Here is a 120,175-nt window from a genome sequence, read left to right as displayed (position 1 = left end):
CCCCAAAGATTTGCATTCCGATGTGGTTTGGATCTGTGTCCCCACCCAAATCTCATGTTGAATTGCAATTCCCAGTGTTGCTGGTGGAGCCCAGTGGGAGGTGATTGGATCATGGGAGTGGTCCTTCATGAATGGTTTAGCACAATCCCTCAGTGCTGTTCTCATGATAGTGAGTTATCATGAGATCTGGTTATTTAAAAGTGTGTAGCGTCTCTCCTGCCCCCTCTTCCTCCTGCTTCCACCATGTGAGATGTTTCTGCTCCTGCTCTGCCTTCTCCATAAGTAAAAGCTCCCTCAGGCCTCCCCAGACGCAGGTGCTGCCATGCTTCCTGTTCAGCTTGTGGAACCATGAGCCAATTAAAATTCTTTTCCTGTAAGTTACCCAGTCTCAGGCTTTTCTTTATAGCAAGGCGAGAATGGACGAATACACATTCCAATTCTTGCAGGTAGGTATTTTTGGCACAGCAGAGAAAGCTGGGTAGCATCTGACTTCTTGCCCCCTACTTTCGAGGGTGAGCCAGGGTAGAGCCTCTGAGAATGCACAAAGAAACTGAAGTGACATCTCAATCAGAAATTCTGGGTCAAGGTTTAGATTCCTGAGTTTTAATAGGAACATTGACCAACTTCAGTATTCTTAGAAAAGCATCCAGGATAAGGAGAAATTAGGAAAGCATGAAGGTCCAAGTGTTTCATAAAGTACCCCCACTGTGGGAACATGATGACTGGGAGGGGATGGCATCGATGTAAAAAACTTTGTGCAGGCCAGGCGTGGTGGCTCACGCCTGTAATCCCAGCACTTTGGGAGGCCGAGGCAGGCAGATCGGGAGGTCAGGAGATCGAGACCATCCTGGCTAACAATGGTGAAACCCCGCCTCTACTCGCTAAAAAATGCAAAAAAAAAAATTAGCCAGGCCTGGTGGCAGGCGCCTGTAGTCCTAGCTACCCAGGAGGCTGAGGCAGGAGAACGGCGTGAACCCGGAAGGGCAGAGCTTGCAGTGAGTCAAGATCGCGCCACTGCACTCCAGCCTGGGAGGAGCAAGACTCGTCTCAAAAAAAAAAAAAAAGCTTTGTCCATTTCCTCCCAACTCAAACATTCTGTGACCTACTTGAAGAATTGTCATGTATTCTTATCTCTTTTCATCCAGGTATCAGGTTTAGGGCCAATGGGTAGGAGCCACTGAGAGAGAGGGTTGGCACTTAGCATCAGTCAGATCTTCATTTAATTCAGTAAACACTTAACTGAGCACTTCCTGTGCCAGGTATGGTAATGGGCATTGGAGATACAGGAATAAACAAGACAAGCAGCTTACCCTGTGAACAGCTGGAACATCATGGAGCCTTCTGGGCTTCTCTTTATCCTAACATTCATTACAGTTACTGTTGACTGATCATCTGTCACCAATACCCACCATTAACCACGGAATAGAAGTCTCCCGAGGCTAGGGGCCATGTCATCCCCAACATATAGCACAGTTCCTGGTTTGGAATTCAGTATTACCCATTGAATAAGTGAGTGAATGAACGAATGAATAAATGAAAGGCTGTATCGTGAAGGCATTTCTATGTAGAACAATGTGGTGTGTGGTGGGGGGTGTGATCTTATGATTACATGTATATAGGTTTTTGTCCATGGTTCCTGGTCCATAACTCCTATGACACTTGTTGTGGTCTTTTGCTGTCATGTAGAGGTGCTTTAGGCCTCAGGAAACAGAATGTTTCTCTGACCTTCTTTGCCCTCCTTTCATCCACCCAAGGCAGGACTCTACAATCTGACTGTGGGTCATAAGACCCTCATTCCAGAGGAGGTCATGCCCCGTACCCTGGAGGAAGGAAGGCTGCACAGAGAGATGAAGAAGAATCTGGACAGACAGACCTTGCTGGGATTAGATCATACCCTTTTTGTCCAATCGCATTTTGTTCAATCACATGCTTCAGTCATGGACAACAAATGAAATCTCCATAAAAGACCCAGAGGACAGGGTTCAGGGAATTTCTGGAGGGCTGAACACGTGGAGGCAAACAGGAAGGTGAAGAAGAACTTATCCTGTCAGCACAGAAGCTCCTGCACTCAGGATCTTCTAGACCTCGCGTATGTATCTCTTCATCTGACTGAACCCTCAACCTGTGGGATCAGACACTCTTTCCAGGTAGATAGTGTTGGAGCTGAGTGGGAGGACACCCAGCTGGTGCCCGCGACTTGGTGTGTGGGGGAAGATCCCTACACATTTGGTCGCGGAAGTCTTCTGTGTTGATGACTGGTGTCATGGTGTGAGAGCAGAGGGAAAACATGGCTTGAGTGTTTTTCTGAATAGGAGGATCTAAGAACTATACTGTTCTATGCCACAGAACTGGCCCCTCACCTTCCTTGCAAGGCTGGCTATCCAATGGTGAGGAGAGGAAGTGATAGCCTGAACCAGTCTCCCCACTTCCCCACCTCCCACCCCAGTTCAGAGCCCAGATCCAGTAGACAGAGCAGACATGAGGCCCGCTTGGAGCCAGGCAGGCTCTATCAGACACCTTCAGGCCAAGAAGTTGCCCCTCTTGGGATGCAGGACTCAAAAGGCTTGTAGCATGCCCACCCCGTGGGCTGGGTGGGTGGAAAGCCTGGGCTTTTACTCTGGGGCAAGAGAGGGGCAGAAGGAAGGGCAAAGGAAAGGCCAGACTCCTTTCCGACCAGACTCTACTGTCGGATCCCTCTACAACTCTTCCTGTGTGGGATGATGGCATTTTTCACAGAAGAAGGGGGACATGTCGATATGGCCTACAAGGTAGACATCTTCACTCATCCCTCACCCTAAAGTGGCTGTGCCCGAGCAGCTGCCATGCTCTGTCCTCTTTCCCCTTCTCCTCTATCTTCTCTCTCCAACCCTCTTTCCACCACAGTGCCACACAGTGACCTATCTCCATCACTGGCCTATTTCAGTGTTGCCCACTTTAAGGCCTAGCTCAGAGCCCCCATCCTCATCCAGCCTTGCCTTCCTAGGCCAGCCCCAAGCACTGTGAGCTCTACAAGCCGCAGGGGCTCTGTGGTTATACACCTGGGTTTTGGAATCAGACCTGACCTTGAAACTGTTTTTTAACTGCATGATTTTAGATACTCAAGTTCTTTAAAGAGATTGTAATTGTATCTATTTCATAGGGTTATGGAGCTTTAATGAGAAAATACATGTAAAGCACTTGTTGTATAATAAATGTTCAACACAGGTTGGTATTGTTGGATATGGGCCGTACGAACCGGCTAAGACTTACAGTGTGTGCCTTGTGCTGTTAGTTGATATCTTAGTTCTTCTGTGCCTTATGCTGTTAATTGACATCTTAGTGCTCCCACATCCTATTTCTTCAGTTGGGTTACAGTATTCTTAAGGCAGGGACTTATCTTAACTGTGTCCTCTCACAGCATGGACTTGTGCCAAGTAGGAATATTTGATTAATCGATTGACTAATCATACTTTGTAGATGCTTTTTGAGGAACAGAACTTTTGAATGCATGATAAACTTGGGTTCTTGTCTGAATACAGTGGCTTTGAGGTTGGTTATATGGAGCCTTTCAGTGTGGATCCCTAAGCCTCCTGAGATTTCTCGAGAGGCAGATATGCCTGCATAGGCTGCCCTGCCTGCTACTTCACAGAATGGGCTGCTACTTTTTACTTATTATTAAAAAAAAAAGTCAGCTATCAATCTGGCCTGTTTTGTTGACACAGGAGGTTCAAGATATAGTGGGGACACAGGGAGATATCTCAATTCCCTTTTTTTGGAGACCAAAGCGGCCAAGAACATTGTGTGCTATCTTTACAATGAGAAGTAGGTTTTCCATTAAAAGGCAGATGCTTCATTTCCAAAAGTTAAATAGAATGGTCCTTAAAAATGATTCCAGCTGGTTAACTTTAGGGCTCTGGAGAATGAAATCAAATTAAAGAATATACCCCAACTTTAGTTCCACAGCATTTCTTCCTGATTGTGAAGTGAATAATTTTCCTGGCCTAGCACTCGGGTATTCTTGTCTTCAGTGATGAGATTGACAGCTACGCTGTGACTTCTGATGGCTTTGCTGCCCCACCGCCCTTCCACCCCACTGGTGATTAGGGAGAGAGCCACCCTAAAAGTTGTTACCACATGTACCTTCCACTCAGCCTCTTCTGGTTGTAACTCCCCATTCCTACTGTTAAACCCCAGGAAACCTCACACCACCCAACCAAAGTCAGCAATTCTCCCTTTTTTCTTTCTTTTGTTCTTTCAGGTATTCATTTACTCAGCAAATGGTAATTGGGTGCCTACTATCTGCCAGGAACTGTGCTAGGAGCCAGGCATAGCATGGAGAGCGAAGCCAGGCACCATTCCTGAAGTCCAGAGTGGGGAGACAGATTTACCAAGCAATATTAGACATGAGGGTGCAGTTCTAAATGCGGCCACGAGATAAATCCTCTGGAAGAAAGGAACGCAGTTCCTTGAGATCGTATCACTGAAGAGCCTGTCCTAGAGTTGGATGTGTGGTTCAGGGAAGGCTTCCCTGAGAAAAGGATGCTTGTGTTGGCACCTGAAGCTGAGTTGTAAACTAGGTGAAGGTGGGGGTGAGGAGAGATGCAGAGGGGAGGAACAACATGTTCAAGGCCCTATGGCAGGAGATGGCATGGCTTATTTGAGGAACAATAGGAAGGCAATGTGGTGCTGCATGGAGCGTCAGGAGCAAGGAGGAGGGAGTGAAAAGAGACTGTAAGCAAGGCAGGGGCCAGACTCTGTGGGTGGGACGTGCCGTGTAGGGTTGAGGCCTTTACTATAAAAGCAATGGGAAACCAAGGAGGAGTTTTACATGTGTGTGGGATGGGAAGGAGTGGGTAGATGGATGATAGATTTTCATTTTAAAAGATCACCTTTTGTTGCCAAGACTTGCAGTGGCTTCTGTCACTATGGAAACCATGTATGATCTCTGACCTCCACCAGGGTCAACTTTAGCCTTTAAAACCACCTTTCCAAACGAAGTAAGGAAGTGCTAAGTTCTAGAAAATGTCACTTTCTCTTTCATCTGTATGTAAAAAAGTAGTTGAAAAACAGAACCGTGACTAACATTTAGATCATTTAGCCAATCTTGATACTAGTAGGGGTCTTTGTATAATACACAGTGTGTTGTTAGCATTTTCTTGGAAGTTAGCCTTTGGTGCTTCCAGGTAAAAGCACCAAATCTGCTTATCTCTAGGGTTAGGAATAAGAATAGACAATATTGCTTCCCTTGTGAGATTTTAGTCCAAGTCGGGCTGGTAACAACAGATTTCTACCTATCGTAGCAGCAGTGTCTTAGACCTTTGAGTTGCACACTCATTGTTCGACGTGGAGCTATCTGTGGTTGGGAAGGTAATGTCATTTCAAATCCCTGCTTTCCATTGTTTTCTCTCTTTCTTCGCAACAAACATGCCCTCCCACCCCACCCCACTCCACCTTTCTAGTGTAGTGTACCCGATTATCACAGGTTAGATTCTCTGGAAACAAGTGCTGAGATGGAATTTGGAGTACAAGATGGTTATTAGGGATCAGCACCTATGAAGGAAAGAAGGAGAAGCAGGATTGGGCAGAGGGAGAAATCCAGCACAGTCCAACCCTGTGAAGCCTCAGCCAACCCACTGGGAAGCTCTGGATTTGTATTGCCCATCAGAGTGTCCCGTGTCAGGCCAAAGTGACTGGGCTTTTACCCACTTCACTCAGTCACAGGACAGATGTGGGCTGCCCTGGCGCCAGGTGGCTCTCTGCAGCTGAAGCATGCTTTAATCTTAATCTCTGCAGCCAGGCGGTCAGTCCTTTCTTGAAAGTGCTCTGCACGTCTACCACATCAACCACCTGAATCTGCCATTCCAACATTAGAAGGCTTTAAATTGTAACCGTGTCAGGCTGCAGAAAGAAATCTTTTCCTTTTTCACCTGGAGTTATGGCCTTTCGATGAATAAAAAAGCGATTGTTTTCAGAACAATGAAAATATAAAGGGAAGCTCTAAGAGTGGATTCTGTGAAATCATGAGAATGGCTCATGAATTTGAAACTGCTAAATCCACAGAAGTAAGTTAAAACTGCAAAGCTCCACTTACGAAACTCGAGTCACTGTTTTTGAAAGGATAAAACAAAGCCTTACATGTGTAGAGCACTTCAGTTTTCACAGCACTTGCTCATGTCATTTGAGTCCCATAATAAGCCTGTGAAGGGGGCAGGGCAGGTTTTATAAGCATTTCACAGATGAGGAAGTCAGGGCTCAGGAGGTTTAAGTAATCTGCCCAAGGTCACATTGTTGAAACCTCATCAGCGTTCACCCACGCCCTGTTTATCAAAAGTAGGAACTTTTTTGGCCCCCATCTCAGGCCACTGAGGAATGCTCAAAATGATGGACAGGAAGTGAAATAGTAGAGCAGGGAGGTGATTCAAAGTGATGGAGTGGAAAAGGGCTCAGACTGGCACTTGGCTCCAAGGCTTAAAAACAAACCTGGAGCAGGTGCTGAATGCTAGAATGTGTAAGCTAGTCAAGAGAGAAAGCCAAGCCTGGTCTAGCAGATTAAGGGGGGTTTTAAGAGAGCAATGATGTAAGAACATGATTTCCTAAAAACCATGTAGGGGAACTGTCATCTCTGCAGTGAACAGGTGCATAGAAGTCCAAAAAAAAAAAAAAAAAAAAAAAGTGAATTTGGGGCCTGGTAGCCTAAGACCTTTCCTTACTGGGTTGCAAAGGCAGAGTAACAAACTAGAATAGATATGCCTTACCTCTCCAAAGAGACTGGTTGGAAGTGACCAAAAGGGATTCCTGCCAATATCAAGCCTAAAGAAGATGACACCCCATCTGCTGAGCCTGGAGACTCAAGCCAGGGACCAGAGGAGCGGCCCCAGCTAGGGGAAGCTTACCTTTTATTGCCAAGACTTGCAGTGGCTTCTGTCACTATGGAAGCCATGTATGATCTCTGACCTTCACCAGGGCCAACGTTAGCCTTTAAAACCACCTTTCCAAATGAAATAAGGAAGTGCTAAGTTCTAGAAAATGTCACTTTTTAGGTCAAACTGTGGACCCTAAACCCGTGCTACTTTCTTAAAGCTGTGTGAGCAAACACATGGTCTCCAAACCACCCCCGATTCTGTAATCATAAGAGGGCACCAGTATCCGGGCATCAGTGAGTATCTGGCAGATGGGCCTGGCTGGATGAGGTAAGGGAGTTGTAGAGGTGTGCTGAGCCTATCTCTACTCCTGAGCCTGGGAGATGTGAGAAAACAGGAAGATGAGAGTCTTCCCGCAGTGACTTGATAGGGGATTGATAATCACCATTTGTGGATCTGTCCCTTCTGAGAAGGCACCTCAGCTGCTGGCCCTGAGCCTAGAGAGCAGACAAAAGAAAACATTACCCTCATACCTAAGGGGCATAGCAATGCTCTTAGAAGAGGCTCACATGAGAGCTGAGATCCGGCCACTGCACTCCAGCCTGGGTGACAGAGCAAGACTCCGTCTCAAAAAAAAAAAAAGAAGAGGCTCACATGAAACCAAGCCACTAGGGAACAGTAATACATTTTAAAATATTAACATTAGGACATAAAAATTCCAGGAGAGCACAAAAAGACTTTCTGCAACCAAATGACAAGATCTGCAGACAAATTCAATAGCTGAAGGAAAGAGAGGTAGTAGTCAATAGGAAGTATATTTTTCAAGTTAAGAAAAGGCCTCAGTCTGCCTATTGGAAGGTTTTGGCAAGTTATAGGCAGGACAAATGATTCACAGTTTGGGAAATTCCAGAAGTCTAAGGATGAAAAGAAAATCCTACAATCTTCCAGAAAGAAAGTACAAGTGACTTATAGGGGAAGAAGGATCATGGGGGCATCAGCTTTTTCTTCTATGACACCTGAAGTAGGGATGATTGAGGCCAATTGCATGAAGATTACTGAGAGAAAAACACTGCACACAAAGAATCCTGTAGCAAGACCCCACTTCTCTGTCAGGGTCAAGGAAACATAGTTGAGAATATACAAGGAAAAGATTTGTCACCCATATCTTCCATCAGAGAAAAGGGTGTTAAGATCTAACCAAACAATCAACGCACCAGCTTAAAGGCTGCAGGATGGAAGGAGGAAAAGGGAGAAAAAAATTAGTGGTGAGCAAGGAGCCTTACAACACATCATCAGTTAAATTCAGACAGACAATAATAGACAGTTCAGGAATGTGTAACTGCGAAAATAAAAGAGACATATTTCAAGGGAAATGTTAACAATAGCCGGAACAAAAAGTTCTAAAGGAGAAAGAGGGGAAGTGAAGTTTCCACAGGTCTCACATTGGTGTGTGAGAGTGGGAAGTGAAAGCACTCTAAAGGCCTCATGCTGGGGGAGGAGGAACAGCAGGAGAGGAGAGAATCTGGGGAAACAGTTGGACTCTTATGTTGGTATAATGGAATAAAAGAATGAGTTTGACTACCGTGACAAAAATGAGAAGGAGCTGGTAGAATGAAAAACTAGACTAGAGCTCCCAAATTAAGAAGAGAAAGAAAATAATGAATAGCAACTTGATAACTAATTAATACAAAGAACATCAAGGGGGCTTAGATGAGTAATACATATTAAGTAAAATAGAAGAAATAAAATTCAGTGTATTATTAAATGTGAATAGAATTATTCTTAAAAGAGAGACTATTAGATTAAAAGCAGACAGTTATATGCTTTCTTGTTTATATATATATGTATATCTATATACATACACACACAAACACAAGAAAGAAACACATTTAACAAATGTGATAAAAGTTGAGAATAAAAAGTCAAGAAAAAATACCAGGCAAATACAAATAACAAAGCAGGAAAGAATTACTATGTTAATACCCAACACAATGAAATGTAACGAGCACTGAATAAGACAGAGTTGCTATGTAATGATAAGATAATAATTTTCAAAAAGTCACTAACCAGTATGTGTTAAAAATCAAATGTGAAAACTAGTGAAGCCATGTGTGATTCCAGTACCTTTTTTCTTTACAGACAGCAAGAAATTGCGCCCCCCTGAACTGGCTCCCATTCTATCCAGTTCTACTCCATAAATAACCATTCCGGGTCATACAAATACATATGCACTTGCAAAGACGCAGACAAAAGATGCTAACTACACTTATCTCCTTCTGGGTCAGTATTTACAGATTTGCCCCCATTCCTTATTTCCATGAGTAGAGATTTCTCTAAAATGTCCCATGTCCTCTTTCCCCTTCTCCCCCTTTGCTTCTCCCCAGAGAGGAGGAATGTCTTGGCTGACTCATCTTCTTCACCTCTCCTCTTTCCTCTACGTAGCCAGCCTTATCAGCAAGCTGTCATTTTGGTCTACACTCACGTAGTTCCAGCTCTCCAGGGGCAGCCTCTGTGCAGAAAGGCCTCGGGTGTTCAGTGCTGCCTGTGATCAGTGGGTCTGTCTTTCTCATTTTGAAAAATTGTTGCTGAGCATTTAATGTCACCATTTCCAATGTCAGCTTTATCCCTAATAAAGTTGATGTTTTGATCTCCATCTGCCTTGTTCTCATCCTACCACCTGATTGGTTTAGAATTCTGGTGGAGAAAACAGGAACTCAATTCTGGGGGTCTCCTTACAACTCCAAAGCCACCTTATTCTTCCCAAAGTCAACCAGCCATCTTTAATACGGCTATACTCCTCAGCTGCACTTCCTCACCCCTCATTCATTCCCCAAGTCATGGTCATGTAGCTTCTCCTCCCACCAAACATTGAACCCATCCTGCCAACGTCGGTGATGACTTATTTGCAAAATACAATGAAAACTTTTCGTCTAAAGGTCAATCTTACTTGAACGTCTCTGCAACTTTCAAAGCTCTTCATCACTTCCTCCTCCTTGACATCCCTTCCTTTCTGAGTTTCCATGACATTACTTTCTCTTGGTTTTCCTCCTACTTCTCTGATTGTTCATTCTCAGCCTCCTTGAACTGTTCTTCACCTTCTGTGCACCTCAACTGCTAGTGTTCTCCAGGGTCGTGCCCTACATCCTAACGCTGTTGACTCTTCCTTGATGATTTTATCCACTGCCAAGGCTTCTGACCACCACATACCCAAACCCTGCCTGCTGCCCAGGCAAGTACCAGTGGTGTGACTCCATGTGTGACGGAAGAAGGTACCATATCATTTTATTTTTTGTTGCTTTATTAATGACAGCAAGATGTTTTCATATTTTACTGATCAGTTGTGCATGTTTGTAGGTATATGTGTATAAATCCTTTCCTCACTTGACATTTCTTATGCTCTTCCCTCCTCCTCTTCCTTTCTGTCCTGCACCTCAGTTTGGGTCCACAACACACCTCAACGATGTCACCGTGCCACTTCTCCAAGTGCACCTTCTACTCCCGGTCTGCTAGTTTGTGAGCCCAGACTCGATTCTTCAGTCCATGTGATATGTTCACACACAGGGCCCTCCATGCCCCACCTCTGCCTACTCTCTCTCTGCCCCGTTTCTCACCATTCTGCCCTTGTGCCTTATGTTCCTTCTTCCAGCTTCCGGGAGGTGCCTTCTCCCTCCCTGCTCTTTGCCACTGTCATGCTCATTTCTTTGCCTGTTTTCCTCTTCTCCCCTTCTCTGACTGGCTGACTTTATTCTTTAAAACACACATCTGGTGTCCCTTCTGGGAAGCCCTTCAGTCCCACCTTCCCAGGGAGGGCTAGCTGCCCCAACTGTGCGCTCCCACTGCAATTGTATTTACCCATCCTCGTGTATATCTGGTCATTTCTCAATGGCCTGTTGCTTCCTGTCTGTCTCCCTGCCAGGCTGTGAACTCCTTGGGGATACGCCTGTATCTTGCTCATCTAATACTCCCAGAACCTCATGCATACCTGGCATGTAATAGATGTTCAACACATTTTTGAATGAGTGAATGTGTGACAGAGGGCAGTGCCCTTACAATTTCTTTTGGAGATCTCCCTTCCTGACCACAGGATTCACTCGCTGAAGGGGAGTGATCAGTTTCATACCAGCAGCACCCTCTGCCCACTGAGAGATGGTTCTCCACTGGGGAACTTTCTTCATCCCTGGTGGTATTTGAAGGGAATTCTCTATACGTGTTTACCTTGTAAAATTTCCCTCTGTCATTGGCCCTGGCCTTGCTGGCCTTCCCATTACACTTCTTGGGGGGCACTACTAATAGCCATGTCTTCGGCTGTTTTTCAAAAGGCCCCTAGCCTTCATATCCAAATAGACACTGAAAAGGAGTGGAAATCCTGGGGCAGTCAGCTCTCAGAGGGTGCCTTGTTGGTGTCTCCTGCCCCTCTGGTTTGCCATTGCCTGGCTCCTGCTGAGTCTGGAGTGGGGCCCTATGTGTGAAGCAGTAGCTGCCTGTTAGAGTGCTCCAGGTCATCTCAGCATGGACCAAGGGCTGTTATGGCCAAGAGCCTGGTATCCCAGAGTCAGTGATGAGAAGAGAGGAGGCAGGCCGGGGCAAGAACATGGCTCAGACTCGTGTGGGAGTGTATTAGTCAGGGTTTTTCAGAGAAACAGAACCAATAGGGTGTATACAGAAAGAGATTTATTATAAGGAATTGGCTTATGCAATTATGTAGGCTGACAAATCCCAAGATCTGTAGGGTAAGTTGGCAAGCAGGAGACCTACGAGAGTGTGAGTGTAGGCCCGGTCTGAGGACCAGCAGGCTCAAAGCCCAGGAAGAGCCAATGTTTCAGTTTGTATCTGAAGGCAGGAAGAAGCCAACGTCCTAGCTTGAAGCCAGTCAGGCAGCAGCAATTCTCTTACTCGGGGGATGGTAACTTTTTGTCTATTCAGGCCTTCAACTGATTTTTTGAGGCCCACTTGCATTGGGGAGGGCAATCTGCTTTACTGCAACTCATTCCGTTTAAATGTGAATCACATCCAGAAACACCCTCCCCAACACACCCAGAAAAATATTTGACCAAATATCTGGGCATCCTATGACCCAGTCAAGTTGACACATAAAATTAACCATCACAGGGAGCAATAGGGTGATCAGGTAACTCTCAACTCCAGCTGTTGGAAGGCACATTTAACCTACACACACACGTGTGCATACACACACACACACACACACACACACACACACACCCCTGCCCTGTAACTCAGGATTCCCAGTGAGGGTGGTTCCACCCGTTAAGAGGTGTCTTTGGAAATTTATGGAGGCATTTGTTACTATCACAGTTTGTTATGATGATGAATGTGGATGCCATTAACATTTATTGTCCAATAAATGTCGATGGGGGACGGGTGGGGGGGATGTCAGATGCTCTGTAGTGGTCAGGACCATCCACATCACAAGTGACTGTCCCTCATGACTTTCAAATGTCCCACTTGATGTTTATGTCCATGAAAACCTGTGTATACTTAGGTGGATCTAGCATCCAACCCCATTTTATATATAAACACACAGGAATTTTTTTTTTTTTTTTTTTTTTTGCAGTTTTAACATACACTGAATTTTTCAGGAATGCAGCATAGAGTGAAGATGGTACATGTTTGTTCAGGACTTTTTGAAGATTGTTCACCATTTTGGAAAATCATGTTATGTATGGCAATGGTGATCACAGTGTTTGAGCCATCCTAAAAACACATGTGAATCTGTGTGCATTTATATCTATTGCATTCATGGCGACTCTACACATAGGTGCAGACATCTAACTACACACTAGGTTTTCCAGTGTAGTCATGTACAAGTTTTTTCAGATACTGAAATGCTTATTTTTCTATAAAATTGCTTTTCTTTCTTTCTTGATTATAACCCAGTGAGTGCATTACATTTTTTTTGATATTATGAATTTTGGGAGAAAATGTTGTGTGTAGGTAGATATATTATCTATGGGTTTCATCTGAGCATAACAAAAGGAGAGTTACAAGTTATGTGGTGTTGGTTTGTTTGTTTTCATTGGTTTGATTTTTCTGAGATGGAGTCTTATGTTATAAGAAGGGACACTGATGTGGCAGAGAGCCACTGTTTCAACTGAACTAGTGCCTGTGAAGAACACACATCTGTCTGTTGGGCTGAGCCTGGCCCCAAGGGGCCTGTGGACACTGGATCCCGAAGACACTGGATCCTTGATTACATTATTTTCCACTTTGAGGACACTTCAGAGATTAAGTCCCCAAGCAACTGACTGATAAGTCCTACTCCTCAGTGTCACTGGAATATTTCTGTGTTCTACCAAGGAATGGAAGAATCAAGAGGCTTCACACCTAGCTCCTCCCAGAAGCTTGCAGGCCCTGCCTCCTCCGTGAAGGCCTCCCTGATCAGCTCCACATCGAGGAGCCTCTTTCTCCACTTCTCTGTTCTGCCCACTTGCTGCACCTTAACTTTTTTTTCATAAGTTCATTTCTTATGTTCTCAAAATGACTGTAAACTCCTTGAGGGAGGAAATGGATGTGTTCTGTGTCCTAAGGCATTCATTAAGAATGTCAAATGGGCCGGGCATGGCAGCTCACATCTGTAATCCCAGCACTTTGGGAGGCCTAGGTGGGTGGATCACTTGAGGCAAGGAGTTTGAGACTAGCCTGGCCAACATGGTGAAACACCATCTCTACTAAAAATACAAAAATTAGCTGGGTGTGGTGTGTGCCTCAGGAGGCTGAGGCAGAAGAATCGCTTGAACCCCAGAGGCAGAGGTTGCAGTGAGCTGAGATCATGCCACTGCATGACAGAGCAAGATTCTGTCTCAAAGGGAAAAAAAAAAAGAAAAAAGAAAGAAAGAAAAAAAAGAATGTCAAATGAATTAGTGAATGGATGGATGAATGAATGCATGCATGCATGATTTGGGGGATGAGAACATTAGATGGCACTACTAATTTAATCCCAGTGTCTGTGGAAATCAAACACAGGAAACTGCTCTGTGCTTTCTACCAGCCAGCTCACCAACTGAGCCCCTAATGGTGCCTTAGGCTTTACTCAGGAGTTTAATTAAGCCCTGGCGCTTGATTCTGAAAGAAATGGAGAACAGTGATGAACACAGACAGGAGAGATCTGGGCAGTAACCAGCCTGGCATATGGCGCCGTGGATCACCCACTGGCCTTAGGGCTGGACTAAGTCCTAGGTAACTTTACTTCTAAATGTTACTCGTGTTTATTCTTTCAAGATGCTAGACGATTAAGACCTTTTCTTGACTACCCAAAACCAAAAAATACGGGCTGCATTTGGATCATTACTGGTGTATGCAGAGTCATTGGAGATGTAGTGGGAGTAGGGAAAACAGTTCTGGGTTTGGATGCAAAAGACTGAGCTTGACCCCAGACTTTCCCCACAACTAGAGGTATGGCTATGGGCAAGCTAGTTCATATTTCCAGGTTTAAACCTATGGTTCAATGAAATGCAGTAAACAACGATTCAGAGGAATTACACAGTGATGTGTTTATAGTAGATACAACATGAAGTTAAAAATACTTGTACTTTCAAGGCCTCTCATTGCCCTGGCCCCTTCCAAAGCCCTGTGTCGCATTTTGTTAGACGGTATCACTATCCTAAACCTGGGTCTCATATTAATTTCTTCCAGGTTCAAAATTCTATGTTTCTGGCCAATGAATTTGAAAAAGAACATTTTCTGTTATACAACTGCATTCTATTCCATAACTTGTCATTTTTTATTTTCAAGGACACCGCTGTGTCATATATACATTGTTCCTTTCTTTAGGTACTTAGCATGATTTTGGACAAATCTGATACAGAAAATTGGAAGTCTAGATCCCTGGGATTTACTAGTATAATGCTTAAAGTTGAGCCACATTCTCAACTTTGTCGTAGTTGAAAATTCTACAGCAAGAATTCTTTAACTGTAAGGTCTATGTTGGGTTACTATGAGTTTTGTTCTAGTCTCATTTCCATTGTTCAGGAGTTCTGGACATCTGATGCTGCCCATGCAATTCTCTTCCTTTCTTTTTCTAGAAGAGCTTCGCCTCTGGCCACTTGGAAGCTGGGCCGTGGGAGGTCCAGGGGTAAACTATGCATTGAGCTGACAGTGCTCAGTAAGACAAATCTTTACTCTGTGACAATCTGGTTTGGACACCTACCCTAATCAAACTGGGAACATCTGGGGAGGACTCAGGAGTTATCTTAATTATAGACACCTCTGACTTATAGTGATTCAACTTGTGATTTTTCAATTTTATAATGCTGTGACGTTCACTTTTAGTAGAAACTGTACTTCGAGTACCCATACAACCATTCTGTTTCTCACTTTCCGTACAATATTCAATAAATTATATGAGCTATTCAACACTTTATTATAAAATGGGCTTTGTGTTAAATGATTTTGCCTAATTGTGCACTAATGTAAGTGTTCTGAGCACATTTAAGGTAGGCTGGGCTAAGCTATGATGTTTGGTAGGTTAGGTGGACTCAATGCAACCCCCCCCCCCCTTTTTTTGAGAGGGAGTCTGGCTCTGTCACTAGGCTGGAGTGCAGTGGCGCCGTCTCGGTTCACTGCAACCTCTGACTCCTGGGTTCAAGCTATCCTCCTGCCTCAGGCTCCCAAGTAGCTGGGATTACAGGCATGCGCCACCACGCCTGGCTAATTTTTGTATTTTTAGTAAAGATGGGGTTTCACCATGTTGGCCAGGATGGTCTTGATCTCCTGACCTCGTGCTCCGCCTGCCTCAGCCTCCGAAAGTGCTGAGATTACAGGCATGAGCCATGGCGCCCAGCCTGCACTTTCAATTTACAATATTTCCAACGTACAATGGACACATAGGGATGAGCACAGTGGTAAGTTGAGGGGCACCTGTACTTGTTGGATAACTATGAGGCTCAATCCCCATGGTTAGTGTTGTACTCTGCTAGCGCAAGAGGCTAGAACAGAGAAAGTGGATGGCAGGGGAGGCGAATATCTATGGACTGCAAGTCCTTACAATGGGCTCTTTCTTCCCAGACTTCTCAGTCCTCACCACCCCTACACCCTGCCAGCAAAGAACACTCACAGGACATCTGTCTTCAGCTTGCTGTTCAGATCCACTATAAGGGCTTCACCCTGTAGCAACTTGGCTTGGACACTAACCCTAGGCAAACAGGCAATGTTTTTTGAGATAGGGTCTCTTGCTTGTTGTCCAAGCTGGCCTCAGCCTCCAGGGCTCAAGTAATCCTCTGGCCTCCCAAGCAGCTGGGACTGCAGGCACATAACTGTGTGCCCTAAACTTGTAAATTTTGTCTGGTTCAGGAATTCTCTTAATTATTTTGTTTTTCTTGTAACTGGTATTTTGTTCCCTTTGTGAGGAGGGGAAAGGAAGTGTTTTCTTTATTTATCCTGTTTTGTCATTTTCACCAAAAATGAGGTTACAAATCTACTTCTGACTTTAATTTGTAACAAACCCCAGAATTTTGTTATTGTTTTGCCTCTGACTTTTGTTTTCCCAACGACTTTTGTTTTCCCAACATAAAATCACTTCCACCTCAGATTTATAACCCCTAGGGTCCCTAGAACTCTAAAAATTCCAGATCAGTGGACAGCTTAAAGGGTTTCCTGTTAACATTTACTCTACCTGTCTGAAATTTGCATCTTCCATTGCTCTTTCTCACTTAATTTTAATTTGTATGTGTGTGTTTGTTAGTTGGACTTAAATAGACATTTCATTTTTAACCAGTTTTAAAGTTGCCTTTTATTTTTGGCTCATAATTATGTTTTAGTTTATATTATTTTATTGCCATTTCATTCTCAACCAGCCAGGAGCTGGCCTGGATTAGAAGAACTGGGTTCTAACCTACCCCTCATTGGTCTGTTACATTGTCACACAGGGTGCATTACTTAATTCATCAGACTGGGGCTCAGTCAATGTGATGGCCCCTCTCTTTACGATGTTCTAGTAGCCTATAAATTGGCTTTGTTTTATTCACTCTGATTTCTATGTTAGCATCTTTGGAAAAATTCCTAAACTTATTTGGGAACAAATTGTTACTATGTGAGGCTAATGGTAACTAGAAATAACTATAATAATTCCCAAGAAGTTACGACTTTATAAAATATTCATCTTTGGCAATGACCAGAAATGTCTACCTTTACATAAATAAGTGTGTCCACTCTTTTTGGGGCTGGCGGGGAGTCTTCTGACTGGCCTTCATGTGTGGGAATAGCCCCATTCCAAGTGCTGCTTGATTGTAAAATTGGACCAAGCCTGTCGTCACACTGCCCAGTCTTTGGGTGGGGGGAGCTGAGAGATTCTGTGAATATTGTCAGAAGGGACACGTTTTTGGATAGGGGGAAAAAGAAGCAAGATCCCCAGGTCCCCTGATTTTAGCCGTGACGTAGAAAAGCTCCACACAGACCCTCCTCCCTTCCGCCCTGGCACAGAGTCCCGTTGTCCTTTCATAGGCGGTGTCAGAAACCCTGTGGTGAAATTCAGCTTGTGGATTCCAGAAATTTGGAGTGTTCTTGGGGGGAAAAATCCACACACACAAAGCAACATTTGGAAATCCCTGTGGTGAGTTGGGAGGTGGGGACGGGATGCAGTGTGGGAAGGCTGGAAGGGAAAGCGCCGGTGTACATCCCTCCCTCTTCTCTCCAGGGCTCTGAGTGTCAGGGCTGAGATGAAGATGACACCCTGGCAGAGGAGGAGGCAGGGTACTGGGGGCGGGGCATGGACATTGAGGTCTGTGCTGAGCTTTACAGTTTGCAAGCACTTTCACGTTATCTTGTGGGGGTAGATCAGTGGCTCCATAGCCATTTTATAGGCATAGACATAGAATTTTACGGTGGTTAAATAAATTTCCTAAGACCACATGGTTGAAAAAAGAAAAAGTAGAGACACACCCAAATCCAAAAATTTTGTGCTGGAAGGTTTTCATGCCATAAAACATTTCCATCTCCGTTTATCATTGATCCCACAAGTTCTACTACTTAACTTTAATTTCTTCGGAAGCTTAATTGACTTTTTCCTTCTATAGGACATCTGCAGTTAAATTCTTCAGAAAGTATTATGCCTGAGTGTGGCTACTCCCTACCTGAGAGCAGCTTCCTATAAGGAGGAGCTTCTCAGCAGGCAAGGAGAGAGACAGCTGGAGAAAGGCCAGGCATGGCGAGCAATTGTGGGCCACCCAAGGGCCTGGACTCTCAGGGTGTGATAACATGGTGGTAGGGGTTTGGGAAGAGGCCCAGAGACAGCGGCCCTGGAGGCCACTGCAAGGGAAAACAGGAAGGTCAAGTTCCTTCTTCAAACCAAACCAACTAAGCCCTGTCCAGGGCCCTTCCTCTGGCTCCAGCATTCATTTGGTGCAGAAGAAAACACTGAATTCCTTGGAGCCATTATTGAGGCTTGAAAGTTTGGAAGCTCTATGTTAAGCAGCATTTTAGGGACAGTTCAGCCAGAAGTGGATGTATTCCCTACAGACATAAAATTCTAGAAACTGCATTGTTTCCTAATGGGATCACTGGTTATGGACTCATGGAGCTGAAAAAGTCTCCACAGTGGGAGAGAAACTGAGAGGTGCTGAATCCGGCTGGTGAGACCCAGCACAGTAGGGGCTGGCTCAGCGCCACCAGTGAGTTAGTGTCCCCTAAGGTTGTTACAGTCAAATGCACTTGCAAAGTCATAGTGGGGAAGCGGGGAGTGGGGGTGATGCAAGGATAGAGAGCATTTTGTCAAGCATCAGATTATGACAAGGGCTCTTCCTAAAAATTAAGAATGTGATGACTGAAAGGGGCCTAGGATATATTTGGAGGTGGTACTGGCATTTGAGTATTTCTAGTTTGCTTTTATTATCTGGGTGATGAACAGTAACAGCAGCATCAGCAACAAACTCTTACATAAAATTTATCTCTAAATGCCAAAGCAGTTTGTTTCTCTAAATATAGCATACAAAAAGAGAGAGGCATTTACATAAAGTGACTCACTATTAATTGTCACTTGCGCTTCCCAATCAGGTAAGGGTTGCACGGTTCAAGCGAAAGCCTCCGCTGGCTGCTTGTTCTCTGCTCAGCTCTTGGGCACAGACACCTGCCCTGCCTTGTGATGAGGACGCCTTCCTCTGACAAAGGCAGAAATCTCCATACTCACTGAAAGCTCCTTTCCATGTACAGGGAGGCAGGCAGGGGCGCGCAGGTTTCCACTCAGCCTATTTCAAGCCCAGCCTAAGCAGCCCCTTTGCCTGTGGAACCAGGTCTGACCCCTGGCCCGTGGCGGGAAGGCCACACCAGATGCAGATGTGGGACGGGAGCTGTAGCTCCATCTTTTCATTCTCTTGCAGAAGGGGATGAGTGTGGTGCTCCCTGGCTTAGCAGCTGCTCTCAGGAATTTTATTTATCATGTTTTTTTTTTCCTAAACAGCATTTCTTTCCATTTAGTTCACAGGATGTTGATGGGTTTCTCTTCCTTTTGGGGCCCCTCCCTGTCGATGAGAGTCCAGGCCTCCCCCTTCCCAGCGTAGTCCAGCCTGCCTGGATATTCTTTCATGGGCCTCTGGGGCCAGAGGATGAGTCCCTAGTGCTGTCCATCTGCTCTGTGAATGTCTGTTCAGTTCAGTACACGTTCACTGAAGAGCCGCCCTGGGAGGATCCAGATTAGGCCTGGAGAATATAGCAATGGAAATGTTTGATACCTGACTTCATGGAGCCTGTAGACCAATGAGGGACACAAGTGGGACCTTAAAAATCACCTACAAGACAGAGAGAGATATGATCAAGTTAGAAGGTCTTTTCTTAAAGAACTCAGAGATAATCTACCCCTAGATATGCAGACGAAATTAGAGCCAAAGGGGGTGGATGAACTGGTTTGAGGACTCTAAGGATGGCACAAGTGATTTCAAATCGAAAGATGGGGAAGGAGCTCCTGGAGAAGGTGGCAACTGGGCAGGGCATCATGAGGGAAATTGGATTGTGGCAGAGGGAGAAGAGTGAGCAGAGGCTGGGAAGGAAAGTGTGGTGGGCTCCCTCTGCCAACGGTAGGCAGTCATGGGGGGTCTAGGGGCATGGTGAGTGGATGGGGAAAGGTGCTCACAGGGTCCATCAGTGATGATTGTGAAGAGCCTGAATTCCATGTGCAATGGAGAGGCACTGGTGGGTCACAGATGACTTCTATGGGGATCTTGGCCAGCAGTGTGCAGGGTGGTTGGGAAGAACAGGTCTAGTTCAAAGGCTATAGCTTGGATGTGGGCAAGAGACAGCAAGGTCCTGGAGTAAGCTGGCTGGAGTAGGGAGACAGGAATGGGTTGAAGGCACAGGGAAGAGAGAACGCACCCATTGGGTTCCAGCTGCACTGTACAGGCCACGAGCCGCAGGTGGCTCTCGAGCACTGGAGTGTGGCTGGTCTGAATTGAGATGTGCTCTAAGGATAAGACACACACTAGGTTTTGAAGGCTTGATGTGAAGAATGTACAATTCTCAATCATTTTAAAAATATTGATTACATGATGAAATAATTTCATTAGAATATACTGGGTTGAATTAAATATATTATTAAGATTAATTTCACCTGTTTCTCTTTTTAATCTGTGTGTTACACAATCTAAGATTACTTACATGGCTTACATTCTATCTCCATGGACAGCACTGGGTTAGAGGGGAAGATAATAAGGCAAAGTTTTGGGGACAGGAGGAACAGGGCTGAGAGGAGGACCTGAGAAGTGGGGTTAAGGAAAGAGGAGAGATGATGCAGATTTGGTATCTTCCCAGATTGAGGCAGCTTTTGGGCCTCTTGGGGCCACAGGAGCTTAAGAAGTTGCCGGTGTCTTTACATGGAGCACCTGGAATGTCCCTGTGGCCTCCCCAGTCACCTGGCACCTAACCATGTGCTGTTTTTTTTTTTTTTTTTTTGAGACAGAGTCTCACTCTGTTGCCCAGGCTGGAGTGCAGTGGCGCGATCTTGGCTCACTGCAATCTCTGCCTCCCAGGTTCATGCCATTCTACTGCCTCAGTCTCCCAAGCAGCTGGGACTATGGGCACCCGCCACCACGCCTGGCTAATTTTTTGTATTTTTAGTAGAGACGGGGTTTCACCGTGTTAGCCAGGATGGTCTCGATCTCTTGACCTCGGGATTCACCCGCCTCAGCCTCCCAAAGTGCTGGGATTACAGGTGTGAGCCACTGCGCCCAGCCCCATGTGCTGTTTTGTGCTTGACTGTTGCTTACCTGTGTCTCTGAGTCCTTGCCTCAGCCAGATGAAAAGCCTTCTCAGGGCAATGCCATTGTATCCTGTCTGTTCTATCCAGTGCTTACTTCACCCAGGCCTGGGGGTAGCAGGAGCTCCCTGGAACTTGGCAAACATCCTTATATTGGGAGGAGCTTGGCTGGTTTTCCTTGATCTCCCTCTTCCCAGTGTGTGGCTCTTGACAACTGATTGGACCCCAGATTTAAGGTAAGACTGTATGATGTGATGCTCACAGTATGCACATGATGCAGCTGTGAGCAGGGATGGGAGCCAAGGATGGTGCCTGGGCACAGAGGGGAAGAGCATTGGATGGGGAGATCTGAGCTGGAAGGTCAGCTCCTCAAGGGTCTACTCATTGGAGTCTCCACATCTGTGAAAAGAGGGGATGATATCTACCTCCTAGTGTTGTAGGAACTAAGAGTTAATGTACGTTAACAAAGGATGGCTGGCATTCAAGTGTTGCTCTGTAACCCACAAAAGGTGTTCACATCCATGAGCTCATCTGAACTTCACAGTAGGGCAGGCATTATTATAATTTCCACGGACAGACAAGAAACCTGAGGTTCAGAGAATACAAATGACCTGATAGAGATCACCTGACTATTAAGGTAGAGCTGGGTCTGGAGCCCAGCCTGACTTCTGCCACTGTCTTTTGTTGTCCACTTAAAAGAGCAGCTTGCACACGTGCAGGGTTACATAGGGTTCAAAGGCCTGTCATGCCCATTAACTGCTTATTCTTCCTAGAAGGATGCATAAGCCCAAAGTTTTGCTATATATGAAGACATGATTTTCATGAGATTCCTGCAGCCAATGAAGAAGCAAGCCTTCAGTAATCATGTGGATCCAATGGTTTAACTGTCACCTGTGGGTGACGGGTGATGGATTATGAGGATTAGATAAGAGCTATTTGTAAGAATGTCTACAAGGTACAGTGACAGGCTCTGGTCAGATATTTTCATCATGCTACAGTGCATGAAAGTGTTTGTAAGAATTTCATCATGCTACAGTGCATCTGTATCTAACAGGATCTGCTTATATCTTCAGAAAACTTTGTCATAAATTTAAATTACTTAAAGTGTCTGATCTTCAGATACTTTAGTGCATTTGAGAATGGGAATGTTGATTACAGTATGTATAGGGAAATAGATGAATATTCCATTAATAACTATTAAAATCTGCTAAAGCTTAGGTCAAGCTGAATATATTTAGTTATAATAAAATTGGGTGAACACATTCCAACTTCAGCCTGATTTAGGGAAAGGGTGTAGGGGTGAGACACTTAGGCGGAGCCTGAAAAGGAATGGTGAGAGTTTGGCCAATGGGAAGGGAGGCTGTGCCAGACAGGAATCATGTGGGCTGATGGCAACTGAGGGCAAACTGCTTGTCCCCTCATAGTTGTGCAATGAATGCAGAGGGGCTGAGGTTCATCTGTCGCCTTCAGCTCTGCAGGCTACATCTCAGGGTGTTTCCTGTGAAAGTTCCAGAAGAAAGCTGTATGGTCAGCTTGGGGAAATATGTGGTTCATGCTGGAACGCTGGACATACCACATTATTGGAAAGATGCACATTGAATGACTGACAAAATGAAACTCAACTTTCCAAATGCTGGTAATGAGAGAAGATTCTGTTCTAACGACCAGTTGTTTCCTGAAAGAATGTCAGCTCGATTCATAATTAATGCATTCTAACCATGACAGCCACAGTCAGGACACACAAAACAAAGTGTCCTTGATCCCAGGAAACAGCCCTCTGGAATCTGTGAACTCTAGAAACTAGATTGGGAAAACTCTGACACCCCTGCCCCATGACCAACCAAGACTAAGAGTCCCAGGAAGATTGAGGTCACAGAAGGCGGGGGCCTGCCCCCTGTCCAGGAGATCCCTGATCCATGTGGGGTCATGGGCAGGGCATGAGTGATGTGATTGCTGGAGGGGAAACTGGCTCCTGGCTCCAGGTAGAACGTGACCAGCTGGAACCTGACAGGAGGTCCCTGGCACTGGTCAGCCCATCAAATCAGGTAAGTTCTTGGAGTCTGAGTAGGGACAGTTCTATGCTTTGGCAGGGATCAGGAAGATGTTAGAATGTGGTTGATGGAACTTGTCTTTGGAGTTGAACAAACATGGCTTTGCATCTCCACTTTGCTATCAACTGAGTGGCTTTGAGTAGGTGGCTTCATTTCTTAGATATTCAGTTTCTGCATCTTCACCTATAAAATAAATATATTTTTAATTTTTTTAGACTGCTGAGGGCAGTAAATTAGACTATGTACATAAAGCACCCAGCACTGTGCTAGACACATTGATACTTATTCCATAGTGGGATAGCACCACAGCTGTGATAGCCTTGTGAGGGGAGCTACACAGGAGGCCCATGGAGTGGGCTCTGAGTTAAGGATAGGTCCAGATCCTAGACTTGTAGCAACCCCCAAAACCCCCTCTTGAACCTGTTGGGGTGTGATGGGGGTGGGGAGATATAGTTCTGTTCTCTGGCTGTGTCAAAGTGTGACACCTTTATTCCTACTCTGTCTGCCCCAGATTCTCTCAAAGAGCACAAAATTGAAGGATAGCACTGGACCAAGGGTCAGGAGAATTGAGATGGGCTCTGCCACTCCCTGGCTGGGTGACCTTGGACAAGTCCTTCAACCTATTGAGGTCTGGGCTTCTTCATTTGTACATTGGAACAAGATTATCTGCTCTGTCACAGGATGAACTCCAGCCTCATTAGCCTGGCATTCAAGAGCCTTCCATCATACTCCCTCACCACATCTCTTCATGCCCACATTGTTCTGCCATATCAAACTCTTCTGGGCACTTCTTTCACCCCTACACAGAATGTTCTTGCATTCTGTGTAGGGGTGAATGCTCTTGCCCAAGTCTCTGTGTATCTAAAGCCCATATACATTTGCATCCCCTGCAGCATCTAGCACAGGGGCTTGCATAAAGCAGATCATTGTTTTCTCAGTTAGGATTAGGTTTGGGACAGGAAAACAAACACAATAGTTATTTAGCAAGTTAGAAGTGATTTTTCTCTTGCCAGGTGCGGTGGCTTATGCCTGTAATCCCAGCACTTTGGGAGGCTGAGGCGGGCGGATCACGTGGTCAGGAGATCGAGACCATCCTGGCTAACATGGTGAAGCCCCGTCTCTACTAAAAATACAAAAAAAAAAAAAAATTAGCCGGGCGTGGTGGCAGGCACCTGTAGTCCCAGCTACTCGGGAGGCTGAGGCAGGAGAATGTCATGAACCCAGGAGGCAGAGCTTGCAGCGAGCTGAGATCGTGCCACTGCAATCCAGCCTGGGTGACAGAGCGAGACTCTGTCTCAAAAAAAAAAAAAAAAAAGAAAAGAAAAGAAAAAGTGATTATGCCAAAGGATCCTAAAAGGAGGATAGCCCAGGACTGGGAAGGTTGCTCCTTTTGTTGGGGACCCATGCTCCCTCTGTCTTGCCACACCAGCACTCTTGGCACCTTACCCCATAGTCCCATATGGCTGCCTGGGTTTCAGACATCTTATTCTCATTCAGCCAGCAGAAGATGAAGAGGGCAAAGCATGTATTCTCTTCCTTGAGGGAGGCTTCCTAAATGCTGCACATGACACTTCTGCTTATAACTTTTTGGCTACAATTTAGTCACATGGTCATATCTAGCTGCAAGAGAGGCTGGGGAATATAGTTTTTAACTGCACATATTGCCCTTCCTTCCTTCTTTCTCTCTTTTTCTTTTTTTTGAGACAGGGGTCTCCCTATGTTGCCCAGGCTGCTCTCCAACTCCTGGGCTCGGGCAATGTACCCACCTTTGGCCTTCCAAAGAGTTGGGATTACAGGGGTGAGCCACCATGCCTGGCCATATTGCCATTTCTAATAAAATTGATAGGGGTGGCTGGGAGAACAGATATTGGCAACCCATACAGTTGCCTCTGCCGCAGTTACTGAAAGCATAAAAAATATAAAAACTCACTAAGAAGTTTAAAGTCTTATCTAATACATGAGATTATTATTACAAAACACTTCACTCATTTTAGGTAAGTTAATTGTCCTGACTTTTAGGTTGAAAACAGCCCAATTTTTCTTCACCTCTAGTAGAAATATGGTGACATATTTTTTCTTTTTTCTTTTTTGTAGAGGCAGAGTCTCGCTATGTTGCCCAGGCTGGTCTTAAACGCCTGGCTCAAGCAATTCTCCTTAGACTCCCAAAGTGCTGGGATTACAGACATGAGCCACCGTGCTCAGCCAACATACTTTTTTCATAGAATAATAACTCAGAGTTGTAAGTGAAGATAAATTATTGGTTCTTCCCCTTGCCTTACCACATTTTGCTACTGAGGAAACTGAACTCCAGTGAGGCTAAGTGATGTGCCTATGATGGCACAGCTGAATGGCGAAGGAACCAGAACTGGAACTTGAGTTCCTGGACTCCATCAGGGCTGTTTCCTCGATGAGCAGCCCATTCGGGTTCTGCTAACTGTCACTCGGAGGCCTTGAATTCCATGCATCTCCTAACCCTGCATGAGGGCCCTGCTCTGCCAGCACCCCTGGAGGCAGATCCAGGTCACCGTGTTGTCAGCCACATTCCTGCCAGTACGTAGTTCAAAAACTTTCCATCTGAAGAGAGGGAAACATGAAGAAATAGAGGAGCATGCTATTAAAATAACAAGGCTTTTTTGCTAAGAACAAACAATCACTTCCTTTCCTTGGCACCCAGAATCTGCAGGGCCCTGAATTAGGCACTGAAGGGAGATCCAGGGAAGCAAGAGGAATGGTCACTGCCCTTGAGGGCCTGGATGTATAGGTTCATTCTACTTTTCATCCATTTATTCAAGAATTATTTATTGAGCCTCTACTAGCAGCAGACACTGAGCCTGGCACTGGGTTTAGAGCAAGAACCATGTAACTGGGTATACAACAGTAAACTGTGCAGATATGGTTCTTGCTCTAAAATTGCTTGTAGTCTAGTGAGGGATAGAGGCAAGTAAACAGGCAACTACAAAATGGAATGAAGATTGCTGTGATGGGAAGATTGCAGTGATGGAATGAAGATTGCAGTGATGCAATTACAAAATGGAATGAAGATTGCAGTGATTACTTTGGGTGTAGACTGGGATGGCGTGGCAAGTCCGAGTGGGTGAGATATCATTACAGTGGAGACCTGAAGACTGAGTATGTGTAAGCTAAGCATGCGCCGAGAGGGGTGTGGCAAGTGGGAAGGAAGTGTATTCCCCGTGGAGAGAATGTGCAGGAGCACGCATAACCTTCTGACCAGACTGCGGCAGGCCTGGGTGATGGTGGTGGTAAAGGTGGGGAATGTTGAGAAACACCAGAAAGGTAGGCAGGGGCCCGTAAGTGAAGGACTTTGAAAGCCTGTTGGAGAGTTTCTGTGTTATCTCAAGGCCAGTGAGATAAAGGACTTGAAGCAGCAGATTTGTATGTTAGAGTCCTCTGGCCTCAGGATATAGAGTAGATGAAAGCAAGCAGGACTGGATTCAGAGAGGTCAATTAGGAGCTGTTGCTGGGATGGTGGCTTGAACCAGGAAACAGCCCAGAGAGGTGCAGAGAGGTTGAGGAATTTGAGACTACTTTAAGAGCTACAACCAACAGGTTTGGTGACTGGGTTGGAAGTAGGAAATGAGGAAAATGGAGGAAACCAACATTTATGAAGAAACAAAGACAGAGGATAACAAACAAAAACAATAGCCTTACTCCGGGAAGAAAATGGCGGCATGACCATGTATTTTGAGCAAGGAAAAATCGCTGTGGGCTACAGAGGTTTTGAAGGACTTTCTGGAAGAGTTAGAATTGGAGCTGGTCTCAGATATGGGTAGGATTTTGGTGGGTAGAGAGGACATTCCAGGCTAAACAATGATGCAAGTTAGAGTTCTAAGGCAGAACAGTGTGTGATTTGTTTAGCATGACTTGGTCATGGTTTTCTTGGGAGACTCCCAAAGAGCTGATTCTCCAGGGGGTGCTACTAAAACTCTTATTGAAAGGAGGGATTACAGAGACGAATTTCATCACTCTCCCAGAATGGCACAGAGCTCTTCATGGACCCCCGGGCCACCTGTGTAGGAACCTTAAGGGGTCAGTGGATCACTAAACAGCCCAGCCTGCCTGAGACCCTCATAGACAGTGGCTTCCACCACGACAAAGACAAAAAGTCCCTCTTTCTCAAAATCAATACTTTCATTCTCATAGGCCTCCTGCTGTGGTCCAGTCCCCATATTGAGAGCTGCCATCCCAGGGTGTTGCTTCACTACTTCTAGGCTCCAGCAGAGTCCTGCCTTGCAGGCTGCACTGGTGAGTGAGGCCTGCAAACCCATCAGGGAGACTACGTGAATCCAAGGCCATGGAAGACTTAGGTTTGGTACTCCCGCTGCTCCTTCCTGGCTGTGTAACCCTAGAATAATTTATTCAACCTCTCAAAACCGAGACTCAGAGAAGTTGGGTATTCTAGGGTCACACAGCCAGGAAGCAGCAGAGGGAGTACCCAAACCTAAGTCTGTCTGACAGCAAAGCCTGTTCTCTCCATCTGTCCAGGTTCCTAAGCCAGGTGAGGGTTGAACCTCCTTTCTTGAATCAAGGTTCCAATTCCTAGGTAGAAAAGCACAGTGAGTCAGGGAAATATTTATACTGAGACCACACACCACAGCCCTTTCCCAACCTGCTCTTGTGTGATCCTTTTGAGGTTTTTCGTTTGTTTGTTTTGAGATAGAGTCTCACTCTGTCGCCCAGGCTGGAGTGCAGTGGTATGATGTTGGCTCACTGCAACCTCTGCCTCCTGGGTTCAAGTGATTCTCCTGCCTCAGTCTCCTGAGTAACTGGGATTATAGGTACCCGCCACCATGCCTAGCTAATTTTTGTATTTTTAGTAGAGACAGGATTTCACCATGTTGGCCAGGCTGGTCTTGAACTCCTGACCTCAAGTGATCACCCCGCCTCAGCCTCCCAAAGTGCTGGGATTACAGGCGTGAGCCACTGTGCCTGGCCTTGAGTTTTTTATAGACGGGAAAACTGAGGTCCAGACATGAGCAAGGGCTCCACATGCTACCTCTCTATTTTCTCAGCCCCTTCTGCAGGCTCCATGCCATAAGAACATGGCTCCTAAGGTTCAGGCCTATGGCCCCAGTTTAAGTGGTGCCTCCACTCTGCTCCCCCCAACCCCAGCCTCCTATTTGAAGGCCAAGACTACTCAGCTTTGATTCAGGTTAAATGAGTCATCAAGGGTAAAACAAAGAAGAGAAGAAAACAAAGAAGAAAATAAAACAAAGAAGAGAAGGCCTATTCCCTTGCAGATGAAATGAACCCACCCACCTTTTGACATCTTTTTGTTCTGGAATGATGACAGCATGCAATGACTCAGAATCATCACACTCACAGAGACTACTTTGTATTTTTTCTTGAAAATGAAGAGACAATATGCCAAAAAATGAGCTGAAAATGGCTCATGAAGGGAGGGGAGAATGACCTCCAGCACACCAGGGCAGAGTGGGGGCCACATGAAGGTGCAAGAGTGGGAGGGAATCGCAACGCCTTGGCAGAGAGGAGAGCAAGTGGGGGCCAAGCCGCAAAGCTCTTCAAGGCCAATCAATGGTGAAACCTGAAGGAGTCCCATCCATCCCCAAGTCTGCTTGAGTTAAAGCCCTGCACCTTCACAAGCAGCTGGAGGGAGGGGAGGAAAGATATTTTCAAAAGAGCCATCGTATGTGGGGTGTGGGAATGAAAAACTTGCTGTGTCTAACACCAGAGAGCCTCTCCAAGCCAAGCCATCTGCCTCAGGGCAAAGGAGGGAATGGAAGCGGGACAGAAGAGTTTTGGAGCCAGCTCTCAGCACTGTACTTCTGTCTGGAGAAATGAGCTGAGAAGATCTGAATCTTCTCCAGCCTGTTCTGCAAATGTGAGACAATCAGCCCCTGGCCCAATGACTGGTGCTCACAGCATGGCTCGGGCATTACCCAGGACTCTGGTTCTTGGTGATGGGAAAGAGGACAAATTTGGAAGCCAGACAAGCTAGGGCTGGATGGTCTGCAGGAAAACGTCCACTTCTCTCAAACTGTTTCTTCTGAGGAAACAGATGATTGCAACCTCAGAGGCTGGGAGGATGAAATGATGTAAGGCATGGGAGCTGCTCTGTAAACTGTAAAATGCTATGCAAACGGTGCTTGTTAACGTGTTTACACATGTGGGTGAGTTAACAGTCTGACAGACTGGATGCCAAACTCAGAGTCCAAGGCAATAGGGGCATTATATTCTGTGCCTTAGCATCTGGAAAACATGATGAAATTGGAAATGCATTTATTGAAATTGAAAAGTTTTCTACAGAGCTTCCTGTCCTTTCCAATGCATTCCAGGCTTCCCATGGTGCTTGCAGGGCTCCGCCGGAAGCTGCTGGGAAAGCTGACTTCCATTCCGGTTGCTATGAAACTCCATTTTTGGTTCTGTTTTGTAACCATCTTCATTTCAGTCACTTGCACCATTATAAGGATTGAAAGACTCTTGGAAGAAAAGTAGTTTTTTGTTTCATAGCATTAGGGTTTGATACATAATATCATTTTTGAACAGAAAAAGTTCACATAGGAGTTGATAAAGGGTGGTATTTTAGAGCTGAAGGGACTTAGAAGACTGTCTAGTTCAACCCTGAGATTTTTTTCAGGTGAGGAACTGAGGCCCAGGCAGAAGGACTGGTTTTCTCCAGCTCTCACACATGTCAGTGAGCCAGGGTTAAAATCACCAGAGGTCTGACTCCTATTCATGTGCCCCTTCCCTTACCTCAGGGTCAAAAGCTCAGATGCTTTCAGAGTCCAGATAAGTGAGGAGGAGGGCACTGGCGAGTAGGAAGGTAAGGAGTTGTGAGATGTTCAGTTCTGTTTACGTTGATCCTGTTAAAGGTTTAAGGAGCTGCTTGAATCTTAAATTTATGTCAGTTGTCAAATCTGGGAAGTTTTCAGCCATTGTTTTTTCAAACTTTTTTTCTGTAACCATCTCTTTCTCCTTGCCTTTAAGGATTCCAATGACATGAACATTAGACCATCTGGTATTGTCCCACAGATCCCTGAAGCTTTATTCATTATTTTCCAAACACTTTCCTATCTTTCAGATTGGATCATTTCTGTTGATCTACCTTCTAGTCTACTGATACTGCCTCTGTCATTTGCATTCTGCTATTGGGCTCACCTCATCCAGTGAATTTCAGATATTGTGATTCTCAGTTCTAATATTGCCATTTGGTGCTTCTTTTATATAGTTTCTATTGCTTGACTGAGAATTTCTATGTTTCCATTCATTGTAAGAGCATTCACCTTTATGTCACATAGGATGATTATAATAGATGCTTTGGAGTTTTTTTTGTTTTTTTTTCTCTAATTCCAATATTGTCTTATCTTTTCCCTCGAGAACTGGTCATGTTTTCCTGGTCCTTATCACATTGGGTAGTTTTAAATTGTATCCTGGACATTTCATGTAGTACATTATGAGACTCTGGGTCCTGTTAAAATCATAAAACATGTTGAGTTTTGTTTTGTTTTAGCAGGCAATCAACCCCGTTAAGTTCAACAGCAAGTTCTGTCTCATTACTCCTGTAGGCAGTGGTCTCAATGTCAGCTCACTTTTCAAAGCCTTTGTTAAGCTGTTTGTGTTCCACACGTGCACGTCTTGGGGGTGAGCTCAGGACTTGTGTTGGCTCCTACATGAAGTCCCTTTCTCCCGCTCTTTCCTCTGCAAGATTTCTCTCTTGCAGGAAAAGGACCAGTTCCTTTTCCTGGTCCTCTAGCTAGAAGGATAGATTTCTCTCAGAGCTGGAGCCGCTGATGATACCACAAACCTTCATTCAACTTGGCCAGACCTTAGAGCAAAGTGCAAGAGTAAAAAAGTGAGGACTCTCCCGACACTCTTGATATTAACGGGGACCCCTTTTCTGAATTTCTCTACCCAGAGGGACAGGTTTTCTCTCGAGATTTTAGTGCTCAAGCTGCTGCCAAGGTGGTGGCGGTGCAGTTTGGGGGCTGCATCTGACTGTGGGGCTGAGCTGAGAGAGAAAAAAAGACAAAGATTTTCCCCACGCTTTCTGTCTGGCAGGGGCCCCTTTTCTAGATTATCTATCCAGAAAGATGGGCCATTTCTTGGCATTGTTGCTGTCCATGACTGCTGGGAGGTCTCATGTTTCAGCTCACCCTTGGGTCAAAGCCAGGAGAAAACAAATTCCAGGAAATTCACCATATTGGTCATTCAGCAAATTTTGCCTTCTTTTTGCAATCTTGCTGCTTTTAGAGGACTTTTCAGAGACCTCGGTTCATTTTTTTTTTTTGTATTTTGTTAAGAGTGTTTGGTTGTAATCATGAGGGAGATAGTGTGCAATGCATGCCTTCCATTTGGTTGGAACTAGAAGTTGAGCAACACACTTGGAATTCATCTTTTTTGGTTAGTGCATCCCCAGGACTTTCAAGGACGGAATCCGAAAATAGAACCTGTATTTGGGAATCCTATATTCCCTGGCCTGGTGGTGGCAGGTCCCAGGAGTCTATGGCTCCAAGTTTTCTACCTGATTTGGGTAGACACGTGAAACAATGCTCATTCAACAAAGAAGTAGTGGGTGCCCACCATATGCTATATCCTGGAGACACAAAAATCACGAAGACATAGTGCCCACCCTCAATGAGCTCATGGGCCAGTGGAATAAAGGGATTTGCAGTAAAAATTTAGGATCCAAGCTTGAAAGCTTCTTTCCCAAGACATCTTGTGGGTCCCAGAACCACAAAATATTGTCAGAGAGCAATTTCTAGCCTGATTCTGGAGCTTTGCCTTTCTAGAAACTTCTATCATTACTTCTCTCCTCTGAGGGGAACCAATAGCAAAGCACTGTATATTAAAAAACAGTATATAAAAATGCTCCTTTTGTTTTGTGAACTCTACAAATGCCTAGATTACCTGTTTGTAACAGTCTTCTTGCCTACTAAACATAGACTTGGAGAACACAGTCTGGTTTAGGGCTCCAGAACTCAAAAGGGAAGTGAAGACAATAGAGAGTGTTCAGTTAGCACCTTTAGTAGGTTGAATCTGATATTTAAAAATAAAGAGTGGGGGAGATGGGGGCCATCTGCCAAGGAGATAATCCTTCATAAAGCAGATTAACCATATCTTTGTCTTAGTTCAAATCACTATAACAAATTACCATAGACTGGGTAGCTTAACCAACAAACATTTATTTCTCATCGTTCTGGAGGCTAGAAATCTGAGATCAGGGTGCTAGCAGAGACAGGTTCTGGCGAGGGTCTCTGCCAACTTTTGCTGTATTCTCACATAGTGGAAAGAGAGCTAAAAAGTCGTCTGGTACGTCTTCTTATAGAGGCACCAATCCAATTCATGGATTCAAGGTGATTCATGACCTAATCACCTCAAAAGGCCCCACCACCTAATACCATCACACTGGGGATTTGATTTCAATATGTGAACTGTGGGGGAACACACTCAGTCCATAACACTCCCCCAGCCCACCTCTGCTGCCTTTTCTCTTTGAAAGCACTTACCTTCTCTTTCTGCATTGATGTAATGCCAGAGCATTGGATCTGGGAAAGGAGGTAAAGGTGGGAGGGAAGCATCAGGCTTCAGCCATTTAGGTAGCACAAGTAGATGCCATGCACCAACAAGGGTACCCTGTGCATGAGTTATCTTACCACCCTTACAGCAATCCAGCAGGTCTGTGTGATAAGTGTGTTTCCTGTGTGGTATACGAGGAGACCGAGACTCTGAAGTGTTGTGATTTTTCTCAAGCTATTAGCTGGCAAACTGTAGACTAGAATCCAGGTCTCCTGAGTGTGGGTTCTGTTTATCTAGTTTACCTACTGCACCAGCCTCTTTAAGACTTTGGGGTCTGAATATGTACCTCTTCATACCACTAGAGCCCCAGCAGTCTTCTAAGTGACATGTGAGCCATACTGGGAAGGAGTGTGGGGAAAGGAGACCTTACCACCGACAGCAGAGTCTGGGGGCTCACGAGAGAGGAAGATGCCCACTTGGAAGCCAGATCCCAGATTCTTTAGACCTATATCTCCCTGGAGTATAATTCAATCTAGTGCTTTTTCCCTTCTTTAAAAAAAGCTAAAATGGTGCAGAAACTAATTATGAAACAAAGGAAGAAAAAACAAGGGAAGGCAGGGATTATTTCCCAGGACATTTTCCTCTGACCAGGAGGGTAAGTTGGGTACAGAGGACAGACTTGGTGGGGATCAGAGGCAGCCCAGGGGAGAAGAGTCATCCCTTCTACTCTCCCACCTGTCCTCATTGCTGGCTGTGACCCAGACGAGAGCTGGGGGCATTGACATGGGAGGCTTCTCTCCTTCCTGAGTGGTCAGTGAGGGGCAGCTTCTCCTCCTACTCCAGGAGGGTTGGGGGAACCTGCATGTTGCATCTCAGAGCCGCCAGGGCTTCTTCTTGCCAGTCTCCTACCTTCCCTTTCTGGCTCCTTTCCTCCCACCTCCTCATGCCCTCTTTCTCATTTAATAGCATGGAGAAAGGAAATGAAACTTGATGGAGCCCAACTGTGCCAGGCACTGTTCCAAGAACTTTGTGTTCGTTTGTTTCTAGAAAAAAGAGGGCTTGGTATACTGTAGATGCTCAATAAATGTTAGCTCTTACCTTTAGTGTCTCCATGTTCTTCATTTTACTGATCTCCAGGCACAAGGCAGCAGTTGATGGCTCAGTTTCACAACTGCTGCAGAGAGGAGGCAAGAACAATGTCAAGTGGTTGGGTGGGGGAAGATGAGACTGGCATTAGGGCTAATCACACACATTTCTCAGGGTGCTCCTGTTTTGAGGCCCTATTTCCATGAGAAGGAAATTGAGGCAAACCCAGAAGCTGACAGCTTAGCTGGGAACCAAAGATGATGATATATGGAAGCCCATGGAATCTCAGGGCTCGAGCAGCACCTTTTGGCACCCACCTGCACCCAAAGAGCATCTTTAAAAGTTGTCTCATACTTGCTCCAGGCAGCTCTTTCACACCATTACCATGCTCTGTGCCAGACATGACTAATTTTTTAAATCTCTGACACTCTTAATTAGTCATGAGCTAATTCTGTAAGAATGTTAGAGTAAGCACACCAAAATTATATTCTTCTGCAAAGAGAAAGAAGATTGCCTGAGACCACTTATCCCCCCTCAAAGAAGCAAGGTCCCAGCCCAAACCTTTGAAGCTTTGTGACATCAATAGATTTTCTCGAGTGGCATCATGTCCTTTTGATTTTTCTATATATTGTATTTTGAATGCCACCTTCTCCTCTCCTTTCCACTGCCACTGCCCTGGCTGGGTCCTCATCAGTGCCATAAACTCTCACCAGGTTCTCTGCCACCAATCCAAACAAAACCAAACACTACTAACCATGGATCTTCATGGCACATTTGCTTTTGTTGGCTCCAAAAGCCTTCAGTGGTTTCCATTGCAGATTGGAAAGGTCTAGACTCAGCGATCAAAACTTCCACCATTGATTGCTTTTCCAAACATCTCCCCTACTTCCTGTTGCGAATACCACCTGGTTTACTTATTATCTCTGGTTTACTATTATCTGGTTTACTTATTATTGGTGCATCAATATGTCTAGACCCTTCTGATCTTCCCAGCTTTACCCGTGCCTTTTGAGTTCTCTTCTTCTCATTTCTCACCACTGATGGACAGTCATCCTTCCTTCCAAGAAGGGCTTAAGTCTGGTTGCCTTGACTCTAGATAATTTCCCTCCTCCTTAGCAATTCCACTTTTGATTGTCTGGACTCCTCGTGCCAGGTACAATTATCCTGTATTGTTAATTGTCTTTCTATGTCTGTAATTTGCTTCTGTGTTGTAGACATCATCATGGCACACTGCCATGCTTTTCTTACAGAATAGGTACTTAATATTCTATTATTCAATTTGCTAGAACTTTGCAATTTCATAAAGATAACTCTGTCATTAAAAATGTCTCCAGTGGGGATTTAGGGCCCTTGAGATGGTGCAAGAAAAGGAGATAAAGGGTTTTTTTTAAAGCTATTTGTTCTTCCTGTGCAAATTATATAACTTCCAATTATTTCCAACATTAAAGAAATAGTCCCTCTGAACCCTTTTAAATTATTCAAACATTAAAATGATTCACCAGTTTTTTTTTTTTAAACTGCTGTGACCCTTCCAAAAATGTAAAAAAGAAGAAAGAAAACCCAAATATTGGCTCTTTTGGAGGAAAAATAAACTGTGCTTTTTTTCTCCAATATTCTGAAAGAACTGGGAATGCACAACAAAATGGCAGCGCTTGTGTGCACCTGAGTGTGTACACCTCACCTCTGTCTTGATTCCACTCTCCCTACCAAGCTTTCCTTGGGTAGCAGTCATGGAGCCATAGCCGGAACCAGTCACCTGAGCACTTCTCTCGCAAAGGAGACTTTGGTTTTCATCCCTGCCAGGGGGATTCAAGTGCTGCTCTCCTAAGGAGGAGAGCAGGTTTTCTTCGCTTGACTGTATTTCAACACCTTTGGTGGAATGACTCCAGCCAGCCACGATGCTTTTTTGCTTCCCAGCTTCTCCTAGAACCCTAGATGTAGCATCCTTTCGGTCCTCAACATTTACTTCCCTCTTCACTCACTGTATTAGTTTTCTGTTGCTATGTCATTACCAAAGCTTATTAATTTAAAGCAATACAAGGTGGGGCGCAGTGGCTCATGCTTGTAATCCCAGCACTTTGGGAGGGCAAGGTGGGCAGATCACCTGAGGTCAGGAGTTCGAGACCAGCCTGGCCAACATAGTGAAACCCCATCTCTACTAAAAATACAAAAATTAGCCCAGTGTGGTGATGCATGCCTGTAGTCCCAGCTACTCGGGAGGCTGAGGCAGGAGAATTGCTTGAACACAAGAGGCAGAGTTTGCAGTGAGCCGAGATCTCACCATCATACTTCATCCTGGACGACAGAGCAAGACTCCGGTCTCAAAACAAACAAAAACACACACGCAAATTTATTATCTCATGGTACCAGCTGGCTTCTCTGCTCAGGGTCTCACTAGGCCCAAAGCTCTGTGTCTCTGTCTGTCACTGCCATCATCCCACAACCCTGTCTCTGTGGCACCTTGTGCTTCACAGCTCAAGGTCATATTATCTGCATTTGGTTTTGAGACAATCATAACCTTATGAGCACTTTCTCCATTCTTCTCTGCTAGCTGAGTTTCTCCAAGGCCTAAGACATAGGCCATGCCCTCACAATTCTATACTCAGGCACTTTCCAAAATCACACATTCCTTAATGCAGTGAAGAATTGATGCTCATGAGTGACATCCTACATTGAAAGGAAGAGACACGGCCGGGTACAATGGATCATGCCTGTGATCCCAGCACTTTGGGAGGCCGAGGTGGGCGGATCACTTGATGTCAGGAGTTTGAGACTAGCCTGGCCAATATGGTGAAACCCTGTTTCTACTAAAAATACAAAAATTAGCTGGGCGTGGTGGCAGGTGCCTGTAATCCCAGATGCCCAGGAGGCTGAGGCAGGAGAATCGCTTGAACCTGGGAGGCAGAGGTTGCAGTGAGCCGAGATCGCGCCACTGCACTCCAGCCTGGGTGACAAGAGTGAAACCCTGTCTCAAAAAAAAAAAAAAAAAAAAAAAAGGAAGAGACACAGTTACTTGGGGGATGGATGGCAAATGTTCTATTTAGAAATGCATTTCTAAAGCTCACCTTGTGGAGTTTCTTGTCATGCATCTTTTAAAAAACTAAATTAAAAACCTTGCATATTAGACTGAGGATTTTCTCTTGAAAGAGACACAGAGACAGGGTCAAGTCACTGGGAATTTCATGCTTTGGAGGATTTTCTCAGAAGACTTTCTAAGAATAACTTCAATAAACTCCAGTAATCTGCAACCTACTTTTCTTTCTTTAAAACAAAGTTAGCTATGGAATTAATATTTGGAAAATGCAGAAAGCTTAAAGGAAATAAACATTTCCCATGATCTTACCATCCACTGAAAACCATAGTTAACTTGACATGGGAGTGGGCTTGGGTTGGAAAAAAATAGGGAGAGAGCTTTATCTCTGGAAAGCATTGCGGGCTCCCTTATTATATAATAAGTGAGATAATAACACTCACTTATTATCTTAGTGACACTGTAGGGGGAAGCACAAGCTATGTAAAGAGGACTTAATTTGGCAAGATCTACTGACTAGCGAGGGGCTAAAAAGAGATGAGTGGGGTGGAAGCAATGGTTTCCACAACAGCTCCAAGATAAGGGGCACCACTTGTGCAAATTTAGCACCAGGGAGTGGGGCCAGGACAGAACTTCAACTCAATATTTGTCAAGCCCTCAGTACACCTCCCAACCTAGAAAAACGATAAAAATGTTAATTTTTGAAATCACTAGCAAAATACTAAATACAATGTCAATATTTTAAACGAAATTGCCCTGAGAGCACAGTTGTTTCTAATGACTTCCTCCTGCCTGATCCTCCATTTTTCTCTGTGGTCTTATCTTTCTGAACTTTTTTGCTGCAATTGGTGAGCATGGAAAGGCTGAAACCACTATTATCACCACTATTACTGCCCTCCCCTCTGCATTTGAACACCCCGCTGCATCCTGCACCTTGCCTCTTGCTTTATACTTGTTGCTCTGGATGAGGTCCCATGTATCATCCTCAGCCTGGGATTTTCAGGCTCCTAGAAGACATTTCCTCTTACTGACACATGGACACGTGCAATTGCAGCCAAAGGTGAATTGGTTGTCAAGTGTCCCCTCAGCTTGGCTCCTCTCTGCCCTCTCACTGCCTCCTGACATCTCATCAGCTCTTATCCGCCCCTTAGAGGGACCATCATTTCAGTTATTAGCTATTCTTGTGTATACCTGCTGGTTTTCACTTCCTTGTATTTGCTCAGACATTTTTTTCCACCAAGAAGGCAGATGCTTCAAAACCCCGATGGACACTGCCTTTCAGAAGCTCTGCCTAAAAAAAACCCACCTACATCTCCTACTTGGCATCCTCCAAGCACTCGTGTGTTTAGGCTGGGCTATGTATATTTTCACATTTTCTGTTGTTTTCATTCTTTATAGTGATGACAATACTACTTACTACTTATTTAAGGACTAGCACATGCCAGGACATCTCTCTCTCTCTTTTTTTTTATAGGCAGAAGGAGAGGAAAAGCAGCTCAGAGTACTAAGGGGCTATGATTGGAAGGGTGTCAAGAACCAGCTCTCTCACCCTCAAAAGGCCTTCCTGGCCCAGCCGGTCCTGCCTAAATTCTCTCATCAGAGTGCAGGTCACTGGGGAGTAAAGATGCTCACCCTCACCTCTTTCACCCCTCCACACCTGCCCACCCCATCTCCACTGTTCAGTGCAAAGGTTCCTGGGAACAGCAACATTCTAAACTGTTAACAGCTGAAGCCTTCCAAAGGATTCTGTCCCCCAGTGACAGTTGGCTGAGGACCGTGAAAGAGAGAGGTCCTTCAGGGTTGGGAGTGAGACCAAGAGGGAAGGGAAATTACCAGCCTCAGGAAGAAGCAGACTCCCGGGCTGAGCTCCTCACAGCCTACTCCTCCCCAAACCATGCCTGCAAACCTCCTTGAGGGTTTATGGGGCATTGCTCTGCAAGGGACTCAGAGATGAATCAGACATGGATCCTGCCCTTGAGGAGCTTACTGTCTACTGGCAAAAAGTGCCGAGTACAATTTCAACCCAGGGCAATTTCAAGGGTTGTAGGACTTCAGAAGAGAGAAAGATACGGGCTGGACATCAAAGAAGGCCTGCTAGAGGAGGTCGCATTTGAGCTGGACCTCGAAAGATGGCAGGGGACTTTCCACAGGCAGAGCCTGGAGGTGGTGCTAGTTACAGAGCAGACACCTTCAGTCTGAGGCTGTGATCTGTGAGGGCGGTGGAGAGGGGGGAAAGCCAGGGAAGGGTAAAAGGCCAAGGAGACCCTGACCACCTTCCCTAGTAAGAGGACACCAAGGATCACTCTTTGCCTGCTTTAACATCTTGCCTACCATTGCCCTGATGAAAATAGGCCGCTGTTTTGAATTAGCTAAAAGTTGAGAACTCAGACTTGGATTTGACAAGTGCCCTCTGAGGGCAGTTAAACCAACTCTCAGCCCTATGATTCTATGAGTCTGTGATTCCCAGGTGGAGCCAATGACACACCTTTGGAACTAGGCAAGTCCTCTTGGTCAGCGAATTCCCTCAGGGGAATAATGCTCCTTCACAGGAGAATAGCAGATGGAGAAACCCCCAAAAGTGAATATGTCCAGGACTGCTCAGTTGAATTTGCAATAGTTCCAGATTATTGACTAGCTCATGCCTGTCAGCAGAGTGAGAATGGACACATACTTTGAAGAGTATGAGGGCAGGTAGAGGTGAAGAAAAAGACTGAAGGTGGCATTAGATGGCAAGAACATGACAGTGAGGTACTTGATGAGAACCTCCCAAAAATGATCAAGAAGGGGTAACTGGGTGATAAAGGGGTAGGTTAAGAAGCCTATACTTTATTGTACCTGGTTTTTTTCCCCCACTGTTGCTATTTTAGAATTGCAGCTCTACATTTTGTGGAGGTTACAGAGGGAATCTTGTGAATTTTTTTTCTCTGACAGGGAAATAATTACCAAAATCTTAACTTTTATAATATTTGTGCAAATTTCAAAAGTAAGTTTTGTTTTATCTTTGGTGGCACCACATGCTTTGGACTTTTGTTTTTAAATCCCAGCATAACCAGTGTTTTCCCAGGATTCTAATCATTCCCAGTGGGCTGAATTTAGCCAGCAATAAACCTAGCCTTGCAAAGACAAAGCAACCAGTGATATTTGTTAAAATAGAAGCTGACAGATAAATCAGGTCTAGTCAATCAAAGGATGAAGAGCAGAAGACTTAGGCCAGAGAGAGCACTAGCATGTGTTGGATGGCCAGAAAAAGAAGGGAAGGAAGGCATGCAGGGGGTCAGCCCAAATAGGGGTCAGTATGCAGGGCTCTGGCCTCCAATCCTAAGACCCCTTGGGAGGGGAAGAGCATTCATTTTCTACTTCACTTTTTATGTACCTGCCTTGGCGGAAGAAGCCTTGGTCTTGGAGGTGTAGCCCCTGCATCCAAAATGAGATGAAGCCTGCCTCTGTCAAGTCAGGACCAGAAAGGCTAAGTTGATCTAACTTGGAAAGGAAGCTTTGTGCTATCTCAGTTTTATGCTGAGTGTCTGCCTTTGAGGGGCAAGAACAGCCACAGAGAACAAAGAATCTCAGGATATCAGAGAGAGGAGGCAACATAGCCAAGTCCAGTATGAGAAACCTGCCTTCTGGAGATTTCTTCATATAGCTGTTCTTTCAGCTGGTCTCTCCAGCTTCTGTCTGCCCCCAGTAGGTTGCCTCAAAGGCCCTTTTCCTATGATCATTCCAAGCCCCAGCGAAATACCTGTTTAATGCTCAATGTGGCAGTCCCCTTTGGATCTGACTTCCCTTCTGACAGCTTCCCCACCACCCTGTGAACTGGTTCCATTGTCTTCCCTGGAAAGGTAGTTCCCTTTCTTAGCCTCCTATTCACTTCTGTTCACCTCTTTTTCCTTCCTGCTGTTTCTCCAAAAACACTTTGCTGGCCTCCAATAATATTGGTGTCCAAATTCAGTTTGGGGCCTACCACTGTTTTATGCCTCTGTGGGTTACAATTTTCTTTGAGGAATGTCCTCATAACCATATATTTTTAAACTAAATAGTTTGCATGAATAGGGATCCCCAAGCATTTGATACAATAAGAAAGGCATAGAACGGGGGTGTAATTTGGGGGCAAGCGTGTTTGCTGTAGGAGGCAAAGGCAGCAGGAGCTGCTGGTTCCCAGTATAGGGTTGGAGGAGGAGCTGCTGGTGGTACTGCTCACATGCTGCATTCAGGCTGCTGGCACAGGGGGTTCCGGAGCTCCAGGCCTGGCAGGCATGGTGGGAGGAGCAGGCCCTTTGTGGTCTTTTTGAAACTCTAGGCCTTGCCAACTGATTGGGGAACAAGGGGTCAGTTTCACTCAATTCTCCTACAGGTGACTCAAACCTCTATCACACCCAACCATCTGCCCCAGAGATGATCTCTCCTATGAAAGCCGTTGAAATGCACCAAAGTGATTTATTGAGAGTCTTATCTCTCAATGAGAAGCTCATAGGCTACGTGCAGCCCTCTTGTTAGTTGTAGCTTAGGTCATAAGCGTAGAACCCAGTAAAACTGTGTAGAAAAATGTTGAAAGACTCCACAGAGCCTAGACAAGAAATTGAGATCATGGATTTGCCTTCTCTTTTAAAGACTCCTTAGGAGTCACTTCCTCCTCAAAATCCTTTTAATGGATTTCTATGAAGAAAATCATCTAAATAAGAGTTTTACTCAAACTGGGGTCAGTACTCCCTGGTGGCTCAGGACTCTGAGGGGAGCTGATAGACACGCTGCAGAAGCATACTGACAATGGTTTGGTCCTGCCTACCGGTTGCCGTTTCACTCTTCCTGTTGCTCAGATTGGCTGTGCATTCTCTTGCTTTCAAACAAATGTAACTGCATGAATGACAGTACTCCCATCCCCATTTCTGCCCAGCGAAATCCTACCTCTCCTCTTGGCTCAGCTCAAATGTCACCTCCTCTGTAGAACCTTCAATGAGTGTCCAGTGGGAGGTCAATATTCCCTCCTCTGGACTCAACCACCATTTGGTTGGGTGCTCCCCTACACTCTAAAAATGAGGGTGTTAGCAAAGGTCTTATCTCCCCTGCTGGGCTGTCAACAAGTGAGTAGAAGATTGCTGAGCATCGAAGCTAGGATAAGCCAGAAAGGTGGCACTTGTTTTTTCAGATGCCATTAAATTCCTGTAAAGGAACTTCTCGCTGAGGGTGCTCATTCTGTGTGGGGGGAACTGCATGAAAACACTCCTCATGGCCTTTTCTTTGCAAAGGCACAGTTAGGTCTGCAAACGCAGAATTTGAGCAGCTGTGGCAAAGCAGCCCTGATCACATGGCCCATCTTTTCCATTCTCTAGCTGTCCTGACCAAAGGCCACAGTGGAAACAGTTCTAAGAGCCACAAGAGCTGTGGAGGCAGAAGTAGAGGAGGAAAGACAAATGTCAAAATTCTTGGATGATCCTGGGTAGGAACTGGCCAATGGGGGATGAGAATGGGTAACAGAGCCTTTCACCTTTGGGGTCAGCAGCATGTCTGGATTCAGGACCAGAAGGCCAAAACATCTGTCAGCTGGGCAGCAGCTCCTGTGAATGAATCGCCTTTGTCTTGTTGGAGGCAGGATGAGTGTGAGTTTTTTTGCTCAACAGAAAGCCATGTAAACCAGGGATCAGATGGAAGCCCTGGTGGTGGCAAGAAGCCCAGCAGCCCTTCAGACAGAAGATGCCCATCAACAATGGAGAGGAGTACACAGGACCTCCAAAGGAAAGGTCCTCTGTCTTGGCGGAAGGCCCCTCACCTCTTCGTGAAGCCCTCTGGGGCAGAAAAAGGCCTTGCCGGTTCCAGCAAACCTTCGTGGAGCATGGGGGTGGCAGATAGGGTGCCTGGTCCCAGCCACTCCTCTCCCAACTTCCCACTAGCCACGTGGGCAAACTCACATTAGCAATGACCTCAGGCCTCCTTTGCTCATTTAAGGAAAAGCAGTGATCCCATTATCCCAGGGGTGATTCTTTGCCCCAGACGCAGCTTCTTTTCTCTAACTTCCTTCAGCCCTGCTGGCTTCTCCTCAGCAGTAGCTAATGTGGGATGATGATCAGCAGCAGTTGAGCTATTTTTAAGTTAACAAACTACCAATGCTAAGAGTTCCTGAGAAAGCCGGGGAATTTGGAGCCTCAGAAGCAAATGCTAAACGTGATTGATGGGCATGGAAGGGAATGTTCTGGACTGCTGTTCAAAAAAGGAATCCCTTGAATTTAATCTTAAAAATGGCCAAGCTGGAAGAGTCCTTAGAAACCATCTAGTCTGCTTTCTCCCTCCCTAGAAAATTTCTACAGATGAGAAAGTGAAGTGGATGATGGTTTAGGGCTGAGGCACTCAGCTGATGTAGAGCTGGAAGCCAGCTCTTCCTGATTCCTATGTGAATATTCTTTCCATAAAGATCAGTAGAATGTTTTTGGATTTCTTTATTTCAATGAGTTTCAATTATCACACTTTATTTTTTGTAGCATGGGCTCCATAAAACTAAATTATTGTACAAACTAAGTTAATTAAACCCCAGACACAGAGTAACTTAAATGACATTGGGGTACTAAATCTCAGTTTATAGTCAATGGACAGATAACTCTGAAATATCAGCTGGTGGCATATCCAGATCAGTAAGGAAGGACCACCTGAACAGTGGCGGCATTCCAGCTGGTATGTCTTCCTGGGCTCTTGCTGCAGTACTTCCTTTCAGCTCCTGCTTTGCTCTCTGGGGTTAATTCAATATCCAGGGGCAGGGAGCCACACTCGGAAGGTCCTCTCCCTGCATCTAACTCCTGCTTCAACACCCAGCTCCAATGTCTTCTCTGTGAAGCCTTCCTGCATCTTTCCCCATTCCTCAGAGTAGCCTAAATCCTCTCCTAATGCCCCCTCTCTTTATAATACCCCTACAGTCACATTGTAACGTTACTGTGTTAGGCCCCCACCAGGCCTAGGGTTTTTTTTGTTTTGGTTTGGTTTTTGTCTCTTTGTCATTCCTACAGTGAATCTCTCCAGAAACACCAATGAACAGGTTTGACTGTACAAAGAGACTACAATGAGAATTTTAGTGCCAATATAGGAGATTTGGGACCCACACTAGGTAGAGTTTACTAGAAACAAGATACCCCTAACTGCGGTAGACATTGAACAGGGAGGGAGATACGGGAGGGAGAAGAGCAGTGGGGGTGTCTGCAGGAAAGCCTTGTTAAAATCATGGAGGCTGAGGTAGCTTATGGGAGCCTGGGTCTTAGAACTGACCCCTGGGTCATTGAAAGAGAAGCCCCTCTTGGAGGGGAATGAGAGGCTGCAGCAAGCAGCTCTGAGTCACACAATCAGGAAGACATTGAACGCTTGAGGCAAACAGCCATTATGACAAAGGAGAAAATGCGCTGTACTCCATGGGACTCTGTCTCCCCCCGTGGACCTAGCATGCTGGGCAAAGGCAGCTGTCGCTTGGCTTGAGGCTTATCTGTTAAAGAGGAGGCTGGTGTAAACCTAAACCGGGGGGCATGTGGAGATGAGGGAGAGGGCTGGCCGGGGTGTTTGGAGTCTGGGCCTGTCTCAGCTCTGCCACCAGTTGGTTGCATGGCCTTGAGTCAATCTGCTCCATCAGAATAATGTGGGCAAGATAAATTCTAAAGTTCTTCCAGGTCTAAAGGTCTGGGATCCTAGGGCTGCGTGAACCTGTTCCTACCTCAAACCTGTTCATTGGTGTCTCTGGAGAGAGATGGACACAAAAGTCGTCACTTGGCTCTTTTGGAAACAGTTGAGTCAAAAAAGTCTTGGCCTCCTGGTCATTTTTAACCAGGGCCTCACAGAAAACAGTTTGCAGTCCAACTGGTACACTGGCATGAGGCTGTACATCCTAACTGGGAGAGCAAACCGGAAACTTCTCCCCTTGGGTGTTCAAAAATACTTCATTTTTTTAAAATGGTCTTTTTAAAACTGTAAAGGTGTATAAAAACATTAGTTTTAGAACAATTGCTCCCCAATAATTTATTTTACGAACAGGAATATGAAAAATAAATGGTGGTGGGAGGAAGGATCCACTAAGAACACCTTTTTTAAATTTTGCTAAGTAAGGACGTTGAGGAAAAACACTCAAACTCCAATCTACCATCATTGTTTAATGTCCAGCAAACATGAAGCATTTTAATACCAAAAAGTGAGGAGAATATAATCTCAGCATAAAGGAACAACCTTTTAAGCTGAATTTAGCACTATGGAAAATGTGCCTCATTGTCCATACTTTTAGCGAGTTTCCCACAGACGTACACCGGCCCCATGGATTGGCGCGCTGAGGATCACCAGTTTAGGGGTGCCAGTGCCTTCTGACAAAGGCCCGTGGATCCCCATGACTGCCTGTCTGTTCTTTTTAGAGACCTGCCCACACTGCAGAGAAGTGATTGTGAAGGTCTCCAACCCTGTCATGCCCCCACGTGCCATCTTGACTTGGGAGAGGGACACTCACAAAACCATGTCAAATCGACATCCATTTCTTTCTCTTTCCCTCAGGTCTCAGGGGAAGAACACACTTTTCCTCTGCTCCTCGGATTCTTTCTCTCAAGGCCTCTTCTACAAAAATCCCTGCCCAGAGGGTTACTGCTAAAATAAAGCGCCCATGTCTGTCCCCTTTCCTGGCTCCCAACTGACTTGCCTGCCTCTCCTTGCTGCTGTCCCCGCCTGTTCCCCTTCATGCTGGTTCTAGAAAGATGTGGTGTTTTTCTCAGACCCCAGCCCCTCTGGCCTCCCTGCCATCCAGCTTCTAGCCTCCCCTCTCTGGAATCTATGGAAGAATCATCAAGTAGATTCTGGAAATCCAGGAGTCTGTCCTTGGTCATGGTCATCCTCAACCTGTGTTCTTGAGAACGTTCGTGTGCTCCCAGAAACATTCTTTCGCCTGCCTTTCCTGGTCTGGCCACATTTGACTGTGTCACTCCTCTTTTCTCACTCTTCTCTGCCCTCCATAGACCTCTGTGCTGCCAGGGCTTCCTAACGGAAGGGTTTGGCTAGCTCCCCAAAGCCATCCAGAACTGGACCCAAAGGACCCAGCTGAACTTGAACGTCCTTTTATCTGCCCAGGAGATGGGAAGATGCCAAGACCATGCTTCAGTGCTGTCCCGCATCTGTCTTTCTGAGTTTGGACTTGGTTTTTCCACTATATTCCATTCAATAGAATTTTCCATTATATTCCACAGTGTCTTACCTAACTCTAGCTTTCTATACTCAACAGCAATGCCTCCTGAGAGGCTTCTGAGTGTTAAGTACTCTGTTGTGTGCTTTTGAGGACCAGGGTGTTAGTAAGGCACAGTCTTTGCCTTTGCAGGGCTCACAGATTCATAGGGAAAATAGATGTTCCAGCTACAGTGACGCAAGGCAATCTGGCAGTAACTCCAGAGAGATGAATGATAGGCTGGGCCTAGGGATGGAGGGGAGCGGGTAATAGAGGATCCTAAGGAAACTGAGAGAAGAGGGGCTGGAGTGGGGCTGGTCTGCGCTCCTGTGTAATGCCTTGGCTAACATTTTACTTGTCCTTCTGAATCACCCTGGCATTGTCAACAAAGAATAATGTATGATCCTTCTTGGAGTAAGGAGACCTCAGCAGTGCTTCACAAAAAATTCTATTGTAAATTTTGTGTCCTACCTCAAATTAATTTAAAAAAATTAAAAAAAAACCATGTTGTTAATTTGCCCCAAGCCTACTCAGCTGCTGAAGAATTTTGAGTATTCAGCTAGAGATCTTTGTAACGAACAAGTAGCTCAATTATTCTGCTTTCATTATACAATGTATCAGACATTCTTTGGCATCAAGGCATTAAAGCACATTTTCTCTGGCAAATGGCAAGAATATCTGATTTGAAGACATACCCTACACAAGTGGTTCTTTACTAAATGAAGTTCCATTTAAAAATAAGAGTTTTCACATGATTTAACCTCTTGTAGTCTGGTCTCAGCTGGCTCATTCCAGGGAGTTCTTAGCTCACACTTGCTAGTATTTTTTTTACAATTGTGCGAATTCTACAGTTGGCAATATTGTTCACCAGGCATTGAACTCTTTTACTTATTATTATTTTAATAGGTTTTTGGGGAACAGGTGGTGTTTGGTTACATGAACAAGTTCTTTAGTGGTGATTTGATATTTTGGCACACCTATCACCCAAGCAGTGTACACCATACCCAGTGTGTTTTATTTTGTCCCTCACCCCCTCCCACCCTTTCCCCCAAATCCCCAAAGTCCTTTATAAGGCACTGAACTCTTAAGCCTTGTTCCTTGTTCCCACGGCTCAGCCAGTTGTGTTGGTCCTTTCCTCTGCTTTATTTAGTTGCTTCCTCTGGAGGCTGGCCTTTTCTACCCAAGACACTATGGGCAGTGGAGCACTCCATCCATATTCTCCCAGACATGCTCCTCAATGCCAAGCAGAGAATCAGAGCACCTGGTGTTTGGGGACCAGGCCTGTGTTCACTAAAGGGCCCCAGTCAAAGGAAATGGCTTCTCTTGTTAAAAAAAAAAAAGTACTTTCTGCCCATGAAGAAGGACCCCGACCTTCCCCCAGTGTAAATGCATAGGCAGGACCCCCACTACCGTCTGCTCCTTTGTGCAGTTGAGGAAAAGGTGTCCCATCTGGATGGATACAAAGCTTGGCAGGAAAGAAGGGGCAGGATTTCAGTTCCCTTGCCCCCGTGCAAGTGAAGGAAGCTTTAACCTGAGGTTTATTTAACGCTGTTTTCCCCACACAGCTGCCTTCCCAATTCAAAGGCTCAAGAACATTGAAAGGTGTATGCCAAGGGACAGACTAAACCTGTGACAGAGATGATTGCCAGTTTATGAAAATGCTGAAAGCTTTCCATAAATTTGGGATGCACAAGGCACCTTGCCGTCACATGCTGGGTCAATCCCATTGCAGCAGGGATGACGTTCAGGAGCCTAGCATTTTGTTGAAATACATTATTCTGCAGGCTGGTGGTGGTTATAAACTCACTACCAGCAAGCAGTTGGGGATGAAAGGAGAAACATTATAAAACGGTTGCCACTAAAGTGTAGTCTGTTCAGGGCCAATAATTAACCCTAGTTGGGGATGATTTCTCTCTTTGACCATCACCAGGGTTGAGAGCCGAGGGACTATGCCTGTCCAATTTGATTGTTAGGCTAGTCCAAAGGAGAGTTCCTCCACCTTCATCCATCGTTACTGGGTCTCTCCTCTTTCTTTTACTGCCAAATTTCTTGAAAGAAGGGTCCACACTTGCTGTCTCAATAGCTTCTCTGCCTTGCATCTGACTGACTGAGTGACTGACTGACGAGAGGTCACAATATCTTGGACTGCTGAAGTAGCCAGTCTTTTCTTGTTTTCCCACCCTATTTGTCAGTGTAAAGTGTTCTAAGCTGATGGCTTCTCTTTCCTTTTTTTCTACTTTCTTCCTTGGACTCCAGTTAAATGACCCTCTCCAAGTTACCTCTACCCTCGTGGCTGCTTTTCTGCTTCTTCATTAGTGCCTAAGCCGAGTGTATTGCTCAAGGTTCTAGCCTGAGCTTTTTCCCTGATTATCTTCTGTGTTGGAGGTTTGGCCCACTCGTGGGGTTTCCGTGATAACAACTCTGCGACAGACTCCCAGAGTCATCTCAGCCGGTCTCATCTATGTCCAGTCCTCAATGCCCACAATTCAACATGTTCAAGACTGTCATCTCCCCTCTCTATGTTGGTCCTGCTGCGGCTTCTTTAGAGAAATCATCAAGACTTTGGAGTCATACACCTAGGTTGGAATCCTAGTTGTACACTTTTCTGTGTGGCCTTTGAAATGAAGTCCTTTTTTCTCATGTTCTGTGAATGCTACCAATGCTCATTATACAATAAGCACTTGTCAAATGCTGGTCTCCTTCCCCATTCTTTATTAGCATGAACATTTCCCCTCTATAGTGGGCTTGGAATCATCTAGTTTTTCATTGTAATAATGTACTTTCTCCTCCCCTGCACCTCTGCAAGCCCATTTCTCTGGAAACAACTCTCACGTTGGTCCTCTCCTTTCAATGTTAAGGGACGTCATCTGGGCCCATGCAACCAGTCTCTCTGCCTTTAGGCTCTGCCCACCCAATCCTCTCTGCCCGCCACTACTGCCTGAAGCATGTTTCAGATCACATTCCCACCCAAAAACTGCCAGTGCCCCCACTCTCAGTTCCATACCTTTACTTTCAAGGTTTTTAATGATCTGCCTCAAACCTAGTTTTCTGCCAAACTTAGGATGGCTCAATCACATGGCATGCTGGGACTTCAGTGACAGAATCCAAGGGGGTAGGGTAACCAGGGTAGCCAGTGTTTATCCCAAAGCCTCCAATCTGGAGGTTGGGGCAATGCTTTAGGGCCCTAATGATGCTCAACGTGAAATAGGGCTTCACCTATACCTGGGCGCTGGGCTCTGGTCCTCAGGGCAAAGATCCTAGGCAAGAAGATCAATGACTGGGTCCCAGCCAAGCTGCTTAAAAGCCAGGGCAGCACTAGAGGACCAGTTGGAAGTCCCGAGTCTTGGGAAAAGGAGGCAAAATCTCAACCCCTATGTATAGAGCAACATGACGCTGGGAGGGAAAGAAGAAGGCAATGCAGTGGTCCTGGGCTTCTAGGTTAATTCTGAGGGTCGCCCCGCAACTGTTCATCTTTCTCTTCCCTGGCTTTAGGCATGTATCTTGCAAATAGTGCTTGCTTAATTGGTCTGACACAACTCCCTACACTTACCCCTTCTTTCCATATAAAGTGCCAGGTCCTCTGAAAGCCCCCTATATCACCTGGCCAATTGGAATTTTCACAGCCAGGATAGAAAACAGGCGAGGTTTGGGTTGTAAATCTCCATCTTAGGCATTGAATAGGATGTGTAGCCAGTTCATGGAAGACATTTTTCACTCTTCTGAAGACTTAGGAATAAAAAACGGCCCTTACTGTTATCATTTGGTCAGAAGCCATTCTTTTTCCACTTTAAAGAACCAAAACTTCCTCCAGTTCAGAAACAGTAAATGAATGGTCCACCATGTGCTGAGAACTTTGCTGTTCACCATCATGGCTGCTCCTAGCAGCATCTATGCAAGCACCCCATGGATGCTATCCAGGGTTTCTTCTTTTTATTATTAATAGCTAACATTTACTGAGTGCTTACTATATGCCAGGCACTGTGCAAAGGGAAACACAATGCCTCAGTCCCAGGTAGTTCCTGGGAAACTGAACAGAACCTTAAATAGAAACTGAGGAGTTAGGGGAGTGAGGGCTCACTGGGGCTGTGACCCCAGGGGAGACGATACTCAACAGATGGTTTTGCAACTCAACCTCAGATTCAGGCCTGCTATATCACTTTCACTCACTCAGTAGTAGGCTTGGCATTTAGTGAGGGACAGGGGCATGGTGGGAGGTTTGGGGTGCTGTTCAGGCTTGGCCCTCACCAGCCTCTGCTGGGAATGGTGGCATGACTGTTGTGTAGGGTGTTGGGGAGCTGGAAGAAGACTCTTCCTCAGCCTCTCCCACTCTATCCCAGCCCCCTCTCATCTCCCCACACCCTTCAAGGTTAAATATTAAAAATTCCCTTCACAGGGTGAGCTTTCAGTCCTTGATTCACTCCAAACAGGCTTCAAATGCAAATAGCTCTAGAGAAGGTTAACAAGGTTGCCTCAAATTATTTGGCAAGGGTTGGGGAGAGGATGCCCAGGAACCCTGGCTGGCTGGAGAGTGGGGAGAAAAGGGGGCACAATGGGAAGCTGTAGGCAAACACCTGCCATCATAGCATTGCAGAAGGCCCCAAAGGACCCAGCCAATGTGACACAGGTTGGTGTAAAAGCCTCTCATGGGAAGAAACCCTGAATGATGACAAGCAGAGCCAAGTTCACGTCCCTGTGGATGAGAGTGTGGCTCTGGGAATGTGAAGCCTGGAGCAGGAGTCAGGGGCAGGGGGGCTCTAGGAGAGCTGCTCCGTGCCCAGAATTGTGCTGGGAATGGCATAAGCAGTGGCCCGGTCAACTTGCTCATCCTAGGCCCCCTCTTCCCAAATTTAAGATTGGAAAATGAATTATTTTAAAATGTCTCTGGAATCTTGTGTACAGTCTAACAAGGCATTCGAAATGTAAAGATTTGTGTATTTAGGAAAGCATGAGGTAAATTACCCTTCATTGAAATACATATATATATGCCAGTGCCCCCACTCTCAGTTCCATACATTTACTTTCAAGGTTTTTAATGATCTGCCTCAAACCTAGTTTTCTGCCAAACTTAGGATGGCTCTACATATATATATGTAATACCATAGGGAGTAGAATTGTCTCAAACAATTCAGCATGTCGGCTTGTCAGGGACCTGTACCCACCATCCTGTTCTTCAACAAAGAATGTAACTAACCAAAAACGCTGGTTCTGTAGCAATGACCGCATTTGAGAACAACCCCACTTCCTGCACTTAGTTCACTCATCATTTCCCTTGGCACTGCAAGAAGGAGGTCAGAATGCAGTTGTGTGAGGGGGAGGTCACTGCCACATTGCAGATCTTTTGCTCATGATGAAGCTTGGCAAGTTAGGCTGGGAGATGACAGGGCTCTCTCATCGGTGTTGGTTTAGCCGCTACGGGTGGGGCTGGCTGGGAGGGCAAAGGGCACAGCCATCCTTCATGCAATTCCATAATGGACAGTAGGATATGGGGGAAGGGTGTCTCACCAGAGGAGCAAGGCAGAGCCCAGATCACGGCTGTCATGCCTGAGAACAGTCTGCATTTAACAAGGAGCAGGCTTGTGGGGCCAGAAGGTCAGATCTGGGCTCTGATTTTCAGGAAAAAGCAAGGATGGGAGAGTAAGTGGGGACAAGAACAAAGGAGGAGGCTAAGAGGACAGTTTCCCTGTAGTGGGCCGCAGGAGCATGCCAAAGGGTGAGAGGATGGAGCACATACCAGACTGCTTATCTGAAATGAGGAGGCTCCCTTAGATAAAGCAAGAACACGGTGGTGAACCCTGAGGTGCAAGACTTCAGGTTTCAGCAACCCCCAAGGGGTGTGGGATGGTGGAGAAGCTGTGACTCAAGTAGCAGCTGTGGAACACTAGTGGCCAACCCAAGGGTGGACTATGGGGGGTGGGCGGTGAGTTGCTGCCACACTTTGGACAGTGGGCAGAGCAGTGGCAGCTTGAACAAGAATTCCTGTCTCCAGATTGGGCTGGGAGTATGGCAGGATTGAGCACACAGATAACTCAGCTGTCAGGACCTGAGGAGGGCCAGGGATGGTAGGGGCTGGGGACAAAAGCAAAGGGTAAGCAGTTTCATTCATTGAAAAATCACTGCACAACTGCTGAGCGCTCCCAACACCAGCAGGCCAGGGATAGGAAGATGAGTAAGACATGGTCCTTACTCTTGAGAGGTTTGTGATTGCTGTAGGAGAGCTAGACTGGGGAAAATAGAGACTCCAGTGCCTTAAGATACTTAAGTCAAACTCATGGTGCTTTGAAAGTATTATACAAAAGCAGCTCTCTATTACTCATATTTTACTCCACTAATACTCTTTAGCTTATGCATATCAAATTTATTTGCCCATGGATTATTCCACTGAGGCATTGAGCTTTTGAACATTCTACCTTCAACTCAGCTCTAAGATGCACATAGACTTTAGTTGCCAATAAAATTGGCTGGCAACCTGGGACTGCTTCAGGTCAGACACCAAGGTGGTGGCGCTTCTGTTTCATTTTATAGTGTTAGCCCCAGACCATTGAAGAAAACTAGGACTCAGTTGAATAATTACTTTGGGGGTCTTAACTGAACAACTGGTTGGAGGGTATGAAGGAAGGTGAGGGCATCTGAGGGTAGGATGGAGACCTGGCCAGGGCAGAGTGAGGTGGAAAGGTGTTTGGGCCCAGGAGACAAAGCCTGCACGGGAGAGGCTGCCTTCTGTACAGCAGCGATACCAATGTCTGAGCTGTGGCTGCCCAGGAGTGCCGACAAGGCCCACACAGCTTCAGGGAAGTGGGACTTGTAGCATGTGAGACAGCCTGGTGTGAAGAAGCCCCAAATTCAAGTGGGCTCTGTTTCCTGGCCGATTCCAAACAGACCTGCCTGATTTGCCAGAGAACACAGTTACCAAGGTTCGTGTTGTGTTAGCAATGCCTGTGGGAGACGATAGGGTGAACACTGCAGCAATGTTTAGTTTTCTTCTCTCTTGCCTGAGAAGCCTCGGTTGTTTCTTCTTAAAGGATATATTTACCACTATTTTGATTGGATTTGCCCAGGGGTACTGGGAAGAACAAGATAGGCAAGAAGGGAAGGACTAATAAATTTTCTTGCTTGTTCCTAAGTCCTATTTTTAGATTAGATTTTTAGATCTTGAGCTCATCACTATGTGCATTAGTTGTCATTGGATAAGTCATGTCCAGATGGGACACGTGGTGGCAGCTCCACTCTTGCCAACCCTGCCCTCCATTGATGCCACCCACCTCACAGATGAATGTGCTGGGTAGGTTCAGCCAAAAGCTCTTTCTTTTAGAATCAGCCTCAGCAAGACTAGAGTGACCTCCTGTCCCCTCTAGAGGCCATCTAGAGATATGTTCTGAATCTGCCGTGGCTCACTTCTCTCAAGATCTCCTGGGTCAGGGGTCAACTTCTCACCTATCCTTCAGCCAGTGTATCCTCCTATGCATGGGTCCCTGCCTTTTATTTCCTTCTGGGTGATTTTCATCTGATTGCCTTGCTGCACAGGTACAAAGCAACAGGTCTGCAAAATGAAAACAGCTGGGGAACTCTGAGTGTGGTGACAGTGAATGGAGGAGGTGGTGGTATCTTCTTAAGGGGGTACTCACAGTGGGAGGGTCTTCGTTTTTCTTGGGGAGGATTCCCTTTTCGCTGTCCAAGGAGGCTTCCTTACACCATGGGCTTTGGACACGCTTGGTAGTCAGGGCACACTTGGCTTTGAAATGCAACGTGCTAAGTGGAATAAGCACTTTCTACTCTGCTAGCTGACTGGTACACCATCCTGTGGGTCAGATAGGAATTAACCTTCCAGGGGAAAAGAACAAACAAACAAAACAGACAAACAAGTGCCTGAAGACAGAAGTTTAATTGAGTGCTTCCTGGCCTTTATTTTAACCCCCCTTATCTAAAGATGTGCATCTGTCCCAGATTTGAGCTATGATGTGTGGAGAGGTAGAAGAGAGAATATTTATACGCAAATAAGAGGTGTTGACCAGAACTCTGGGGATTTGGGTGAGGAGGGAAGCCAGGTTTTCTGTGGCAGGGGTGAAAGGGAGAGCAAGGCAGAGAAGGGGCGATCCAGCAGGAGAGACGGGTAGAGTTATTATGGATGACTTCTCCTGGAGAGTTGGATCAGGCCCGTTGTGGGTGAGAGGGCAAATCTTTCCCAAGAACCCAAGTGGTAGAATAGGTCTGGCCTTCCCTTTAGGTGGTTATTGGAGAACTGGTGGGTGTGCATGTGGAGATGCGGATGCCTGACAAAGCCGTTGCAGTCTGGATTGGGGCAAGTAAGGTAGTTAGAGGTCTTTCTAAGGAGTGAGACTGTGGTGACAGGTGCCCAGAAAAAAGAATGTTGATCAGACCCAACACCAGATCTTGGGGGTGACAAAGTCTGGCAGAGTCAAAGGAATGAGAAAAGACAGTTTGAGAGAGAAAATGGGTCCAGTGGGCTAACACGAGTATGGAGGCTGTGAAGGCCCTGAGCTCTGGAAGCCCAGACTATATTTATTGGTGATCAAAGAAACAGGTGGTGAGAATGTGGGGGTCAAAAGGGCAAGCGCATGATCTACAGCTGTGATGGTTTAGCATTTCCTTTGAAGCATATGGAACATATTCTGCTACTTGAGATAATGGGGAGCATGTTCTTCCAGTTGAAGCTAGAAGCAAGGAGCCAGCAAGTCTAGACTCATCCCAGAGGCCACGAGGGGTTTTATGCCCTGAGCCCTGGACATTATGTCAGACATGCAAGCCCTGCCTCAGCATTTTTCCCAACACTCAGCTTTTTCCCAACATGTCCCCCTTCTCTTTTTTGTAAAACTGCGACAGCTATCATTATTACTAGCATAAAAGGTGGCCTCTTTTTGTTTTTAAATTAATTGAGCAAGGCAATTGCAGGCTGTGCAGCCCTTAATTGCTGGTTGGTGATCCAACTTCATTTTTCTTAGCCTTTATTCCAAATGGAGTCACTCTGGTTTGAATGCTTCCCACGTATCTCCCCTTTCCCTTTGACAAGAGGACCTTTCATCCTAGGGGTTGCAGGATGAAGGTCCATCTTCTGTAACTTCTTCATGCTGAATAGGGGCGATGATACTCCTGCCTAACTATTAGGGTCTCTTGTATTCAGGGTAGAGAGGCACTCAGTCAGAAAGCATTGGTCCGTTAAGCATCTATAGGTAAAACCCTGGCACTCCAGCAGTTTCTCAGCTTCCTGTGCGGTTTTCTTGATCTGTCCCCATGTTATGGGGATTGCACCCACACGGTTCCGTTCATCTCCATGAGGTAAAATTTTCCACTGATAATGAGAAACAGGCCCCTTCTAACAGAAGGCACAGAGAAAGCAAATCAAGACTTCTCAAACCTTCAATTTGCACTGTACAGGTGGGTCCACTAGATGCTGTGGCTCATGCTAGATTTTCAGATGTTTGGTGAGCACCCACGCAGGCACCTGATTGTCACCTGGAGAGACACAAGCAAATCCTCTTCCCCATATAATTATCTTTGCTTTTTCCCAGTTCTTTGCATGTGCATCCCTCCACCATATATCTTGTCCAGCCTTTTTATTTTCCTTTTATCCTGTCAGGTGTTGTTCCACTGCAGTTATGGGTTGATCTTTTTGTAAATTTAAAAAATTTAATGTTAATAAAGCTAAATGCAATTGCATATGCAGTGTCTTATATTCCTGGTCCTTCTCCCAGGCGATATCCCATATTTCTCATCATTTGTCTACTATTATTACTATATTGATCCATAGGAATAGGTATTTCAGCATCCCACTGTTGCAATAAGTCTCTACCCCATAAATTGACAGGAATAGGTATAATAATAAACTGAATTTTCCCTTCCTGGCCATCCAGTCCTTGACATGGTAAAATCAAGGAACTTTGAAAAACCTCCGAGGCTGTTCCTATTCTCATGATACCCATGGAAGCCTTTTGTTTGGCCCAGTGTCAGGGCCATTGATTTAGAGCAATAATAGAGACATCAGCTCAGCTCCAGTATCTACTAGTCCTTCAAAATCCTTTCCCTGAATAGTCACTGTGCAAATAGGTCTTTTGTTAGACACTGGATTAACCCAATATACAGCCTTTCCTGCAGGATTAGTACTACCAAAGCCTCCTTTCTTTTCACTGTGGTGCTTCCTAGTTTTATGTAGGGTAGCAGCAGCAACTGAGCAATTCTTTCTCCTGGGGAGGCAGACCACAGAGTCGAGCAACTAATAAGTAATTGAATTTCTCTGGTATAATCAGAGTCAGTTATTCCCATATACACAGTGAGACCTTTCAGATTTAGACTAGACCTTCCAAGTAATAGACCAACTGTTCCTGAGGGTAAGGGTCCTCTAACTCCCGTAGGGAATGTTTTTGGCAGCTCCCCTGGAAGTAGGGAGATGGGAATTGTGCTGAAAAGGTCTATGGCAACACTGCCTGCTGTGGTGGGGGACAACTGTTGTATGCTTGTAAGGGCACTGGTTGTGCTGGTATGCCTGTTTGTTGAGGGGCCTGAGGCAGGCCACTCTTCCCATTTCCCGAAAGAGGTTGTCCATCTTTACTAAATTTAGAGTGACACTGATTTGCCCAGTGAGTGCCTTTTTTACAATGGGGGCATACACCAGGGCTTTTCTGTTGATTGATGGTAGTAGTTCTTGCCTTTTGATTTCCTTTTCTACCCTCCTTTATTGTGTGTCCAAATTGCCCACAATTGAAGCAAGAGCCTGAGAAACAGGGCATATTCTTTCCTACTCTTAATCTAGCCATAGCCTGAGCTAAAAGAGCAGCCTTATGTAAGTTACCTCCAATGCCATTGTAAGCCTTAACATATTCAGAGTAATAGCTTTCTTGAATTCCCTTCCTCCTTGCTGGATTATAGTAATGGGAAATTGCCATGCTTCAAGGTCTCCCTCGGCTCTAACTTTTTGAATAGAATTTTGTACAGCACCAATTGCTCCAGGTTTTAATGTTGCAACTACAGGAGCAGTAAGTTTTTCAGCTAATTCCTTTTCTTGCCCATTAAGGGGAGAGAGAGGAGGTGGCCATTCACTTAATTCAGCAGGTGGAGCTGATGAGCTAGTAAAACATACTTTTTTCAATTTCCCTTTCTTTTCTTTAATTTCCTCTGGTTTCTGTTCTTCACATTCAGAATCTGAAGTTAGTTCTTTACACTCGTCCTCTTCTTCATCTGAATCTGCCTCATCATCTGTTTGAAATGGCTCAAGAGCTGCCTTTATTAGCACCCACACTGACCAAACAAAAACTGGAATTTTTGCTCTATCTTTATGTGCCTTTTTAAAATCTCTGCCAATTCTCTCCCATTCATCCAACCCCATAGTCCCTTGTTCGAGGAACCATGGGCAAAACTCCTTCACTGTATTAAAGAGTGACAACAAATTCTGGGTCCTAACTTTCACTCCCCCTTTGTAATAAATGCCTTAAGAAATTTAAATAAGCAGAATGTTTGCTTTCACTTTGTCCCACTGTTACCCTGGTTCTTCAGAGTGCTCAGCTTTCCCACTGAGCTTCCTTTAGTCATCCTCGGGTGTCCTTTGACGATGCATCCTCTGCTTTCACATGCTCTAGCGTTCCTTCACCGGGGTCTTTGTTGCCCCACATTGGGCAGCCAGGAATGTTGGGGTGATCAGACCCAACTCCAGGCATTGGGGGCGACAAAGTCTGGTGGAGTCAGAGGAATGAGAAGACAGTTTGAGAGAGAAAGTGGGTCCAGGGGGACAACACGAGTATGGTGGCTGTGAAGGCCCGAAGCGCTGGAAGCCCAGACTATTTATTGGTGATCAAACAAAGAAACAGGTGGTGAGAATGTGGGGGTGAAAGGGCAAGCACATGATCTACAGCTGTGACGGTTTAGCATTTCCTTTGAAGCATATGGAACATATTCTGCTACTTCTGATAATGAGGAGCATGTTCTTCCAGTTTAAGCTAGGAGCAAGGAGCCAGCAAGTCTAGACTCATCCCAGAGGCCACGAGGGGTTTTATGCCCTGAGCCCTGGACATTGTGTCAGACTTGCAAGCCCTGCCTCAGCTTTCTTCCCAACACTCAGGTTTTTCCCAACAAGAAGATGAAGTGTCATGTCTTAGGAGCTCCATCTACAAGGATGAAGTGAGACCAGAGAAAGGGATGAAATCAGCGAGGGTGGCTATCGCCATGTGTCTTGAGGTCTGCTGCTCCTCGACTCCAGCCTCTCTGTCTCAGTTCTTCTCATTCCAGAGGTCCCTGTGGACTGTGACAAAGATTTTTCAGAATTCAGAGAGGCAACCAACACAGGGGCAAGCTTGGTTTATTTATCCTTATTTGGTTTATTCTCATTATTATTTCTCTTGCCTTTTCCATCTCTAATTCCTTCTTAGCCCTTCCCTTTCTACTTCCATTTCTATCCCAAAATATAAGCCACAAAGAGAAATTTGGGGAATTAGAAGGAAGAGACTTTTAGAGAAAATGTATATGTCATTGGTATATGTGTCAGTTTTCACTCATAACTTGGGGTGGGGGAAGTCAGTGTTTCCTTTCCTTTTGCTGAGGAAATTTCTTCTGAGCCTTAGCCACATCCCACTTGCACAGGGCATCATTCTTCTCTTTTTTCTCTGGCATATATCTCTACTTCAAATTCAAACTTGGCCAGTACCTCCAGCCAGCCAAGCAGCTGTCCCCTGGGAGAGAGGCCAACACTCCTGCCCCTCACCACCTGCTTCCCAAGGCTGCCCTAGGGCTCAGCTGAAGGAGGCGGTTGTGCTTTGCTGCCCTCTGTTGCTCAAGTCCTGCTCTTCCATAGGAGCTGCTGGGCTGGATGTCTGGATGTGACTTCTCCAGGCAGGTCCTCCTCTCCTGCCTGCAGTGCTCTGGCTCCTCAGAGTAGGTTTCTGACCAGCACATGGACCCCGAAAGGGCTTGGAAAAAATCCCCCTGCGTGGTACTGGCTGAGCTTCTCCTTGCTGCCCTAGGAACCTCCAGAGAGTGCCCCAAACACCTGCTATAGCTTTTATTCTTACCTAGTCAGTCATGTTTCTCTTCAGGCCTCTTCTAATAACAGTTTCCTGGAGAAATAGAATAGAGTTGTGGTCACTACACTGGAGTCTTCCTGGGATAGAAGTGGGTCCTTTCTAAAGTAGAAGGGGCTGTGTAGCAAGGGGGCTGTGTGAGCATTTCTAGAAATGGTGTCTGCTGAATTTTCCACTGGTAAAGGGCAAGTCCTGGTGGAGTTAGCAGCAGCTGGGCAGTAAGCAATAGATAGCACCAGGGTCTCTGGATGCTCAGTGGGGGTGGCATCAGGGAACACTTGTTTCCCCAGTAAGAGGCGACTGGGCCTGCAGTGGCAGTCACTTCCACAGAGGATGCCCCGGAGCTTGGCATCTTTTACTGTGCTGTCTTCTTGGTCTGGAGGCAGGCAGCCGCTGTTCTGACTTCCCATTCCTGAGACTGGAAGATGGAGCTCATGTGGGCTGGACAGCTTCCCAGCAATGGTGGGTCAGGATGTGAGAGCACTGTGGTCCAGGTACCTGTGGACAAGTGGCCTGCCACACTGCAAGACCCAAAATGACACTGGACTACATTCCTTGACACAGTTAACAGCTGTACCAAAAATTGTTTTCCAAGCTTCAAGTTGGAACATTTGTAAGCCAAGCTCTCATGGGTCCAAGCCTGTTTTCTTTACCACACCACACTGAGTGAGGGCAATGGCTCATTACAGACCACGGTATCTCCCTACCTCCACCCAGGCAGATGAGAACCTGGAGCCTGCCAAGGACTAGTGTCCAGAATGGTGTCCGAGTCACCTCCTGAGAGGTAGGAAGTGGCCAAAACGAGGTGTAGGACCTCATGTCCTAGAGGTCAAAGTTAAGAGTCCAAGGCAAATGGCCACAAGGCAGAAAGAGCCAAAGCAGAGCCCCCCCAAAATGGCAAGACCAGGATGGATAGATAAGAAGGGCAGGCTTTGGCCAGGCGCGGTGGCTCATGCCTGTAATCCCAGCACTTTGGGAGGATGAGGTGGGCAGATCATGAGGTCAGGAGATCGAGACCATCCTGGCTAAGACTGTGAAACCCTGTCTCTACTAAAAATACAAAAAATTAGCGGGGCATGGTGGCGGGCGCCTGTAGTCCCAGCTACTCAGGAGGCTGAGGCAGGAGAATGGTGTGAACCCAGGAGGCGGATCTTGCAGTGAGCAGAGATCGCACCACTGCACTCCAGCCTGCGTGACAGAGAGAGACTCCATCTAAAAAAAAAGAAGAAGAAGAAGAAGGGCAGGCTTTTAGTTTTAGATAAGTCCAAAGTACAAATGTGAACAGAGTGGGCCCTTATGGCGGGAGCCGGTCACATGGGGTCTAGGACAAAGTAACAGTTCAACGCCCTTAGACCCATCCTTTCTCTCTCTGTTTCTCCTTTGACTTCAAAGTTAACAAAAATATTTAATCGCATTCTAAATGCAAAAGCCCCGTGCAAACACTTGGAATTGGGAAAAGAGGAGAATATGACAGTTTCTGCCCTCAAGGAATATAAAGTCGAGTTCACAGCCTCTTTCTCTTTCAGCCTCCTCTTCTCTCTCTTATTCCTTCACCTAGCAGGTCCTAGGCAGCAACTGTGTACCCAGACATTATTATTTCTCTTGCCTTTTCCACCTCTAATTCCTTCTTAGCCCTTTCTTCTTCCATTTCTATTCCAAAATATAAGCCACAAAGAGAAATTTGGGGAATTAGAAGGAAGAGACTTCAAGGGAAAAAGTATCTGTCATTGGCCTATGTATCAGTTTTCACTCAGCTTGGTTTGGGGGAAGTCAGTGTTTTTTTCCTCTTGCTGAGGAAATTTCTTCTGGGCCTTAGCCACATCCCACTTGCCCAGGGCATCATTCTTTTCTTTTTTTCTGGCATATATCTCTACTTCACATTCGGGTTGGTTGTAGGTCTTCCACCTACTTTGTAGATGGAGGTGTGGGGGTTGATGCCAATCTGACAGTGACCAGCACTACAGAGGGGAATGGGAACCTTCTCTACCTCCTGCTGGGCTCCCACCCCAGGCCCCAGGCCCCACCTTACCCTCTCCTGTGTGGTAGGGTTCATTCCCGGATGCCCTCCCAATCAAGCTGAGGGCATGAAGGCTTCTAGAATGGCAAGTACTTTGGAGGCTAGGAAGGGAACAAATCTTTAAGACGCTAGGTACTCTTTTTACTTCTTATCTTGCTTTTAATCCAAGTCTTTTGTCTCTTACTTGCTTGGTTTCTTCTCACCCAGGACAGAATCACAGAGACCTTGAAGAATGGGGGAGGTAGAAAAAGGAGAAATGCAGGAAGGAGATGTGTTGTGGAATTATCCAGTGGAGGCTCACATCCCGCTTTATTTTGCCCCCAAAGATCTTGCGTCCTACCTCTTAAGAAGCTTGGAATGCCACTATTCCATTAAATCCTAAAGGAACTCGAGTCCTTCACTTAAAAATATGTTCCTAAAATGTGAATGTCCCTATGTGGGACAGTATTTAGCCGACAGTAAATTTGAGGGGAGGGTCTTAAGGGGCTTAAGGGGCAGTGTCACCAGGAAAAGAGATAGAAGGGCGTCTCCCCCCAAGTCAAACTCAATTGTATTTCCTCCCTCAGATGATGCTATATCTCAGTACAGGAGAGAAAATAAAAGGTAGAGAGATTTTTATCCAAGCACCCCCTGGCCTCCAGGTGTACTCAACTGAACCTGACGCAGTGATAATTGTGTTCACACATAAAACATCTGGCTAAAGGCTAAGATCGCTTCAGATTTCCGACATACATTTTCCTCAGCAGAGCATTTTTCTCTTAATTTTCCTTAAGAAAAGACTGTAAAGTAGTTCCATAATTCCCACGTCTTCATACTCCACCCTGCACTCAAGTTTTCCTGGGACAGGTAGCTATGTGTGTGCATAAATCTATATTTACGGCATATGTCTAGGACCCCCTGTGAGGAGACAAAGTTTCAGAGAGCCCAGCGACAATGTAACTCCATGGAAGGGAGGCACGATATTACTCTCTGTTCACAGGAGTGTACTCACAGATCTTTTCTCCTCCTCCTGGTCAGTTTTCTATTTGTGATTAGTAATTGGCTTCTCTTGGTACGCTACGATCTATTACAAAAGCCAAACATTCAGGGGGCGAGCTGAAATGACAAAATTTGGCTATAATTTATGTTGGCCCCTGACATATATATTTTTTTAATGGTTTGGTCTCTAAGCAACTGATCTCTTAGCAACAAGAAGCACCTTTATAAAAGATGGCACACGAAGAGTGATTGCCAGAAAAGCCACCCGGTTCTTAAACAGCCGTGCATCATTAGCAAAACTCACCATCTTCAAGAGTCCAAAAACTAGAAGTGACCAGCAGACCCAGGTAACCTTGATATTTGCGCATTTTCCTGGAAAAAATAACTCATGCAACTATTGAAGAGAACAAAATTCTTTGAAATATGTTCATTTTTGAGGTCTTATTAGTTGGTCTTGACTAACTTTTAATAATAGTATGTATTCTTTTAAATGACTGCTTTTTGATTAAAAAACAAACAAACAAACATGATATTTGTGATCAGAAAACAGTTTACTTGAAGTATTTCATTGGCATGAGAATGGAAGGAGGGGAACAATCTATCCATTTCAGAGTTTGTTTCTGTAGGGTTTCATTTGATGGGAAAAGACTCACATCGTGGCAAAAATAGGAGTATATAGAATGTTACCCAAGAGGTGTGCACTATTAGGGAAATATGTGTATTTATTTTCTAGTGTATTTTCAAACTGCTTAAATATTTAAAGAGTAGCAAAATGATTTTACTTTCAAACTTTAGCTTTTTAATCCAATGTCTATTCCAGTAGCAAGTGATAGTCTTTTGTTGCAAGTGTTCAAGGACTGGTTTTTTCATTTGCTTTCATTGCCGTAAGAAAAGATTCATTACAAGACTAAAAATAGGAAAAATTACAGGCATCTGTACCTTGTTTGCTTTTTTCAGGTACCCAGGGATTGAAGATTTCAATGTCTTTCCAGAAAATTGGAATTAGAAATGGGAAACAACTGTTATTTCATCTGTACTCCTTCAATTAAGATTGTGTAATTATAAACCCACTTGGGGTACTCAAAGAGCATAAAAAAGGAGATGTTTTATGGGGATGAAATAAAAATCCTCCTAACTGAACTTGGAAACAGTGTTACATAGAGATACTGCAGATCTAAGAAAACAGACTAGAAAATTGCAGTTTCAATAAAGACAAGTTGAGATAGTGACACATCGTTTTATTTTTTATAAGAACTGCTTGTACCACTTTCTCTCTTTTTCTTTCTTTATTTCTTTTTCCTGTCTTTCTCTTTCTCTCTCTCTCTTTTTCTTTTCTTTTTTTTTCTTTCTTTTTCGGTGCCCTTTCTGAGGTGCAAATACCTCTTTAAATTGAACTGTATGCTGACATTCTCTTGGAACCAGAAAATGGGATGCTTTGTCTGAATACAAAGCTTGGTAATGGGTCAGGGCATTCAAAACCAACACAATCCCACAAATTTTGGGACTTACAGTTGCTCCTCTAAGCAAAGGCACCTCAATAGCACATTATGATTACATTTGATTTTAAAAGCTGCTTATGACTTGTATTTCTGTTACTGCTACCGACTTCAGGCAGGAAGAATTCATTTTTGGGGCGGCTTTGCTTGGAAGTTAGAAAGTTGGATGTTTTAGGTTGAATTGCAGAAATGTTTTTAAAGCAATGCACCATGAAATCACAGAGAAGCATATAGGTTTGTCCTTCAGAACTAAAATTGTATGTACTTGCAGTGTGGTAATTATTGTAGAAATGGTTTGTGGCTTTAAAGTTAAGGAACTTGCATAAATAATTACAAGATGTAACTTGTGTTGTCTATGTCTGGATATATTTTCAGTTTTAACTGTACTGTAGTTTCCTAAAATATGAAGGGTAGTTAACATGAAAGCAAAGGTATGGCAACATTTATATTGTAAGTGGCAGCTAAGTTTTTGTAGTGGTTCTTTGGGACTTTGCAAATCTAGTCACTGTGTCTTTTGAGTTCATGTGTTCTGGGTTTTATCTATACATGAGGAAACAAGGGGGTCAATGGGATTGTAGAGCTTGTCATTTTGGCTGGCTTAATGAGCCATCTGACAAAGATAGACAAACTCCTGCAAGACGTGAGATAGACTATGAAATACTCTGATTAGACTGGCTGCTATAGACTAAGCCAAATCATTTTGCTGTGTTAGGATTAGTTATTTCTGAGACACACACGCACATTCACACACACACGCGTGCATATGAATGGTCTCAGTATAAATCTGGAAATCAGAACAAGCCTCTCTATCAGTGAGAGCTTCCCAGGAAAAAGAATAGTTTTAATTCTGTGAATGATAGTTTCCATCATAATCTTTATTTAGTGTCTAGAAATCCTAGACAAACTTGATGGCTCTTTTCCTTCAAACCTCAGGCTGGAATCTGGTGTGGGGCAGGGCAGGGGCCACAGCAGCTGGCAGGCATGCTGTCAAGCAGTCCTGCTGTAGGGGCGATCTATGTTGAGAATGAATCCATTGACTTTGGACACCTTACTACCTGAATGGAAACAATCAGGCAGGAACTTGTTCAATAACTACATGATTGGCCTTTTGGCAGAATTCTTAAACTCTTATAAATAAGCCATACTGGGGATAATTTAGTCTTTCTCTGGTGAGAAGGAAACAAGAAAAAAAAAAATGTGAGCAGCCACTCTTGAGTGAGGTGCTTGACGAGGACTGGGCAATTTACAATGTGCAGTTTTGTTTAACCTTTACAGCAACTGCGCAGAAGTCTCAGTATCCCCATTTCACACGTGCCTAATTCAGACCCAGCAGTTTGCTAAGATGTTACCTAAACAGTGAATGGCAAAGTTGGGATTTCAACCCAGGACAGTCTGACTCCCAAGCCCGTGCATTTTCCTTGTATCACAATGGCACAAGCAGCAATTTAAAACGAACACTAAATAGTCCCTCTGGTCTTAGTAAAGCAAAAGCTCTGAGTAGTTGGGCTGGAGGTGAAGATTCAGGCATCTTTTCACAGAAGAGACTCCTTAGCTACTGGTCCTGTTGGTTGGAGTGACTCAGGTCCTGTGTTTTCAAGGCTGCCATTGGCTATGAACCAGAGGTGGGCGCTCAGTTAGGCTGTGGCCGTGGTGGCCACAGGCCATGGCACCATTTCTTGCCATGATGCACATCCCAAGTGAAGTGGGGTAGGACTCTTTAAGGTTCCCTTTCTGTGTGAACAGTTCTGAGAACTGGGTTTGCTGGATGTCCCCTCCCACCCTGACCCAGGCCACAACAGCTAGGGACTGCGCAAGCGGAGCGGAAGCCAAACCACGATCCAGAATGGGCCAAGTGACATGCCACCAAGCTAAGGTGAAGGAGACAGAGCCAAAGTGTGGCTGGAGCAGGCCTGAGAGTGGGGGTGAGATAATGATAGCGAAAGCAGAGCTTTCTCTCCGAAGTTTCAGGATTTCGGTATGCTGTCCCCTCTGGCTTATTATGTTGCCCCTTCTCTCTTCTTCAAATACCCCAACAAAGGGATCAATCTTAGAGAGTTCATTTATATATATATATATATATATATATATATATATATATATATATACACACATTCTCTGAAATAGTATTTGGGCAGGAGATAATGTATACAGAAGCAAGGGCAGGGGTGGCCGTAGCCAGTCCTGGAATAAACCCTCTGTACATCTCTATTTCTTGTGATCCTTCCATTACTCAAACACTTGGAGCATCGTGCCCAAAGCCAGACAGTTCATGTAGGTGGGACTCAAACTCAAGTCTTTTGACTGGAACCACTGTGGCTCTTTCCTACATCTGGGAAATCTGATGGTATTTGTAGGCAGATACAGAGTCTGAGGTGGTCTGCCTTGAACTCGGCATGACCATCAAGTGAATACGGAGAGAGCTCTTCACCTGTTACACTTGAGTCCATTCCCAGAGGAGGGACTAATGCTCCCAAGAGGCATAAGAGGCAACCTCCCATTTCTTTTTCCATTCCTTCCCCACTCAGGGATATCTAGGGGTAATTCCTCCAGTCATGAGTCAGAGGGCTGATGGGCAACTCAGGAAGTCTGAAAAGAATGCCTAGTAACAGGTTCAATTTTTGTACAAAATTCGGTAATAATCCTTGTGCAAGTAATCTTCATGCCTCTACTTCCCTAGGGTTCCTGTCTCCAAGCAGACATGTTCACCCCGCTTGAGTTCCTGCCTGGTGTGTGGTGCTATTGATGTACATGGCTGGCACATTGACACCACACACCTGCTGTGGACGGCACAGGCCCAGTCCCACTCTCTACCTGGTGCAAAGGAAGTCTCCTTTTTTCTGGCAACTCTGGGTAGAAGAATAGGGCCACTTATGTCTTTTTTTTTTTTTTTTTTTTTGTGACAAAGTCTCACTCTGTGGCCCAGGCTGGAGTGCAATGGCACGATCTTGGCTTACTGCAACCTCTGTCTCTCAGGTTCAAGCAATTCTCCTGCCTCAGCCTCCCAAATAGCAGGGATTACAGGCGCCTGCCACCATGCCCGGCTAATTTTTTGTATTTTTAATAGAAATGGGGTTTCGCTATGTTGGCCAGGCTAGTCTCAAACTCCTGACCTCAGGTGATCTGCCCACTTCGGCCTCCCAAAGTGTTGGGATATCAGGCGTGAGCCACTGTGGCCAGCTGTAATTTTTTTTTAAAGCTTAGCATTCTTACTCTGGGAACTGACTTAGAGGTTGCTTAGTTTGGACTTCTTGGAGGTGAGGGGCCTGGGTTGAAGTGATTTTCCCAAGGGCTGTGCAGCTAGGCAAAGGTGGGATAGAGCTCAGTTCTCTTGACTCCCATTCCAGTGCTCTTTCCTCTGTACCATAATAGTTGCTATTCCTAAGAAGAGGGTGAGAGTAAACTATTACCCTTATTTTACAGATAGGAAAACTGAGGGCATAGTTAGATTAGGGATAACTGCCACTCCAAAACTATGATAGTTATTAAATCTATGAGAGTGATTTAACTAACTGCTTTCCTGGATTAAAAATTTTCATTCTGCCTGCTGAATATAAATAAGGAACAGTGTTAAAATAAACACATCAGAGTGTCCAAACACTATTCACCCTGTTGATCATATAGTTTCTCTCCTGTATAAAAAGTGAGGAAGGGGGCCAGGTGTGGTGGCTCACGCTTGTAATCCCAGCTCTTTGGGAGGCCAAGGTGGGTGGATCATGAGGTCCAGAGTTTGAGACCAGCCTGGCCAACATGGTGAAACCCTGCCTCTACAAAAATTAGCTGGGTGTGGTAATGTGCACCTGTAGTCCCAGCTACTCAGGAGGCTGAGGCAGGAGAACTGCTTGAAACTGGAAGGGCAGAGGTTGCAGTGAGCCAAGATTGCGCCACTGCACTCCAGCCTGGGCAAAAGAGCAAAACTCCGTCTCAAAAAAAAAAAAAATGAGGAAGTGAATGGAAAAATGGTCTGTCCCATCATGAAGCCTGGTGTCCTAACAGAGTATGCATTTATGGAATCCCTGAAAAAGACAAATCAGTGTATATCTGCATCTCTGTCTATCTCAACTGTCACAGCCAAACTCCACACCAAAAATCATAACCAGAGGCATTGTAAGCAGTCGTCTTTGTGGATTTTTCTCCTGTTGGAACAGGTTTTTCCCCTATAGATAATTACAAACTTCACACCTGAGTTTGGTACTACTCTAGAGGAGGCTCTAGCAAAACTACCCTGCTGTAGAGGAGCAATTATAGGAACTCTGCAATTCTGATGACAGTTCTAAAAATGTAATGTGAGGGTACGAACTCATAAATACACAGTTCTCTGTGCCAGGTTCTGTGCTAAGACCTTCACATAACTTTTCTTAGTGTTCACTACCTATGATGTTGATATTCTGAGCACCATTTTCCAGATGAGGAAGCTCAAACTCTTCTGCCGATGAGGCCAACACCATAGAGTGGTGTTTGTCTATTCAGTGTATATTTTATTGCACTCAAATGCTGTACCTGGCACTGGTCTAGATGCTGGTGCTATAAAGTTAAATAAGACACGATCCTTGTCTTGAAGAAGCACATAGCCTAACGAAGCGCATTTCCAGTTAAATTTGAGAACTTCTGCTCTTCGGGCTAGTCTAATAGCACATAAGAGATTTACTCCGGAACATATATCTTGAAGGTTGGGAAGGGTTGGAGAGGAAATACTAGGATAGGAAGAGATAGGGCTGAGGTTAAAACTGAAGGGAAAAATTGAAGTTGGACAGAAAGTTGGCACTCACGGTGTGTAGAATACAATGGGCACAAGTACGGATGAGAGAGTGCCGGGTTGTGCAAAAGGGTCAGCCAGCCTGGTGTTTCTTTCTTGGCTGAAGGAGTTCCACATTGAGGCATAATATAAACAATGAACTTGGTGATATAGGATGATGGTAGAAAATCCTAAAAACCAAGGAAAAGAGTTTGGATGTAGTGAACAGATAATAAAGAGCTGGTACAAAATCTTCTGCAGATGCAAACACTGCTGGCTTTTTAATGTCACCAGATTGTGAACACCTATGATGTAAAAAGTGCCAAAGGAAAAGATTTTTGTCAAAGTAACATTGACCCTGATGGGGGGATAATACAAACTAGAAGATCAGTCTTTAGAAATCCTTGGACTGATAAAGAGTGGCAGTAGCCACAGAGAATACAGCCTAACCCAAGACTAGTTCAGAGAAAACAATGGGCTAGGCTCAGTGAGTAGATATGGGAGAGGAAGGAAAGAAAACCAAAAGGATGGTGGGATCCCTAGAACTAAAGAGAAGTTTAAGGCTTAGCTACCTGTTTCCGTAGAATTGTGGTGGAGCTAGTTTGTCAACAAGGTTTATTAGATCTTGTAAATTGTCCATCCAAGTGAGAACATTCCTTGGAGATGTTAAATATGTCACCCAAACTATACATCAAGACACATTGGGTCTTAGAAAAGATGTACTCTTTTGAGGGTACAGGAAGACAGGGGAACAATCTGGAAAGCATCATTTAAATGCTAAACTATTAGAAATTTCAAGGTACTATAATGTTTTATGGGTATATTAGGGTTAACTGGGTAGTCAGAACTTTAGGTGACTGGCAGGCTTGGTTAGAAGGGTCTTGCTCCTACAGGTGCTTGAAAGAGCATCTCTAAGAATGAGAGAGGGACAGAACAGAAGATCTGGAGACCACAGACTGCATGACCTGGGTGATTAAGAAGAGGGGGATACAAAAAGAATCAGGACAGAGTATGAATAAGAAGTGACCAGAGTCATGAGAAGAGAACCAGAAACAAACAGCCACATGGTTCCAAGGAGACGTTCTCTGCAAAGGCAGCAGAGAAGTAAAAAAAAAAATGCTTAGACTTGCACATAGTTCATCAGACAGGGTGACAGGGAGGCCACTGATACCCTCAGAAAGCAATTTGGGAGGAACAGGAACCTAGGAAACCAGACTTGGTGGCAGGTGTTGTGGGGGTGGAATGCCAGAGCCTAGTCAGGCCTCCAGACCCACAGTGTCACGTGCTGAATGAACACAAGACAGTCAGTCTAAAGACTTGGGCCTCAGCAGAGACCCATTTTGGAATCTGTCTGCCTGTGTAGCCTGGGGATAGTCAGCTTGCGGTGGGAGGAAAGAGCTTGAACTCTGGAGTCAGACGGATGGATTTTGGTCTTTCCTTAGAAAGAAATCAACTGTTGAGACCCTGTCAAAGAGATTTAATTTCTACTTCTTCATCTTTAAAATGGAGCTACTTCTACTTATCTCACACAGTGGTTTCCTTTTTTAATTTTAAAGACTCAAATGAGATAAGATGCCTATAAAATATGGGGGGAGGTGTTGAATAAATACCAATTTCCCTAGAACAGTGTGCTGGTTATACTGTGTTATTTGGAGTATGAGATTTCTTTGGAAACTTCTAGAAGCTGTTTTTGAGGGTGAAGTGGTTCTTCCAGGCAGGGATAGGGATACTGATTGGAGGAGCTCCAGCTACGCGCACCCTAGTCTTACCAGAGCACTGGTATCCCCCAGAAGCTTTTGTTTAAGAGGGTGGGAGGAGGAAGCAGAGACCAAACTACTGGGACTAGCAATGAATTCAGCAAGGTTTCAGTTCAGGATACAAGGTTAGCATACAAAATCCAATTGTATTCCTATATACTATCAGCAGTCAATTAGAACATTAAAAATTTAAAACAATTTCAATACAGTAGTACCAAAAAAAAAAAAAAAAGAAAGAATACTTAGGAATAAATCTAACAAAAGATGTCTAAGACCTCTACACCAGAAATTACAAAACATTACTGAGAGAAATTGAAAAGGACCTAAATACATGGTGAGATATATCACGTTCATGGATAATTGGCTCTATTGATCTGTAGAGCCAGTGAACTGCCACTTAAAATTTCAGTAGGCTTTTTGGGGTAGAATTTCAGAAGCTGATTTCTAAAATATATACGGAAATGCAAAATACCTAGAATAACCAATGTGTGTGTTTGTTAGGAACCTTTAAGAAGCAGGTGGCAAGACTGCATTAAACAGGGGCTTACAGCGGCAAATGACTGGGAAAGATAAAAAGGAAGGGAGCAGGAGTAGGCCAAAAAGCTTTCAGTCCCCAGTATAGGTCTGAAATCTGTGAAAGAAGAGAGGGAAGGATGAGTGGTGTGGAAAGGGCTTCAGTTCACAGTGTAGCTCTGAGAGAGTTTCAGCCTGCAGTAGGAAACCCCCAAGCAAAGATTGCCTGTTGGAAGAGTCCTGCCTTGTCTGGAATGGGCTACCACTAGTACCTTTAGCATGCTTGTCATTGTTTAGGAGCTACCCAGAGAAATATGGCCTTTCTGTGAACATGGTGGTGAATCCATAGGGTGGAACTGTCAACTATGCTCCAAATAGTAGTAGTAGTGGTAGTTGTTGTTTTAAGGAGATTCGAGCAGTGCAACCCCATAAAGTAATTTAAAAAAAAAAAAAAAAGAACCAAGCTGGAGAGCTCATCCTCCAATTTACTAATCTTGCTTTTACATTTTAAGACTTACTATAGCTATAGTAGTCAAAACAGCTTTGTGTTGGCAAAAATTAAGCATATAGATTAATGGAACAGAACAGAAAATGCAGAAATAGACCCATATGTATATTGCCAATTTTTAGCAAAAGTACTAAGGCAATTCAATTTGAGGGGGAGAAAAGGGCCTTTTCAACAAATGGTGCTGGATATATCCATAAGAAAGAAAAAATAATAACCCTATTAACGCTTACCTCATACCATATACAAAATTTAACTCAAAATGGATCATAGACCTACATATAAAACCTAAAAGTATTACACTTATAGAAGAAAACAGGAGGTGACCTTGGAGTAGACAAAGGTCTCTCAGAACACAAAAAAAGTAGGAGCCATAAAAACACTTGACAAACTTGATCAAAAATTTAAAACTTTTGATCCTCAATAGACACAAAGAAAATAAAGCAGAGCACAGACTAGGAGAAAGTATTCAAAACACACGTATCAGACAACTCGAATCCAAAACATATATTTTTTAAAAAGCCAATAAGACAATCTCCTTTTTTTTAAATGGGAAAAAAGATTTGGCCAGATGCTTCATAAAAGATATATGAATGGCCAGTAAGTTCATTGGAAAATGCTCAAAATTATTAACAATCAGGAAAATGCAAATTAAGATCACAATCAGATACCTCTAGAATGGCTAAAATTCAAGACTGAGAATGTGAAGCAACTGGAACTCTCATATACTGCTGGTGGGAATGCAGTGGCACCTCGGAAGAGTTTCTTAAAAAGTTAAACATACACCTGCTATACAGCCACTGTTAGATTTTTACACAAGAGAAGTGAAATATATGTCCACACAAAGACTTGCACACTGACATCCATCATAGCCTTGCTTGAAACAGTCAGAACAACAAAAGGGAAACAACCGAAATGTTCCTTAAGAAGTGAATGGATGAACTGTGGCATAGCTATGCAATTGAGTACTACTCAGCAATATTAAGGAACAAACTTGATATGAACAATAAGAATGCATCTTATTGTTCATATCAATATGCTAAGTAAAAGAAGCCAGACGAAAAAGAGTACAGACTGTTTGATTATAAGGACAATAGAATTCCAGAAAGCACAAACTGATCAATAATGACAGGGAGCAAATCAGTGGCTATCGGGGATGGGGGTGGAGGAAGGATGAATGACAAGTGGGTGATGGAAATTAAATGCCACCTTGATTTTGGTAATGGTTTCACAAGTGCGTGTGTATGTGTTAGAGCTCATAAAATAGTACACTTTAAATATTTGAGGTTTATTGCATGTTACTTATGCTTGGTGAAGTCCTTTAAATGGGATGGGGTAGGGTGGGTCTGATGGAAGGAAAGCAACCCCACCTCTACAGTAAAAAGATTTGACACGTGCTCTGGAGGAAACCTAGGGAGAAGTGATATGGTGCTTTGCTTTCATATTTATCTACTTAGTATCTGCTTCTTCCCTAGGGTGGGGAGGGGCGAAGGTGGAGCAATGTCTAGTGCCAACCAGCTGCGGTGTTCAGGCTCCTTCTAGTGCTCTCGCCTGCTAAGCTGGGGTGGGCACAGGGAAGACCCTTCCCCGGGGCATGGGGAGCAGGCAGGGCTGGTTTCAACGGCAATCCGCCATAGGGTCCCGGGCTCACAAGCGGTCCCGCTTGGAATTTAATGCTCTGCAGTCACCATATGAAATTCTTAATCATTTTTTCTTCGAATTAGTGTTTTGTAAGTGAAGCGCAATAACATAGTGGATGCTCGAGAGCATGGACTCTTGTCTCACTCCGGTCGCGTCTCCTGCGTCTTCCTGGGACGCGTTCTGGACCCCCCCCGACCCGGCGAACGCCGCTGCCCTCCGCCCTGGGCAGTGGCCGGCCACGGATGTGGGGGCGGCGCAGGCCTGGGTGCACAGCCAAGGGACCTCGCCGCAGCGCCGGGTCGCCTAAGAGAGTCGGCCTTTGCCCCGCCAGCGTCCCTGTGCCCAAGGCAGCGCAATATTAACTAGCAAATAAACCCCGTCGAGAAAGGTGGACAGAAAGACCACAGGAGAAAGAGAAAGGCTTTTTCCTGCTTTTTGAACACGGGCCCCCGCGTTTTCATTTTGCACTGGGTTGCGCAGATTCTGTGGGCGGCACCGACCGCAGGCAGCCGGCTGGAGAGCGCTCGCGGCCCCACTGCCTCGCCTAGTGCCGGGGCTGCTACAGCTGTGAATGGAACGCAAGCAGAGGAGCTGGTTTTGCTCCCGAAAGCGTCCAACAAAAATTTGGCTCCATTCGCCCTACTTGGGAGTGACAAAGGCCCAAGCTTTGTCATGAAAAGCCGGAAACGGAGGGCAGCTTTGCTCTCCAGAGCAGGGAATGTGTCTGGGTAGAAGCAAGGAAAGTTCCTGCCCGCCTCAGATTTTCTTCTGGATACAGACTGCCCTGTTCTTTGACTTCTTCTCCAGTGTGGAATAAGGCTGAGGGTCTCATTTTGGTGAAAAAAGTAACCATGACAACAGCCACACCGTGGAGAGCATAGTAAAATGTGTAAAGCTCGCTGGCAATGCCTTCCCTTCCAGATTGAAAGCTCCTAGTCAGACAACGACTCAACTGCGCCAAAAGAGCGGAAGGGAAGACCAGACCAGGGAAAGCTTCCCGTGCCCTGCCCTGGGGCCTTCCACAGATTAGGGGACCTCCGTGATTTGTCAGCTCTTTGCCTCCAGCTTTCTCACAGGGTCCGGGGCTGCTTTCGAGAGCTTATACTAAAAGGGCAAGAGCAGAGATGAGCTGTTTTTAGGAAACATGTGTTACGAATGGAGTAAACTCATGGAATTTCAAAATAAAAATAAACTTGGAAAGTTCCATTAAAAGGCTTAGGGACTGATAGAAATTGTGCACGAATCCTTGACTCCGAGGGTTGAAGAAGGACTGGCAGAAGCTTGTCCACCTTCGTCTAGGTGAGGAGGGAGGGATGTGCTTCTCTTCCTGCCAAGGGGGAGGCTTCCCACTCAGTCCTCCTTCCATAGGCAGGACGAAGCAATCGCATCTTTAGGGGACACTGGTTGGAAAGAGAGACAGGTGGCCTGGGCTCCAAACTCTGTCACTAATTAGCTGTGAGACCTTGGGTACATAGTTTAACTTCTTAGGATGCTCCAGCGCTTGCCCTGCTCTGTCCGTGGAGATGCAAGTGCCTGGCAAGGAGAGGAATGTGTCATGTACATAATGTGATGTGTAGGCACACATCCTCATGTGTTCATTTCTCTTTGCTCTTCTCCCAGCCTGGCAGAGAAGGGTTGATTGGATCTGGAAGCTTTTTGTGAGGTGAGAGCAAAATCTTTCCTCCGCTGGCTCTGGGCTGCACAGCTAGGGAGACTTTGGGAGAGAACTGAAGCTTCCTTTACCTTTGTGCAAAGGAAGCCAGCCATTTCCCTCAAGGTTGGCGGAAGCTAGATTTGCTATGATTCTGGAGCTATCACTAGATTTATCAAGACCAGGCATATCCTCTAGCCTGTAGCCTGACTGGCTCAGTGGGCATCCGGGGATCTGAATGAAGCTCAAACAGCTAAAAAGGGCAGTCAGATAACAACCAGAGTATAATAAACTGTGGGGGAATGGTTGGCACTGAGGAGAGCAGAGAGCCCCTGCCCTGCGGAAAGAGGGCAGTCCTTGCTTGGGGACAGCTGGTTGTTGCTACAAGGTAATGTGATTCCTCTGGAGCCAGATCTGATTTTTTTATTAAAAGAGGCCTGAAATCTGCACTTTTAAAAGTTAAGATATCCAAAATTTTAAATAAAGACAACGAAAGCAAATATAAAACTCAGTATAAGCCAAAAGAAGACAGGTGAGCAGGTTGAGTGGGTGAATGATAGGAAACTGCAGTAGGGACTGGGAAATCTGAGAGCAATGCGCTTTTGCCCGGGTCCCCACAGAGAGCCCTGACAGGAGCACCCTGCCTCCCTCAGCCTCTCTTCCTCCCTCCAGGCTGAGGAGACTTTCTGTCTGTCCCCATCCCTTTTGTTCAAGCCATTGTTGTGGCCAATCCTTGCCTAATCTTTATAGGATCTGGATTTTGAAACTCAAAATATTTATTTTTTTCCATCTGCTTTCTGCTTCCCTTAGGCAATGAAAAATGCTCAGCTGACTTAATGTGGGGAGGGAATAAAGAGTAAACAGGTCAACATCTTAGAGGGAAGGGAGGACATGGAATGCTGTCTGACCTGCCCGCAGCCCAGGGGAGGTGGGATCCAGGATGGGAGGCTATACTGGGTGGATAAATGCCAAATGCCACACACATAGCCTTGGGGGCCCAAATGGGGCAGTGTGCTTGGGAAGTTAGGCCCAGTTTGATAGAGCTGGGCAGAGTGCAGGGCAAGTGGCAGGGGATGAGACTGGAAAGGTGGGTGAAATAGGATTTACGTAACATAAGAAAGTGTGATTGGCTCAAATGTCTGATTACTTATGTGTTATTTTTGTAAAACTGGTGGCCCGACCCTACATTGGTTTCGTATAATTTAACATCTGTGCACTTTGAAGTGACATACATTCAAGAACCTTCAGAGTCTCAGAAACCATGACCTGGAAACCACATCTATCCTAATTTGGGGGTGGTCTTGATCTCTATGAAGTATCCAAACTGATACTGATTGGACTCATTTGAGGATATCAAGTAACATCAGACTTCACTGAGAGGTGTGCCACAGCTGTAACCAAGCGACTGCTACTACTTTCTGCCTGCACCCACCCCAGTTCCTGTTCCCTGTTTCCCCAGCTCCATCCAACTCTTCTTGTTCCCCAGTGATCCTTCCAACTCTATATCTCTTTACTATATTGGGGCTGGCCCCTGAAGACTCCATTTTTTCCTGCTGCCCTTCATTTTCAATAATAAATTCTACAATTTCGTGCTGGGAGCTGGTGTTGGTGTCTTCCAGGCAACTCACTGCTGTCCCTTGACCATTACTCTTTCTTTCTGAAAGACTGAAATCTCCTGTAAGGCTCACACTATCCACCAATTCACCCTGTCTCCCCTACTAACCAAAGGCTTTGGTATCTTTCTCGGGGTCTTACCCTCTCCCCTGACTCCTGCCATCATTCTAAGTAACTGAATGTCCTTGTGGCTGATCCAACCAGTGCCCTGACTGCCCAGTTCCATGATGACTGCACCTTCAGTGATGTTATTTGCCCTTTCACCTCAGCACACTCACATGGCCACAGCAGTGACCCTGTCATCATCAGAAACTGTGCCTCCTCTGAAATCTCATTCTCTTGCCACCACCCTCTCGCTCCCTTGCTCAAGTCCCTTCTCTACAGCAGTTCTCCAGCCCCAATGAGATTTCCAAGCCAATGGTCCCTCCACTTTGCCTATGTCCATAAATTTCCTCCTATCTTCATTTTCTTTTATATCTAGCTCAGAGGCCATGGTTCTTCCTATAGTGTCCTAAAAATACCACTAAATCCTTTATTGACCTCTCAGTTGTTCCCAGATTTACTCATGCCTGTTGCCTGAACAGATCAGAATTACTGGAGAATGTGACACAACTGGGCATTTTGGCTGCTTCATGCTCTCCAAACTCAGCTGGGACCTCCACACTTCCTGGCAGGTTTACTATGCTTTTCTAGAAGCTCCCTCCATGTTCACAATCACAATTTCATTTCTTCCTCTCAGAGTTGGAATGCTTGCAAACCCTTTATTCCCAGAGAAGCAGCCTGGGAGGATTGGATGGGTCCATTGGATTTGCTCCTGTCCTCTCCTCTTATCGCCACCTCCAGCAAAGGACAGTCCCTCCACAAGTGCCTGGATCCCATGCCTTCCTCCCTGGTCAGGGCTCTTGTTCCGTCAGCTATACTCTCTCTTTTCCAAATCTTTGACCTCTTCCTCACTACTGGATTTTTCCCTTCAGCACTCAAACATATGAGAGCATCCACCCTCACAAACAAAGCCAAGCAAGTGAAAACTTCCCTAACTCCACACCTCTCTCAAGCTATCACCAATTCTGTCTATTCTCCTTTTACAGCCATGCTTTTTGACTATTATGCATAGGCACTGCCTCTACTTTATCTCCTCCTCTCCTTTCCATTCTGGTTTCCTGCTTCCTGCTTCATTGCAGAAACTGCTCTTGCCGTGGTCACCAGTCACTCCCTCGCTTTATCCAGTGTCAATGTTCTGCCTGCATCTGACTTGACCACTCAGCAACACTTCATACAGTTAACCATATCTTCCTTCTTGAAACACTCTCTCCTCGACTTCAGTGATAAAACAGGATTTTTGTTTGTTTGTTTGTTTTATTTATACCTTATGACAGTTCTTTCTGAGGATTTTTTGTCTGTTCCTTTTCCTACCAAATTCTAAATTCTTGAGTTCTTTGGGAGCTCATCTCACAACATATTCTCCCTTGCAATTTCAACTTCTCTCAAGACCTTAAATACCATCTCTACAGTGGCCAAAGTTAGGTCCCTGGTTTAATCTTTGCTGAAATCTTAACTTTTCCATCACAGAACTGTAATTAAGTACTTACTTGGGTGATTATCTGTATTTTGCTTGTCTCGCCTCCTAGACTATAAGCTCCAGGAGTGCAAGCAATGTTTTTTTTTTTTTTATTCACGACTTCCATAATCCATTGAGTCAGCTTCAATGTCAACTTCTATCCAATGGGTTCATGCTCTGTCTGCCACAGGCCAAAGCAAGTATCATGAAATTTTCTAAGAGCTAGGACATGTCATTGAAGCCTTTTCTTCAAATTTAAGTGTGCAGTTATATTTTCTTTATTGCAGAACAGGAAGTCAAGTAGTTTCTTTTGCCAGAAATGGGGAAATCTTATATTAATAACCCTAGCACTAGAAGAGTGAGAAGTCTTCAAGTCTGTGAGTCCAGGCATGACATAGCAAACTCCATAGATTTTGGAAGGCTAACTGTCAGCAGTAGGGAAGAAGAATTGGTAGGAGGAGAGAATAGGGGCAGGGTTATTTGTTGTGATTCTGTTTCAGGGGAGGGCTGATGAAAGCCTTTGTTCATGGATGGCCTTGAGAATAGAGAGGTGCTGAGACCACCTTAGTTGGGGAGACCCTAACCCAGTGGCGCTAGAGGAATTAAAGACACACACACAGAAATATAGCATGTAGAGTGGGAAATCAGGGGTCTCACAGCCTTCAGAGCTGAGAGCCCTGAACAGAGATTTACCCACATATTTATTGACAGCAAGCCAGTGATATTGTTTCTATAGAATATAGATTTACTAAAAGTATTCCTTATGGGAAACAAACAGATGGGCTCCAGCTAGTTATCTGCAGCAGGAACATGTCCTTAAGGCACAGATCACTCATGCTATTGTTTGTAGCTTAGGAACACCTTTAAGTGGTTTTCCACCCTGGGTGGGTCAGGAGTTCCTTGCCCTCATTCTGGTAAACCCACAACCTTCAGCGTGGGCATTATTGCCATCAGGAGCATGTCACAATGCTGCAGAGATGTTGTTTATGGCCAGTTTGGGGGCCAGTTTATGGCCAGATTTGGGGGCCTGTTCCCAACAGAGGGGAAAGGAGAGACTTTCAGAGATGAAATAACAACTGATTGGGGGTGAGATGGTGGGCAGTGAGAGGTGGCCCAGAACCTGAAGACTCTACTGCTTCAACCATCATCCTCTCCAATGGGCCCTCACATGCATGCTGCTCTTACTCCCTGGGAGGACCTGCCCCACCCTTCTCTCCTTGTAATTCTATTTCTCCACCATGACCTCTATGAAACTCGCCTTGACTACTCCTGGGAAAGTAACTCTTTCTTTCCTCTTTACCCCAACAGCAGTTGTCAAATGGTCAGTTTTATTTCCAGTTGTATGCAACACGAGTGCCCGTGCAGTTAGCTATATCAAGGCATTGTGCCATCTGTAATGAAATGGCTAAAAAAAACTCATACATTTGAAGAAACACACTTGCTTTCTTTATTTCCTTGACTTGCAATTAGTATTAACTGACCAAAAGCATTATCTTCCTCTTTTTGCTTTTTTGTGAAGTTTTGGTAGGTCGTGTTAATAATACCCATTACTCATTTCTCTGATAAGATTATAGAATTCCAAGGTCTTGGATGATATTGGCCTGCTCCTTCTGTTATGGATGGGTCTTTGTTCTTAGCGATCCCAAGATGGGGTGGGCCACTTCCAAGATGGCAGCAAGGCTTTCATTCTCTGACCTGGGGTTCTTGGCCTCACAGATTCCAAGGAATGGAACCTTGGGCCATGCGGTGAGTGTTATAGCTCTATTAGAAGCCATGGGTCACGGAAGAGAACCGTGGAACCCAGCGACTAGTGTTCAGCTCAATTAGGATGAACCCAGGCACTTAGCCATGCAGGAACAATGGCAAGCCTCTAGACCGATTGGGAGCAGTGATGGGTGCCTCGCTGGATAGGAAGGACAGTGGACACCCTGCCAGATCCGGAGGGGTGGGAGTCAATGGCAGGTCTGTGATGGTGGCATTCAGCAGTGGTGGACTGTGAGTGAAAGCTCAGCTCTAGCCGGAACAAACACAGACCAGAAGAGTGTGCAGCTGCAAGATTTAATAGAGTGAAAACATGGCTCCCATACAAGGGGAGGGGACCCAAAGGGGGTTGCCCATGCCTGGCTCGAATGCCTGGGGTTTATAGCCCGATCATTGTCCCTCCCCCTGTGCTCTCAGATGATATATGATTTGACTATTTCTTTACCTCCTGCTTTTAGCTTAATTTGTATTTTAGTGAGCCCTCTTTACTACCCGATTGGCCCAGTGTGAGCTGAGATACAAGCCCCATGTTTAAAGGTAGGTGCGGTCACCTTCTCCAGCTAGGGTTTAAGAATTCTTAGTCGGCCTAGGAAATCCATCTAGTCCTGTCTCTTACTTCCTTTGATTTTGAAGTAAACAATCTCTTAACTTTGGGATAGCCTGAGACACCACCTCTGACTAAATGACTCAATATCCTGAAAACCCATAGTAATTGTGCTCCAGCTCAGCTGGTTCCAATTAACCTCTTTCCAAGCTATCTGTGTGGGCCTGCTTTAGCCTTTTAAAAGGAACCAGACGTTGTTAGTCACAATGGATGCATATGATAGCACAGTTTACCTCAGATATGCTGTGGGTTAGCTTCTATAGGCTTCCTTGTATTTAATGCTTTCCCTGACTTCACATTTAATGCTTTTCCAAAAATTTCCCAAACTGAGGCTTCAGCAGCCCTTTAGGACCAGTATTTCTGGGAAAACACTCAAAATACATCTGAATCTGTGTGTAATATCATCACCTACAGCATGCTACCATCTAGTTTTAGCAAAATCCTAGTGATTCCACCAGACAAGAAAGATTGCCTCACTGGGAGACAGCTGCTGATTCCTGTTTCCCTTCACTGTTCTACTTTGATAATTTGCATATGCCTTTCCTGCAGCATTTTATCACATAAAGCTTTGCTGTTTTTATCTGTGTTCATGTCTTTCTCTCTAGTTGTATCACTAAAGGCAAACACAATATTCATTTAGTGTTCTTCTTATCTGTCCTCTTCTCCCCAGTACTGGAATCCTAACACCATGCATTACAGTTTTTTGGTGTTCAGGGTTCTAGGAAAGCTGATAAATGGATGAAGCATAAATGTAATTTGGGGCAATTTTTTCGCAAAATGTGTCACCCATCTTTGTCTTTTCTCTGCCCACTCATACTGGCTTTCTGTGGCTTCTCCCCATCTGTCTAGCATTTCTCTCCACCTCTGAAGAATGTCAGTCTGGTGCAGCCCTGGCACCTGCACCATCACTCCCTCTTTGGACTCATTGTTAAAGATGTTGAGGAAGGCTAGTTCCAAGGTTTACCCTTTGCATTTGCAGAACTGTCTTACCATGCCTGGTTTCTTCAGCCCTGATAAGACTATGCCATCTTCACCCTCCCTTCTCCCGACCCTTCCCTGGCCACCTCAACCAACCTATGTCAACTCAACAAGAAAAGCTTACAAAGTCTTCCTTGGCAAAAGAGCTAATTGACTTGGAGCCAAAGGAAGCTAGGTGCAGTGTCCAATTCACTCCCCCAAATCCCCCTTGAAACTGGAGAATTGAACACAATGTGGTCTCTGGGTTCTTTTGTTATACCATGTTTTCTTGCACATAGACAGAATAATGTGGTTGTTACAATTATTTATAAATGTAGTATATGCCAGAAACTGATCACTGTGTGTAACAGATACACCATTATTTTTCAAGGAAAAAAAAATATTTTGGGCTTTGGTGATTACTAGACAGATGTCCTTGGTGATAATAATCACAGTAAGTCTCAACTCTACCCAGTACTTCACAATTCTCTCACTGCTTTCACTACTTGTTGTCTCCTGTGATGACGTATCATGTCCTGAACGGTGGGAGGGCGGGGATCATTAGTCTCATTTTACAGATGCGCAATCTGGGACTGGGAGAGGGATTTCCTGATTTGCCTAAACAGCTACAGTTTGTCAATGACGGTGGGGGGATGGGGGCAACACTGAACCTCCAGCTTCCTAAGACTCTCCCACTTTCTCAAGCTTTTGTCAAATGTGTCATGAGCGGCATTCACTTTGGTCAACTTTGGTTCCTTGGATATTTAGTCATCCACTTATGCTGGCTCCCCATTTTTTTGGATTTAAACTCTTCTAATCAAATAAATCAGATTTACATTTTAAAAAGAAAGTCTTATCTAAAAGACTCCTTAGTTTTTGTAAATCTTTTGTAAAATTTGTAAATAATTTCAACAGACCTTACCTTAGAATTTCAGGCAATAGGTACATATCATACACCTCTTAGTTCCTCCAGACTGGTCCAGGGGTTGGAGATGGGAGGGAATAGATGGGGGAAGGAATGTGGGGCAGGGGGCCTGGACTGTAGTCCAAGCTCTGCTGAAAGAGGGCCTTTTCCAAAGTGGACCCTCCTGAAGGCAGAGGCTTGTCTAGAACACATAAATGTGCAGCATTGGCTAGTAGGGGTCCTGCTGGAACAAGGCTGAGGCACATACAGGATAGTTTATAAGAGAGTCAGGTCGCATGCATAAAAATTAAACAAGCACGTGGGCTTTGTTGGAATAAAGATATGCTAGAAATGTCACCAAGGATATATACCAAGTGCCGAATGCAGTCATGTACAATGAAGGAGAGCAGTGGTAGGAGAGGTGTCAGCAGGCTGGGGAGGACGACAAGTGCTGTGGGCTAGGAACTGTGATTTGGAAGTATGCAACCCAAACTAAAAGGAGAGAAAATGGTCCCAGCCACTGGCAGCATCCCAGAGTCCTACCTACTGCCTCCGGTCCTTTGCAAGTAGGTAGGATATAAATATGTTAGCTACCCAGCACAAAAGAGAGGGGAGAAAAGAAAGCAAGAGGCAGTCAAGAGGACAGAGCCTAGTTCTGAGTCCTATTTTACCACTCAATCCCTGGGTGACCTTGAGCAAGTTGCTTCTATTCTGGACTTCTATGGTAACAGCTACCTCACAGAGTCGATATGAGGATTAAATGAGACTATTGGCTAAAAGGTGCTTAGAATAGTGCCTAGCACAGAGTAAGCTCTTAATAACTCTTAGCTATTATTATGATAATACATGCATAGAAATATATGCACACATGTACATTTACCAGTATGTACACATTTGCACACACAAAATGCCCGTTGCGATCTGCAAGTAGTACTAGGATCCATAAATTGAAAGTTATTATATTCCACAGGGCACCTTGAAAAGTCAGGGGTAAAAAAAACTTGACCTTCATGTGTTGTTGCTGTTTTTAAGTGGCTCAGCACTTTGAAATAACATTTGGAGGAAAGCATTGCAATGGAAGCAGTGCTGTGTGGGATTGATCTTGGGGACCTGGGCTCAGGCACTGGAGCACAATGTCCAGGAAGCCAAGGCCTGTTTGGATTCCTTACACCATGACATGGAGGCAAAGCTCCTCTTGGCGGCCAACCCAAGAGCCCACAGTCCTGTGAGCTTCACCCCTCCTAGGGGTGTTTGTGGTCTGGGCCCTTGAGGTTGTGGGAGACCAATTTGATTGCTAAGGGAAAATCCCAGAATGGCTCTTCTTGTCCTTACTGAATCACTACCCTTCACCTTGCTGTGTCCTGCCCCAGCCTGGAGGGCCGACCTAGGCCTGCTATTACTTCCAGCCCAGAAGTGTAGCAAATTGGGGCCATGACCACAAGGTTTACACTTGGTTACCTGGTGAAATATGAACTCTTGGGCAAGTTACCTAATATTGCCAAGCCACATCTGTAAAGTGGATATGAGAATAGAATCTACTTTATGGGTCTGATTGTGAGGTTTAGATGTAATGGGGTGAAGTTTGGCACTCAATAAAAGGTAGCCGTGCTCATTCTTACTAGCAGCAACAAGGACAGTATTGATGCTGCAGGCAGAGAGAAAGGGGGTGGCTGCTGCCTAAAGCACCCTTGCCACTCACATGTAATTAGGTGACGATACAATTTATTATCCAAAAGGGGACACTTAAGATTGAAGGGGGTGCAATTAATAATGGTGCCAGAACAACAGACATAAATTAGGACAGTCTTAGGCAGACTTGCCCATGATTCCTTACCCACTGCCCACCCATCATCTGACTACACCTCTTTCTTGAAAGCATAGTTCTCAGTGGGATATTTTTCTTCTCCCTGATCGCTTTGTTTTTTGAAGGGTATGATTCTGCTATTAACATTAGCTATCACTTACTGAGGAGCAAACATGTGTTAGCCATTGTGTTAGGTGTTTTATGGAAATGAGCTCTAAAATCCTTGCAGCAACCTTGGGAGGCAGGTGCTACCTCCATTACTCGGTTGTAGAATGTGAGGCTCAGGGAGGTTAAGTCACTTGCCCAGCCAAGGTTACAGGTCTATTAAATGGTATATTTGGCATTTACCACTCACCATTTTAACAGCATTTTATTGGCCTTTGCAGGCCAGAATCTTTAGCAGTGACCCCAGAATGACTTACGCAGGACCCCCACTCCCACCCCTCCCCTGCTGCACTCATGGGGTAGGTGTCAGGGTGTATATCTTCCTGTCATACATCCACCAGTTCCCCAACTCTCAGGTCAGAGCAGTGGGCTGAATAACGATTGGCTGACCTCAGATTTCCGCAGAAATGGAAGCTTCTTAAATATAGGTTGTGAAATCTGGTTTGAGTTTCTTTGTAAAAGGAATCTTGTATAGTTTTCATAACTCCTAAAGATTGTATAGCTAAGCCTGCTGAATAATTTATCCTTATTTTTTCCATTTCAGATATTCCCAGGGTTGGGTTGGCGGGGGAGGTGGTGTTGAAGAGCAGGATCTTTAGAGCCCATGCTGCTTATTAATATGCTGTACAGACACGCTTCTTCCAGGAATACCCACTTCTGATTCTGCTGTGGTGATAACGATACATTACCTTGCCCATTAAGTGTTTGTTGGTGGAAAACATTAACTCTAAATGTCTGGTTCCATGTGAGCAAAGCTAGGGCTCCTGTAAAACTGGGCAATGATACTCTGAATTCAACTGAACTGTTTGGGCAACTTTGTCACTTCTGGGGCCATCATTTTCAGGATAGTTTCCACAGTGTGAGAAAAGGACTGCTTCCTGTAGTACTGGCACGAGTGTGAAAAGAGAGCTCTTTAGCAAACACATTGTTTATCCACCCTTAAAAAGCTTGTCATCCCCAGGGTGCTTGTCCAGAAGCAATCTCATTACTTAAATCATATCCTAGCATGTGGAAAAACTCCCCGAGTCCCCCACGTGCCCCACCTACTGATTTCTTAGGACCACTGATAACAGCTTTCATGTGGAATTTGGGATTAATATCAAGCAAGCCACAGATTTTGTCTCCACTGGACTTGGGCCTCAGGGACAGTTTGCATTCCAGGTGTTAAGGGCTTCCTGACTTTCAACAGTGGTGCTGATCCCAGTTCTGAGGAATGGAACGTCAGAGAGCCTCCCCTCCTCAGCCACTTGTAAGCATAACAAACTGAAAATGTAATCTGCTTTCAAATATTCTGTTGAGTAAAGATTCCTTTGAATTACTTTAACTGGGTTTTTGTAGAGACAAGGGACCATTCTCTGTTTCCCATGTCATAAATGACTTTAATGAGGAATGGTGAAAACATCAATTAGGGCAAGCCCACCTGTACTGGGGCTACCCTCCCTTCAACTCCCCATACCCTGTTGGGTAGAAACCATGTGGGAATTTACCGCTCAGCTATTCCAGAGACCCTTAGAACAAATAGCATTTGCTCCCAATTACTGAATCATGCGGACTTCCTACTTGTGGTAAGAACATTGCCTTCCTCACCATCAGGGCCTTTGAACACACTGTTCTCTCTCCCTGGAGTAAGTCACCCCTTTGCCATTTCTTCTCCTGGCAAATACTCACTCACCCTTAAGACTCAGCTTAAGGGAGCACATGACCGTGTTTGGGGTTCTGGAGGGTTTTCTGTTACATCCTCCCATAGGACCCCACAGATCCCTTTGATCCATCTTGTCTCATTTTTCCTGTTAGCCAACTGACTAACAGGAAATTTCAGCCACAAATGAGCACATACGAAGTAATCACTGTGCATTTGAGGAATGCCAGCACCTTGAAAGGAAGCCACAAGTTGTAAACAGAGTTTATACCAGAGGAGACTTACTGATCATTCAAAACATTCAATATATTCAAGTATATATTGAATTGTTAGCATCAGAGACACAAGCAGATATTGCATCCATAAGAATATAAACAGATAATGGACATTACTATTTTGATTTTTGAAATAAAAATATGAATGGACAGCCTGAAAGGACAAACAGATGACAAACTGAATTGAGAGAGTCAATCAAGGAATTATCCCAGAATGTAGCACAAAGAGAAAAGAGATGAAAAATACGAGAAAACAGGCAAGAAATAAGAAGGATGGATCCATGAGACTGAATGTTTGTCTAATAGGTATTCTAAGAAGCCAAAATGGTAAAAATGGAGGGGGGTGGGGACACAGTCAAATATTAAGGAAGAACTGAAGACTGCTTGAAGTCTCAGACGTAAGAAGTCACAGACATCTCACTGGGGCCAATCCTTCAATCAGTTGCTGAAGGTAGACTTAATTTGGAAAGCAGTCAAAGGTCATTTGCAACCAAGTGTGATAGAAGAGATGGATAATCAAACTTAGTTCTTGTCGACAATTAGTTGTAAGTTAAATTAGATGAACATTTTTAAAATTATTTGCAAGGCTCATAATAGACTTCTGAAGATGCCTTCCTCTGCCATCAGCACCCACAGGGAGTTTAGTGAGTTGAGTTTGCTCTGTCTTTCTCAAAACCTCCTCTAGTTTCCTTGTATCACCGAATGGGAGGTCATGAACAAATTAGAAACCTGGGGTCAACTAAGAGAGCACTGCCTCTCCTGTATCCTCCCTCATCAACTGCCTTTCTACTTCTAGTTCCACAATAGATATTATTGCTTCCTAACACAAATCTAGCCTCTTCATTCTTGTTATCCCCCAACTGCTGTATGTACTCCTACCTCCAGAATTGCAAATACCTCTCCTCTACTTGCCATCAAAATCTCAACCACATTTCAAGGCCCAGAACATGTCGCATCATTCACATGAAGCCTCCTTTGGTCTGTATGCTAATATCTCTTTGTACTTGTCAACAGTACCAAGCTTCTTAGTTTTTCTCTCCCAGTAGACTGCAGGCTTCCCTAGAGCTGAGAGTGTGCCAAACATTTTCTTAATGATCATTAGGAACTGCTCCAGGTACATGTTAACATGAAAATATCCCAGGAGGGAGAACAAGTTAAAGGATTAGCCCCTGGATACAAATTATTTTGATAAGGTAATATCCTCTGCCTGGGCAGAGCATAGTAGGTGGATAGAAAATGTGGGGAAATTACACAAAAAAAGAAGTGTGGGTGGGAAGGGGCACTGGAGGCAAATGTTGAGAATCCCACAAGTGTGTTCAGTGACCTCGTGGCTGTCACATGATCCCCCAATATAGCTGTGACAAGAGGGATGTATTGGGAGCTACAAGACTACCCCACTCCCCAACCTGCTGCATGTTCTCAAGACAGATATAGTGAGCTGTTCAAAGGCATACAGCTCTTTAGGGACCCCTGAGGGTACAACTCCAGTCCAAACTGTTCCTTCCAGCTATTCCAGGGACTGTCCATTGTTACTTCTGCTCTTGCTGGAGATGGAATCACAATAAGTTTATCGAGGTTTTACCATATGCTAGACACCTGATAAGGCCCTAACAGGCTTTATCTTGTTTCTTCCTCCTAGTAACCACATCAAGAAATACCGCTGTTTCCTCCATGTTTTTCTAATGAAGAAACTAAGCAGAGATCTAGCAGTGGACACAGTGATAGAGGGTCTCCCTGGACCCAGGAAAGTGAGTGGTGTGGGGAGGGATGCAGAAGCAGCTTTGAGTTTCCCCCTGCCAATTCGTTTCTCATTCCCTCTACCTGCAATGCCCTTCCTCAGCTTGGTGTCTTGCAGAGTAATGCTTCTCCTTCAAATCCTGCTTGTAAAGCCATGCGTGACCTTCCTAGGGTAGTCACTTTCTCCTCTCTTTTCATAGCTGTTTATGCCTCTGGTTGAACACTTGTGCAATCTGACTTATATTATGATGATATGGGTGGCTCTGTCTTCCCCAGATTAACTCCGTAAGAGCAACAACCTCATGTCCCCATGTCCCTAGAGCATAAAACAGTGGCTAGGACGTTGTAGATTTACTCAGTGTTGGAGGTGAAGACAGTGGCCTCCACATGCGTGCACTCCGTGTGCCCTCCATGCACTGGAACCCTCCTTGGCAGAACCCTGGAGATCCCACGAGCCTTGATGCCCTCTTCAGGGCCACAGTGTGGCCATGGACAGTGTCAGTCTGAGGGCCCACAGATGGGATATCAGGGTACCAATTGTGCCCCTCACTCTCTCCTTAAACCTTTCTCACTGGTTCTGTGGACCGAAGAATATAACACCCCATTATCAACTGTAATTTGGGGTCTAGTTAAAATGAAAAATCTTCAAGAGAAATTATATTCACTTATAACCTGGAAACAACTTTCTATTGGTCAGTGAAAGCGGTTTTAATCAGGAAAGAACCTCTGGGACATTGGACAGCTTGAAGCAGAAGGTTGAGAAAGGAACTGGGCCCAGGAGTTGTTCATTTGAGGTCTTTGGATGGGCTTTAGAGGGTCGGGGATCCCAGAATTGTACTGAAAGCTTTGCATGTTGATTCCTGAGTGTGTTTCTCCAGAGCAAGATTCCACCACGTTCCTGGATCCTCAAAATGGGGACTCTAAAAGAAATGAGAAGAGATAGAGAAGGTGACCAAAGTGGGCCACGTGCACCCCAGCCTCCCTGACGTCTCAGTGTTTCTCTGCAAACCTGGGCCTGCGGGCACCACTGGCTGGCCTACGACAACGTGAAAGAAAAGAACCAAGGAAGGCGACAGGGCAAAGGCACAGGGAAGGGCTGGGGGAGGGCAGCTAAGACAAAGGGTAAGCATGCTGGGCAGCAGATACAGAGATAAGAGGGGCCCTGTGACTCAACCCCCTCGTTTTATAGATAAGGAAACGGACGTCCAGAGAGGCTAGGTGGCCCCAGCACTCTAGGGTCAGCCAGGGGCTTCCTTGCCAGAGAGTGTCCCTGCTCTAGGACATCTCTATGGCCTCACAGTCTGTTCATTAAACAACAGATAAGCTCTCAAGGAAAGGCCAGCAGTGCTGCTGCTATCTGACTGTTTGGGTGGTAGCTATGGGCCACTGTGTTGCTGGGAGTTGGCATTTGGAATCACTGCTAAGATGTGCAGAAGGCAAACATCCCTCTGAGGATATGTGAATGCATCATTCTTTGACAACTCCGGGCCTAAAAGGCTTAAGATGCTAACCATTGGTTCACTTCATTTCACAAACGTTTACTGAGCACTCACTGAGTGTGAGGCACTTGTGGCAGCCCCCAGGGGCTAGATAGAAAAGCGAGATGTGAGTCCTTGCTCTGGAGGAACTTATGTTGTGGGAATATTGACAGACATCCCCTATTTCTGCCGTTACAAGAACTTATCATATCCAGGTAGATGAGCGGAAGGAAGCAAGGCCACTTGGGACTGCAGTGCCATAAATCTTGGATGCCAAGACTCAGGCATGGCTCTAGATCTTGCCACAGAAAGAGGTTCAGGGGGCCTCTCTGGCTGGGGGCACCTGGGCTGCCCTAAGGATTGTGTATCCATTTAGGGACCTTCCGTCTTTACTACCAGAGACAAGGAATCCCACAACTCCATGTGCCACAGAGACCTTAAAGCTGGAGGAACGACAAACACCACCACTGGCACTTGGCTCTGGAGGCTTCCCTTTCACCCACCTCAGTGTCCTGAGGCAGCTTCAGTGCACCCCCTCAGCCAGGGCATAGCAGGCCTGGGAAGTAAGCACATTTCTGAGACTCGTACTCAGCTCATCTGGCCCCAAAGCCTGTTCTTGTGATGTGGTCTCTGGGACTTGTACTCAGCTCATCTGATCCTAAAGCCTGCTCTTGTGCTTTTGTCACTTCTGCCTTTTCCCTCTTCCGGTTAAAAGCCCAATTTTGGCTGGAAAATTCCACTACCTTATCTCCTGTGGGGCCAGGTAACCCATTAGGTCTTATGAAATTGAATTGAAAAGTGAAGTCATGGGAAACCTCTTAGAAAAATGACTGCTGTTGCTGGAACAGTCCCCAACTGGCCCTTTCTGCCTCCTCCGTAAGGCGAGGTCGAACTCCTCATTAAAAATACTATGGTTTGGGTGTCAGGTAATCCCAATACAATAGGAACTGGAGGATCAACCCCAATTCAACAGGTTCCCCAAATACTGCCCCCACTTTGTCTCATGGCCTGAAATGCCTTAAATAATCAAGAAGTCTTTTAAGACAGTCATTTCTCACTGTTTAAAAAAAACTTCTCTGGGAGACTCTATCAGATGCAGCCCACTGGGAAGACAATAGATTAGGTATCTGAGGAACCAGAGGCACCATCAGACAGGCAAAGAGGCTAGCTGAGATAAGGGCACTCTTGGACTACTCTTGCTTTTGACTGCCAATGTTCCCAAGTCCCAGGCTTGCTGGTAGTCAGCCACTAAGTCATTGTGAAGAAAGGAGTGATTCCACGAACCCACACAGAGCACCTCCTGGGGCAGGTGTTGTGCTGGAAATCATGGGACCTCACAGGTGAGTGAGAAAGTCACAGTCCTGTTTGATGGATGCCCAGGAGCCTTGGGTCTGCACACACATGTGAAATGTGGGTGTTAGCAGCAGGTACCTTTCATACACCGTCAATAGTCTTCCCTATGTGGGTAGAACCCTAGAGGCTGAGGTCTCCCATTGGTGCCTTCAGGGCTTTTTGCTCATTCCACACAAATGGTCAGTCAGAGACCACAGCAGGGATGGGAACTATAGGGTGGACAAGGCATTTGCCCTGAAGGTAGTCCACACCATGTGTATCTATCTGCATTTTTCCTGTTGGTTCCTATTGTGTCGCTCCTGCTCCAGAACGAGAATGTCCCAGGGAATCACTGGAAGCTTGCTAGGAATAACAACTGGAACCTCAAGTTTCATGACCCCAGTGCCAGGGAATGGAAATCAGATCACTGAATGTGCACATGGGTGAACCTTCCCTGCTTTTAAGTAACCATTGACAAGTGACCTTCCCTGGATGTCATGTAAGTGGTTCATTTTTAAAGGGAGAGAACCATATTAGAAGATCACAGCATTTCTTTCCAGTCCTGATACCCTGTGTCTCCTTGATGTAGAAGTTCATGGGCAGCTCTACGTGTCTTTCTAGAGAACTGTGGTTCTCATAAGATGTCCTAGCTAGCAGCACCTTCAGCTCGCTTGTCTTACTGCCTCCCATGTCTAGAAAGAAAACTGAATGTCTGAATGTAGTACCCTGCTCAGATAAGGTTCCTAATAAGTGTTTATTGAATGAAACGCTCCAAGGCTCTGATTTATATAGTGCCTTGGCAGTCAAAATCAATAGTAGTCCAAGACCCATGTCAGAGAGAAAAAGAGGAGGAGTATTTATACCAGGTAAGAGATGGCTCAGGCAAGGAGAAGAAGAAGCAGACTTGTCATGGGAAACCAGTGGGGCAGAACTGGATGAGCAGGGAAACGTGGAGGAGGAAGAACTCAGCAGGTAAGATGTTGTGGTAAAGCAGGAGTCAGACTTTGAGTGGAGAGAACCAAAAAATAAGGCTGGGTCAAGACGAATTTGGGGTGGGGCGTGGTAGCTCATAGGTAGGTAATCCCAGCTCTTTGGGAGGCTGAGGCAGTTGAATCACCTGAGGTCGGGAGTTCAAGACCAGCCTGGCCAACATGGTGATAACCCTGTCTCTGCTAAAAATACAAAAATTAGCCGGACATGGTAGTGGGTGCCTGTAATCCCAGCTACTCAGGAGGCTGAGGCAGGAGAATCCCTTGAACCCAGGAGGCGGAGGTTGCAGTGAGTCAAGATCTCATCACTGCACTCCAACCTGGGTGACAGAGCAAGACTCTGTTTAAAAAAAAAAAAAAAAAAAAAAAAAGAGATGAATTTGAAAGCCTTGCAGACAACTGGAAGCAAAGAAGGGTTTTTGGCAGAAGATTGACGTGATGTAAGCTGAGTTAAAAAGCAAATCTGGCAGCAACGTGCAGAAGAGAGTGAAAGAGAAGGTCTGAGAAGGAAGATCTTGGATAGTTTACAATGGGGAATAAAAGCCGAACAAAGCTGGAGATAGTGCAAACTCAAGCAACGGGTTTGTAGCAAGCATGTACGAAGGCCTGGACACTGTTCTAGAAGTGGAATACAGTTGTGAAGGAGAGAGACACACAGATCCCTGTCCTTTGGGAATTCACCTTCTAGAGGGAGAAGAAACAGACGGAAGAATTTGACTTTTCATGAATGAATGCCTCTTTTTGCTCTGTAAGAGGCGTGAGGAAATTTACAAACATACATCCACTCAGAATAATAAAAATAAGTGATTTTACCTATTGCCTTTGACAACATCCTTTCATTAGATAAAATAGTGAGTTCCCTATGGCTGACCTTACAAAGTCACTCAGAGGTAGCTTATGGCTTGGCACCAAAGCATGGCTAGACAAAGGTAGTTGCACGAAGAACACAAGTGACTAGTTCCCAGTTTGTAGCTCCATGAAGGTTGTGATGGTTGATTCAGATACCGAGTAATGGCAGCAAATGGGCTGGAGTCTCGATTGGGCTCATGGAGAGATGGTTTGTTTGGCATCATGCCTGGTCCTTTGAGAGGAAGGCTGTGCTCTAGAATGTGCTGCAGTCCATCCCCCACCCTCCACATTCATGTCACCTGTGTTGCCCTTGAAGACATTAGAGCTTGGGGCTGCCAAAAGAGGATTGAGGGTCCACCAGGAATCCCCAGTAGATTTTTCACAGCAGAGGCTTTTGAGAGCAATTAATATTAGAGAGTTTGAGGTAGGGGTAAGTTTTGGCAAAGAAGGAAGCCAGGAATTTGCCTTCAACTGACCACTGAGATATCCTTTGTCATGAATGGAGCAGAGGGTAGGGTTAAGGCCCATTATAAAAATTAACATATAAGCCAGAAGATTAAAAAAATACAGGGATGTATCTTGAGACAGGGACACGACATTATTAAGGACTATGCCTAGAACTTTGTGACTGGATATGGTTAGACTGGGATGGGAAGGGATATGTTAGGAAAGTAAAGGGAAAAGGGAAGTACAAAACACCCAAGATTTTGAAGCTGGATGATAGGGTAATGATGTATAAGAAGGTTAGGGCTCTGATCACTTGAGATCAGGAGTTTGAGACTAGCCTGGCCAATGTAGTGAAACCCCATCCCTACTAAAAATACAAAAATTAACTGGGCATGGTGGTGCGTACCTATCATCCTAGCTGCTGGGGAAGCTGAGGCAAGAGAATCGCTGGAACCTGGGAGGCAGAGGTTGTGGTGAGCTGAGATTGTGTCACCACTGCACTCCAGCCTGGGCAACAGAGCAAGACTCTGTCTCAAAAATAAATAAATAAAAATAAAAATAAAAATAAAAAAGTTAGGACAGAGGGAGAAGGTCAGGAGGAGGTTGATGGATTGGGTTTTAGATGTAACTGTGGAGTAATGGTGAAGTATCTGCATAGTGGAGTTCACTAGGCAGTCAGTGCTTCAGAAATGGAGAGGACAGAGGAAAGAAGGTGTCTTCACAGAAGTAAGAGCTTAAGACAGGAAAATAATGAGTTCTGAAAAGGAGAATAAAGCAGAGAGGGCAAACGGTTTAGGCTGGAGAGATGCTCATGGTTTGAGGACTGACGGAGAAATAAGAATAGCTCTAGAGGAATAGAAACAATGAGAGAAACCTGCCACAACCATCACTGGAGAACAGATACAAGAAGGAGGAATGGCCAAATGGGTCCAACACCGCAGAATGAGATCAAGAACAAACATAGATTGGGAAGAGGTACAGATCAGGCAGTAGTCAGGTCATGTGTCAACTTTCAGAGACAGGTTTTAGTGTGATCAGGCAGAAGTCGGGAGATAAGAGGAAATGGGTAGAGAAAAAATGCATTTCTCCAGGAGCTGGGGTGTGAAAGAGGGATGGGCCAGGTTTGCTGGAGAGAATAAGAGGGAGTGCAAGCTTGGCACCCAGCCCTCAGATCCAAGGTGACTGGGCCTGTTTCCCTGCTGGGCCAGTAGCCCCCATGCTAAAAGGTAGGATTTAGCAGGGTCTGAACATGCTAGGCAGAGCTTCTGCAAGGCCAGGGCCTGCCTCCCCTCCCTGTGGCAGGCTAGGGTTAGGGCTTGACCTGTACTAGAGGATCTGGGAGTCCTTCATGGCACTGTAGGACCCTGAATGTGTTCAGACCCCCAGGTCACCAGGACACCTGGGCTCTGCTGTGTCCCCACAGGTTTTTGCCCTGACTCAGGCTGAGGACTTTGGGTGTAGGACCCGCATTTCCTTACACAGAGGTTGGTGGGGCATTGAATGAAGGTGTTAATAGGCTCCATGTAGCACAGGCACACGGGCCTGGTGCACCAAGTGGCCAGAGCCCCTGCTTGGTGCCAGGAAAACGTGGGATGCCTGAGCAGGCAGAGACCACTCAGCAAATAATAATGGGGCGACCCAAGAAAATGACCCTCAGAGGGCAGTGGAGACCCAGGCATTTGAGACAGCCTGGCAAATGCATAGCACCTGAGGGCCGTGTGCGTGTATGTGTATGTTTGGGGGTGAGAGGAGGGTATTACTAGCCAAGGGGACATATGAACAACCTATGTGCAAGTTATAGGACCTTCCTATACTCCTGTACCCCTATTTGAAGACTTCTGTTCAACATACCCACGTGGCCCATTAGAATGTTCCACTGAACAGGAAAACCAATGTGCAATCAGGAGAGAATCTCAAAGGACCTTTCCAGCTGTGGCATGCAGAGATCCATAAAGCTTAATCCTTTAAAAGGAATTATTCTAAATAGCCCAGGAGTGAGCATAAATGAATGAAAAGTCCATGAATGTGGGGACTGAATCCTGTAATAGGTAGCAAAATGGCATGATAAAGAGCATGGGCTCTGGAGACAGACCACCTAGGCTCCAATTCCAGCTCTGTCACATGTGAGCTGGGTGCCCTAGGGCAAGCTGCTTAACCTCCCCAGGCCTCAGTTTCTCCATCTGTAAAATGGGGATAATTAGACTTGGCTCTCAGGCTTGTCATGAAGATGAGCGGCTTAATATTTGTAAAGTGCTTAGAACAATAACTGACACATAGCACATGCTTTCTGGGTGTTAAAAAATATTCTTACCCTGTTGGGTTTTTAAGTGATGCTCTTCTCGGGGATCTTTATGACATACTTTTGAGGAAGATGAGAAACCAGGCTTCTTAGCTCTGTTAAACATTTTAGACACACGAACAGTCCTCACTTTGCATGGCAGTATGGGACTGTAAAAATGACCATGCAAGCTAAAACTGTGCAAAGCAATCCTAAAAATCAAGAGAAAAATTACAACTGTTCTGTGACCTTTAAAATTTTTTGTCAAAGCATTAGAAACCCTTACCATAGGTTGTAAGTGTGTAGGGAGACAAGCAAACAAAAATAGTAAAACAAATATTTTAGTACACAGTAATTTGAAACATTAGAAACAATGCAACATTTTAAGTGTTTTCTTTCTTTGTAAAAATAAACTTATTGAGAGGGTTTTTTTCAAAGTTCTTGCCTTCTTCTCTTTGCATAACTTACGATACTGAGGGAACATCTTTTCTCTGCCAGTGAATTGCCATAGTCCTTTATAAATTTGCATCAGCTTCCAACATCTTATACTCTTTGCTTTCAGTGTTGTGAAATACCTCTGAAAGTTCCTATAATGTGAAGATTTTTGCTCGCATCACTTCCTGTGGGACATCTTCATCCTTTTTGTCGCAACCACTTTCCTCATTTATGCTTTGAACAATGGTTTCAGGTTTCATCAATATAAATAGAAACTTTAAGGGTCCTGGCTGTCAGAAAGTCACATAGAGCTTACTCAGAATGATGTCAAATTCCACTTTAGAAATTTAAAACCTCAGCCTGTTAAAAATAGCTTGTCATCAACAAAGGAACCAGATGATAACAGACACAAGGCTGACTTTTTAGTCTCAACTTATATATATGAAAAAAACAACCCCAAAACTGCTCAACATAAGCGCAGGCATTTTCAGTGCCCTGCATCCAAGCATTAATGATTATTTAAATGGTAGAATAACATAAAATGATGAAGCAACTGGATAAATTCAACTATGTTGTCGAATTTTTGTAGTTGACGGAAATCAGTCTTTGGACTTTAAGATCTCATGTAGATCAGAGGAGAAATACAATTACATACTCCTTAAGAATCTGATGAAAGTTATGGCCTTTCTCCACCAGAATGTGCACATGAGCCGATACAATGTTATGCAGTGTTTCAAGGAATCCACAGAGCCCTGGATATCCAATTAGAAGCCCTGGCTATGAATCTAGAATTTTATTACTTTATTACTAGGTGAAACCCAGCCCAAGTTCATTTGAGAGCCACTGCAAGTTCCAAAAACTGTAGGGCATGTCATCTGCCACTGAAAATGCATTTAATGATGACTCACTCTTTCCTCACTATACAAGTTTGTTCAAACTACACCTCTTCAGCTACAAACTACCTACCATCCCTGAAACTCTGTTCTGAGAGTAAAGGGATTACAAAACCTGGCTGAAAATACAGACTCAATAGAATGTTGAAAAACACAACAGAACCAGCACATCAGACTGTAAATTGATTGTCTTGCACAGGATGTTAGCTGCTCTTCGAATGAGGTTCCTGAGTGGCACCTGAGCCTATTGCTGGTGGCATCCTATTCTGCCGTTCTCTTTCTTCCTCCTTCCCCATTCCTTTCTTTCTCTTCTCCCTTTATTCGTCCTCTGCAATTCTTTTTTTCCACACTACCGTTGGCAGGTCCCTAGGGACACTGTTTAATCTGGCCCATGGTACAAGAGATTTTAGATCTTCATTGAAGTCACTAGAGATGGCCTGAGTGAGTCACTTTGAATTTAATAGGCAAACTGATGGAAGGCTCTGAGAAGACCTCGATGCCCAAGAATTGTGTTCTTATTATAGAAACTATTTTGATCAAAAAAGTCATTTTGGTCAAAAAGGGGAGTTGGGGGAATTGCTTTTTTTGTTTTTAAATTGATTTGGCTTCAAGGGAAGAAGATTGCCTAAACAAAACCTGCTGATGAAGTCACAGAATGACTCCACCTCTGGAATGAGCTTTATTTTCTTATATTTTGACAAGAAATTTGGCTTTCAATTGGGAATGCACGTCACTCTACCCACTCAAGGGCAAGATGATAAGGTTCTATCAGACCAAGCGTCTAAAGGAACCTGAGACTCTACCAAGGTCAGAAATGCTGCAATTCAAGCCAAAAGATCTTTCTTGGGCTTCCTTGTTTTGACTTGTAACCATAAATTAGTCTTGCCTGAATGTCTGATCACATTATAAAACAGTGAGTGAATCTGTACTGTGCAGCACCGTCTGAAGCAACAGGAGCTGTAGATGAACCTTTAAGGGGATTCTGTAATTTTCTGTCCCTTTGATTTCCACAGGACTCTAAATTGCCCCCTCTGAGGTCAAGGAACACAAGATGGTTTTGGAAATGCTGAACCCGATGCATTATAACATCACCAGCATGGTGCCTGAGGCCATGCCTGCTGCCACCATGCCAATCCTGCTCCTCACTGGCCTTTTTCTCTTGGTGTGGAATTATGAGGGTACATCCTCAATACCAGGTAAGTCAGTTGTTTATTTCCATTTCTAAGGAGATTATTTACTTGGGATTTTGGTCCATGATGGTAAAGAAAATTTTGCAAAAGGACAAAAAGCACACCTGGTAAGATCTCTGAAGACTATGGAGGTGTTAGCAAATAAGGACTTGGGTGAACATTTTCAAACCAATTATCTGCACATTTTAAATGAAAGCACTTTAAAAAATCTTAGATAAACCCTTCCAGTCTGCACTGTGCTTTCGTAAAGTGGACTTGGCACAAGTACCTTTAAAACAAGCTCAAGATGGGGTGGAGTAAAGTAAAATTCCAGGGTTTTCTGGTTAACTTTTAAAAATGAGATTGCAAATTTGCTCTGAAGGTGAAAATGTCTCTGGAACGCCTTCTTCACTGCTTTTCTTCTCCCTTTCATTTTGCTTCCTCCATGCCCCCTCTTTGTCTTATATTTATCCCTTCTCTTTATTCCACTCATCATTTTCTCTTATTCTTGGGAAGGTGGTGATAGTGGTCCCCACTTTTCTCCCACTACTTGGCTCCCATAAGGGTCAAATGGGATCCAGGCAGTGGGATAAAAATGCGGACCACTCCAGTACTCTTGGAACATCACACCCCGAGAGAATCTTCAACAAGATCTGTGGGTCAATCAAAAGTGGAGAATAATATAATTATCCAGATAATCCCAATAGAAAACCCCACCCTTCCACCGTTAAAGCTACAGTGATCAGATATCAGATTAATTCAGAATGACCTGAAATTTCAGACTGCTTCTTTAGTTTTCAGTGAAGATGCCTCATTGCAGACACATCTGTTTCCAATTCCATAAGATATCCAATGAGACTCTAAGAGCGTAGTTGTTACACACTGGTAAGTGTGGTGGGCCTCGTCTCAGTGGGATCAGAAGTGGGAGCATGGGGCTGGCACAAAATGCTCTGTCTGGATTCTTTTTAACATTGCAGATAATTGCCTGTCTCTTTGCCTGATTCAGCCTTTTATTTTAGATTACTTTAACGCCCAGGTTAAAGGAACATTTAGTTAACTTTGTTCTCTGCTCCCTGACAGGGTCAGCTCTAGAGAAGGGAGGCTCAGAGCTAAGGGATGACTGTTTCATCGTCTTTAACTTGAACTCTCTTCCCCAGTGTGGCCCTTCCTCACTGGATTTCTCCTCTCCCAAGGGGGCTTCATGGTCAGGGTCAGTGAATGGTCGGGGTGGGGTGAGTACGTAGAGGGGTGGAAAGCCTTCTTTTTCCTCTTCTTCCCTTCATAGGCCCAGGTGCTAAATTCTAATTTGTCTGTATTATCAGAGAATCAGGCCAGGAGAGTCCAGCACTGCCCACACAGCATTGCCCATCCAGTAAGCCACAGGTTCTCAAGCTTTTAAGTCTATGTAAGAATACCCAGCAGGTAGGAGCTTGTTAACATTTCTGTTCCTGGACCCTGCTCCTGACTTTTTGACTCAGGCTCTTCAGGTCTAGAAACATGCATTTTTAAAAAGTTCCCCCGGATGCTTATGCTAATCAGCACTGGTAGAATTTCCTTGGACCCTTGACCAAGGAGGTCAGCCTGTTAGGACAAGCCTGAGAACCAGCAGCCCTGAAGCTCTGGATCAGCAGGAGAGTAGGCAGCATCTCACTCTGTCCACCATTTCTGGGCCAGGGCCATCATGCTGCATCCACTGACAGTCAGATCAAGTAGCACAGTGATTCTCAGCACTGTCTGAGGTAGGGGCTCAGCTGGTTTGGGGCTGCTATTTTTTTAAAAATCTCCACTCCTGATTTTTTATGAGCAGCCAAGGTTGAGAGCCACAGATATGAGCCTAACTCCTTCATTTGACAGAAGGGGAAACTGAGACCCGGGGAGCTGATCTGCCTTGCCCAGGCAAAACGCTATGACAAGCATGAGAAGCCATGGAGTTCAAACTCCTCATTTTACAAGTGGAGGGTTAAAGCCCAGAGAAGGGAAATGGCTTGTCAGCTCCCCAGCTGGACAGGAAGTGGGAATGTAGGAGGGTCACCAGGAAGTCCTAAAGCCCAGGTTGATGATCATTTTGCTAGACAGGTAGTTTCTAGTTTCACACTTTCCCTTTGAAAGCAGAAGGTCTAGTTAGAATCCACTAGTAGCACAGACTGTGAGATCCTATGGTTTCTGGTTGGGGGAGGGAAGATAAGAAAATTGGCCTTGTTTGGGGTGGTTTTTGCTGATCAATACTCCTGAGCTCCTGCCAGCTCACTTGAATCAGTGGCTCTCTAGGTTCTTGGTTTTAGAGGTTTGGGGGAAGCGCAGAGTCAGGAAAGCTCAGGACCAGTGAAAGCTGGAGGAACTTACAATGATTTAAAGTCCTTGAGTGAGTTATAATTTACAAAGCAGTTTCATGCCCATTTTCTATGGTGAGGTTGGTGTGTTTGTGTCTGTTTTGTAGGTGGCAAAACTGAGACTCAAAGAGTCACACAACTAGTAAGTGATGAAACTGGGGCTCATATCTAAGCTTCTTCTAGCTGTATTTACTAAGAGGCCCTGTTCTCCTGCTTAGGGGCGGGAGGATGTGTGAAAAGATTAAAGAGATGTGGTTTCTGCCCCGAGGGGATTATATAAATGTAGTAAAGACAGTCAGGGGCACACACATAGGTGGCTGACTTAGTGCCAGGTAGGGGCTATGAAAGTCCTGAGGAAAGGGTCATTCCTGCGGGGGAGGGGGAGGGGCCAGGGTAGTGGGGGGCAGGGTTGGAAGCTTCAGTTCTGAAAAATTGCTCCCAGTCTACTGATCTGGGTCAGGACTCACAGTCACCTGGCACGGGCTGCTCTCCCTTCCCCAAGGACATATAGCCATCCCCAGCTCTGAACAAGGGTCCTCTCCCTCCATATGCCATGCTGTGCCCTGGGTACCACATCCCAGAGCAGAGAACTGGGGGGGAAAAAAGCATGGCAACTGACATTCCACTTTTTCTTATTAAGATAATATTTCACAGAAAAGTGCACAGCACGGTGGTAAATTTGCCATCACAATGCAGCCTGAGAAAGCGGATGTTACCCTTGTTCCAGAAGCTCCTCGCGTGCCTTTGCAATCACTCTCCCTCACTCCAGAGCAAAACACCGTCTTTGATTTTGTGACAGTCACTCCCTTGCTTTTTTTTTCATCATTTTACCACATAATTTCATATCCCAGAGAATACAGGTTAATTTTGCCTTGTTTTAAACGTTTTAGCAGTCAATTCATACATTACGTATTCTCGTATCTTGCTTCTTTTGCTCAATAGTGTGTTTCTAAGATCCATCCACATTGTGGCATGCAGGTGTAGTTCATTTTCATTGCCATAGGGTATTGAGTTATATAAATATCTCATGGTTTAATTGCCAGTTCCACTGTTGAGGGACACTTGAGATGTCTTTAGTTTGGGGCTATTGTGAACAAGGCTGTTCTGAATGTATATGTGCACACAGGTTTCTCTATGGTGTATATGTGTAAGGCGTGGAAAGCAACAGCTTGTTGATTAGGACAGCTGGGGAGAGGTCCCAGCTGTTGGCTCCAAGGAGGCTGTCTCTGTACAAAAATGCAGCAAAGCATTCACTACTCCTTTTAGGGTGTGAAAGAGGCTCCCACAATCACTGCATGCCTAAATAAGCATTCCTAAATCTGAGAAGCAAAGATCAGCTTAATGTGGATACAACCAGAATATTTCCCTAATATTTTACCAAAGTTTCTACCTTCCTCCAGCATTCTTCTCTCCAGCTGGAGGGTGGGTAGAAGCATAAGATATACACATAAATGAAAAGGTCACACTGTGTTAAGATTCTTTTATTTTGTAATTATTTTTCACATACTCTCCTGTCTTGCCCCTAGACTCTGATGGGGACCATTATACTTATAATATCTCCAGTCCCTAATTTGGAGCTAGTGGCTATACCAGTAGTATCTATACCAGTAATTGTTTGTTGGATGAATTAAGCTGATACAGAACTGATCGCTAAAGACTCAAAACTGTGGTTCTCTTCTGGTTAGAACACTAAGGTTCTTAATCTAAGCACAAGGTTCAATCTCCCTTTTTCAGTAGATACGTCTCTCCTGCGTCATAGCTTACATTTGAATGGCAGGTCCCAAATATTAAGATTTTTACATGGCAGGCTGGGTGTGGTGGCACAAGCCTGTAATCCCAAATCCCAGCTACTCAGGAGGCTGAGGCAGAAGAATCGCTTGAACCCGGGAGGCGGAGGTTGCAGTGAGCCAAGATCATGCCACTGCACTCCAGCCTGGACAACAGAGCGAGACTCTGTCTCAAAAAAAAGGATGGCATTTAAAACTTCATCCTTTATATTAGATACACATGCCTAATTAATTTTTAAAATTTATTCAGGAAATATTTATTGAGCATCTACAAAGTGCCAAGCTGTAAATATCCAGTGAGGTAATATTATGCATATATTAATTGATTAAAGGTTAATATATCTAATGACAGTTTAAGGAAATACATATTCAATCAAATCTGCCATGGAAATCTTTTAAAGAGCTTAATGAAATTATTTTAATATGAAGTCAGTCATCTACTGTATAATGTAGTGTTACTAAAATAATCACAAGATTAACAACCTTAGACCATATTTTGGTTCTATAGGTATCAGCAAACATCTTCTATTTAAAGGGAAAAAAGAGCCGACAGTCTTGCTCATATTAACTCAGCTATTGCAAAGTAAAAAGACTAAAAACTGTTTGCTGTGTTTGGGACTAAACATCCAATTTAGGTGATTGAAGCAAAAGCTTACACTATGTATATCATTACACAACTCTTGCCCATAAGGTGAGAATGCTGTCTCACGTAGTTAGGAGTGTTTTGGCTTCAGAATGATTTCACTGGCAGAATGGAATTAAAGGAGAAAGATTCAGAAAAACTACTACTTGACAATTTCTAAAAAATTCTAAAACTTTTTAATCTAACTTTTTACCACCACCAGTAAAATCAAAGTACCAAGTTTGTTCTCTGATATAAGCAACATCAAATTCCCCAGTTGTTCCCTGGGTTCATGTTCTTTATAATTCTGCCATCCTCTGCATAAGCAAGGTTGTAAGCAGCCACTACTCTCAGCTAAAACCAGATCATGGGACTCAAACTCCAGTCTAGAGGCTCAAAGACCCATTGCCTGACTCCTCAACTCTTAGCTTTATTTTGCCTAATGAGATTTAGCTTAAGAGCCTTTTCTTAAACAGTCTTTTTTGAGGGGAATAAAATAGATGTTCTTGGATTGGACATTGTCCTTGTAGATCTTGTTTCTTTCAGTTGAAAGATTTCCTACAAAACTACAGACCAGTTTTAACCCACCTATTCTGTCAACTGGGGCACTCAAACCAAAAGTTTCCAGAAAAAAACTACACGCCAAACAGAGCTGCGGCTCGTCAGCGTTTCCATGTTTGCTACCAAACGCACGAATTGACTTGTATTCAAAACTCATTGATACCGGTTAACCTGGGAAGAAATTAGCACACACACCCCAGTTCATTCAGACTGAAATGATTGAGACCAAATAAAACTAGTGTGGCGTGGATACTGAATCCTTTTTACTCACGGAGGGGTGAAGAGCCTCATGTTAAGTGTGAGGCTTTTGTTTTGTTTTGTTTCAAATCACTTTATTCATGATTCACAGATATACATCAAATGTAAAGAACACTTAGCTATAAAAGAACAAAAACAGGAGTAACACAAAGCAGTTGCAATTTTTGGTGTGACTAAGATGTAGCTTACGCTCTGACACCTGTCCTAGGTCCTGGCTACTGCATGGGAATTGGACCCCTCATCTCCCATGGCAGATTCCTGTGGATGGGGATCGGCAGTGCCTGCAACTACTACAACCGGGTGTATGGAGAATTCATGCGAGTCTGGATCTCTGGAGAGGAAACACTCATTATCAGCAAGTAAGTCTGTTCATAATCGGAGACATACTTTTTTTTTTTTTTTTTTTTGAGACGGAGTCTCGCTCTATTGCCCAGCCTGGAGTGCAGTGGCGCGATCTCAGCTCACTGCAAGCTCCGCCTCCCGGGTTGACGTCATTCTCCTGCATCGGCCTCCTGAGTAGCTGGGACTACAGGTGCCCGCGCCACGCCCGGCTAATTGTTTGCATTTTTAGTAGAGACGGGGTTTCACCGTGTTAGCCAGGGTGGTCTCGATCTTCTGACCTCGTGATCCACCCACCTTGGCCTCCCAAAGTGCTGGGATTACAGGCGTGAGCCACCGCGCCCAGCGGGAGACATACTTTTTAAATCGAGGCTGGAGTTTTTTCCACTTAAGACAGCTTTATTTTTATTATTGATGTCTTTGTTTCTAATGCTATATTTTTACCACTGAAATGAAGGTGAGCAATCCCCAGAAATCTAACATTGAAACAGAATAATTGGGTTTTGCTTGAAATGAAGTCAGCGGTACATAAATAAATAACTCTAGAAAGTTGGGAAATTATTTACAGTCTCTGTGAGCAGTGAATGTGGAAACTTAGAAGCCAGATAATTTGATTTCAACGAAACATACTTTAGGGAGAGGTGTTATCTTTTCTGCTTTCCTAAGTTTTTTGGTCTTAACCACAAATAAACATTAAAAAGAACCAAGCCAAACAAACAAAGAAAAAACCCATACAAAACAAAAATAAAACCCAAGACACCACTGCACTATAGTCTGGGTGACAGAGCAAGACCCTGTCTTTTAAAAAGTAAAATAAAACCTGAGGCAGAGGTATCTGATCAGCAATTTGCTAATTTATTCTCCTGCCAAGCCACTGAGCACCTCTAAAAGAGCAGATGGTAAACCGACCTTGGCTGAATCTGATTAAAGAAAAAAGAAAATAAAAGAAGAGACAGTAGAAAAAGAAGTCATTCACATGCTGCTCTTTCATTTATGACTTTACACCAGTATCCAGTGGAGGGATCTTACATAAATCAGGAACAATATTACCCATTTAAAAAAATAGTGTCCTCCCTCTCTGCATTATTATATTTTGTGGATAACTAGCAGATTGAATTAGTTCTATGGTTAACTAAATAGGAATTGACTATAAAGAACTAGTTTGGTGAAATACTCGTTTTCTTGTTTATTGATCTTAGAAAATGGAGAATTTCAAAGGCAGCATATTTCCCTAGACTTTCAGCCAGTTTTAGTAGATTTTTAGCAAACCTATGTGCAAACACTGTCTCATTAACACATTTTTATATTTGTAATCCCTGACAGAGCTTTACCCACAAACCGAAGCTGACCAGGGTGTTTTATCAATTTGTTCAAATTATTCATTCAGATACAAAGACTATAGCTCAAAAGCAAGTGAAGCTTTTCTAGAAACTACATAATTTTTTCAGGTCAAGATTACATACATCATCTCATAAAATACCACGGTATCCTCAAAGCCCAAATATTTGAAGCAGATACTGAAAGAAGGAAGCAGGAGAGAAATAGGTGTTATTTTAATACTTCCAAATATTTCAAACTATCCAAAACAATTTTTTTTTTGGCCTGGGATTTTTTTGTTTGTTTCATTCAGTTTCATGTTGTAGCACTTCTAAGAGTAGCTAAGGCAGACCTCACACAAGTAAACAGAAATGGCTTCAGGTGGAAACAGCATTTCATTGGGTTCATTGTGACGTACATTAATGCAGTAGTTTTCAAAGTGTGGTCCTTCAACAGGCAGCATCAACAAGCCTGGGAACTTGTTAGCAATGCACCTTCTTGGGCCCCACCCTGACCTACTAAATGAGACAGTCTGGGGTGGGACCCGCAATCCGTGTTTTAACAAAGTCTGCAGGTGATTCTGCTGCACACTTGAGTTTGAGAACCACTGCTCTAAGAACTAGATCATAATTACTTTTTAAATTTTAATTCTCCTGGTCTATTAGGCTTTAGTCAGCCAAATTTAAGTGACTATGATATGTTCTTGATATGTTCTCATTTTAAAAATCAGTACTTGAGTCACTTTTACAACTGGCTCCGGTCTCACAAATATCCTGGAAGCGCTGGTGTTTGGGTTTGCGGGTAGGGACATTTGCTGCTGCTCTTACATTTCCCCACACAGCCACCTGCCTTCCAGCTCTCCCCAGCCCAGGGTCTGCCTTCCCCACCACCTCTTTCCCTCAGCAGACAGGTGAAGTGACCCCCAGGATATTTATCTAGAAGGATATCTACCTGCTGCCCAGGATCTAGCACAGTGCCATGCTTCTCACCCTAGCTGTACCTTACAGTCACCCAGGGAGATTTTCAAATCCCCACTGCCTAGGCCACACCCCGACTTTTAGATCAGAACCTCTGAGGGTAGGACCCAGGCATCAGTGGTGTTTAATACTCCCCAGGTGATCCCAGGGTGTGACTGAGTTTGAGAACTTCCATCTGGAGAGGGGGTGGAGGAGGAAGCTCCTGGGGCAGGAGGGCCTCTCCCCAGGGTTAGGGGAAACAGCGATGCAGGTTTGGTTTTGTCTTATGCTGAGGTGGTGGCAGTATAAGACTAGAATTGGTGTAAAGAATGATGGAATTGAGAAAGGACCACAGTACCAGGATAGAAATCATTCTGACATACTAGATATTTCGATGCTAGATTCTTAAGTCTCCAGAAAAACTCCCTGAATTCCCAAAGACAGTTCTTGAAGTGGTTGCTCGTTACAGTGGGGGTGGCATCTGACCACTCTGCTAATCTTAATTAGGAAACTGATTCCAACAACCCCGACCAAGTCAGGCGCTTGTGCACGCAGAGACGCGGCCACAACCCACCCACCCTACCCCCAGCTCTCCCAGTTCTTTCCTTTTCCTGTCCTCTCAGGCTTTTCACTTGTTGGAGTCTTTGTGTTCTCCTTAATTGCCTCAGAGCAGTTCCATTTTGTTGTTAAAGGCTGAGCTCCCCGCGGGAATAGGACGTGTTTGTCCCCATCTCCTTTCCTTGCCTGCTCTTCAAGTCCCTTCCAGAACTCCCCGTACCTCTTGAAAAGACCCCACTGGACCTCAGAAAGCTTTTTATTTTTATTTGAATAGTTTGCCAGATTTTTTTTTTCTTTTGAAAAGTTTGAGGTCTGTAGTCATTACAACTGTGTAGAAATTATGGTCCAACTTTTCCAACCAGCTTTGTCCCAAAGTAATGGGGGCTGCAGAACTTCAGGGGAGAAGTCAGGCATGTGGGCTGCTGCGATGCCGCCTGCACCACTGGGGGCGTCGAGGCACAGTCCATCTGGTGAGATGTAGATGATGTGTGCACCGTTCTTCCCCCAGGCAGCTACCCAGGCAGCTGTGCTCTAAATTAATGAGGGTCTGTAGGTGCTGCATGACACTATATGTCCATTATATGTCCCTAGATTCGTTTTTGTCATGAATACAAAAGAAAATTTATGTAGCACTCATAAAGGGAAATTAGCAATTAGCATGCTAATTCGGGTTCTGTTTGCATATCTGTTAGCAATTAACATACTAATTAGGGTTATATTTTTACATCTGTCTTAAAGATGTGCAAATTTACACATCATTTGCAGGGGTTTCCTTCATTTATTCTTTGAATGTACATTTACTGAGAATTTATTATATACTAAGCACTGAATGATTCTAAGTTGTAATAGTCATTACTGGCTCTTCATCCATTAAATATTTATTGAAAACTTACTATGTATAGCAGCAGGTATTGTTCTAAGCTCTGGGAATACAGCAGTGAAAAAACCAGCCAAAATTCCTTTACCTCATGGAGCAGTGTGTTGTCACTAGGTCAACAATAAACAAGTAAAATATATAGTGTATCAGCAGAGTGACCAATTGTTTCAGTTTGCCTGGGACCAGGGCCTTTCCCAGGATGTGGGACTTTCAGTGCTGAAACTGGCAAAATCCTGGGCAAACCAGGATAGCTGGTCACACTGTTATGAGGCAGATAGGTATTACATAGAAAAAGAATAGGGAAAGCAGATGGGGGAGGACGAGTTGTAGAGATGCAGGTGTGATTGTAAATAGGTGGTTCAGGCAGCCCTCACTGAGAAGACAGCGTTTAAATAAAAACCTAAAGGAAATGAGCAAGTAGCCCATGCAGAGACCTGGTGGAAAAGCATTCTAGACAGAAGGAACAGCAAGTGCCAATGTCCTAAGGCGAGATCCTGAGTGGAAGAACACAGGAGATGAGATGAGAGAGGCAATAGGGCACCAAATCACGTCAGGCCTTGCAGGCCATTGTAACAACTCCAGCTTTTACCCTCTGTGAGAAAGGAAGCCACTGAAGAATTTGAGCAAAAGAGTGACGCATGTGACTCATTTGTGTTTCAGCAGAATCATTCTGGCTGCTCTGTTGATAATAGGTGCAAGAAGACAAGGGATGGGGACAGAGAGACCAGTTAGGCAAGAGGTGATGGTGGCTGGTCCAGGTGGTAGCAGTAGAGGTGATAAGATATGAGGGAAAATTCCAGACATATTTTGAAGGCAAAGCCAACAGACTTGCTGACAGATTGGATGTAGGATGTAAGAGAAAAAAAAAAAAAAGAGTCAAAGTGCTGTCCAGTTTTGCATTGAATGGGGACATCGTGTCCTAAGATAGGTGGAGCAAGTTGGGAAGGGGAGAGATTAGGGTTCCATTCTAGACATGTTAGATTTGACATGCCCAGTTGACATCTGAGTGGGATGATTGAGTAGAGAGGACTGAACCTGGAGACCCTCTAATGTAAATAGGACAGAAACTAGCAACAGAGACTGAGAAGGAGCAGCTGGACCGAGAAGAGAAAACCAGGAAAGTGTGATGTCTGAAAACCAGGTGAAGAATCCATATCAGGGCGTAGGAAATTTTGAACCATGTCAAATACCACTGATGGGGAAAGGGAATGCATGGAGATTTCAGTACTGCGTTTAGCAACAGGGAAGTCACAGGTGACCTTGACAATAGCAGTTTCATTAGACTAGTCAGGGCAAAAGTCTGACCAGAGAAGAGAATAGGGGGAGAAGAATCAGAGGCATCAAGTGTAGACAAGTCTTCCAAGGAGTTTGCCATAAAGAAGGCAGGAAATGGGACAGTAGCTGAACGAGATGTGCAGGCAAAGAAATTTGATTTTTAAAATAGGAGAAATTACAGTATGTGAGTTGTAGGGGGAATGGTCAGTTATGGAGGAAAATCAAATGATTGTTGATGGAAGAGAAAGAAAGGGTGTGCTAAGTGAGATGTGAAGAGGTCCCTGGGGACAAGTGGATGGGTTGGCCTTGAATGGGGACATGGAATTTCCATCGTAATAGGAGGGAAGGTGGAATATACGGGCACAGGTCCGGGTCGTTGGGGCTTGCGGAGATTCTCTTGTAGTTGTTTCCATTTTCTTGGGAAAATTGGAAATAAAGTCTTCAGCTGGGGCTGAGTGGGGAGAATATGATAGTCATGTAGAAGAGTGAGAGAGTGAACGGGCTGGGGACTTGCAGTAGCATTGCCAGCGACACTAAGAGCCCACTTGAATTTAACCGAGACCTGACAGCAGGCACATGTGTGCTCACGCACACACATGCACACACACGTGTGCACATACATGGTTTTTCTTTTCTTCCCAGCCTCAACTGCCAGATGCAAGCACAGAATAAGCTCAGAGTTGGACTTAGCTGGAGTTGTGGTTTTACCAGGCAACCATGACAAAGTAAGAAGAGGGTCAAGGGAGTTGAGGATTCAGGGAAGGGTATTTTAATTTTAATGATTGACAATAATTTCTTCCCAACTTTCTATTAAGAAAATTATCAAATGAGTAGGAAAATTGAAAGAGCCGTCCCCCAGTCACACTTTTCCCCCTATGACATTGACCTTTTGAAGAGACCAGGTCAGCTATAAGATATCCCACATTCTGAATTTCTCTCACTGTTTCATCAGGATGTCATTTACTATATTCAACTATTCCCTGTATTTCTTGTAAACTGAAATTGGGTCTAAAGGCTCAATTAGATTAAGGTTGCACATTTTTGCAATAACACTTCAGTAGTACTGGGAACTTCATATCACATCACATCAGAAGATGAGTAACGGGTTGTCCCAGTAGCATTGATGTTAAATTTGATCACTTGGTTGGGTGGTTACAGTAAGATTCCTCTGTTATAAAGATTGCTTATCTCTTATAGTCACCTCGAATTTAAGCTGGGTAAGTGAGGATATTAGAGACATGAAGGACAGTGAAAAGGTGACAGGATTGATGGAACAGATCTACACGAGGCAACTGTTTTTAAATGTTTGTCATCAGCTGGGTGCAGTGGCTCACACCTGTAATGCCAGCACTTTGAGAGGTGAAGGTGGGCGTATTACTTGAGGTCAGGAGTTTGAGACCAGCCTGGCCAACATGGTGAAACCCTGTTTCTACTAAAAACACACACAAAAAATTAGCTGGGCCTGGTGGCGGGCGCCTGTAATCCCAACTACTCAGGAGGCTGTGGCACGAGAATTGTTTGAACCTGGGACGTGGAGTTTGCAGTTAGCTGAGATTGTGCCACTGCACTCCAGCCTGGGCGATAGAGTGAGACTCTGTCTCAAAAAAAAAAAAAAAAAAAAGTCACCAATTATTCCATTAATTGCCTCCTCATCACTGTTGAACCTGCCCACAAGTGTGTGAGTTGTTTAATCCCAGAACTCAGGTGGCTTCCTTCTCATCACCTAAGAGCTTACTCCCTGGCTACTTTTCATTTTGAACAGACAATAGGTCTGCCATCTTTGGAGATGTCTTTTGTCTTCAGTCATGCTTAATGAGGGATAATAACCCTAGTGACCAGACACCCAACACTGTGCCCTGTCCCTGTGAGGTTGGGGACTCATTTGGACTCTCCTCAGTGCTAAGAAATCCTCATTCTCCCAACTAATGAGTATAACGCTTGCCTATGGCAGTGTTGCAGGCTGGCCCACAAGCCAGAGCCAGGCCTGTCTTGACTGCCAGGAGGAGCTCTGGGCTGGGGTCCTTAGTTCGTCACTGACCTTCTGTTCTTCACTTCTCTGATTTACTCTGGCTAGATCAATCCAGCCTACTTTTAGTAAGTGACCTTGTTTTAAATTGCTCATCTGTGGCCAGTCACACATCCCTTGCTTTATCACTTCTGCCTGATTAGCTTTGTCCCTGACAAGCCTGAGGTTTGAATTCAAAATAGCTGAGATGTTGGTGCCCTCTAAAGGACACATGAATTTTAAAGGTTGACTCTTTGTTACTAATAACTAGCAAATATTTAGTTGGGTTTGTTTTATGTTTGGAGTTTCTTACTCTCTTTTGAAAACTGGTTAGCAAGTTCTTAAATGAAATGGACAGGCCAATATAATTAATGCAGTATGCAAAAGCCCTAGGGTCAGAGCAGAAAAATAGGGTTTGTCCGTTAAGTGCTTAAAATTTTTAGATACGAGTTTGTGAACAAAGAGTATATAAATTACTTAATTTCTGCTTTAATTATGGAATGATGGAGGGGAAGGTAAGTAAAGCTAGAGTTTTCAAATATTTTAATTAGTAAGAATTTCATGCCTTCCTATAGCATAATTTTTCTATATATGACAAAATTTGAAGTGTCAGACAAATTAATTCTCTAGAATACAAATGGAAGCATCTGTATTTTTATTTTATTTTTGTTTTTATTATTTTTATTTATTTATTTTTTTGCTAGGGAGAGGCAAACATATCCAAAACTTAGGATTATTTGATGAATATTATCCAGAATCAGATCAAAAGAATCTTTAATGGTGTTTTTATTTGAAAATAGGGGATTTTTCCTGAAATAGATATCAAGTAAATAAGTTATTTATACAATAGCTCTGCGGTTTTTTTGTTTTTTTGTTTTTTGTTTTTTTTGAGATAGGATCTTGGTCTGTCACCCAGGTTGGACAGCTTCAACCTCCAGGACTCAAGCTCTCCTACTGCCTCAGCCCCCCAAGTAGTTGGGACTACAGGCACACACTACCACGCCCAGCTAATTTTTGTATCTTACATAATAATAATCCTGTTCTAATTTCTTGACATTACCATTATTTCAGAGGCTTACTTTTAAAGCTTAAATAGGACTATGGAACATATCACAGATGTGAGAGCTGGATTAATACTTAGCCCACAACCTAATCCGTTGAACCAGAGCAGCGCTTTTTAGGCCTGGAGTCCTCTGGGAAGGTATTTCAGCAGGTAAACTGAACAACCTCACTAAGGCAAAGGTATCCTTTTAGGAGCCAAGTGTCAACTAGGAGATGGAGGAATAAGAGTCTCTCCAACCTGTCTGAGAACCAGTTGCAGATATTATAGTAACCACTTCTAATCTTTTGAGGGTTATGTGTTCTGAAAACCTCCATAGTAGGAGAATTTGCATTGTGAAACGAAATTTTGGGAGACCAGAGGGGAGGGAGGACCAAAGTTGAAATTAATACATGAAATTTTGTATAAATATTAAGTTCACCAAGAAAGTAACAACAACATCTGAAATCAAGATAATACCAATGACATCTTACGCATCTTGAATTTGCATAATTGAGCATCATGCAAATTGTACTATCTCATGACTCATCACATCCTATGTCATGGGAGAACTCTGTGACCCTGGAGACCTTGATGAGTCATGATGGAATGCAGAGCCCCAAAATAGCTTCCTTTACTACCACAGTGAACTTTGCATGCCAGCCCAGCCAGCCCCTGGCCAAGCTCAGGGCTAGAAGAAGTGCCCAAGGAGATGTTTTTCAAGCCCTGACTGATACTCCACTGGAGAGGGCAGGCCTGATCAGAGACTAGAGTTGGGTGGTACCGGGCAAAACTGCTGGTTCCAAAATAGGAAAACAAGACTTTGGTAATTCCACAAACTTCCGATTCTGTGACTCACTCTTGCAGTGGGTGGCACTTTGTGGAGTGAGGCTGGGTGAGACCTGGGAGGCTGGAGGTTCTTCTGGCTCTGGTGGTATGGAGGGTTCAGCTTCTTAACAGCCTTGAAGCTCTGACTCCAGTAGTGGGTAGTATTTTGGGGAGGTTAGAGAAGAAAGAGAAATAAGGAATGGTATGTGGGTATATGTGTGTCTTTTCTATCTTTGGTGATGTTTAAACAGGGAGTCAGTAGGTAGAAATGATTCAACTGGAGAAGGATGTCCTCACGCTAACAGAAGTGCTTATTCAATCTGAATACTAGAAATCATGCACATTGCATTTGGAACGACATGCATTTGCTAAGAGAGCCACCTCCTAGTCCAAATGTACCACCATGAGTTCTGCTGACCCTTAAAAATGCACACCAAGGTTTCCTTTCTTTTCAGGTCCTCAAGTATGTTCCACATAATGAAGCACAATCATTACAGCTCTCGGTTCGGCAGCAAACTTGGGCTGCAGTGCATCGGTATGCATGAGAAAGGCATCATATTTAACAACAATCCAGATCTCTGGAAAACAACTCGACCCTTCTTTATGAAAGGTAAGCAGGTACTTAGCTACAATCTTCGTTTTTGTCTATGAATATGCCTTTTTTGAAATCACATTTGTTAAATATTTTATTTACTTATTTATTTATTTATGGAGACAGAGTCTGACTCTATCACCCAGGCTGGAGTGAAGTGGCACGACCTTGGCTTACTGTAACCTCCGCCTCCCGGGCTCAGGTGATCCTCCCACCTCAGCCTCGCAAGTAGCTGGGACTACAGGTGTGCACCACCATGCCTGGCTAATTTTTGTATTTTTTGTAGAAATAGGGTTTTGCCACATTTGAGACCAGGCTGGGCTCGAACTCACGGAGTCAAACGATTCACCCGCCTCGGCCTCCCAAAGTGCTGGGATTACAGGCATGAGCCATCATGCCCAGTCTGAAATCATATTTTGAATTATACTGCAATAAAGCAGGAAGAGCTAACATTCATTATACCTTTACTCTGTAGTAGCCATTGTTCTAAACACTTGAATGGCAGCCCCATGTGGTAAATGTTGTTATCACCTACAACTGACAGAAAATGAAGGCATAAAGAGGTTAAGTAACTTGCCCAAGGTCCAAACATTAGTAAATGATAGCCTGGAATATATCCCCGAAGCCTATATTTCTTAATCACCACACATTCTTTTCTTCTTATTGATATGCAAAGCAATTTTATAGGTATAAAGAAGAGATGAAGATATATATTTAGAGTAATTTCCGTTAAGAATTTAGCATGTCACCCATATGTTTGATTTAAACATGGCCACACAATGTGTTTGCTGAGTGCTTGACTGACAGCCCAGATGATTCAACAAGAAGCAATTTGTGAATGAAATTAGAGAATTTTAGAACTGAGAGGGACCATATCTGTCATCTAACCTCTGATTTTAACAGTTGAGGAAATAAAGTCCCAATGAAGTTATGATTTTCACCCAGGCAAAACAGGGAGTAATGAATGAGCTGAGACTCGGTTGCAAGCCTCCTTATCCAGTGATTTTTCTCCCTTTACCTCATCATGCTGGAAATGAAACTATTGGGGAATACACATGACTAAGCCTGGACATTACTATCAAGCATCAAGAAAAATAATCGTGCCCTAGAAACCTTGTTAGTGGTGGAATCTGGGGCTAGATGATTTTAGGTCCGGCCCTGTCTATTCACAGCCTTCCCTCCAGCAGCCCGTGCTGTGAACCCAGGTCACCACCTTCCGTGTGCCTGCTAAGATGGGGAGAGCTATGCCAGTACCTGTGCCCACTGGGTGTTGAGTCCAGCCTTCAGAGCTGCCCCTCATCAGGACTCAGCACAACTCTTGCTGTAGACCCCAGTGTATCACTTTCCTATTGCTGCTGTAACAAATTGCCACAAAATAAGTAGCTTACAAGAACACATTTATCTCACAGTTCTGTAGGTCAGAAGTCTGACATGGATCTCAGTGAGCTGAAAATCAAGGCATAGGCAAGGCTATGTGCCTTTCTGGGGGCTCTAGGAAAGACTCTCTTTGTCTTTTCCAGCTCTAGAGGCCAGCCACATTCCTTGGCTTATGGCCCTTTCCTCCAGCTTCAAAGCCAGCAACAGTGGATTGAGTCCTTTGCACGTTACATCTCTGGCCCACCTTCTGTCATCCCATCTCTCTCTGGCTTTGACCTTGGCTTAGAAAGGTCCTTTGCCTTTTTTTTTTCTTCTTCTGAGACAGAGTCTTGCTCTGTCGCCCAGACCAGAGTGCAGTGGCGCCATCTCGGCTCACTGCAAGCTCCACCTCCTGGGTTCACACCATTCTCCTGCCTCAGCCTCACAAGTAGCTAGGACTACAGGCACCCCCCACCACGCCCGGCTAATTTTTTGTATTTTTAGTAGAGATGGAGTTTCACCGTGTTAGCCAGGATGGTCTCGATCTCCTGACCTTGTGATCCACCCGCCTCGGCCTCCTGAAGTGTTGGGATTACAGGCATGAGCCTGTAATCTTTGCTTTTAAGAACTCATGATGAGGTTTGTCCCACCCCATTTCAAAGTCCTTAACCTTAGTTATATCTGCTACTTTTCATGTAAAGTAACGTATTAGTTGGTTCTGGGGATTATGACCCAGACAAATTTAGGGTGCTATTATTCTGCCTATCACTCATGTTGGGGGAGATAAATCTCCTTATACCTTATAAAACTATGGAACGAATTAATGGAAAAAGTATAGGACTTGGTATTACAGGTTGTGAGTTTGAGTCCCAGCACTGCCACTTGCTACCTATCTGACCTTAGGCAAGTCGCTTCACCTTTCTGAGCTTCAGTTTCCCTATTCACAAAAGGTGATAAATGTTATAAAACTTGCACTCTAGGGCTATTGTGAAGAGCAAATGAAATAATGCTATAAGATCCCACGTTTGACTTTTTCATTTGGCTCAGGCATATTAGGAATATGTGAACTAGTATTTAGGAGTAGTTAACTTTCACATACCAATATCCTCTACCCTGACATGCAAGAGCTAATTAAAAGAATCTCTAAGTTCATCCATTTGTTTGACAAACCACTGTTGTCATCACTGAACTAGGTACCAAGATACAATGACAAACCAGATGTGGTTCCTGCCCTCGAGGAACTTATAATGGGGGAGGGGGGTTTGAATTAGGAAGGGGCAGCCCAGCACATCACCAAACACTACCCTAGGTGATAGTAATGCTGGCGGTTGCACGGAGTGATGCCAAGTACAGATGAACAGGCCATCTAAAGCACACTGAGGGGCAGGGGAGACTTTTCAGAGGACTGGATGCTCATAATGAGTAAGGTAGAAGCTAATTAAGAAAACAAAAGACAAACATTCTAGGAGTAAAGAACAGGATAGCCAAAGGCACAGATGAATAGTTAGACATGACGCATCCAGGGCCCTGTCAGTAAGTCCTTGTGCCTGGTGCAGATACATTCAGGGACGTGGCCAAGGGGAGGGCAGGGCCATATCACCAAAAATCTCTCGGTTAAGGCAAGGAATTGAGCTTATCTCAAAAACTATGGAGAATCACTAAAGATTTTAAGCAGAATGATATGAACATATTTGTATTTTATAAAAATCCCTCTGGTAGCAGAGAGAATGACTAATTGGAAGGAAGCAGGACCGTGAGCAGTGAGAACATTTAGGAGCTACTGCAGTGATGCAGGAAAGGTGGAGGGGAGGCTGTGGGTTCAAGATAGTCAAAAGGATAGACCCTACGGTAGTAGACCCTATAGTACTTGGAAATTAAGCCAAACATCTTTGTGACTTTTTTTTAGATAGCCTTCTATAGGGAAGATCAGGGTTTCTACAAAAAAGTGCTACACAATTGGACCCAAATTCATAATCCCAAGAAATAGGAGGCTAATTGCTTATTGGAAAGTTCACTGTGGTGTCTGACATTTCTATAATCAATAAGAGTCCTAAGCATTTTTCAGTGAATTTCCTTTTAGAGTTAGACTCCCTGTTGGTTTTCCTGATATAGCAGAAAGTTTGGCACAAGTTTCAGTAACGTTAATGAAAGTATTGACTTACTAGGTGAGTCTGTAGAGAAATAGTTAAGTGCAACTTAGGCAATGGCCCATCTTGGGAGGTGGGGAAGGGTGGGAGCGAGGGGTGAAGAAATAGCATATGTTTCCCAAAACTGCCGAGAAATGTGTCCATATTGATGGTATTTGCTGTTTGCTTGCCCAATTTTCTTTTGACTGGACAGATTCAATACGTTTTGGCACATTTTAAAAATTAAATCATATCTACATCATACCACTGCCTATAAGCAATGTTATTACATTTTTGCCCATAAGTTTGGCATGTGGCTTCAAGCTCTTTAAACACAGAGGCAAATCATGCATGAGCCTGGGAGAAAACCACCAGTGACATTCTAAGCCAACCCTTCCACACAAAGGGTTGAGTCATTTGTCCTGCTTGCTGAAGTGGCAGTCACCCAGAGAACAACATCCTGGTCTTTCACATCTGCCAAGTCCTTCCTATGGTCAGAAAGCCTGCTCCTACCTCAACCTTCCTTCCAAGATGTATGGAAATCTCAAAAGTCTAGGACCAGTCCTCAGGCCTCCTTTCTTGTTTGCAAAGTATACCTTCAGGCATGGGGGTTCTGCAGCTTAACCCAGTGTGTGTGTGTGTGTGTGTGTGTGTGTGTGTGTGTGTGTGTGTGTGTTTAAGAGAGAGAGAGAGAGACAGAGGATAATCTTCTTCTGGAGTTACATCTACAAAGTTTCCCAATATTTTTTATCTCATTTCAAAGACTCTGACGTTAACAACAAACATGAATAATAAAAGATTTAAAAAGAAAGATTACTCCTAAAAGAAGCTTAAAGAAACTTAACACAAAGAGAGAAAGGGGCACTTTAAGGGTTAAACCCTCCTGTGTAGGCCACCCACCATCAGGACTGCTCAGATAGTCAGGAACAGGGCAAGAGTGAGATCAGAGCCAGTTTACTCTGTTTTCATTCATTCATTCTTTCCTCTGTTGAAAAAATATGTATGAAGGCCCCCATGGACCATCAGCTTGAAGGGCAATGCTAGTGAGCGACTGTCACTGTCCTTAAAGAGCTCTCAGTTCAGTGAGGGAAGACTGGTAAGCAAGCAAGGAATTGCTTAGCTGTCATGCCGTTGGTTGAGTAAAATAAACCTGGAAGTAGTTTGAAGAGAAATCAAAATTAAGAGAAGGGCACTTTGGGGGATTTTTACAACTAGCCTTTTACACTTTAACAGGAAGCACCTTAGATCAAATAGGATCCAATTTGACCAGTTTTCCAGTAATATCCTGCCACCTGTTGAAACACAAAATAAATATGATCCTAGGCAAATCCAAATCAGCTTTGGAGGGAAATGTATACAATAAATATGAAAAAATCACTGATTTGTGAGTTATGACCACAAGTACTAAATGTTTCCTTTGCAGTCTCATAAATGGCTGGCTAGAGCATGAAAAAAGTTGAATTTTTAACAGTTTGTTTAAAATAATATTTGTCCCTATCTTCCTTCCATTCATTCATTCTTAACTATAGGATAGTACGTGCTTATGGAAAATCACAGAAAAGCATAAGATGATGAAAACTTCCACCCAATTATTAAATAAAAAATTGTGGACAATTAAGCTCCAACATAAAAAGCCAGAATGGCCTGATTTTGTGTGTGCCCTGGAGTTCATGATGGCTGATTCTCTGATGTGTACCCTGCAGCTCTGTCGGGCCCCGGCCTTGTTCGCATGGTCACAGTCTGTGCTGAATCCCTCAAAACACATCTGGACAGGTTGGAGGAAGTGACCAATGAATCAGGCTACGTGGACGTGTTGACCCTCCTGCGGCGTGTCATGCTGGACACCTCTAACATGCTCTTCTTGAGGATCCCTTTGGATGGTACTGACATTTTCACTCTCGCATCTTGACCATCTGTCCTTTATTGAACAAGGAGCTAGGAGGGTTAGCAGACCAAAGGAATCACATGCCGTTTTCTACATTGCTCTTGTTCAAACATTTCTAAGTACTCCTTGTTTTTTTCCCTAGTGTTTCTGCTTTATTCACTTATAAAATATAAATTTCCATAAAGTAGGGGCCAGCATCTATTTCTTTTGTATCTTTCCTCATTACTCTAGGAAATAGAATTCTACCCACAGTTGAAACTTAACAACTGTGATTAGTTCATTTGGTTATTAGCATATCCTACCACCAATCAACTTTATATATTTAATCATTTCCAACTGTTCTTTTGGGCATGATATATACATACATATATACACACGTATATACACACACTCCTCCCTCAAAGCTACTAAACATGAAAATATCATGCCTATATGATAAAAATGTCAATATTGCTGGTGATACTGATGCTGACGGAAATGATGATATTAGCTGCCATTAACGTAGTATCTAATGTGTGCCAAACAGTATTAAAAATTGCTATATATACATGTTTGCCATTTATTGTTTATAGTCTTAACAAGATGTCTCACTCAAAAGGCTAGTTTCCTCACTATGATACAGAAATGAATATGAAAACGTGTGCATGCTCACGTCAAACTCATAGAACTTGGTTTTATTTTGGCAGGATTAAACCAATTTGCAACCTGAGTACAACTGCCAATATTTCGGCTAGTTCTTGAAAAGTTGTGCCATTGTGCAAAAGTCCTTGACTTTTTGATAACTTTTTAACCTAATGATCAAACACCTGACAGGAATGGAATTCACTGGACTTGTACCTAATTGTTTTACACTGTTTTCTACGGGTTACATTTTTTATTGCCATTGCGACCTTTATCCACACACTAACCTGGAAAGTATAGGAATTAAAAAATTGGTATTCTTTCTGATATACCTTTTTCGTTTTCTTCTTAAAGTCATTTAAATTATATATTACTCTTAAAGAATGTTTTGGTCTCCATTTTAGTAGTCTGTGCATAAGGTACTAATACATGTACACAAAGAAAAATTCACAAGCCCATTCAGATGTCTTTTAGAACATTACCTACCACTAAATATTTATACAGTTGACATAATGCTTATTATGCCCTTGAATAATAGAATTTGTTTTTTATTACTTCTTATCCATAAGCATTGGCCTTATATTATCTCAAGAGGAACAGAATTTATTATTAAACAAGATTCTTAAATCCATTATTCATATCGTGACCTCATACATTTTGTAACCCTAGTAGTGAATATACCCTAAAAACCTATAAATCCCCCAAATCACTCTACTGATCAAAAAAAAAAAATGTACATGCAACTCTACCACCACACCAAAAAGCATAAATCACTTGAGTAGTTTGGTGGTTACCAGAGGAAGGGAAGCGTAGTTGGGTAATGGGGAGAGAAGAGATGAAGAGAAGTTGATTAATGGGTACAAAAATACAGGTAGATAGAAGAAACAAGACCTAGTGTTCAATAAATCAGTGTAGTGAAGAAAATAAATAATAATCTATGTACAACCAAGTAGCTAGTAGAGAATAATTTGAATGTTCTCAGCATAAAGAAAAGATAAATGTTTAAAGTGATAAATATCCTCATTACCCTGATTTGGTTATTACACATTATACAAATCTATCAAAATATTACATGTACCCCTAAATATGTGTATCTATTATGTATCAATAGAAAATTAATCATTTGGATTAATTCCATTCTGCTGTTGGCATTAAGTATGTACAACTCAGTGTGACTTTTCCTGAATTAACACCAGTGTTCATTGATTCAAACATTCATTCATCAAACATTTATTGATTGCCTATTTTATGCCAGGCACTGTTTTAGGTTCTGGGGACATAACAGTGACCCAGACGGATAAAGTTCTTGCCTTCAAGGGACTTACATTCCAGTGGGTGATATGGACAGGAAAAGAAATAAATATCTAATAAAATATTAGGCAATAGTAAGTGCCTTGAAGGAAAAATGAAGCAGGGTAAGAGGACAGGAAGTGAAGGAGGGCAACAGTGGGTGTGGGCACTCCCTATTGCCACACTGGCTGTATGGTTTTGGGCAAGCTTCCGAATTTCTATGAATTGCAATTTCTTCAACTGCAAAAGGATGACATCACAAAACCCATGGCAAGAATATGAAAATGAAATTAAAAATCTCTTTCACGGCCGGGCGCGGTGGCTCAAGCCTGTAATCCCAGCACTTTGGGAGGCCGAGACGGGCGGATCACGAGGTCAGGAGATCGAGACCATCCTGGCTAACAAGGTGAAACCCCGTCTCTACTAAAAAATACAAAAAACTAGCCGGGCGAAGTGGCGGGCGCCTGTGGTCCCAGCTACTCGGGAGGCTGAGGCAGGAT

At 44.4% G+C, this 120,175-nt stretch overlaps 1 protein-coding gene and 1 long non-coding RNA gene across 4 annotated transcripts; one reads left to right on the top strand and one right to left on the bottom strand.

Moving 5' to 3' along the window:
* Window positions 1–18,652: 18,652 nt before the first annotated feature.
* LOC116272611 lies at window positions 18,653–38,367 on the bottom strand. 2 transcript variants are annotated; one of them, XR_004181255.1, is made up of 5 exons: window positions 38,246–38,367; window positions 33,678–33,753; window positions 25,364–25,658; window positions 21,044–23,267; window positions 18,653–19,573 (listed from the first exon to the last, which is right to left on the bottom strand). It is a non-coding gene; the product is annotated as an uncharacterized LOC116272611 (long non-coding RNA). The 2 variants fall into 2 exon arrangements; XR_004181256.1 differs by having other exon boundaries at window positions 18,653–19,484.
* A 237-nt stretch (window positions 38,368–38,604) lies between these two features.
* LOC116272610 (aromatase-like) lies at window positions 38,605–119,104 on the top strand. Of its 2 annotated transcripts, XM_031661361.1 has the most exons (5): window positions 38,605–39,444; window positions 96,898–97,080; window positions 102,820–102,970; window positions 112,261–112,415; window positions 117,583–117,800. In XM_031661361.1, the coding sequence occupies exons 2-5, from the start codon at window positions 96,936–96,938 to the stop codon at window positions 117,786–117,788; spliced, it is 657 nt and encodes a 218-aa protein (XP_031517221.1). In that variant the 5' UTR covers window positions 38,605–39,444; window positions 96,898–96,935; the 3' UTR covers window positions 117,789–117,800. The 2 variants fall into 2 exon arrangements, with proteins under 2 accessions (XP_031517221.1, XP_031517220.1); XM_031661360.1 differs by lacking the exon at window positions 38,605–39,444 and having other exon boundaries at window positions 96,834–97,080; window positions 117,583–119,104.
* Window positions 119,105–120,175: the final 1,071 nt, after the last annotated feature.

This window comes from Papio anubis, unplaced genomic scaffold (assembly GCF_008728515.1).
Source record: "Papio anubis isolate 15944 unplaced genomic scaffold, Panubis1.0 scaffold137, whole genome shotgun sequence".
In the NCBI taxonomy this organism is placed as follows: Eukaryota; Metazoa; Chordata; class Mammalia; order Primates; family Cercopithecidae; genus Papio; species Papio anubis.
This window is presented reverse-complemented; position numbering and strand designations above follow the sequence as displayed.

Bases quoted from the DNA above. Each gene is read 5' to 3' on its own strand.
- LOC116272610 (XM_031661360.1), top strand. From the start codon at position 96,936: ATGGTTTTGGAAATGCTGAACCCGATGCATTATAACATCACCAGCATG. The intron at 102,971-112,260 runs GTAAGTCTGTTC...CTTTCTTTTCAG, and splicing joins GAAACACTCATTATCAGCAA to GTCCTCAAGTATGTTCCACA. The intron at 112,416-117,582 runs GTAAGCAGGTAC...TGTACCCTGCAG, and splicing joins TCGACCCTTCTTTATGAAAG to CTCTGTCGGGCCCCGGCCTT.